Genomic DNA, 106,067 nt, shown 5'->3' on the forward strand with positions numbered 1-106,067 from the left:
GGTAGGGTGGGGGATGGCCACGGTGTTTGCGGGATTCTTTATTCTTTATTTATTCTTTTAAAAAACATTTTTTTTAAACTTCACCCTGGTCTCGGGAGACTCGCTGCAGAGGCAATGGGGGGGGGGGTAGGGGGGAACCTATATTACAGTACCGCCTGCAGCCCCAGTTCCAGCCCCAGCCCCCAGCCAGGTGCTGCACATTACTAAGTGTTTTACAGTACAGACGCTCCCCGGGTTACGCAAGACCCGACTTACGCAAATTCGCACTTACGGAAAAAGTTCCATAAACCAGAAATAGGATTTTCAAGTTGCGGAAGGTTTTGCGTAGCATACGGGTAGACGTTTCCGACTTATGCAAAGTTCGAGTTACGCAAGGCTTTCCGGAACGGAACGATCGCATAAGTCGGGGGGCGTCTGTACTGCCTAGCGGTCCCAGTCCCAGCGCCCCCCTCCTATGTCAGGCGCTGGTCAGACCCAGACCCTGCCCCATAAGCCAAGGCAGGAAATCCATAGTCGGGGTTACATTTGCGGAGGATGGGATGGGAATCAGACTTTTTAAACTCAGGAGACTCAGCGTTAAGGTCCCACAACCAACCATTAACTCCGGCCCGCCCCCAACACCCAGACACTCTCGCTCTAGCCACGACCCCCACCCCCAGCAGCCCCTCTTCCAGCTCGGGTCAGGGGGCTCCCAGCCAGACTCTGCCTTCTGCACACCAGCCAGGTTGATGCAGACCTGCCCGCCCTTGCCCCACACACACACCCCATGGCCAGGAGGGGGTGACATTATCATGGCCTATCACCTGCATATGCCCCTGCAAGTGCCTTCAAAAAGGGGCCACGGGTCCCGTCCCCCCCCAGGGCCAGGCTCTGTGGATGAGTCGCGGTGCACGAGAGGTGGGTACTGGGGGGGTGATGATGCCATCCTCTCTTCTCCCCCAGGGAGGTGCCCTCACATATCTTCCCCCCACAGGGTGGCACTGGGACAAGAGGTCCATCATCTCCGGGGCAGCCCGGGCTGGGCCTAAGAGCAGGGGGTCTGTGCCCAGCTCAAGGCCAGTGTCCATACTCCCGGGCCGCCTGGATCCATGTGGTCAGGGCCCCAGCCGGGCTGGCACGAAGGGGGATCAGCGGGCAAGGGACGGGCCCTAAGCAGAAGAGCTACATGCCAGCTGCCCACGGGCATAGTAACGTGTGGGCCGTATGGGCCTGTTAATATGAGACGTGGCTGTGGGTCCATCTAGTGGTGGGAATGAAGAACTGCGCCTCCCCGAGCCTGAATGTGTCCCAGGCATTCACCTATTGGGGAGGGGACAGCCCCCCTCTGACCTGCTCCCCACGCCCCAGCCCCCACATGTCTGCAAAAGGGAACACGAGCCACTAAGTCCCCCAGGACCCAGCGAGGCCACAAACCCTCAGCTCTGCCAGAGGGACTGGAGTTGGGCTGAGCTGAGAGGGTGACCTGTGACCCCCTTGGGGCAGGGTCTCGCCTCAGTGTATGGGGGAAACTGAGGCACGGAGAAGGGGAAGGATTTACCCGAGTTCACGCAGAGCACAGAATAGAACCCAGGTGTCCTGCTGGGTCCCAACATCCTCTCTAGGAAAGCCCCGCTGGAAATGGGATAAGGGGAGGGTGCCAGAGCGGATCAGCGCCTGCATTCCTTGGACCTGGGCATCTGGGGGAGATCACAGCTGCTCCCCTTGCCCCGGGGAGGGTAAACTAGACATTGGGCTGGACTGGGCCACATCATGTCTCCCTCCCCTCCCCCAACACCCCGCCTGACCCAGGGCGACCCAGGCACTGAACAGTCTGGGTCCAAGAGCTCACGCAGGTCATGACTGCACCGAGTTTGGCTGTTCTCAGCCTAGTCCCTATTAGCTATGTGAAAGCACTGCCCGGGGGAAGGGGGGCTGCAGCTCGGGATGGCAATGAGTGTTGAGGACCCCAGGGCTGGAATAGCAGGGGGCTGTGGGTCGAGACTGAGGGACAGAGCTGGGGGCGGGGGGGGCAAGGCAGCGGGAGCTGCAGGTCGAGATTCTGTGGCTGCTCTCACCCCAGGTCCCATATTCCTGTAGGAATTGTAGACACTATACTAACTGTCCAGGAACATGAGTCAGAGCTCTGCTAGATTCAGAGATCCCCAGGCCAGATGGGACCAGTGTGTTCACCTGGTCTGACCCTCTGCATAGCACAAGCCAGAGACCTGCCCACAACAATCCCTAGCGCTGATCTGTTCGAAAAAGAGCCAGTCTTGATTTAAGGATGGCCGGTGATGGAGAATCCACCACGGCCCTGGGCAAATTGTTCCCATGGGTAATTACTGTCACTGGTACAAACATCCGCCTCCTTTCCATTCTGTTTGTCTAGCTTCAACTCCCAGCTTTTGGATCGTGGGAGACCTTCCTCTGCCAGCCTGAAGAGCCCAGTATGAAATATTTGCTCCCCCTGTAGGTACTGACAGACTGGGATCAAGTGCCCCCTTAACCTACTTTTTGTTGAGCTAAATAGGTGGAACTCCTTGAGTCTCTCGCTCTACGGCAGGTTTTCTAATCCTTTCATCATCCAATCCTTGAGGGGGCCATTTAGGGATCTGGGGCAAAAATCTGTCTGGGGATTGATCCTGCTTTGAGCAGGGGGTTGGACTAGATGACCTCCTGAGGTCCCTTCCAACCCTGATATTCTATTATTCTATGATCATTTTTGTGACTCTTCTCTGCCCCCCCCCCTCCAATTTATCAACACCCCTCCTTGAATTGTGGGCACCAGAACTGGACACAGGATTCCAGCTGCAGTCACAACAGTGCCAAATACAGAGGGAAAATCTCCTCTCTGCTGGAGATTCCTCGGTTTATGCATCCCAGGGTCACATTAGCTCTTTTGGACACAGCATCACATGGGGCGCTCATGTTCTGCTGATTATCCACCATGACCCCTGTGACGTTATGAGTGTAGTATTGTGACAAAGTGGGGGGTTTTCTTGTTTTCTGTGGGGTTTCAATGGTTTGCATGCAGAGGGGGTGGGACTCAGTTTCCCTGGGGGTTACTGGTTTAACGAGGTGAGGGGAGAGGGAGTTTGTTGTTACAGAGGTCCGGAGAGGGAACTTGGGACCCCAGCCAATGGCCTGGAGGATGGATACCACAGCGACCGGTGACCTAGTGACCTGGTGACCCGGAGGCCCAGCTGAGGAGACGCAGCAGGTTCTGGCCAGTGGGCGGACAATGGGCTGCAGAGTGAGGACCCAGTGACCTAACCAGCCGGTTCCAGCCAGAGGACAGAAGCGAGGAGAGGAGGCCCCAGTTTACAACCCTGTTTACCTGGAGAGAAGACAATGGACAGAGGCGGGGCCTGGGGCTGGTGATCTCAGAGGCCAAGCTGGGAAGCAGGGGGGATCTGGGCTGGAGAGGGGGAGCAGGCAGAGCCCATCTAGAGGCAGAGACACTGGGGTGTGCTAGCCTGAGGGAGGCCAGGCCTGAGGCCCTGAGAGTTTCCTGTGCTGTGTTCAACTTTCAATAAACCCTCCAGTTTTACGCTGGCTGAGAGTCACTCTGGTCTAGAGAACAGGGTGGCATCAACCCCTTCGGGGGTGGAAGCCCAGGGGGTCCAGAGCGAGTGGACTCCCTGAGGAGGCCCACGGCAAGAAACAGGTGTGCTAAGGCTCCGAGAGGTGCGTCTCCAGGAGGTGAAGGGGCCTGACCCCGGGAGAGAGTGGACCCCCGAGAAGGGCTGTCTCACTAAAAGGGGCACCCCCCACGGACTGCACGGGGCCAAGAGTGGGCACGATCTGTGAGTCCGTGACAAGTATAATATCTCATTGAAAGATGACAGGGCCAGAAAGAGTTAATTAACTCACAGACTAACCTGACCCATGGGTGAAGCTTAAGGACTGGTTAGGAAGATATGTAAATTAATAGAGCTTTGAAATGCAAGTCTACATTGTTAGAGATCTCAAGGGCAGATGTTTGCTCAGGTCTTGTGATGTAAGCAAACAAGTCTTGTCTATTGCTATAACTTTAATTCAAAAATCAAAAAAGGAATATTAACATTTGTGATGATACTTGAGTAAAATAGTATTATTGTCTATATGTCTCTTTGAAGGTTGTGGTAATCTGTATCTGAACTATTTAATGAATACATTACCTTGCGCTAATTGCCCGGATGTTTGGAAGGAGAATTAATCCTATTGTTTTCTCAGGCCGAAAGGCTGCTGGAAATGTATAAGAACCCTGGGACACGATCCTGCTGCATCTCAGATCTGCTTTGGGTTTCAAGAGGAGGAAACCTTAAACCATAAGGATTGAGATCCCCAGTCAGTGACTGGAGCCACCCTGAATATGGACATTGGACTATAACCTATGAACTATTTCTAAAAGGACTTTTGGCAACTACAAGCTCACGTCTGCTATGCATCTGAACCTCAAGAATTGAATTCAAGTCTGTCTGTATATTGATCTTTTAACCAACACTCTCTCTCTTTTCTTTTTAATAAATGTTAGTTTAGTTAATAAGAATTGGCTATAGCATGTATTGTGGGTAAGATCTAAGTTATAATTGAACCTGGGTATGTGGCTGATCCTTTGGGATTGGAAGAACCTTTTCTTTTATATGATGAGATAAGATTTTCAGTAATCATCATCATATCTGACAGGTGTGTCTGGACAGAGGCCTGAGGCTGGGCTCTTTAAGGGAACTGCGTTGTTTGGACTTCTGAGTAACCAGTGAGGTACTATAGAAGCTGTTTTGTGCTGGCTTGGTAAATCTAAGTATTGGAATATCCACCAGCTTTTGGGGTTTGTCTGCCCCGTTCTGTTTGCAGTTCACCCTGATTGAGTGACCTCAGCTGGCTCCCACGGGCAGCACCGTCACAACCCCCAAATCTTTTTCAGAGTTGCTGCTTCCCAGGATAGAGCCCCCAGCCTGTCAGTACGGCCTGCAGTCTTTGTTCCCAGAGGTGCACATTTACAGTTCGCCGTATTAAAACGCATATTTGCTTGTGCCCAGTTTACCAAGCAATGCAGATCACTCTAGCAATGCCTGGTCCTCTTCATTATTTCCCATTCCCCAAATTCTTGTGTCATCTGCAAACTTTATCAGGGATGATTTTAAGTTTTCTTCCAGGTCATAGATATACATGTTAAGTAGCTGAGGGCCAAGAACCGATTCCTGCGGGACCCCGCGGGAAACGCACCCACTCTAAGATGATTCCCCGTTTACAATGATTTTTGAGCCAGCTTTTCATCCGGTTTTGTGTGCCCTGGCGATGTTATATCATTCTAGTTTTGTGATCAACGCGTCATGTGGTGCCCAGTCAGACATCTGAGCCTATTACATCACCGCTATTATCTTTATCAGCCAAACGTGCAATCACACCAGAAGATGTTCAGTGAGTTGGAGATGGATAGGTGAATTGTGTGCCGAACGTTTGGTTGGCTGTTGTACGTGATGCCTGTTAGTGGTCATGGCTGACGTGGTGAATCTGCCCTGGTAGGCACAGAAATCACCCGGAACTGCATTGCAGCCACCTCTGGGGTGGGGCAAGACAGCTGCTTCACTACACACAGCAACAGCCCAGTGTGGGGTAGGGGAGAATTGATGAAATCTGAATTGACTTGAAGCTGCAGAAGAAGTGAAGAGGGCAGAATGGCCTCATCTGTGTCAGACCCTGGTCAGGTCCCTGGGCTCACGACCAGCTTTCAGTGACATCCTTGGGAGATTAACACCAATTAGAGACCAGGGCTGTGTGTCACAACCTATCTGAGAGCACCTCCCGCAGCACAGCACCCCTAGCGCTGCCTGGGGCATTGGGATCAGCACTGACTCAGAGAGAGCGCCCCCTGCTGAGCCCCCTGCCCCACCCCTGCCGAGCCCCCCACCCCCTGCAGCACAGCGCCACCTGCTGAGCCACCTGCCCCGCCCCCTGCAGCACAGCGCCCCCTGCTGAGCCCCCACCCTGCTCCCTGCTCCCTGCAGCCCGGCACCCCCTGCCAAGCCCCCGCCCCCTGCAGCACAGCGTCCCCTGCTGAGCCCCCACCCTGCTCTCTGCAGCCTGGCACCCCCTGCCGAGCTCCCACCCCCTGCAGCACAGCGTCCCCTGCTGAGCCCCCACCCTGCTCTCTGCAGCCTGGCACCCCCTGCCGAGTCCCCACCCCCTGCAGTACAGTGTCTCCTGCTGAGCCCTCTGCCCCACCCCCGCCGAGCCCCCCCACCCCTTCCAGCACAGCGCCCCCGTGGGGCCAGCACAGAGTGCGAGGGCTGCACCCCCTACTGAGTCGTCACCCCCTTTTCAGCAGCAGCCAGGTTTGCTTGGCCTGGGTTTGGGGCTCTGATGAGGGGTGACTCTGGGTATCCCATTGGGCCCCCAGCCCCGGAGCCCCTCCCTCAGCAACCCCCCAGCACCCTCCTGCCCCTCGCAAGCCGCACTTTGCAGAGCTGTGGGGCCACAAGAAGGGAAGGAGAATTGGTTTCTCAGCTCTGACTTTGTGGTGGAAAAATACGTGAGCAGCCAACAGGGCCGGCTCCAGGCACCAGCCTGGCAAGCAGGTGCTTGGGGCGACCGCTCCGGAGAGGGGCGGCACATCCAGGTATTCGGCGGACGGTCCCTCACTTCCGCTAGGAGCGAAGGACCTCCCGCCGAATTGCCGCCGCAGATCGCAATCGCGATCGCGGCTTTTTTTTTTTTTTTTTTTTGGCTGCTTGGGGCGGCCAAAACCCTGGAGCCGGCCCTGCCAGCCAGACTGGGTGAGCTGAGAGCGCGGGGGTGGGAGCCCCATCCCCAGCACTGGCCTGAGGCCTGCGGGGCAGGGAGGGGTGGGAGTCCCCGTCATGGGTGCCCAGGCTCAGTCTCTGGAATGGCTCTACTTGAAGTTCAGACAGGCCCCTCTGGCAGTGTGACACCCCTTGGGGCGCCCCCTCGGCTCCAGCACCTCCCAGGATCGACCTCGGAGCGTTCAGCCCCCTCCTCACCCCGTGAGCTCCCAGCAATGAGCCCGCCTGGATGGGACCCCAGGGGAAGCCTGAGGCAAGCCGGTCCCCTGGCCTCTACCTCTCTTTGTTCCCCAACTCCTCTGGCTGGCTCCTTGCAGAGGATGGGCCCCAGCCATCAGTTGCCAGGATACAGAGTGTCAGCCATTGTCTGACCTGCGGGGTCTCTGCAAGGATCACACACTCTTGTCCCACCACTTGTGCAACACACGGGGGAAACTGAGGCACATCCAGTATTCATACAAAACATTAAGAAAATTGCCCATGAAAGAGACAAAGAACGGCTGGGCGGGAATGAGGCTGGGCAGTCTCCTGGGTGGGACTCGGCGGGGGCAGGGTTCTGGGCTCTGGGCCCCCCAAGATGGACTTTACTGAACGTTCCTGCTTTCGATGCTAACAAGCTCTGTTCTCCTGGAGACTAATAACCCGTCTGTGTCGCACGCTGGCTGGGAGCCTGTCACGGAGTATTGGGGAACTCAGGGCCCTGCACCCCCGGCTTCCTGCGATTCACCATGACTCTCAGCCAGCCAGTAAAGCAGAAGGTTTATTTGGATGACAGGAATACAGTCCAAGACAGGTCTTGCAGGCACAGACAACAGGGCCCCCCTCAGTTAGGTCCAGCTTGGGGTCCCAGGGCATCCCAGCCCCCCCCTTTGGGGGGTCAGAGCCATCTCTGCCTCCCAGCCATCTCTCCAGCCTCCTTCCAGCCTGCTTCCAGCCCTCTGCCTTCAGCGACCCCTCCCACAGCCTTTGTTCAGTTTCCCGGGCCCCGGAGTCACCTGACCTCCCACCCCCTCCTGGGCTCTCATGTTACAAGCTCAGGTATGTTCCCTTGGGCCGGCTCCCATCCCCCGATGCAGACCATCCTAGTCACACTCCCCTGTCAGCATTCACACACCCCAGCAAGAACAGTCCCAGTTCGTCACATCTCTCCCCCCTTCGAGACCGAACTGAGCAGGGTCACTTTAGCCAGTGACCCGGGGAAGTTCGAACCTACCCCCGTTCCCATGGATGCCCCCGCATCCCTCCAGTTCCTTGGTGGGAGTTACACCAGGCCCCTTCCGTTCCACGCCCCCCCTTAGGTCGGGGGTGCTTGATGGCACTCGCAGTTCGCCTGTGGGAAGGTTTATGCGGCCTGTGCCCTTTTTCCACCCCCATACCTCTGGGGTTCCAACTGGGCTGTGGTCTTCTCCCAGCGCTCCAGTCTGGAGGTCTGTGCTTTGGGCTCTCTTGGTTTAGAGCCGCCCTTTTAACCTTGGCCACCCTCTGGAAAGGATCCTTTATGCTGGGCAAGGGTCCTAAAGCTCTTTTCCCCTTGTCCCAGGCCTTCCTCCCCCTCTGACAGGGGTCACAGGATCCGCAGTACTGTCGGACAGTAACAAAGACCCCAGGCCAGTAAAAGCTCCGTAGCAGCCTCTGCTGGGTACGCCAGGTTCCCTGGTGCCCTGAGAGGGGAATGTCATGGGCCCGGCACAGCAGCTGGCGGCGATACTTCTGGGGTACCACCAGCTGCCTCCTGATCCCCCCTGACTCCATTTTCCCTGGGGGAGCCCATTCTCGGTACAGGAACCCCTTCTCCCACAGGAACCTTTTCCGGCCACCTCGTTCCATGGTCTGTACCGCATTGAGGTCGGCCAGGTCCCTTATCTTCCGCAAGGAGGGGTCTCTCTGTAACTCGGCCTGGAACTCAGCAGCTGGGACAGGGATGGCCACCTGCTCTTTCTCGCCCGCTGGGTCCGAAGCTGCAGCCTCCCTGAGCCGCGTCCCTGGGCGTTCCCTCCCCACCAGGTTAGGGTCCTGCGCCTCAGGCAAGGCACCCCCCCCAAGGCCAGGGCGCAGGGCCCCTCGCCGGCTCTGACTGCGGGTCACAACCAGTGCCCTTTGGGGGTTGCTTGGCCAGTTCTCCAGGTCCCCCCCCATCAATACCTCAGTGGGCAGATACGGGTGTACCCCCACATCCTTGGGGCCCTCCTTGGCCCCCCACTTCAGGTGTACCCTTGCCACGGGCACTTTGACTGGTGTTCCGCCCACCCCCGTCAGGGTCAGGTAGGAGTTGGGCACCACCTGATCTGGGGCCACCACCTCGGGCCGGGCCAGCGTCACCTCTGCGCCCGTATCCCAGTATCCATTGACCTTCCTCCCATCCACCTCCAGGGGAACAAGGTACTCTCTCCGGAGGGACAGCCCCGCGCCCACCGTATAAACCAAAAACCCTGAGTCTGGGGCATCCAGCCCCCTAGAGGAGCTGGCCTGGGGCCCTTCTCTCTCTTGAGCAGTTGATAAGCTGCCAGCCCCTCTTGCGTGAGAAGCCTGCCCCTCGTCCGTCTGGGCCTCTACCAAGTTAACCCTATGCGGGTTCGGTCTGCTCAGTCTGTCCTTGAGCTTGGGGCACTGGGCCCGAACGTGGCCTCTTCGGCCGCAGTAATAGCAGCTCATGTCCTGTGGGTCCCCTCGAGCCGGTCGGTTGTCCCTGATGCTGGGCATTTCCCGGGGGAGGGGATTCCCAATATTCCCCCTTTGGGAGGTCCCAGGGTGACTCTCTCTCTGCATCGCGGCGGGCCTGTTCCTTTGGGGCTCCTCCCTGCCACCCCCTGACCGGCTCTTTACAAACTCATCAGCCAGCTGCCCGGCGTGTCGCGGGTTCTCTGGCTTTCTGTCCACCAACCACAGCCTCAGGTCGGATGGGCACCGCTCATACAGTTGCTCCAGTACCAGCAGTTTAATCAGGTCCTCCTTCGTCTGGGCCCCACCAGCCCACTTGCTGGCGTATCTTTCCATGCGGACGGCTAGTTGCAGATATGAGATCTCAGGGGTTTTATCTTGACTCCGGAACCTTCCCCGGTACATCTCAGGAGTCAGCCCAAACTCACGTAGCAGGGCCTTTTTGAATAGTTCGTAGTCCCCTTTCTCTGCCTCTCCCAGTTGGCGGTACAATGCCACGGATTTGGGGTCCAGTAAGAGGGTAAGGACCCGGAGTCTGTCCGCGGGATCCACCCGGTGCAGCTCGCAGGCCGTCTCAAAGGCCTCCAGGAAGTCATCCATGTCCTCCCCCTCCTTGTATGGGGCCATGATGCACTTATCAAAGCTCCGTGCAGTCCTGGGTCCCCCCTCACTCACCGCAGCCGGGGGTTCGCTGCCCCTCAGTCTCGCCAGTTCCAGTTCATGCTGTCTTTGTCTCTCATTCTCCTCCCGTTCACGCTGATGCTGTCTCTCATTCTCCTCCCGTTCACGCTGATGCTGTCTCTCTTTCTCCTCCCGTTCACGCTGATGCTGTCTCTCATTCTCCTCCCGTTCATGCTGTCTCTGTCTCTCTTCACGCTGATGCTGTCTCTCTTCATGCTGTCTCTGTTGTTCACGATCCTCCAGCTCCCTCAGTTTTAGCTCTTTCTCCCATTCCAGCCAATTCCGCTCCCCGGATGCCGAACGTCGCCGGGAGGATCCTCTGCTGGCCGGCGGGCTTCGCCGGGAGGGTCCCCTGCTGGCCAGGGGGATCACGGCGCCTTCGGTATTTGCTGGGCTCCTCCCCACCCTTCCCCTAGGCATAGGAAGGAGAGGTCTCGGGAAGCCCTCAGCAGCCGGCTGACCACTCCCAGCTGGGACAGACACTGGTGCCTGCGCTGCATTTGCCAGGCTGCTTCCCTGAGACACAGGGATCAGTTCATTCGCGCGATCTTCCGCCTCCAGCTGGGCGATGAGCTGTTCTTTGGTGAGCCTCCCAATGCGCAGCCGCCTCTGCTTGCACAGCTCCACCAGGTCGCTCTTAAGCCGCTTGGCATACATCTTCCTGCTGGCCACTCACCGGCCTGTGTGCTCACAGCTCCCCACAGTTCCCAGGGGGACCCCTAGTGTGTCAGCCCTTCTCGAGGTCACCACCTCTCTGCCAGGGTCGAGCTGCAGACTCCTCCGCCCCTGGGACCACCCGCTGCGATCCCACGGGGGACCCTGTTACTGCAAAAGTCCTTCTCGCTGGTCACACACTCCCAGGGGTAATAACCGTCTCTCTCCCACTCTTCAGCAGGCCTGGTCCCCGTCAATCCCCCTTCGTTTTACTGCTCCCCAGTCACTTACTGCAGGAAGCGCCGTCCACGGGGTGCAGTAGATCCCACCGCTGCCACCAGTTGTCACGGAGTATTGGGGAACTCAGGGCCCTGCACCCCCGGCTTCCTGCGATTCACCATGACTCTCAGCCAGCCAGTAAAGCAGAAGGTTTATTTGGATGACAGGAATACAGTCCAAGACAGGTCTTGCAGGCACAGACAACAGGGCCCCCCTCAGTTAGGTCCAGCTTGGGGTCCCAGGGCATCCCAGCCCCCCCCTTTGGGGGGTCAGAGCCATCTCTGCCTCCCAGCCATCTCTCCAGCCTCCTTCCAGCCTGCTTCCAGCCCTCTGCCTTCAGCGACCCCTCCCACAGCCTTTGTTCAGTTTCCCGGGCCCCGGAGTCACCTGACCTCCCACCCCCTCCTGGGCTCTCATGTTACAAGCTCAGGTATGTTCCCTTGGGCCGGCTCCCATCCCCCGATGCAGACCATCCTAGTCACACTCCCCTGTCAGCATTCACACACCCCAGCAAGAACAGTCCCAGTTCGTCACATCGCCACTGCGAGTTTGGGGGGCAGGGCCCTTTGGGGGCCTCAGGCTTCCCCTGGGGTCCCATCCAGGCGGGCTCATTGCTGGGAGCTCACGGGGTGAGCAGGGGGCTGAATGCTCCGAGGTCGGTCCCGGGAGGTGCTGGAGCCAAGGGGGCGCCCCAAGGGGTGTCACACTGCCAGAGGGGCCTGTCTGAACTTCAAGTAGAGTCATTCCAGAGACTGAGCCTGGGCACTCGTAACACACACACACCCCAGCACTGGCCTATGAGATATGGGGTGGGCATGGCTGTGGTGGAGGCCAGAGGGTGCCCCCGAGGCCCAGGCAGGGCTGAAAGGGCCCAGGGAACAAGGCTGCTGTCACTCTCCCGCCTGCAGAGCAAGGCAGGAAATGTGGCTGGCGAAACCCCACAGATCAGAGTTAAGGGCGGGGCCGGGGCTGGGGTGAGGGGAAGTGACACTGATGGGGCGGGGAGGCCAACCCCAGCCCCGTTATAAGCCAGGGCAGGGAACGTCGCAGGCAGTGTGCTGCCAGCGCTGACATGGCCCCTCTCCTCCTGCTCCTCTGGCTGAGCTCAGGTAAGCGGCCGCCGGCAGGTGTCACCCGCAGGGGCACCTCCCCAGCACAGTCCTTGGGGGAGGTCACACGGGAGAGACCCAGGGCAGAACCAGACCCTCCCCCAAGCCAGCACTGCAGAGCCTGGCAACTGCCTTGGCAGTGCCCCTGCATATGAGCCTCACCCCAGTACAGGGGGATTTCCAGCACATCCAGGGCCCACCCACCCCAGGGGAGCCTCCCGCCATGTGAAGGCACAGCTGATCCCGGCTGCAGCCAATCCCGGCACAGCGCCCTGGCCAGGTGACGGGGTTACCGTATTTCCCAATGGGCAAACGGGATACTGAAGCCTCCCACCCCTCCCTGTGTGGAGCTGGCATCTCTGCTCACCCTCACACACACACACGTTCCTCCACACCCACTTTTTGACGAACGTCGGCGTTTGTCCTGTTTGCTCTTGTTTGATCAAGTTGGCAAGAGCAAACAGACAAGTGCCCCCTTTTGCCAAAAAAAAAGTCGGGGTGGCCGACACAGGGCTTAAAAAAGGGACTGTCCTGGCCAAAACGGGACATATGGTCACCCTAAGTGCCCCCAATCCCAGCTGCAGCCAATCCTGCCACAGCACCCTGGCCGGGGAGCCAGTGTCTCAGAGAGCACTCAAGGTGCTCTGTCTATTCCAGATCCTTGGTTTCTTGACCGATTTTTCCAGAGCTGGCAAATTCATGCCCATCACCGGCTCCAAACTGAGTTGACCCAAGCCCAGTGGGACTAGGGCTTAGGAGAACTGGGTTCAGTTCTGCTCTATATCCCAGACCCTCTTGGACTAATCTCTGAATCACCCTGGGCATCAAATTCCTCAGTTTCTTGGTCGGGGTCTGGGCAGCGCTTGGCACGATGGGGCCCCGATCTCCGTGGGGGTCTGGGCAGCGCCGGGACGACGGGGCCCCTATCTCCGTTGGGGTCTGGGCAGCGCCCGGCGTGACGGGGCTCTGATCTCAGGCGGGGTCTGGACAGTGCCCGGCACGACAGGGCCCTGATCTCGGTAGGGGTTTGGGCAGCGCCAGGCACAGTGGGGCCCTGATCTCAGTGCTGCTGTAGCATATAATAAATAAGTCCCACCAGCTACTGTACTCCCAACCCAGTCCGGTTTTGCTCCTTGCTGTGCCCCTCTTTCTGCAGCCCTCTGCGCCCAGGAGCTGGTCCCCAAGCAATGCCTGCTGGGCCCTGAGTTTTGGTGCAGGGATCCGGGCACAGCGGCTCAGTGTGGACGGCAGCAAGACTGCAAGCTCCTCGAGCAGCACATGCCACAGGTGAGCCAGGGGGCTCCCGCCCCTTGTTCTGATCCCATCCCAGCTCCAAAGGGGGCTGGGTGGTGGTGGGGGGCTCTGGGATGGGAGGCTGAGGGGTCTGTGGGGGGCAGGGGGCTCAGGGCTAGGAGGCTGAGGTGTGTGTGGGGGGGCCGGGGCTCAGAGCTAGGAGGCTGAGGAGTCTGTGGGGGGGGGGTGGCGACTCAGGGCTGGGAGGCTGAGGGGTCCGTGGGGGGCAGGGGGCTCAGGGTGATGTGGTGCACTCTAGGTGGTGACTCCTGGTTTGTGTCTGGCACAGCAGGGCTGGCACGTCCGGGAGCAGGCTCCTTCCATCAAGTGCACCATCTGCACCAGCATCCTGAAGAAGCTGAAGTCTATGGTCGGTGATGACCCCGACGAGGTGAGGGCCCTGGTGCCATCTGGGGCAGCCCTGAGTCTGAGGGGGATCGCCCCAGTGGTACACCAGGGCCCCCGGCTCCAGCACCTGTGGGAAGCGGGGGGGCAGCAGGTGGGCTCTGAGACCAGGCTGTGGGGAGCGGGGGAGGTCTGCTCCATTGCCATCTGCCACTGGTGCCAGGGGGCATGGGCAGCACCCAGTGCCCTGGTACAACCAGGAGGAAGAGGAGGGCCTAGATCCCACTGTCCCCCCCTCCACCTGCTGCCCACACGGCCCCCTGGGTCTCTCCCCTGGTGGGGGGGCGGTGCATGGACACAGCCCCTGTGTCTCTCCCCTGGTGGGGGGTGGGGTGGGCCCTCCCCCTGGGGGTGGGCCCTCCCCCTGGGGGTGGGCCCTCCCCCTGGGGGTGGGCCCTCCCCTCCCCCTGGCCCAGCATCCCATAGAGACAACACATCCTGCAAGGACAGTGTCCGGGGCAGTCACAACAGTGGTCTCAGGGCGGGGCCCGGCGAGCGCCCCCTTCAGGCAGTGGGGGGGACATCCCGCACTGTGTCCTAACCCTGGACTGGTGTCGTGCAGGACTCCATCGTCGAGGCCGAGGACAAGCTCTGCAGAGTCGTGGGCAGGAGTCTGCGGGGCCTCTGCCGCTACGTGATGAAGAAGTTCAAACCCAAGATCACGGCGGCACTGCAGGATGGGCAGGACCCCAAGGAGATCTGTATCAGCCTGCGGATGTGCCGGGAGTCCCCACCCACCCAAGGTTTTCCCACTTGTTCCCTCTGCCACGGAGCCAGGGGGCATCAGCCAGCTGCTGCCAGCCCGGGGCGTTGCTGTCCCTGCTGGGCACAATGCAAGGGAAATCTGAGCCAATGGGGGTACGGCCTGGTCCCTGGAACATGGGCTCACACACCCTGTGCAGGACACAGGGGACACCCCCCACCCAGCTGAGGGAGACCTAGGGTGTCTGTGGCAGGGGGGAATGAGTGGGGATCAAACCGGGGTCCTTCCCAGGGGGGCAGGGGGAGCAGGTACCAGAATCAGTGCCACTGGCAGCTTGCGAGCTGGCTGCACCCCATACTGCAGAGCAGCCCTGGGGTGGCTCTAAGTGACAGCCGTTGCCCGAAGGCCGTGCCCTGGCCTCGGATGCCCACTCAGCCCCCGGCCAGGCCCCACATGTCAGGAGGGGAGCAGCATAGAGCTGACTATGCTGGTCCTGCTCCCACCTGCTGCCGGAGGGGCCCCCTCTCCCCATGGGTTTAGGAGAGGAGCGCAGGGCCTCGGGGGGCAGGCACAATGCCCCAGAGGGGAGAGGGTGAGATCCTTGTTTTCCATGTGCCAGGTGGCCTGGTGCCCCCCAGCGATGCCTGTGACCTCTGCCTGACCTTCACCAGCCTGGCCCAGCCTGACCTCCAGCACATGAGGCCTGGCTGGGACCTTGGAGACGTCCTCAACGGCACATGCAAGCGGCACTTCGGGAGTTCCCCCAGGGTCAGTAGAATGGCTCAGATCTGCTTGGGGTCCCCCAGCCCAGCCCCCCATTGGCTCTAGGAGAAGGGAGAGTCCCCAGCCATCTCCATGGGGCGTGGGCCAGTGCCCCAGAGGACTCATCCGCATCAAGCAGGGCCGTGGGGGCAGGAGCTGAAGTATGTGTTAGAAAAGCACCAGCCTGGCTCAGCTGTGGGGTCTAGTGGTTAGAGCTGGGGAGGATTTAGATGCCAGGACTCCTGGGTTCTTTTCCCAGCCATGGGAGGGCAGTGAAACCTAGGGGTCAGAACTGGGGGGCTGGGAGCCAGGACTCCTGGAGGGCAGTGGGGGTTAGTGGGTTAGAAGAACAGGTGGGGGCTGGGAGCCAGGACTCCTGGGTTCTAGCCCCAGCTCTGGGAGGGGAGTGGGGTCTAGTGGTTAGAGCAGGGGGGGGCTGAGAGGGAGCCAGGACTCCTGGGTTCTTTCCCCCGGGCAGAGCTGGGGGTCAGTGAGGTCACTCTCTAGCACAGGGCAGTCGACATCTCGGTGCCACGGGGGCCATGACCCAGGCTCTACGTCTTTCCGCAGTGCAACGACTTTGTTTCGACCTACCAAGCCAGGCTGTTGCAGGTTCTAAGGGTGCCCCAGGACCCGCTCACCACCTGTCTGGTAAGAGATTGGAGGGGGCGATAGGCCAGCGAGAAGAACCAGGGGGCTAGTTACAAACCACCCCCAGGGAATCAGCATTCGCTGGCGGGCAAAGATCTCAGGCTGCAGAGATGGGGCAGGTGGCGTTAGCCACTACCCCTCCCACTCTCCCTGCACCTGGCTGTGGCCTGACAGTGGCAGATTGCCAGCAAGCCCCCCAGAGGGCGTGGGTCCCTGCTCACCCCCTCGGAACGGGCACTGCACACGGCTCTGCCCCAGACATGGGGGGCTGGGAGGGTGGCACAGCACAAAGGGCCCCTTATTTGCCCAGGGACCGGAACTGCCGGAGCTAAGGGAGCAGTTCTGGGACCCTGCTCGCAGCAGCTGACAAACCTTGGCCGTGGCCCAGTCGCCAGGGGGAAGCTGAGTGCCCAGGGTCCCTGCAGCTCCTTGCACAGGCTGCGGGGCCATAGGGGGTCACTGCGGGGCCACCCCAGGGAGAGGTCAGGATCAGGCCCATGGCATAGAGGGCATTGCTATGGCAAACTGACCCAGCTCCTGGGGGGGCGGGAAGGGAGCTGTCACCCTGTCCTCCCCGCTGGGGTCCCCAGGCCTCCCCCAGCCATCCTCCCCTCTGGAATGCCTTCCCCCCCAACCTCCATCCACAGTACTAGGGTCCCTGCCTCCCCCAGGCACTGGGATCCCTGCCCCCCAGCAGGGATTCCCCCCAGGGCCAGCACTTCCATTTAGGCGACCTAGGCGGTCGCCTAGGGCACCAGGATTTGGGGGGGGCAGCAATTCAGCGGCGGTGGGTCCTTCCGCGCTCCGGGTCTTCGGCAGCAATTCTGCGGCGGGTTCTTCACTCGCTCCGGGACCCGCCGCCAAAGTGCCCCGAAGACCAGGAGCGTGGAAGGACCTTCCCCCCCCGCCGCAGAATTGCAGACGACGACAGGAGCGTGGAAGGACCCCCACCTAGGGCACCAAAAACCCTGGCGCCGCTCCTGGATCCCCCCTCCTGCTGCAGGGGGCCCTGGGCACCTCCCCCACAGCCCCATGCTGGCAATGCCCTTGGAGACGCCATGTCCCTTCTCCCCAGGACGCAGAGGCCTGCCAGCTGCCGGAGGAGTCCGCCCAAGGAGAGACCAGCTCTGGCACCGACACCTGGGCATGGCCGTGAGGTGAGCACCACAGGCGGGGAGGGGGGAAGTGGAGGGCTTTGCTCGTGATGGTGTCCATGGGGGAGGGCAGCGCTGTGCCAGGCCAGACACATGCCAGTGCTTCTGGCCGTCAGATCCCTCTGAGCCCAGCCCAGCCCCATGGCCCCCCATTGTACCCTGCACCCTCCCCGGGGGGCACCTCTGCTGGCACCGCACTGACCCCTCTCGTCCTCTCCAGGCCCAGGCCCGTGCACCGTCCACAGCGGGCAGCTCCCCCTGCTGGCTCAGGGCATGCCTCCCAGAGGGAACCATCAGCCCCCACTGCTCCCCCCAGCTCCGACAGCGCCCCCTGGTGTGTGACGGCTGGGATGGCAGCATTATCGCCTCTGACTTTCGCTTCTCCTCCCCACTTTGGGCAATAAAGGATCAATATCGACCTGATGTCTCTGTGATCTCAACCCATGATGCCAGGGTCCTCGGCCGCTGACCCTCCCAACCGCCTTCTGCCACCTCTCCCATCACTAGGTACAGCCACCTCTGGGGTGTGGTGTGGCAGCTGTTTATAATAGGGTGTTATGTGCCATCCTCACAGCCGCAGCGGGTGGGGGATTTGGCTTCTATTTCCACCTCCTGGCTGCAGAGCTGACATCAGCTGGTCCTCCCAGACCAGACGCACCTGCCAGCTCCCAGTCCCTGCTCTCATGCTGCCCAGCTCTGGGGCCTCGCTCCCAGGGATATCACTCAGCTCGGCTCAGCCAGATACAGCCTGGATCCTCCATGCCGCTTGTCACGGAGTGTGGGGGAGTCAGGGCCCTGCCCCCCTCTTCCTGAGATTCACCGTGACTCTCAGCCAGCCAGTAAAACAGAAGGTTTATTAGATGACAGGAACACAGTCCCAAGCAGAGCGTGTAGGTACAACCAGAACCCCTCAATCAAGTCCTTCTGGGGGTTTAGGGAGCTTAGCCCCCAGCCTGGGGTTCCCTGCGTTGCATCACCCAGCCCAAAACTGAAAACAAAAAAAACCCTCCTCCAGCAGCTCTCTCCCCCCTGCCCTCTGCTCCTCCTCTCCTTTGTTCAGTCTCCAGCCAGAAGGTGTCACTTCTCCCCACCCCCCTCCTGGCTCAGGTTACAGCTCAGGTAGCTTCCTTCAAGGGAAGCCCCCCATCCCCAATGTAACTCCCCTGCAACATTCCCAGGTCAAATCCACTGCGCTCTTTGCCAGGGCCTGATCCTGCAGGGGTGCCCCAGGGCAGAGAAATACCCCCTCCCTGGCAGTGGCATCTAATTAGCAGCAATGGGTGGGAGGAGGCAGACCTGAGAGGCCAGGGCTGCGTGCTGAGGCTCTGCTGTTTGTCGCTCAGTCCCCATCTCGGGTTTCCCCTCCCTGATCCAGGCCCCCTTCAAGCCAGATCCTCTTCCCACATCTCCACGCAGGGCAAACAGGGTGAGGTGAAGGGGGAAGGGTGGGCGGGAGCTCTGTGCAGGCGCCCCATAGGTCCAGCAGGAGAAGGGACCAGCCAGTGGGGAGCACAGCCTGCTGTCTCCAGTAGGGTTACCATACGTCCGGATTTTCCCGGACATGTCCGGCTTTTGGGGCTCCAAATCCCCGTCCGGGGGGAAAGCCCAAAAAGCCGGACATGTCCGGGAAAATCGGGACATGCCGGCCGGCGGTGCGGGTGCTCGGGGGTCGGGCCGGGGGCTCGGGGGTCGGGCCAGGGGCTTGGGGGCAGCGGAGCGGGGCCGGGACGGGCCGGAGGCTCCGGGGCCGGGCCCGCGGTGCAGTGCCTGGCCGGGGGCTCCAGGGCCGGACCGGCGGGGCTGGGACGGGGGCTCGGGGGCTCCGGTGGGGCCGGGCCGGGACTCGGGGGCCAGGCCGGCGGTGCCAGGCCGGGCCGGGGGCTCCAGGGCCGGGTCGGGGGCTCGGCTGGGGGCTCGGGGGCTCCACCGGGGCCGGGCTGGTGGGGCCGGGCCGGGGACACGGGGGACGGGCCGGCGGTGCCAGGCCGGGCCGGGGGCTCGGGGGACGGGCCGGCGGTGCCGGGGGACGGGCTGGGGACCGGCGGTGCGGTGCCGGGAGCCGGGGGTGCTGGGCCGGGCCGGGGACCGCAGTGCTGGGTGGGCCGGGGGCCGGGCCCGGGGCCGGCACCCCAGGGCCGGGGACAGCCTGGGCCGCGCCTCCTCCCCCCACACTCCTTACCTGCTTCAGGCTTCCCGTGACTCAAATGTTCGCGGGAAGCAGGGGAGGGGGCGGAGACTTTGGGGAGGGGGCGGAGTTGGGGCGGGGGCGGGGCTGGGGCCCCGTGGAGTGTCCTCCTTTGGGAGGCACAAAATATGGTAACCCTAGTCTCCAGGCCCCCCGGCCAGTGGCCCCCCAACCTGCATGGGGACCCCCGTGAGGCGCTCCATCATGAGGACCCCCGGCAAAGCCCAGCACCACCGTCACTGGGTCAGGCCAAGAACAGAGCAGGGCAGAGTGGCCAGAGCAAAGACCACATGTCAAGAATGGACAAGGCAACCGGCTGGGCAGGAAACAGCCCCAGCACTGAGACACCCAGTGAGTGGGCAAGCAGTGCCTGCCCCGTCCCCGCCCGGTCAGAACAGGGGCCAGCAATGACAGAGCGAGACCAGAGAGAGCGCCCCAGTTAGCAGGAAAAACAACAAGGAGTCCTTGTGGCACCTTAGAGACTAACAAATTTATTTGGGCATAAGCTTTCATGGGCTAAAACCCACGAGGACTATAACAAGAACTCCTCGTTGTTTTTGCTGGTACAGACTAACACAGCTACCACTCTGAAACCCGTTTTTTTGGTTTTACAAAGTTTATTATCTCATGTGCCCAGCTCTTGGTGGATGCACTTTAGATTATTCCAATCTTGTCGGCTACATCCAATGCATCATAGTCTGGAGCAAGACAGACATAAACCTTCTTCTCACCAGGGCCGGCTTTAGGAAGTGTGGGGCCCAATTCGAACATTTTTGGCGGGGCCCGAACAGGGATGACTTTAAAAAAAAAAAAAACGTAAAAAAACACCTTTCCTTTCTTCCGTGTATTATTTACTTTTCATAACTATATAAATAAGAACAAAATTATATATTGCATACATTGCATAATGTATGCGGATGCATGCTAACCCTACCTAAAGGTCTTGACGTTCCCTCGCCCGGGACCCCTGCCCCATCCACCCCACTTCCCTGTCCCCTAACTGCCCCCTGTAGGATGACCAGACAGCAAATGTGAAAAATCGGGACGGGGGTGGGGGGTAATAGGAGCCTATACAAGAAAAAGACTCAAAAATCGGGACTGTCCCTATAAAATCGGGACATCTGGTCACCCTAGCCCCCTGCCGCCCCATCCAACCCCTCCTCTCATTCCTGATGGCCCCCTGGGACCCCTGCCCCATCCAACCACCCCTTCTCTCTGTCCCCAACTGCCCTCGGAACCCCTGCCCCTGACTGCCCCCCAATCCAACCCCTGCTCCTTCCTGACTGTGCCCCCGGGACCCTTGCCCCCATTCAATCCCCCTGTTCCCTGCCCTCTGTCGCCCTGACCCCTATCCACCTCCCCACAACCCCCCAAACTCCCCTGCCCTCTTCCAACACCCCCTCACTGCGCTGCCTGGAGCCGCTTGGCCAGGGCCAGGTCCAGGCCGGAGCCGCTCGGCCGGGGCCGGGTCCAGGCCAGAGCCGCTTGGCCGGGGCTGGGTCAGGGGCCGGGACCTGGGCCAGGGCCAGGCCGGAGCCGCTCAGCCAGGGCTGTGCCGGAGCCGCTCGGCTGGGGCTGGGACCGGGATGGGGCCAAGACCGGCGCCGCGGGGCCCGAGCCGGGCCAGGCCGGAGCTGCTCGGCTGGGACCAGGCTGGGGGCGTTCGGCTGGGGCCAGGCTGGAGGGAGCCGTGCACTCGGCCAGGGCCAGACTGGGCCGCGCTGCGCCTCCCTGGAACCCTCCTCGCGCCCCCCCCCTCCCCCCCGCCCCAGGTTACCTCCTGCCTGCTGCTTGTTTCAGGCTTCCCGCAAACATCTGATTCGCGGAAGCAGGGGAGGGGGAGGAGAAGGGGGGTGGAGCGTTCAGGGGAGGAGGGGGAAGTGGGCAGGGGTGGGGTGGACAGCTGCACGGGGCCCTCTAGGCATGGGGCCCCATTCAGGGGAATCGGCCGAATCAGCCTAAAGCCGGCCCTGCTTCTCACCATCGGGTCAGATCAATGTGTTGACCTTGGCCACATCAATATCATACAGTTTCTTGACAGCCTACTTGATCTGATGTTTGTTGGCCTTGACATCTACAATGAAGACCAGGATGTTCTTATCCTCTATCTTCTTCATGGCTGACTCTGTGGTCAGAGGGAACCAGTTAGCAGGCAGGTTCCCTTGCTGTAGCTAGCATGAGAAAGTGGGATTGTTCTATAGTATTTATAATTGAGTCTGCTGCGTGCCTCAGTTTCCCTCTTTGCAGTGGATGCAACGGGGTTAAAAAGCTGCGCTTGGGGCCGAGCAGGAGCCATGGTGTGTGTGTGTCAGGGACCAGTCTGGGGCAGGGTGAACGGGGCGTTAAGTCCTGGCTGACACCAACCCATGGCAGGCCGGGCAACGGAGCGGCGAGGCAGAGCCTGGCAGGCGCCCATGGCCACATGGCTGGGGGGCACTGGCTTGGCCAGCAGGCCCGTATCTCAGCTTTCACGTCTCTGTGCTGAGCTCAGCCCGGCCTGCGCCCAGCTGACCAATAAACCCTGCTCTGCTGAGACAGGCTGCCTGGGGTCCCTGCATTCCCAGCTGGCTTGGCCGCGCTCCCAGGCAGAGCTCCGGGTGCAACGCAGGAGGGCTGTTGTGGGAGGGGATATAGGGTGGTTGGCTGGGAGGAGGGGGCTGCTGGACTGGGGACAAAGGGCAGTGGGAAGCCATGGGCATGGGGACAGACCCAGCTGGACGGGGCTGAGACTGGCCAGGTCCGAGGCCCCTGAGAACTGCCTGTGCTGTGTCCAGACATACAATGAACCCACCTGTGTTACGCTGACGGAAAGTCAATGCAGGCTACAGATTGGCGGGGGGGGCAGCATTGCTCCCCTGGGTGTGGTGGCCCCGGGGGCCCAGCACGAGTGGATTCCCTGAGGGGCCCACGGCAGAGCCAGATGTGCTGATGGCTCAGAGAGGTGTGGGCCCAGGAAGCTGTGGAGCCTGAGGAGGGCTGTCAGACTGACGGGGGTTCCTCCCAGGGGCCTTATGCAGCCAAGAGAGCACAGGGCCTGGGAGTCCGTGGTGGGTAGTGACCCTAGTATGGATTCAAGGAAGGATCTTACATTAGGGTTACCATACCCAGCAAATAAAAAAAGAGGACCCTCCACGGGGCCTGGTCCCGCCCATTTCCCCACCCCCCAGCCCCGCCCCAACTCCGCCCCTTCCCCACCCTAACTCCGCTCCCTCCCACTCCCAGCCATGGGGAAAGGGCTGCCCGAGCGCTACCGGCTTCACGGTTTGCCAGGCAGCCCCCAGACCCTGCGCCCCCGGCTGGCGCTTCCCCAGCGGAGCTGGAGCCCGGGAGGGGAAGCACCCAGCCGGGGGCGCAGGGTCTGGAGGCTGCCCGGCAAACCGTGAAGCCGGTAGCGCTTGGGCTTCGGGCAGCCCCTTTGCCTCTGGACCCTGCGCCCCCAGCCGGGCACTTCCCCTCCTGGGCTCCGGCAGCGCAGGGTCCGGAGGCATGGGGGCTGCCCAAAGCCGGTAGCGCTCGGGCTGCCCGGCTCTTAAACAGAGCCGAAGAGTCAGGGGAGGAGCAGAGCCGCCATTTTCCCGGACATGTTCGGCTTTTTGGCAATTCCCCCCGGACGGGGGTTTGAGTGCCGAAAAGCCGGACATGTCCGGGAAAAAGAGGCCGTATGGTAACCCTATCCTACATCTCTGGATTGTTTGGACTCTTACAGGGAAGTGCACTAGACGCAAAGCAGAAATTCCCAGAGACAATCTGATTACCTTGAAAAGACTTTTGGGAAACTGGCAGTTTATTATATCACTGACACTATTCGGAATTACAAACTGTGACTTATCTGTCCATATATTTTACCTGCTTTAACCTCTTGTGACGAAGTGGGGGGTTTTCTGTGGAGTTTCAATGGTTTGCATGCAGAGGGGGTGGGACTCAGTTTCCCTGGGTGTTACTGGTTTAACGAGGTGAGGGGAGAGGGAGTGTGTTTTGCAGAGGACCGGAGAGAGGACGTGGGGACCCAGCCGATGGCCAGGAGGATGGATACCCCAGCGACCGGTGACCTGGCGATCTGGTGACCCAGAGGCCCAGCTGAGGAGACGCAGCCGGTTCTGGCCAATGGGAGGACAATGGGCTGCAGAGTGAGGACCCAGTGACCTAACCAGCCGGTTCCAGCCAGAGGACAGAAGCGAGGAGAGGAGGCCCCAGTTTACAACCCTGTTTACCTGGAGAGAAGACAATGGACAGAAGCGGGGCCTGGGGCTGGTGATCTCAGATGCCCAGCTGGGAGCAGGGGGGCTCTGGGCTGGAGAAGGGGAGCAGGCAGAGCCCACCTGGATGCAGGGAGACTGGGATGTACTGTGCTGAGGGAGGCCGGGCCTGAGGTTCAGAGAGTTTTCTGTGCTGTGTTCAACTCTCAATAAACCCTCCTGTTTCATGCTGGCTGAGAGTCACTCTGGTCTAGAGAACAGGGTGGCATCGACCCCTTCGGGGGTGGAGGCCCCGGGGGTCCAGAGTGAGTGGACTCCCTGAGGGGGCCCACGGCAGAGACAGACGTGCTAAGGCTCCGAGAGGTGCGGCTCCAGGAGGTGGAGGGGCCTGACCCCGAGAGAGAGTGGACCCCCGAGAAGGGCTGTCTCACTAAAAGGGGCACCCCCCCACGGACCGCACGGGGCCAAGAGTGGGCACGATCTGTGAGTCCATGACAACGTGGTGTCAGGAGTGGGACATTTCGTGGATGCACCCTGTAGATGTTGGCTGCGGGCGCAGGCGCTTTGCAGTGAGTGGCTGCCAGCGATAGAACGAGGGTATCGAATGGAACCAGCCTGGAAATGGCCTATAACCAGCTCCATAAGAGCGACCTGGCACGTCTCTGCAGGGAGAGGGGGCTGAGCATGGGGAGGCTCACTAAGGAGCGGCTGATTGCTCAGCTTGTAGAGAATGACCCGTCTGAGGCGCAGGCTCCAGACCCCAGGGGGGCTCCTGGGGTGCCCGGAGAGCTGGGGAGTAGCCGGGGGAGCGACCGGGAGTGGGTCAGACCTGACTCCCCAGTCAGTACAGGGTGACCCCAGTCAGGTTCCTCCCTAGAGGAGCTGCGGAGATTGGAGCTGCAGCTGAAAGCAAAGGAGCTGGAGCTAGAGGATCAGAGAGTGGTGGACAGAGAGAGAGAACGAGCGGACCGTGTAGAACAGCGGAAGCACGAGTTGGAGATGGACGAGAGGCGGGCCAAGAGTGCCTGCCACGGGGTAAGTGGGGAAGGGCCCCAAGACGCCAGTGGTGTGGGGAATCTAGACACCAAACTGCTGCCCCAGTTCGGGGGGGAGATATTGATGCCTACCTCACAGCCTTTGAGAAGGCTTGTGAACTGAACCAGATTGACCCCACAGACAGGCTTCGCTGTCTGACCCCCCTGCTGGGTCCCAAAGCCATACAGACGTTCAGCCAAATGAATGGTGTTGCGACAGGGGACTACGACCTGTTCAAACAGGCTTTGCTGCTGAAGTTTGAACTGACCCCCGAGGCGTACAGGAAACGATTCCGGGGTGTGCGCAAGGCCTCAGGTGTCTCTTACAAGGAGGTCACCAACTTGCTGGGGGAATATCTCCGCAAGTGGGGGAAGGGCGCAGGGGCCACTACCGCAGAGGATGTGTATAACCTGGTGGGGTTGGAGCAACTGTATGACATCTGCCCTCCGGACCTTAAGATGTGGCTAGTGGATCGGAAGCCCAAAGATCTGCGCAGTGCAGGGGCGCTGGCAGATGAGTTCGTGGACAGTAGATCAGGAGTAGGGGGGGAGACCCACATCAGGGACTCATAAGGGGAGTCACCCTGAGCCCTCTCACAGGTGGGACTCCAGGAAGCCCAACTCAGGGGTGCCCGGGACTGCTGGGACGGGGCGACCCCCATCGTGGGACTTGAGGGACATGAGGTGTAATTACTGTGGCCAAAAGGGACAGAAGGTGGCTCAGTGCCTGAAGATGAAGGAAATGGCAGCCAAGCAGAACCCGCGGGGTGTTAACTAGGTGGAAGCCCACCGAGAGGGGGCACCGCCGGGCCCAGGGGTTGCAGTTGAGAGGGCTGTGCCAGGGGGAGGGGACCGCCAGGCCAGCAGGGGAAGGCGGGGCCCCAGGTCCAGAGCGCCCGTACCCAATCCGCCGGGTGAGCGTGGGACAGGCTCCGGGGGACAATTGCCACATCATCCCCATTGAGGTGGGGGGAAGACGTGTCCAGGGGTTCTGGGACACGGGTGCAGAGGTGACGCTGGCGCGGTCCGAGGTGGTGGACCCAGACCAGCTAGTGCCCGATGCCTACCTGACCCTGAGGGGAGTGTTTGGGCCCCCAGTCAAGGTGCCTGTAGCGAGGATACACCTGAAATGGGGGGCTAAGGAGGGACCCAAAGAGGTTGGGGTGCACGACCACCTGCCTACCGAGGTGCTAATGGGTAATGACTTGGAGAACTGGCCGGATGGCACTCATAGCGCTCTGGTCCTTACCCAGAGCCAGAGCCAGCGAGGGGCGCGGGACCTCCCGAGGCGGGGGCTGAAGCGCCAAGGGTAGGGCTCGACAGGGCTGGGCTGGAGCCTCCGTCCCAGGGTGGGGAAACTGAGGCGCCACCAGCCAGGGCTGTGGCCTCAGACCCAGCAGCTGAATTCCAAACGGAGCTGCAGGTGGATCCCTCCCTGGAGAAACTGAGGGCCCTGGCTGGCCACGGCAGTGCAGGATCCCAGGGGGAGGACCGCCGGGGGCGATTCCTGTGGGAGAGGGCATTCCTGTACCGGGAATGGACTGGTTCAGGGCGAACTGAATCTTGGAAAGTCAGGAGGCAGCTGGTGGTTCCCCAGAGGTACCGCCGCAAACTGTTGTTCTTGGCCCATGATATCCCCCTTTCAGGGCATCCGGCGCACCAGGCAGAGGCTGCTGCAGAACTTTTACTGGCCCGGGGTCTTTGACGCTATCTGACAGTATTGCAGGACCTGTGACTCCTGCCAGAGGGTGGGAAAGGCCCGGGATAAGTGTAAAGCCCCGCTGAGACCTTTGCCTATCATAGAGGAGCCTTTCCAGAAGGTGGCCGTGGACATAGTGGGGCCCCTCAGCAGGGTGACCCAGTCAGGGAAGAAATACATCCTGGTGGTGGTAGATTTTGCTACGCGCTATCCCGAGGCGGTGGCCTTGTCCTCTATCGAGGCAGACACCGTGGCAGACGTGCTGCTGACCATCTTCAGCAGAGTGGGGTTCCCCAAGGAGGTCCTTACAGACCAGGGGTCTAACTTCATGTCGACCCTGCTCCAGTGCTAGTGGGAGAAGTGTGGGGTCCGACACACCTGGGCCTCAGCCTACCACCCTCAGTCCAACGGGCTAGTGGAGAGGTTCAATGGGACCCTAAAGAGGATGCTGAAAACCTTTATGGACCAACACCCGCAGGACTGGGACAAGTATTTACCCCACCTGCTGTTCGCATATAGGGAAGTGCCCCAGGAATCAACAGGGTTCTCCCCGTTCGAGTTGCTGTACGGAAGGAGGGTGAGGGGTCCCCTGGACTTGATGAGAGCCGAGTCGGAGGGAAAGGCCTCTCCCGATGGGGAATCCGTGGTAGAGTATGTACTGACTTTCCGGGAAAAGCTCGTGGAGCTCATGGGCTTGGCTAGGGGGAACCTAGCAAGGGCCCAGAGGAAGCAGAAGGTCTGGTACGACCGCTCAGCCCGTGCCCGCTCATATGCTACCAGGGATCAGGTGATGCTCCTCATCCCCGTGAGGAAGAACAAGCTGCAAGCGGCCTGGGACGGCCCCTTCACGGTCATCAGACAGGTAAACGAGGTGAACTATGTGGTGGAACTGTCCAACCGGGCTCACAGCCACCGGGTGTATCACGTCAACATGATGAAGCCGTACCGGGCCAGGGAGAAGTTGGTGCTGGCTGTGTGTGGGCAGTGGGAGGAGAAGGGAGAGGACTCCCTGGTGGGACTCCTCCCTGAGGCTGGGGCTAACCCCTTGCTAGAATCAATTCCCCTCTCAGACCAGCTAACCCCTGCCCAGCAGGCAGAGATCAGAGCCGTGCTGCATTCATACCGGCAGCTGTTCTCCAGCCGGCCTGGGCTCACTAACCTGGCTGTCCACGGGTGGAGACAGGAACCAACCCTCCCATCAGGTGTTCCCCATTCAGGGTCACTGGGAAAACAGCCCAGGACCTGGAGAGAGAGGTCGGGGACATGCTGGCTTTAGGGGTGATCCAGCCGTCCGCCAGTCCCTGTCCCTCACCCGTGGTGCTGGTCCCCAAGAAGGACGCGTCGATCCGGTTCTGTGTGGACTATTGGAAGCTCAATGCCATTACCATGTCCGATGCCTACCCCATGCCCAGGACTGATGAGATCTTAGACAAGTTGGGGGGTGCCCGGTACCTCACTACCATTAATCTTACCAAAGGCTACTGGCAGGTGCCTTTGGACCCGTAGGCCAGGGCGAAGTCTGCCTTCACCATCCCAATAGGGCTCTTCGAGTGCCTGGTCCTGCCTTTCGGCCTCAAGGGGGCACCTGCCACCTTCCAGCGCCTGGTGGATCAGTTACTAAGGGGGATGGAGGGCTTTGCATTAGCATATATTGATGGTATCTGTGTCTTTAGCCAGACCTGGGAGGAACATGTGTCCCAGGTGAAGAGAGTGCTGGGTCGCCTCCAGGATGCAGGACTGACCATAAAAGCTGAAAAGTGCAAGGTGGGGATGGCAGAGGTTTTATACCTGGGCCACAAGGTGGGGGGTGGCCACCTGAAGCCGGAGCCGGCCAAAGTGGAAGCAATCAAGGCCTGGCCCGCCCCCCAGACTAAGAAGCAGGTCCAGGCTTTCATTGGGATGGCAGGGTACTACCGGAGGTTTGTGCCCCACTTTAGCTCCCTGGCAGCACCCCTCACGGAGCTGTGTCGAAAGGGAAAGCCGGACAAGGTGGTCTGGACTGAGCAGTGCCAGAGGGCTCTCTGTGCGCTGAAGGGGGCACTTATCCAGGACCCGGTGCTGGTAAACCCGGATTTTAACAAACCCTTCCTGGTGTTCACCGACGCCTCGGACACAGGGCGGTGCTGATGCAAACTGATACTAAGGGAGAGAGACACCCCATTGTGAACCTGAGCAAGAAGCTGCTGCCCCGGGAGCAGCACTATGCGGCCATAGAGAAGGAATGCCTGGCCATGGTGTGGGCCCTTAAAAAACTGCAGCCATGTCTATTTGGGCGGCGCTTCACCGTGTACACCGACCATTCGCCCCTGACGTGGCTGCACCAAATGAAAGGGGCTAATGCCAAGCTGCTGAGGTGGGCCCTGCTCCTCCAGGGTTATGACATGGAGGTGGTCCATGTGAGGGGGAGTGCCAATGTTATAGCGGATGCTTTATCATGGGGCGGGGACCCTGAACTTCCCCAGGTCACTGGCTAAGTGACCCTGCTCCGTTCAGCCTCGAAGGGGGGAGAGATGTGACGAAGTGGGGGGTTTTCTTGTTTTCTGTGGAGTTTCAATGGTTTGCATGCGGAGGGGGTGGGACTCAGTTTCCCTGGGGGTTACTGGTTTAACGAGGTGAGGGGAGAGGGAGTGTGTCCGGAGGATGGATACCCCAGCGACCGGTGACCTGGCGACCCGGTGACCCGGAGGCCCAGCTGAGGAGACGCAGCCGGTTCTGGCCAGTGGGAGGACAATGGGCTGCAGAGTGAGGACCCAGTGACCTAACCAGCCGGTTCCAGCCAGAGGACAGAAGCAAGGAGAGGAGGCCCCAGTTTACAACCCTGTTTAGCTGGAGAGAAGACAATGGACAGAGGCGGGGCCGGGGCCGGTGATCTCAGATGCCCAGCTGGGAGCGGGGGGCTCTGGGCTGGAGAGGGGGAGCAGGCAGAGCCCATCTGGATGCAGGGAGACTGGGATGTGCTGTGCTGAGGGAGGCCAGGCCTGAGGTTCAGAGAGTTTCCTGTGCTGTGTTCAACTCTCAATAAACCCTCCTGTTTCATGCTGGCTGAGAGTCACTCCGGTCTAGAGAACAGGGTTGCATCAACCCCTTCAGGGATGGAGGCCCCGGGGGTCCAGAGCGAGTGGACTCTCTGAGGGGGCCCACAGCAGAGACAGACGTGCTAAGGCTCCGAGAGGTGCGGCTCCAGGAGGTGGAGGAGCCTGACCCCGAGAGAGAGTGGACCCCCAAGAAGGGCTGTCTCACTAAAAGGGGCACCCCCCACGGACTGCACAGGGCCAAGAGTGTGCACGATCTGTGAGTCCGTGACACCTCTCAATAACTCTCACTACTTTTCTTAACTAATAAACTTTAGGTAGTGTCCTATAGAACTGGCTACCAGCATTGTCTTGGGTGTAATATCTAGAGAACCAGTTGCTGTGATGTGATGTGATTTTTGGGGTAGGTGACTATTTTATCACCCAGTCCAGTTTCTGTGGCAAGATAGACTGGAGAGTCTAAGGCAGGGGTCGGCAACCTTTCAGAAGTGGTGGGCCGAGTCTTCATTTATTCACTCTGATTTAAGGTTTTGCTTGCCAGTAATACATTTTAATGTTTTTAGAAGGTCTCTTTCTATAAGTCTATAATATATAACTAAACTAGTGTTGTATGTAAAGTAAATAAGGTTTTTAAAATGCTTAAGAAGCTTCATTTAAAATTAAATTAAAATGCAGAGCCCCCCTGACCGGTAGCCAGGACCCGGGCAGTGTGAGTGCCGCCGAAAATCAGCTTTCGTGCCGCCTTCGGCACACGTGCCATAGGTTGCCTACCCCTGGTGTAAGGGGACTGTCTGGGACTCCATGATCAGACTCGTATAGTGATCCAGGAGTCCACGTTTGTTACTGGCTTGGTGAAATCTATAGAACATGCCACCAGCTTGGGGGGGTCTTCTTTTCTGAGAGTTGCACTCATGGTCGAGATCCACTCTAGACAGTGCCACAGATGACCCAGCAGGGGACGCAGGCACCTCTGAGCAGAGGAAGGGAGCTCCTGGGGACAGGGCTTCACCAGGCTGAGCTCCAGACTTTGTCCTGAGGTGGGGAAACTGAGGCACAACCAGCAAGGTGGCACAGACCCCACTCCCTACCCCAGCAGCTGAATTTCAGGCTGAGCTTCAGCCAGATCCCTCCTTGAAGAAGTTGGCCACAGCGCTGCAAACTCCATCAGGAGGGCTGCAGGGGAAGATTTCTGTGGGAGGGGGGATTCCTGTACTGGGAGTGGGGTCCCAGGGGAAAGTTGAACTGGGGGGATGAGGAAGCAGCTAGTGGTCCCCCAGAGGTACCACCACAGGCTGCTGGACCTGGTCTGGGATGTCCCTCTCTCAGCACACCAGGGGATCCAGCGCACCCAGCAGAAGCTGCTGCTGACCTTCTATGGGCTCCGAGTCTCGTGCAGCCCTGCAGGTCCTGTGACTCCTGCCAGAGGGCAGGGATAAGGGTAAAGCCACCCTGAGACCCCATCACAGGAACTTTTTCCGAAGGCGGCTGTGGACATAGCAAGGTCCCTCAGCAAGGTGACCAGGCCAGGGGAGACATACATTCTGGTGGGGGCAGAGTTTGCTGCCCGGAGGTGGGGGCTCTGGTGTCCATCAAGGCAGGGCAGGGTTCTTCAGTGAGGTCCTTGCAGAGCAGGGGTCCAATTTCATGTCAGCCCCAATCTGGGGCTTGTGGGAGAAGTGCGGGGTCTGGCACCCCTGGCCCTGGTGTATCCCCCTCAGTCCAACAGGCTGGTGGGGCGATTTAATGGGACCCTGAAGATGGTGCTGAGGATTTTTATGGATGAGCACCTGCAGGACAGGGAAAAGTATTTACCCCACCTGCTGTTCGCATACCGCGATAGGCCCTAGAAATCCATGTGGTTCTCCCCTTTCAAACGGCTGTATGGGCAGAGTGTGAGGGCCCTGGGACTTGGTGAGGGATAAATGGGAGGGGAGGGCCTCTCTACTGGGGAATTGGTGGTGCAGTATATGCTGTGCTTTCTGGGAAGAGCTCATGGGTCTGGCTGGGGGAACCTAGCCAGGGCCCCAGGGAAACAGAAGGTCTGGTATGACTGCACGGAGCATGCCCACTCCGGTGGCACCGAGAACCGAGGAGGGTTCTCACCCCCGTGCGGAGGAATAAGCTCCAGGGCACCTGGGATGAGCCCTTCAAGGTCATCAAGCGGCTGAATGAGGTGAACTCCATGGTGGAGCTGTCTAGCCATGTCCACAGCCATACTGGGACAGGGAGAGGCTGGTGCTGGCTATGTGTGGGCAGTGGGAGGAGCAGGAAGAGGGTCCCCTGGTGGGTCTCTTCCCTGAGACAGGGGCCAACCTCCCACTGAAATGAATCCCGCTCTCTGACCAGCTAACCCCTGCCCAGCAGGCAGAGATCAGAGAGGTGCTGCATTCCTACCAGCAGCTGTTCTCCCGCGGGCCTGGGCTCACTAACCTGGCTGTCCACTGGGTGGGGACAGGAACCAACCCCCCATCAGGTGTTCCCTGTTCAGAGTCACAGAGCCCAGGCCCGAGAGAGAGAGGTCAGAGACATGCTGGCTTTAGGGGTGATCCAGCCATACGCCAGCCCCGGGGCCTCACCTGTGGGGCTGGTCCCCAGGAAAGACGGGTCGATCCGGTTCTGTGTGGACTATTGGAAGCTCAATGCCATCACCGTGTCTGGTGCCTGCCCCATGCCTAGGCCTGACGAGCCCCTAGACAAGTTGTGGGGGGCTCGTTACCTCACCACCATGGACCTCACCCAAGGCTAATAGCGAGAGGCCAGCGTGAAATTTGCCCTTTGGGGTTCTGTGAGTTCCTGGCCCTGCCTTTCGCCCTCAAGGGGGAACCTGCCACCTTCCACCGCCTGGTGGGTCAGTTACTGAGGGGGATGGAGAACTTTGTCCTGGAGTACATTGATGCTAGCTGTATCCTTAGCCAGCCCTGGGAGGACCATGTGTCCCAGGTGAGGAGGGGGCTGGGCTGTCTTAGGAGGCAGGACTGAATGCAAAATGGGGATGGCCGAGGTGTCGTACCTGGGCCACAAGGTGGGGAGCAGTCGTGTTCGGCCAGAGCCGGCCAAGGTGGAGGCGATCAGAGATTGGCCCGCTCCCCAAACCAAGATACAGCCCCAGGCCTTTAGCAGGATGGCGGGGCACTGCCAGAGGCTTGCACCCCACTTTAGCTTCCTAGCAGATCCCGTCACTGAACTACAAGAAGCGTGAGCCAGATGGGGTGGTCTGGAGCGAGCAGTGCCAGAGGGCGATCTGGCTCTAAGCCAGGCCCCGTGCTGGTAAACCCGTAGTGTTCACAGATGTGCTGGCTGAGCGTGACTGCAAGGTGGGGGTGCAGTGCTCCCTTTGGGGGTGCCAGATTCCCTCAGTTGTCCGATGCGGGCGGACTCGCTGCAGGGAGCTCATGCTGTGACCCAGGGGTGCTGAAGGCTCCAAGGCTCAGTCCCAGGAGGCAGGGAAGCCAAGTGACCAGCCCTAGGGGAAGAGTGTGACCCTGAGGAAGGATGACACACTGAAGGCTCCTCCCAGGGACTGTTTCAGAGCTGGGCCTGTGGCTCCGGGACGGGACCCCTCAGCCCAGGGACCCTGCAACCAGCAGCTAAGGTCTGCACAGTCCCCACTTGGTAGCTGTTTCCCTGGGCTCTCAGGCTTGTCTGGGTACAGCCTGCCCTCGGGGCCAGCTCCCTGCTCTCCCTAGCCACAGAGAGAGGCACTGCCGACCTCCTCCCTGCAGCTCCCTTCTGCCCTCAGCTAGCTGGCGTTCTACCAGCCCCACCGTTCCTGCCCAGGGAGCGTCACCCTTCAATTAGCCCTTCTTGCTGCCTGCACCTCCTCCGGGGGCCCCCGGCCACCTTAACCCCTTCAGGGCGGGTGGGGGATGAACACCTCGTCGATCCCCCACCATCGCAGGGGCCCCTTGTCTCTCCTGCTCTCCACCTGTGGCCCACCCCACTTTGGTCTCCTGAGACTGAAACGCTTTGGGCTGGAACAGGTGGCTGGGCTCAGCACTGGGGCCAGGGCAGCGGCTCTGGCGTATGCTGCCCAGGGGCTTGGACCGGCTGAGCCATGGGTCCTGCCAACCATAAACCCTACGCACCTGCAAATCCCTGAGTATTCCCCCAGCCGCTGGGGCAGGTTCGGCCAGGCTGGCCCCTGCTCCCTGGGGTGGGGGTGGGGAGCTGCCCCCAGGGAGGGCAGGTGGCATTTCCAACAAGGGGGTGACTTTTGGGGGGTCCCAGGAGCCCTGTCCTGTGGGGCTGCTGAGGCAGGGGCCCCAGCCAGTGCAGCCCGTATTGTAGGCTCCAGCGACGCCGTGGGGGCCCCTATGGGATGGGAGCGTCTCTCTCCACAGCCTCCCTGAGTGGACTGGGTTTTGCTGCCATCCCTGAGACCATGGGCTGTGTGCGGGGGGGGGGGTGGCTCCTTCGTCTTGATTTGCCCACCCAGCCCAATGCTGCCGCCAGGCCATAGGGAGCAGCTCCTGCTCCCCAGTGGGCATCTGGCCAGCCCTTTGCCCCGGTGGCACTGCTCCAAAGGAAGACCACAGCCTCTGTCTCAAAGTCCTTACCTCTCCCACACAGTTCCACCCAGCTTCCACTTGCCCTCTTTAGCCTGGGGTGCCCCCATAACACCGTCCCCCCCAGGAGCTGGTCTCCCCCCCCCACCCCCCACATGGGGCTCCCTACTCAGCCCTCAGCTGTAACACCCAGGACAGTAACAGGCTCATTAGCCTCTTTGCATGGTGCAGCAAGCAGAGGGGGATGGCAAGCTGCCTGGGTGAGCCAGGGTGACAGGCCTGGCCTACAGCAGAAAAGCTCTTACCCCCACGCTGGGTCATCCCAGGGCAGGGGCCAGGCCAGGCACCAGCACCCCAGCATGGACCAGGGCCCCAAAGGGCATGTGCTCCAGGGGAGGCCAAGTCTGCAGTCCAAGCCCTCTGCCTTCCCAGGGCTGTCGGATCAGCCCCCCAGCTGGTGGAAATGCCCGTCGCCAGAGAGAGCACAGAGACCCCGGGACACCGGCTCCCCACAGTCATGGGCAGGGCTAGTGAAGCCCAAGGAAGGAGGTTCCCTTGGATTTGCCCATGAGCTCCCAGCCCCACAATGCTCTGCAAGCGGCACAGGCAGTGAGGTGGGAACCCGGAGCTGGTTGCACACACAAGTGGTTGGGCTTATCTCTCCTCACAAGGCTCTGTGGCCAGCCACTGGCATCTTCTGCAGGAAGCAGAGCTCTGCCCAGAGGAAATGAGGTGCAGAGGGGGCCGGGTTCCCAGAAATGAAGCACAGAAGTGAGAAACTGTGCTGGACTGGCCAGCGCAGCCCTACTGGTGATCCCCTGTGATCCCCTGGCACCCCAATATTCACCACTGTGAATATGTTTTGTACAAAGTATGCCTTGTGAGTAGGGCCCTACCGAATTCACAGCCATGAAAAACACATCACGGACCATGAAATCTGGCCTCCCCCTGTGAAATCCATCCTTCCGTGTGCTTTTACCCTGTATGGTACAGATTTCACAGGGGAGACCAGCATTTCTCAAACTGGGGCTCCTGACCCAAAAGGGAGTTGCAGGGGGGTCATGACGTTATTCTAGGGGGGTCGTGATATTGCCACCCTTACTTCTGCGCTGCCTTCAGAGCTGGGCAACTGGAGAGCGGCGGCTGTTAGCCGGGTGCCCAGCTCTGAAGGCAGCTCCCAGCCAGCAGCAGTGCAAAAATAAGGGTGGTGATACCGTACCATGTCACCCTTACTTCTCTACTGCTGCTGGCAGCAGCGCTGCCTTCAGAGCTGGGCTCCCGGCCAGCAGCCGCCGCTCTCCAGGCAGCGCCCTGCAAGCAGCAGTGCAGAAATACGGGTAGCAGTACCACAACCCCCCCGGACAATAACCTTGCAACCCCCCCCCCCCCCGAACTCCTTTTTGGGTCAGGACTCCACAATTACAACGCTGTGACATTTCAGATTTAAATAGCTGAAATCATGAAATTTATTATTTTTAAAATCCTATGACTGTGAATTTGGTGGGGCCCTTAGCCTGGGACCATCACTTCCCCCCTGTTCAGTCTTTATTCGTCAGGTGTTTCCAGGTGTGTTGTTGTCGGGAGAGTGAGGTCCCGCCATGTTGTCATTTCCCCCCTTTTAGATCTCCCCCCACACACACCCACTTGCTGGAAAGCTCTTTTGCTGTGACCTGGGTCAGACAGTTCCCATTGTGCAGTGCTATCTCCGAGAGGTTTCTATTGTACTCCTGCCTGATCATGCTGGGGGCTCTGCCTGTCTCCAGCACTCCGGACCCTGAGCTACCACCACCACCTGGGATCCCCGATCGACTCAAGCTTCACGGAGTGGTGAGAACCCATCTCTCTCGATCTCTCTCTAGGTGTAGCCTTCTGACCCTGACTTGTGTGATCAGTGATAGTTTTCTAAACCTGACTTTTATAATCAAGATTAAGTTAGATTTACTATTATCACTGTTTTGTTTGTTTGACTCCCCTCTGGTTATTACCTGGCAATAAATAACTTTCATGATTAAGCTGGTTGCTTCTCTCTCTTTCTCTCTCCCTTGTGTGTGTTTTTTGGTTTCCTCATTCACTCTGCAGCAACGCTCCTCGTACCTCAGCTTAAAGATCCCAGCAGCGCTCAAAAACCCTGTGAGGTTTGCTCATCCAGTGGGTTACCCACCAGAACAATTGTAATGTGAAAGTGGAGCTAGGGACGTGCTGAACCTGGGACACAGGCGGGTGGCAGCAGTTCTCTGTTAATGTGTGTGTGTGTTCGTCTGATTCTGGGGCTGGAAGAGCCCAGCCCTGGGGAACCGAAGTCCTGCAGGGTAGCTCCACTGGGGGGAACTTGCAGCAGGAGGAGTAGCGAACACAAGTGACACAAGCAGCACATTGATAGAATTTCAGACACCCCCCCCAGAAGAGTAACCCTAATCAATGAGCATACCCCAAAGTAACAGGCAAAGCTGGTAACAGCACAGAGCCAGGGGCTGGGTGGGCAGCTCCGGGCTAAGGCTGTCACTGCTCAGGGTGGCTGTTACACTCAATGGAGGGTGTTATTGGCTGGTTCCGGGGGGACATCCGACCACCCCAGAGGCACTAGGAGGGGTCGGCACCCCCCGGCCAGGGGGCATCTGTACCCTGCTGCTAGCCACCTCACAGGGGTGACACTGGGGCCCGGTCCAGCTGGTCTGGGTTATGAGCCATCTCCTGGTCCCTTGCTGGCTGCTCCCCAAAGCTCCCCAGCCCCAAGGCGTTGGCCTGTGGCCGGAGGGCGGCCTGCCAAAACGAGGCCTTTGGGGTGGGCGTTCTCCAGCCTCAGAGCTGTGCCGCACAGAGCCCAGTGCCCTGTGGCAGGCAGGTGATGGGAGCAGGCCCCGGTAGCCCTGGGGCAGGTGGTCACTGGTCGAGAGCAGGCAGATGCTGCGATGGACCCTGGGGAGGAGACCCTGGGCACTGGGGGAAGGGCCTGGAGATCCAGCGGCCCACCCAGCACTAACCTCCATCCAAGGGCAGCTCTGTGTCCCACCCGTGCCAGGCAGCCCCCAACACCTGGGCAGGAGGGGTCCTGTCTGGACGGGGCAGGGGGTGGCGAGTACCCGGGGACCCTTTTAGATTCCTCATGCAGGCCACAGAGCGGCCCTTTGTCCATGCACCCAGAGCCCCCATGAGTCTTGGGGGGCAATGGATAGGCCCTGCACTGGCGCCCCAGCCATGCCCCCGATCTGCCCTCTCTGGGCCCCGGGGGGCAGAGATCAGCCACAGTGCAGGGTGCCCCGGCCACCCCCCAGTCCCTGACGAGTGCTGGCGGCTGGGAGCAGGGCAGATGTAGAGCCCTGCACAGTGACGGGCGGGGGAGGGGGGACAGCATGGGGCGGGGGATCCTCTGGGAACCTCCCTCCCCGCCATGATCCAGGGCTCTTAACACCCCTGCAGCAGGACCCTCGAGGCCGATACACCCCCCGGCCCCAGAGATCCTGCCCCATGTACCCTGTCCCCCCGGCCAGCACCAGGACAGGGGGCAGGTCAAAGGGAAGCCACGGGAGGCCGTGAGGGGCAGAGACCCCACCCAGCAGAGGAGCCCTGAGCTGCTGCAGCCTGGACCGCTTGTGGATACTGAGGTTTCCTGGGGGGCAGGAAGTGTTTGGAACTTACGTCAGTTGCTATACCTGGCCCTGCTGGAGAAACCAAACCTGCCCCACCCCCTGCATCCTGGCGGGGGGCTCCCCACAGCATCTCGTATTGGCTCCTGGGGCCCAGGAACGGGGCGTGGCCGCCCCCCCTCAGGGGATATAGGGCCAGGGAGCGAAGGGACGATGCGACGCAACTACCTGGGAGGCAAGATGATCGCGGTGCTGCTGCTCCTCTCCCTGCTTGCGGGGGCGAATGGTAGGAGCCGGGGTGCCTTGGAGGGAAAACAATGCCTAAGGGATGGGAGATGAACCCAGGTGTCCAGGGAAGGGGCCCGAGCCCCCAGCCTGAGATGGGGCAGAGGGGTGAGGACAGGCCATTAGCCCCGAGCACCCAGGCTGGGTCCCCACCACACCCCTTCGTCTGCTAGCTCCCGTCAGCACCCCCTCTGCTTAGATCATCGCAGTCTCCATCACCCCCTCCTGCCACTCCCCTCTGTTGTCCCTCCCCTCCGGGCTCCTCGCCCCCCCCCATTCACTCCAGCCTCCCCCTGCAGTTCCCCCCCATTGTGTCTCTCTTCCCTATTTCCAGCACTGGGCTAGCAGGAGCTGCAGTTCAGGCCTGAGGGGAACCGGCAGACCTGGGGGGGAGCTTAGGGCTGGGCTAGCAGGGGCTGCGGGTCGGGAGTGAGGGGCACCAGCAGGGCTGGGGGGGAGTCCAGGGCTGGGCTAGCAGGGGGCTGCGAGTCGGGAGTGAGGGGCACCGGCAGAGCTGGCGGGGAGTCCAGGTCTGGGCTAGCAGGGGGCTGTGGGTCAGGGCATCAGCAGAGCTGCGGGGGGCCCTTCATTCTGCCAGTTCTCTCCCCTTCTAGCCCTGGCCCTGCCGGGGGAACCCCCCGAGTGCCTGCAGGGCCCCGAGTTTTGGTGCCGGGACGTGGCCACAGCAGCCCAGTGCGGCCGACTGCAGTTTTGCCTGGAGTACGACTGGGACGAGCTGCCCGAGGTGAGCGAGCTGGTGCCTCCAGGGGGCTGGGCATGGGGGCTTCAGTGCCTCCCGGCTGGTGCGGGTTGGGGTGGGACCGGTGGGCACCTACGGGCTTATTCCCATCCCTCCGAGACCCCAGTGCAGGCTACTGCCCTTAGGGGGGCCCACAGTACACCCCTGGGGGGCCCTGATTCACCCCCTGCCAGCTCCAGAGTCCAAACCCCCACTGCCCCAGGACCCCACACACCCGGGAAGGTGGCCCCTGCGGACGGGTTGGCAGGATGTGTTGGGAGGCACTGACCTGGCTGCTGTGTCCCGGCACAGGGCGCTGACGAGCGGCACCCCTTGGTGAAGTGCTGGGTGTGCAACAAAGTCATCAGAAAGCTGAAGAAAATGGTGTCCAACACGCACAACACAGTAAGGACCCCTTGCCGGGTAGCGAGTGTGCAAAGGGGGATAGAGTGCACGTGCCAAGGAGGGGGACCTAAGAGTCAGTGTGCTAGGGTGGGCATGTGCAAGGGAGCCTGTGAGAGTGGCAGGGCACGTGCCAGGTGGCGTGGGGGGGTGAACACATGCAAGGGAGAGTGCAAGGGCGGGTGGGTATGTCTGAGGGAGTGTGCCAGGGTGGGTGGAAGTGTGCAAGGGTGGGTGGGTATGTTTGAGGGAATGTGTGATGGCAGATGGAAGCGTGCAAGGGCGGGTGGGTATAGCTGCAGGAATGTGTGAGAGCGGATGGAAGCGTGCAAGGGTGGGTGGGTATGCCTGAGGGAGTGTGCGAGAGTGGGTGGAAGTGTGCGAGGGTGGGTGGGTATATCTGTAGGAATGTGTGGGAGCGGGTGGAAACATGCGAGGGTGGGTGGGTATGTCTGAGGGAGTGTACGAGGGTGGGTGGAAGTGTACGAGGGTGGGTGGGTATGTCTGAGGGAGTGTGTGAGGGAGGGTGGAAGTGTGCAAGGGGGGGTGGGTATGTCTGAGGGAGTGTGCGTGGGTGGGTGAGCATGTGCGAGGGTGGGTGTGCACCAGGCCCCAGCCAGTGCCTGCTCAACGCTCTCCTGCCATCCCCCAGAGCAGCGTGGCAATGGCCGTCAAGAAGATCTGCTCCACCTTCCTCTTCAGCTGGGCAGGCAAGTGCCACCGGGTGGTGGACCAGTACGTGCAGCCCATCGAGGAGGGGCTGGCCCAGGACCTGGAGCCCCGCGACATCTGCGTCTCCATTGGCATGTGCAAGAGCCAGAGCCACCCAGGTGAGGGGGGCTGCCCCTGAGCCCACCGCGCCCGGCTGGGCAGATCCCTGGGGGGCTGGGTCCAGCGTGCTGGGAGCTGAGCACTGGGCTGGCTCTGTGGGGCCCCTGGCTCCAGGAGGGCAGAGCTGGGGTCTCCCCTGCAGCTCCCACCCCCTCCCACCAGGGATCAGGTCTGGGGGTACCAAAGTCAGGGCGTGTGCCAGGGTCCCACCTCCCCCAGCCTGGCCCATGGGTGCCCCCTGCTCCCACCTGGGCTGGGAACCCAGCGGGGGGTGGGGGATGTACCACTGCTGTCAATGGAGGGGGAGGGGGCTTGCTCCTGGGCCATAGGAGCTGTGGGGTCACCCAGCCCCAGCCCTGCGGCCAGGCTGCTGCCTTCTGGTGCCCCCAGTTGGTCACTGGGTCCCTGATGCCCAGCACCTCCCCCCAAGCTGCTCCTCCATCCTGTCTCCCTGACCCCTGCCTGGCACCAAGCCCCCACCCCAATCTGCTTCCCTGGAACACCCAGCCAGGCTGAGGGTGTCCCCACGTGGCACCCCCAGGCGATCCCCGGGGGAGATGCCAGGCCCACCCTGCGGGGATGGTGCCCAGTCCCAAATCACCCAAGGGAGCCCCAGGGTCTGTCTGCGCCCAGCAGCCTGGTGTGAGGGTCCCTGGGAGATCCAGCCGGGCTGGGGGATGCTGCTCCCACCTGGCTCCATGCTCCCACAGGCCTGCAGCTGGCTCCCAGGGGGCAGCCAGTCTGGGAGCTGCAGGAGGGGAGGCTGACGGGGGAACCTCAGGCAGGAGACACAGCATGTGCCCCCTGTCTGCCCTCGGGAACGATGGTTCAAGCCCTCTAGGGATCAGGCCCAGCCCCTGATCCGGCCCACACAAGCGCTGGGGAGGGGAGTCACCACCTGTGGCCCCTTCTCACTGACTCGAGGCTAGTGCCCCGAGCTGTCACCCCTCAGGCCCCCGCCACTGCTGCCTGACACCCCCCCCCCCCGGACTTTCCCAAGCCCCACCCCGTGCCGCGAAGGGCCCTTGGCTGTGCCCACAACCATCTCCAGCCCACGAGGGCACTTGAGACCAGGGAGCGCTCAGGGCTGGGCAGCGCCACCCACATCAAAGGAGCCGCTCTGAAGAAAAGCGATTTCACAACAGTGGCAGCTGCGGAAGTGGGTGCAGTGCCCCCCCCCGCAGGAATGTGCTAACCCCCCCCACAGGGATGGGGAACCAGGGGGAGTTAAAGGGGCTCAGCGCGGCCACCCCATGGGTGGATCTCCAGGGCTCTGGCGGGGCCCAGCCAGTCTCCTTCCAGGGGGTTGTCAGCACAGAGCACCCCCCAGTCTGACCCACAGGCCCCACTCCGGGCTCCGCTCGCAGCCGCTATGCGCCCCCTCTGGGGAGGCACAGACCGCATTGGATTCCCAGCCCTCCTGTGAGGGGCGTGTGGGGCCAGGGCTCTGCCAGCTGCAGCCAGGAGGAAGGGGGCTCAGCCCATCTCTGCAGAACCTCCTGTGCGCCACCCCCACCCCCCCCGAGCTTTGCGCACCCACTTCCCACAACCTCTCCCCGGGCCCCAGCCCCCTCGCGCCCGACCCCATGGGCAGCACTGGCCCAGTGCATGTCGCTCTAGTGGCCGGCCCCTGTCACGACACCAGCCAGCTGCTTGCTGCGCCCGGAGGGAGTTGCACCCTTAGCTCAGGCGCGAGCAGCTGGGCGCTGACGGCCCTGGGTTCGATTCCTGCAGGGGGATGCAGGGTCTGTAGTCCTGGCTGTGAGCAGCTGGGGGGCTGGGCCCTGGCTGAAATAACACCCATATTCTCCATGGTCTCCAGGGTGGAAGGTTCCTGGCCTGCGCCAGGCTCCGGCTGCAGAGAGCCCCGCAGAAGCCAGGGGACCAGGTGAGGACAGGGCCGGGGGGATGGGATGGGCCAAAGATGGGGGACAGAGAGTGACACTGACTAGGTGAAATGGGGGCAGCGGAAGGGCAGGTGGTGGGGGACTGATGCCAGGGTGATGGGCGTGATGGACAGATCCCTGGGGGGCAGCACTAGGGGGGAGGGGTAAAGTCACAAGGTTCATGGGGTTCTGGGGTCGATCTGCCCTGACCAAGGGCTGGGCACTGAGTGAAGCGCGGGGCCCGGGGCTGGGAAGCCCTGGCCGATCTGGGCTCAATTTGGGGGATTTCTGTGCCCTCTGGGCAGGGACCAGGGGCCCTCAAGGCAGGTCCTGGATGGGCAGTGGCAGGGCAAAGCTCCCCCGTCCTGCCATGGCCACGGATTCCAGTCCTAGTCCAGACGCCTTCTCCCTAGGCCAGCCAGGCACCCTGGGGCAGTGTGGAGCTGGGGCCCCTAGTGCTGGCTGGTCCTCCCCTGCCCCCAGAAGGCCGAGGCCTGCCTGGCCCACAACCCACCCCGGTGCCTGGGGCAGCTGAGCCAGCTCCTGGGGGCGCAGGGGACGCCCAGCCCAGGGGGGCATGAGGACCACCTCTCCTCCCCCCTGCCCAGGGAGCCCTGGAGGAAGGTGCTGTACCCCTGGGATGGGGCACACGTAGCCAGGGCAGGGTCACCCGAGGCCCCAGAGAGCGGCTGGGCTCTTGGGGAAAGGGGTGTCCCCTAATGGCCCTTCTGTCTGTCCGGCTTGGGTCAGGCTCCCCCATTCCCTGCACTGAGTCTGTCTATGTGTCCCTCACTGGCCTCTCTCTCCTCCTCAGATGGCGCGTGAGCCAGGGCAGAACGGAGCCCCTGCTGTGCCCGGAGCCCCGGCAAGAGGGGCTGCCCCCAGCTGTGACACCCGCCCGGGAACCGGCCTTTCAATAAAGTTTCTGCCTGCAGCAATCAAGACGTGGGCTCCTCTCTGTGCCTTGCGCCCCCAGCCTGTGGGTGCAGGTCTTGCCGCTCAGCCGCCAGGCAAATAACCGGGGGGGGGGCCAAATGCACAGCAAAACTCTACTTCTCCCCCCCCCGGGGGCTGCCCTCTGCCCCAAGCTCCCAGGGGCTCTCCCATGCAACACACTGCGCCCGCCCCATGCCCCCCCAGAGCTCTATGCCAGCTCAGCCTCCCCAGGGCACCCGCTGCCCTGGGATCTCCCATCCAGCCTGGCTGAGCGATCCATGGGGTGCCCGGACCCCTGCCTGGGGGTCGGAGCTGGGTCTCAAGGCAATTCTGTATTGGGGGGCTGGGCACAATCTGTGCTGCCCACTGTCACCCGTCAGGGGCCCCCTCAGGATCAGGAGCAACGTCCCCACCCCCGGCGTGGCCTGGAGCCATTGGCTGCCAAGAACCAGCCCCCGAGGGCCCTTGTGCCGCCAGGAGAGGCCAAAGCCAACAGCCCGAGCACCTGAGCACACAGCGCCATGTCCCTCATGGGCAATGTCAACATGCCCCAGGTGGGGCAGGTGAGGGCCTGGGCCCCCATCGGGGGGGCGGGTGACGGCAGCAGGAGCCCAGGACTCCGTGGCGCCAGCCTACCCTTCCCGCAGGCCTGGGGGCAGGTGCCCTGGGCTAGGCACTGACTGCCTGGGGGTGCGTCGGGCCAATCAAGGGGCCCAGCGGGGGAGGGGCAGGCTGTATGCGGACTGGGGGGGGGATTCGCACTTGCCAAACGAGTGACCTCATTTCACTGCCCCCCCCCCCCCCCCCCCGCAAACAGCCCCCAGCCCTCAGCAAAGGACAAACCGGCGACTCCCCCCGGCCCAGCCTGGCGGTGAATGGGCCACTCGGGGCTGTTTGCTCAGCTGCACCAGCCTCCGAGTGGGCGGGGCTGGATCCTGATCTAGGACCAGGCGTCTGGCCCTGCTTGGTTCAACCCCCACTCCCGGTCCAGAGCCCCCCAGCCTCCCTGAGGCCTTGTGCAGCCCGGGGCTCTGACACAGGGAGCCCCATGCCAAGTGGCACAGGCACAAGGCACGGGGGTCTGGTCGCACGCCCCACATTTGGGGGGAAGCCAGGCCTGGGTTCAGCCACAGACTGAGCCCTGAGCGCACTGGCTGGATCACATGGGCGTCAGGACCCCATTGATCACCACAGACAGAAACCTGAGTGAGACTCCAAACGGCACCTTACAGGGCTGAGCTGTGGGGGGATCCCAGGGCTGGGATAGCAGGGGCTGCAGATCGGGAGTGAGGTGCACTGGCAGAGCTGGGAGGCCCAGGGCTGGGGTAGCAGGGGCTGCAGATCGTGAGTGAGCATAGGCAGCGAGCATGGGGCCTGTGCTCCATCAATATTCAGGAACATGGGCCCGGCTCCACCAATGTTTGGGCTTATATTTAATCAGAGCCATCCCGTCCATAGGACAGACCAGGGCAACCACCCTGGGCCCCGCGCTTCGGGGGGCCTCACACCTCAGGAGGCCGTGGAGTCCAGGGCAGCCTGGGGGATCAGCAGGGGCCTGGCGCCAGCAGCAGCAAGTGACCTGGCCCCACGCCACCCTTTCCCCCAAGCCTCTGCCCCTGCCCCACCTCTTTCTGGCTTCTGCCCCCTCCCCGAGCGATGCCGGGAGCTGGAGGGGCAAAGCAAAGTGGGGCAGGCTGGGCCAGCTCACTTGCTGCTGCCAGCACCAGGCCCCCACGCTAATCCCTCAGGCCACCCTGGATGTGGACCCCACATCCCCCTGAAGCGTGCGGCCCCCCAAAGCGCGGGGCCCGGGACTGTTACCCTGATTAGTCCTATGGACGGGATGGCTCTGCTTGGACCCATTCTGGGCACCCCCAAAAATTATACAAACCTGGTGCCCGTGGGAGTGAGGGGCACCGGCAGAGTTGGGGGGCCAGGGCTGGGATAGCGGGGGCTGCAGATCGGGAGTGAGGGGCACCGGGTCTGGACCCTAGCTGAGTACTTTTGCCTCTTATCCACTCACTTTGCTGAGTTTAATCCAAGCCCCACCCCTGCTCCTCCAGGGGGATCCTGGGCACAGTCCCATTGGTCGGGCCGGGCCCCCCTCGCCCAGCATGGCTATAAAAGGGGCACGGGATGCGGGTGCTCGAATCCTTGAACTCAGCATGGCTGGGTCCCGGCTCCTTCTGCTTGCCCTGCTCTGCGGAGGCTCAGGTAGGAACAGCCACCGGGACTGGGCTGCCGCCCTCCACCCCTATGCTGCCTGGGGCAGGGAATCGGCCCCACGAATCCAGCCAGTATGGTGCATGGCCCCGGGCTGGGAGGGGAGCGATGGGCACATGAGGAGAGCCCCTGATGGGGGCGTCTGCGAAGCGGGGGGACCCCTCACACGGCAAGGCCTGGGGGCAGAGATGTCTGAGCCATGGGGAGTGGGCTGTGGGGGACCCAGCCGGGCCCCTGGGGGAGCGATGAGACGGGACCTCATGGACCTTCCTGCCCCAGGCTGGGGGAGATGGGACAGGGTTGGTTCTCTCAGCTCTGCCCTCCAGGCCTGGATCTCCTCCCCAGCGATGGGCGCATGGGGTGGAGGCAGGAGGGACCCTTCCACGAAGTCCTTCGCTCCCCACAATGGGCCAGAGCTGCTCCTTGGACCCGGGGCAGACCCCTGCATCTCCGCCCCATGTGCAGCGCCAGGGTGCCACCGGGTCGCTGTGGGACTAACCCAGAGCCCGGAGGGGCAGCTGTAGCCCAGACATGGGAGAGCTCAGAGTGTAAGAGTCCAGGGGACAGGACTAGGACTCCTGGGTTCTCTCCTCAGCCCTGAGAGTGGAGGGGGGTCTAGTGGTTAGAGCAGGGGGGACAGGGGCTGGGAGACAGGACTCCTGGGTTCTATCCCAGCTCTGCTGCTCACTCTGGATAACTTCCCTTTCCTGTGCTGTGCCTCAGTTTCCCCATCTGTAAAAGGGGCTAATGCTGCTGGCCCACCTTGGGTAAGCACTTTGAGATGCAACGACCTCTAGAAGGGCGACTCTGGCTGTGAGAAGAAAAACCTCTGGCTGCCAGACCTGGTCCCCTGGTTTTGACGGCGCCTTTCAGTGACATCCCAAAGCCCAGTTGCCATTCTGTGGCTGGTGTCGGCTTTGCAGGCATGGACCGGCCAGCTCAGCCACAGGCTTTTTGCCGTCCCAAAATGGAGCATCCCCTTTGGAAACACGTCCTGCCTTTGACGCTGTCACGTGGGTGGGGAATTCAGCTGAGGCTGGTGGAAGATGTGGAGCCAGAGAGCGCTCCCAGCCGGGGCAGATCGCTGCCTCGCGTGCTGGTTTTCTGCCATGGCCGCTCGGGCTGGGTCTCCGCAGGGGCCTTTCGTCAGGAACTCAGGCAGTTTGGGGGATCCAAACTCATGCTTCAGGGCACAGGGGTCAGGAAGGGATTCTTAGCGCTGTGCCCAGCACCCAGGTGCATTTGGGGGCTTCCCCTCCCCCAATGTATCCAGCATTGGCTGCTATTGGGCAGGTAGGGCAATCGGTCAGTTCCAGTGGTGGGCCTGGCGACCAGTGTCCTGGGGGAGAGGGGGCTAGAAATTGGGGGGCAGGGGATGGGTTGCGGTTCCCACCCAGCTCCCCCTCCAAAAACCCCAAATACAGGGAGGGGGAACAAAGGGCTGGCTGCGCATCCTGCATGGGCAGCCCCACGCCCCATAGGGGGAGTCCGTGTCTGGGCTTCACAGGAGCAGGGGAACCGCCCCCAGGGCAACTCAGTGGGGCAGGTCCCTCACTCCCACAGGGTCTCGCCTCTTCGCGCCGGTGTGTGAGCAATGGGGCAGGAGGGGTCTGAGCGTTTCTAGTGCCCTGTCCTGGAGCCCAAAGGGCCAGATCGAGCCCCCGGCCAGCAGAAGGACGGATCCCCCAGATCCCAACTCTGTTCTGTCCTGGGTCTGATAACACGATCGTCACCGCTGGGGTGGGATGGATGGAGAGAGGGAAGGACCGGGGGATGGTGGGAGGAACAGGTGGGGGGGGATGGATGGAAGGACAGAGGGAGTGAGGGATGACTGGACGGAGGGAGGGACAGACAGAGGAATGCAGAGAGGGAGGGACGGAGGGAGTGTTGGATGAAGGACGGCTGCCCCAGCATGGAGGCTGTCTGTCCCTGGTGCCGGCCAGGCCCCAGCTGCGTGTCACTAACCGGGCCTTGGCCTCTTTCGTCCCTAGCCCTGGCCGGGAGCCCGCTGGCCCAGCAGGGCTGTGCTGAGGGCCCGACGTTCTGGTGCCGGAGCCTGGCGACGGCCGTGCGGTGCGGTGCGGTGCAGATCTGTGCCCAGGCCGGCTGGGACCAGGCTGCTAAGGCAGGTACCGTCCGTGCCCCGCAGCCTGCTGCGGTGGGGCTGGGTGAGATGTGGGGGGGCCATTCCCTGCCAGCCGGGGGCTGCGGCCAGGCAGAAGCATGTGCTGTCAGAGCCGCAGGTCCTGGGTTCGGGGCCAGCGGGGAGCCTGGCTAGGGGCAGCCAGCATGTCCCCGAGCCCCGGGGGGCTTGGCCCCAGCCCTGTCCAGGGAGCCCTTGGGAGGCCGGCAGGGAGAGGGTTGGGTGGGGCCAGAACCAGGGTCCCAGGAAGGGGGGTGGCCACAGCTGGCCCTTGGCCTGGCGGGGGCTGCAGCTGAGCGGCCCTGGGGCCCCCACAGGAGCCATGGCTGGGGAGTGGGTGGGAGCCGTGAGGCAGGATCTGGGGGGGCTGGTGGCTCAGCCATGAGGCGGGGCGCTGGGGGGTGCCCTAGGCGCGCTGGCCCAGGGCCATGCCCTGCTGATGGGTGTGCGGGGAGAAGGAGGAGCAGCTGGGGCCCCACAGAGGGGCCCTGACCCCAGCCCCCCCCCACTCAGCCCCTGACGTGGTCTCTCCCCCCCAGGAGGACATGTGCGCGGACTGTGGGCAAATCGTCACCATCCTGACCCGCATGGCCAAGGATTCAGCCTTCAAGGTACTGTGGGGAGCCAGGGCTCCTTTCTGCTAGACCTGGGGGGCGGGCGCTGGCTCTGCCCCACTCACACCCCTTCTCCCCACAGGATAGCATCCAGAAGTACCTGACCCACGAGTGCACCCTGCTGCCCCTGCACACCCTGGTGCCACACTGCCAGAAGGTGGTGGACACGTACTTCACCCTCTTCATCGCCTGCCTGGAGGGGCAGATCGTAAGTGGGACCCGCCTGGCTCCTTCCCCAGGGGGTGGGGGATCCCTATCACTGCCTGACTTTCAGCGTCCAGCCAATCAGATAACAGGGGGCCCTGCTGCCCTCGCACGATGGCACCATGCCAAGAAATAAAGCCACCCCCAAGGGCTAGCAGCCCAAAGGAGCACCAGCCACACTGCTGGGACATGGGCTGGTGGGAAAACTGAGGCACAGAGGAGGGGACTTACCCGGGGTCCCAGTGAGTCAGGGACAGAGACAGGGACTAGAACCCAGGAGTCCCAGCCCTGCCTGCTCTACCCCACTAGACCCTGCTCCCCAGCCAAGGCCAGTCCTGCTGCCCTGTCCCTTGCTGGACCCACCAGGCACCCGAGCCTGCCCTGGGCTCGCTGGCAGACGCTGTGCCAAGGGGATGGTGACCCAACCCACTGAGCCCCAGTCTTGCTCTGCCGGTGCCCGTGGGCACAAGGGCTGGGCAGTGCTGGCTGGTCACCCCGCCTCACGATGGGCTGGCTGGGGTCACTCTGTTGTGCAGGGGTCTCTCCTCCTGCTAGTCCGGCCTGGCAGACAGGAGAGCAGAACTGGGGCAGATCGGAGCAGAATGGGCCCACAGCTGAACTGGGCAGTTCCAGCAGGGGGCGCAGGCAGTGACACCCGACTGCCAAGGGGTTCCCAGTCCCCTGCACCACTGGGATCCGCCCCTCCAGAGGAATTCCCAGCCCCAGGGGTCAGGGCAGTGTCAGAACTCAGGGGGCTCTGCTCCCGTCCTGGGGCCCCTGGGCATTGCTCCCAATTGTGTCACTCGCGGATCCCAGGGCACAAAACCACATCCCCCCTCCGCTCCCCCCGTGTCACTGACCACTGCTCTGCCCCTCAGAAACCCGCCTCCATCTGTGGCAGGCTGGGCCTGTGCCCCACGGACCCGTCGCAGGACCAGATCCAGCACAAGTGTGTTCTCCAGCTGCTGCAGGGTCTCCGCCTGGACCTTCCCGATGGTCAGACCCAGGTACAGGCACCTCCACCCCCTCTGGGCCCAATCCTGACGCCATGTGGGGTCCCTCTACCTACTTCAGCAGGGCTGATGTGCTGAATTCTGGGGGCAGCTCCCCCATACAGAGGGCCAGCACCAGGCCTAGGTGCCCATACGTCCCCCCGTGCCCTGGGTGCCCCATGACACCACACAGCCTGATACCAAGCCTGTCCCTGCACCATGGAATTGGGATCCTGGATCCCAGCTTCACTGACAACCCCTGATGACTGACAAGGAAACCCCCCTGGAGCAGTCTGGCTGCCTGAGTCTGCTGAGAGCCTGAGCCCATCACTCTGAGGGGCAGCAGGGAAGCTACATAGCCTTCAGCTCATAGAGCTGGGTCCTTTAGCTCAATCAGAGGCTCAGGTTCAATGCCTGCCCTGGAGCATGTGACGGGGGGCCCGGGGAGCCACACTGAAGTTATTCAATTAGGGTGAAGTGCAAAGAATGGGGCAGACGATCCCCAAAGCTGGGGGATATTCCAATACTTAGATTTACCAGCCAGCCCAAAACAGCTTCTGTTATACCTCACCGGTTACCCAGCAGCCAGCAACACAGTTCTGTAAAACAACCCAGCCTCAGGCCTCCGCCCAGACACCCAAGTCAAATACGATGGGATTACTGAAAATCTTATTCATCATATAAGAAAGTTCTACCAATCCCAAAGGATCGGACACATCACCTCCCAGGTTAATGAGTATTCCAGATCTTACCCAAATACACGCTACAGCCCATTCTTATTAACTAAACTAAACTTTATTTCAAAAGAAAAGAGATGATTGGTTAAAAGATCAATATACAGACAGAGATGAGAACGGTTCTGAGATCAGATTCATAGCAGAGATGGGGAGCTTTGGAGTTCTCTGAATTAGTCCAGAGGTTACAGTCCAATGTCCTTATTCAGGGTGATCCAGGCGGGACTGGAGAGCTCAGTCTTATGACTTAAGCTTACCCGGCATGAAGCATCCAGCAGATCTGAGATCAAAAGGATCTGGACCCAAGGGGGTTTTATACAGTTCCTGGCCTTCTCTTGACAGCTCGGAGTCCTTAGGTGAACAATAGACAATCTTGGAGACTTGGAAGTAGACCTATTTCCTAAGCATCACCGGTAATTAGCTACACTGATTAACATAAGGCAATTTATCCATTAGGCAGTTTATCACAAACTTTAAAGAGACATCTAGACAATGACATTATTTCACCCAAGATTCATCTAAATCTTAATATTCCCTTTTGATCTCTGAATCAATAGCTATAATGACAGACAGGAACTGTCTGTTTACATGGCTAACATTTAACAAGATATGAGTACACACATACAATTAGTATCACCTCTAATTCGCTAACAATACAGGGTTGCATTTCAAAGTTCTGGCCTATCTAACATGGAATGGCCCTAATTACCATTCGCATACTTTTCAAACATGTCTCTAAAGGTTGAATTTGGGTCATTTATCCTGCAGGATGCTTAACCCTTTCTGGCCATGCGTTACACCCCCAGCGTGAGATTGGTGTAGACGGGAGTATTTGAAGCTCCTGGATACACCTTAAGGACCTCCCAATATTGATATGAGCTGTGTTTATATTGAATCCTTTGTAAGGCCAAATTAGTGATGCATCCTTTGGCTCAAGTTGACAACTTAGTCCATACTCTGTCAAACACTCTAGTGATTTCAGGATTGAGCCTATGTGTTAATTTAACATAGACATCAATGTTTTTCAGAGAGCACTTATTTTGACATTTAGCCATGAAGGTGGTGAGATGTTGTACCTCAGTTTCCCTTTTTGCACAGCAGTCCAAGCTTGTGTGACAATGCGGTTCTGGCGGAACCCAACTGAGAGTGCCAACTCAGGACAAATTGCTCAAATAGGGCAGTTACAACCCAAGGCTGGGGTTTTTCCACCTCTAAGGCAAACCAAACCAGCCAGACTAAGACTTCGGTCTCCCCCACTGGCTAACCGCAAGTCTCACAAGCAATCTCCTTAGACACTCCAGTTTCCCAGTATTACCACCAGTGCCACACGTTATGAGGACAAATAGTTATAAAAACCAATACCCCGTAAAAGAAAAAGGTTCTCCTGATCCCAAAGGACCAAGCCCCAGATCCAGGTCAATGTACAAGTCAGACCTTACCCACAAATCACGCTATTGCCAATCCTTTAGAATCTAAAATCTAAAGGTTTATTCATAAAAGGAAAAAGATAGAGATGAGAGTTAGAATTGGTTAAATGGAATCAATTACATACAGTAATGGCAAAGTTCTTGGTTCAGGCTTGCAGCAGCGATGGAATAAACTGCAGGTTCAAATCAAGTCTCTGGAATACATCCCCAGCTGGGATGGGTCCTCAGTCCTTTGTTCACAGCTTCAGCTTGTAGCAAAGTTCCTCCAGAGGTAAGAAGCAGGATTGAAGACAAGATGGAGATCAGGCACCAGCCTTATATAGTCTTTTCCAGGTGTAAGAACACCTCTTTGTTCTTAAATTACAGCAACATGGAGTCTGGAGTCACATGGGCCAGTCCCTGCATACTTTGCTGAGGTACAAGGCGTATCTGCCTTCTCTCAATGGGTCCATTGTATAGCTGATGGTCCTTAATGGGCCATCAAGCAGGCTAGGCAGAGCTAATCTCAGCTTGTCTGGGATGTCACCCAGAAGCATAGCATAAGTTTGCCATACAGACAGTATAGAGCCAATATTCATAACTTCGACTACAAAACTGATACACACATATAGACAGCATAATCATAACCAGTAAACCATAACCTTGTCCTAGACACCCCATTTGACCCCCTTTATACAAGATTTGGGTGCCACTACAGGACTTTGGTTGCAACAATGATCTATATGGTCCCAGTTTATGTCAATAACGTCACACCCCCAACGCAAAATTGATGCAGGAAGGGATGACACAAACATCACTGACTGCATCCCAAGAGCTCCCCATCCTGGGTTCTGTCCCACTACAGCTAGTATTGGGTTAGAAGCCATACCCGTGCATAACAGAAATGGTTTATCAAAATCATGTTCAACCACATGATTGAACCTCTTTACAAACTCAAGGTAACACTTAGTTAGAACAATAGTGAATTGGATCTGCTCTGGCAGCATGGTTCCTGTATGTGTCATGTGATCTTGCCAAGAGCTAAAGAAAACTGCTACTTTATCCATACAAGCTCGGGCCAATGTTTGGAACCCAATTAACATCGAATAAATGCAGATATTAATGTTCTTCATAGTCCAGGAATCTTGGCATTTAGCCATGAAAGCAATATGGTAGTGTGCCTCAGTCTTCCTTTTCATACAGCACATTAGGTCTGGACTGTCCTTTCCCCTGTGAAAAGTTCCCATATTGTTTATATGCATTGCCTGTGAAACCCCAGTGTAACAAGGCCTTTTAACATAACGTGTGTTTTCATGTATTCCTTTTAACATGTTCAAGGAATTCTCCAAAAGATTAGGCACATTGTATATTTTTACAGTTTGTGGCAATAGCAACACATTAATTACAAAATCTAGCAATAACAACAAGTTCATTGCAAGTGTCCATCTACAGTCATGTTTGTCATGCCACCCCTTTGGCTCAATACCATTGGAGTTTGGGCATTTTAGGGTTAACCTGCGGCTTCCCTTTGCAAAATTCAGTTTTCTCTTTCCTCCTTGTCCTGCAGGATCAAACCCTGATTTCTCTTGCTTAACAGAATTCACTGGCTGATGGGGTGGGCCCTCTTTGCTAACAGCTATTAGCAAGTCCTTCCTTTCCCAGCCAGGCAAGTAATTTGCACTACCCCAGACCAGAGCCAGTCCACCAGTTTTCATATTCGTAACTGCTATCATCTCCAAGGCTGGACTCTGTCTTAAAGAGATACCACACAAATCCAAAGAGTCTGCGGGTGAGAGTTTGCTTCCTCTCCCCCGCATCCTCAAGCATTTAGCCATAAAACTGCTCTGCTCTGACACATCAGTAACCAAATCTGTCCTCAAACCCTGAAGCACAAACTGCTCATTTAAAGAATCAGAAAGGAGACATTCCTGTTCCAACACCATTGCCTCCCCAACAAGTTGGCCCCACACAGCCACTTGGTTATAGGGATGCCTCAATTCCTTAACAACTTTTACTTCCTCTGAGACCTTCTCAAAGCTACCCACACTGGATCTTTTACAAGGAAAGTTAGTGGATCCCTTCACAACAGACAATTTTTGGCTGCTAGGAACTGAAACTTCCTTGATTAAATCACTCTCACACCCTTCAATTGCAGGGAACTGCTTGCACCGAGTACCATGAGGATTCCTTTCTCCAGGAGCTTTTCTAAGCAGCAATTCACCCCTCACAGAAATTCTGCCCTTACCCTCTTCACCTAGGGCTTGCTCTAAAGGCACACTTTCCTGAGCAACAACAGACTCTGTCTGGGTCTTACTTACCTTCAGGATCACCTTTGGCCCATCAGGCAGATCTCTACACAATCCCCTTTCAGGCGAACCCATAGACTTCCTAGATAAAAGGTTAGAAATATTTCCCTTCTCTTTGCCACACACAAGCTTAGGAATTTTTTCCTTTTTGCTACAAGTTGTTAAACTGTCGGTAGGTAACACAACCAAATTACCTTTCTGCTCTCCTTGTGCCCTGGCTAGGGTATCACCCTGATCAGACAGAGTTGTTACACCCTTCTCCAACCACACATGAGCAACAGGCAAAATACAAGCACCAGAATTGTCTGGTCTCTGGGATTTTGCTAAGACACTAACTGGATGCAACCTAGTTACGGTGCCATTCTCCCCAGCAGATGCAAACTTAGGACCATTCCCTTCCTGGGCTTTAGTTGAATCCAGAACCAACTCTGAGACAACTAAATTACTCTCAACCATCACCGGCCGAAAGGCACCTTCTGTCTGCTCCACAGACAAAAAAGAGTTGGAGACGCATTTTCCTTTACTAGACATACTGTTTGGGATTTCATTTCCCTTGTCCCAGCACCCCGGGCTGTTCACAGACAACTGCTTGGAGACTGGGGTAGCTTCCTCCATAGGCAAGTCAATACCCCTGACAGACACAGGCACATTTCCTTCACTGTCACTATTCTTCGTACAGGAAACAGATAAGGTATAGGGACACTCATCTTCCACTCTCCTTGCCTTCCCAAACTGCTGACTAGATAAAGCCATCAGCTCACAAGACTGCCTAGGCTCATCCAAAATCTCCTGGTTCTCCTCTCCCTTCGCTTGATCTAATTCCAGATTTACTTCTGAGACATTAGATAGACATTCAGAAACTTCATTCACAGCCGAACAGCTACTTTCCAAAGACAAACTTTTGGAGAAACCCTCCATAGGCACAACCTTAGGATCAATCCTCTCTTGTGCCTGGTTTGTATTAACTTGACTGACCATAGCTTTAATATCATTTCCAATCATAATATCCTTAGGGATTATGTCTTTTACTCCCACAACCATGGTGCCCTCCAATCCCTTCCATTTCAGGTGGATTTTAGCCAAAGGCACCCTGACAAAATACTTAGATAAGGCTACAACAGTTACATCTTCACCTGGCAAATAATCTTCCTTCCTGACAAGACTTGCTTTAACCAGAGTAATATCTGCTGCGGTGTCCCTCCATGCCATACACCTCACTCCATTCACTTCTGCACTGCTAATAAACTCTGCATTATTTCCCCCATATTTAGCTTTAATGTGAGTTTTAAGGTCAAATCCTTCAGAGACAACAGAAACAGCATTTGCACACAGGGCACCAATGCTGGGCTCTGTGTGGCTTGCCTGTGAGTTTACAACAACAGGGTTAGCATTGGCCGTGGCATTTGGGGTTGCTGGTTTTGGGCTGCCCTTCAGTGTCGGGCAGTCTGGTCTCATGTGGCCCAGCATACCACAGCGATAGCATGTAACCTGCTGGGGATGTGAGTTCCTACCCTCCGGGCCCCCTTGAACTCCTTTAGAAGAGTCAGGTTTATTTTTAAATCCTTCCCTCCTCTTGAACTGGGGAGAATGGTGATCAGTTTTCCCCGGGGTTTTACACCCTTCTCGAGCCCTGTTTTGGGTATGGGCATCCGCAATCTCTGCCGCCCGTAGGACTGACTCAGGGTCCCTGTCACACACAGCTGCTCTCACATTGTCAGGCACAATGTCTAAGAACTGTTCCAAAGTTATTAAATCCAGCAGTTTTTCAAAACTCCCATGAACCTTGGCTCCCATAACCCACTTTTTAACAAAACCCATCAACTTATGAGCACATTCTACAAAAGTACAATCCTTAGGCATTTTAAACTCTCTAAACTTAACTCTGTAAGATTCAGGAGTAACCTTGAATCGCCTTAACACAGAATCCTTAAACCGCTCATAATTTAATGCTTCTTGTTCCCCCAAGTCATTAAACACCTCCCTGGCTTTTCCAGTCAGTCTGGTTAGCAGGACAGGCATTCGCTGACCCTCAGGGATCTGGTACAGATTGCAGAGGCGTTCAAAGGTAGACAAAAACTCCTCTATATCCTCAGTATCATTGTAAATGGGACACATCCTTTCCCAGTTTTTCTCATGGTGGGGGGGAAGTGGAGTACCAGGTGGGGATGACTTTCTCCGCTCTTCCATTACTTGGAGCTGAAGTCTGGCCGTCTCCTGTTCCATCCTGTGAGTCTCCTGCTCAGCAGCGAGCAGCTCTAGACGTCCCTTACGAGCTCTCTCTTCTCTCTCAGCAGCCTCTTTCTCTCTCTCTCTTTCTAACTCTGCTATTTTTTGCTTCTCCAGCAATCGAAGATCTGCTAGCTTCTGTTCATGCTCAAATTGCAGTTTACTTGTCACCCTTTGCATCCTAATTTTTTCTGCATCTTCTGCAGCCTCAGGTAAGGGCTGTGCTCTTGCCCCCTGATCACTGGCTATTAGCAGATTTCTCAATTCTTCCTTTGTAGCTTTCTTTCTAAAGCTTATCCTCTTTTCTGAACACAAATTTTCCAGGGCTTTTTTCCCAAGTCCCTCATATGCTCTTTGCTCAGCCATTGCAGCAGCTCTTTAACCAACAAAACTCTCAATCCCAAAATTCAAATTTGGATAGCGTGGGGTTCTGACCCAAAGCTTAATTGACCTGGTTCTGTGGATCCAAGCACGACTACGCCACTGTGACAATGCGGTTCTGGCGGAACCCAACTGAGAGTGCCAACTCAGGACAAATTGCTCAAATAGGGCAGTTACAACCCAAGGCTGGGGTTTTTCCACCTCTAAGGCAAACCAAACCAGCCAGACTAAGACTTCGGTCTCCCCCACTGGCTAACCGCAAGTCTCACAAGCAATCTCCTTAGACACTCCAGTTTCCCAGTATTACCACCAGTGCCACACGTTATGAGGACAAATAGTTATAAAAACCAATACCCCGTAAAAGAAAAAGGTTCTCCTGATCCCAAAGGACCAAGCCCCAGATCCAGGTCAATGTACAAGTCAGACCTTACCCACAAATCACGCTATTGCCAATCCTTTAGAATCTAAAATCTAAAGGTTTATTCATAAAAGGAAAAAGATAGAGATGAGAGTTAGAATTGGTTAAATGGAATCAATTACATACAGTAATGGCAAAGTTCTTGGTTCAGGCTTGCAGCAGCGATGGAATAAACTGCAGGTTCAAATCAAGTCTCTGGAATACATCCCCAGCTGGGATGGGTCCTCAGTCCTTTGTTCACAGCTTCAGCTTGTAGCAAAGTTCCTCCAGAGGTAAGAAGCAGGATTGAAGACAAGATGGAGATCAGGCACCAGCCTTATATAGTCTTTTCCAGGTGTAAGAACACCTCTTTGTTCTTAAATTACAGCAACATGGAGTCTGGAGTCACATGGGCCAGTCCCTGCATACTTTGCTGAGGTACAAGGCGTATCTGCCTTCTCTCAATGGGTCCATTGTATAGCTGATGGTCCTTAATGGGCCATCAAGCAGGCTAGGCAGAGCTAATCTCAGCTTGTCTGGGATGTCACCCAGAAGCATAGCATAAGTTTGCCATACAGACAGTATAGAGCCAATATTCATAACTTCGACTACAAAACTGATACACACATATAGACAGCATAATCATAACCAGTAAACCATAACCTTGTCCTAGACACCCCATTTGACCCCCTTTATACAAGATTTGGGTGCCACTACAGGACTTTGGTTGCAACAATGATCTATATGGTCCCAGTTTATGTCAATAACGTCACAGCTTGTAATGGTTTTTCTGCTGTGGAAAGTTTTAAGATTGTGTATAGGCATTAGCTGTGAAACCTCAACATTATTAGGCTTTCTAATACAAAGTGTGTTCTTATTGACCCAAACAGCATAATCATAAGGGTTTTTACTACACAGTATGTTTTCATGTACCGCTCTTAACATGTTTGAGGATTTTCCCCATAAGTCATACACTTTAGACATTTTTACAGTTTTTGGCATCAGCCATGAGAACTAGTTACAAGAATTCACATTAGCATTAATATTAACATCAAATCTGTCACAAGTGCACAATCACAATCATGAAAAGTTTCAGAGTAGCAGCCGTGTTAGTCTGTATCCGCAAAAAGAAGAACAGGAGGACTTGTGGCACCTTAGAGACTAACAAATTTATTAGAGCATAAGCTTTTGTGGACTACAGCCCACTTCTTCGGATGCATATAGAATGGAACATATATTGAGGAGATATATATACACACATACAGAGAGCATAAACAGGTGGGAGTTGTCTTACCACCTCTGAGAGGCCAATTAATTAAGAGAAAACAAACTTTTGAAGTGATAATCAAGCTAGCTCAGTACAGACAGTTAGATAACAAGTGTGAGAATACTTACAAGGGGAGATAGATTCAATGTTTGTAATGGCTCAGCCATTCCCAGTCCTTATTTAAACCGGAGTTGATTGTGTCTAGTTTGCATATCAATTCTAGCTCAGCAGTTTCTCATTGGAGTCTGTTTTTGAAGTTTTTCTGTTGTAATATAGCCACCCGCAGGTCTGTCACTGAATGACCAGACAGGTTAAAGTGTTCTCCCACTGGTTTTTGAGTATTTTGATTCCTGATGTCAGATTTGTGTCCATTAATTCTTTTGCGTAGAGACTGTCCGGTTTGGCCAATGTACATGGCAGAGGGGCATTGCTGGCACATGATGGCATATATCACATTGGTAGATGTGCAGCCCCATCAGGGGCTCGTTCACCTGCACATCTACCAATGTGATATATGCCATCATGTGCCAGCAATGCCCCTCTGCCATGTACATTGGCCAAACCGGACAGTCTCTACGCAAAAGAATTAATGGACACAAATCTGACATCAGGAATCAAAATACTCAAAAACCAGTGGGAGAACACTTTAACCTGTCTGGTCATTCAGTGGCAGACCTGCGGGTGGCTATATTACAACAGAAAAACTTCAAAAACAGACTCCAACGAGAAACTGCTGAGCTAGAATTGATATGCAAACTAGACACAATCAACTCCGGTTTAAATAAGGACTGGGAATGGCTGAGCCATTACAAACATTGAATCTATCTCCCCTTGTAAGTATTCTCACACTTGTTATCTAACTGTCTGTACTGAGCTAGCTTGATTATCACTTCAAAAGTTTGTTTTCTCTTAATTAATTGGCCTCTCAGAGGTGGTAAGACAACTCCCACCTGTTTATGCTCTCTGTATGTGTGTATATATATCTCCTCAATATATGTTCCATTCTATATGCATCCGAAGAAGTGGGCTGTAGTCCACGAAAGCTTATGCTCTAATAAATTTGTTAGTCTCTAAGGTGCCACAAGTCCTCCTGTTCTTCTTTTAATCACAATCATGTTTGTCATGCCAAACCTTTTGTTTAGCTACATCATTCTTTAGGTCAGCTTGTTCAATATCCCTTTTGAACCTTGGTAGAGTTCCCTTTACCTCAGGGTTTTCTTAACATAGACTTTTAGTTTAACCACATCCTTGGGGCTTCGGTATTTTAGAGATGAGTGAGGCAAGTCTGTTAGGGCGTTTGCCTTTCAAGGGGCAACTTGCCTTCCTTCTTTTCCCTTTGTAGAGGGTTGAAATTTGAGCTTTCTGGTACACCATAATCTATGGGCTCACCAGCTATGTGCTTATTGCCAGCCACTATGGGCAACTTTGTTCCTCCCTTGTGAGCTAGGGCATTTGCATGGACAACATGCCTCAAAGAGAGACAACCATTTTCTATCCTCATGTCCGAACTACAGTTCTCCTGCTTTCCAGCTACCAATTTCTGCATCCACAAGGCATCAGATGCATCAGAGCTTACTAAGAAATCACCTGACATATCCAAAAGTGTCTATGGGACTATTTACAAGGCTGCTCTGCTGTGTAACGCCAGGAATCCAGCCTTCCTTTTGAACCTGAGACACAAACTGTTCACTTCCAATTTCAATTCATGAAGCCTCCTTTAAGCTAGCTCCACTGGATTTTTCGAAAGCAAAGTCAGTGGATTCATTTTCGTTTGAACAACAAGGAGTCTGGTGGCACCTTAAAGACTAACAGATTTATTTGGGCATAAGCTTTCGTGGGTAAAAACCTCACTTCTTCAGATGCATAGAGTGAAAGGTACAGATGCAGGCATTATATACTGACACATGGAGACCAGGGAGTTACTTGGCAAGTGGAGAACCAGTGTTGACAGGGACAATTCGATCAGGGTGGATGTAGTCCACTCCCAATAATAGATGAGGAGGTGTCAATTCCAGGAGAGGAAAAGCTGCTTCTGTAATGAGCCAGCCACTCCCAGTCCCTATTCAAGCCCAGATTAATGGTGTTAAATTTGCAAATGAATTTTAGTTCTGCTGTTTCTCTTTGAAGTCTGTTTCTGAAGTTTTTTTGTTCAGTGATAGTGACTTTTAAATCGGTAATAGAATGACCAGGGAGATTGAAGTGTTCACTTACTGGTTTATGTATGTTACCATTCCTGATGTCCGATTTGTGTCCATTTATTCTTTCGCGGAGGAACTGTCTGGTTTGTCCAATGTACATGGTAGAGGGGCATTGCTGGCAAATGATGGCATATATAACATTAGTAGATGTGCAGGTGAATGAGCCCTTGATGGTGTGGCTGATGTGGTTGGGTCCTCTGATGGTGTCGCCAGAGTAGATATGCGAACAGAGTAGGCAACGAGGTTTGCTACAGGGATAGGTTCCTGGGTTGGTGTTTCTGTGGTGTGGTGTGTAGTTGCTGGTGAGTATTTGCTTCAGGTTGGGGGGTTGTCTGTAAGCGAGGACTGGCCTGCCTCCCAAGGTCTGTGAGAGTGAGGGATCCTTTTCCAGGATAGGTTGTAGATCGTGGATAATGCGCTGGAGAGGTTTTAGCTGGGGGCTGTATGTGATGGCCAGTGGTGCCTTGGGAGGCAGGCCAGTCCCATCCATGGAGCTTGCTACAAGATCCACCCAGCCCACATCCCCACAGGGGCCACCCCTTGGGCTGCCACACCCCAGGCAGGTCCGCAGTGGTAGTGGGGATCAAACGGGGGCTGCCTAGATCCAGAACAGTGAGCATTGTGTTATGTGTAAGGCAGCCAAGGTCCCGTCCCCCAAGGCCACATGTGGCTGGAGACCGGCTGGCTTGAAGGGCTCCCTGGCTTGGCTGTGGGAGTGAAGCTCAAGGGTTCAGGTGGGGCTCAGGTGCCAGGGGCCAGACGCCAGCCCCACTCTCTGGCTGGCTGCCTGGCACTGCCAGGCCAGCCCCCAGCTGCTGGAGCTGACCCCGTTCTCTTTTCCCAAGGGAGGCCACAGCAAGGACCTGCCGTTCCCGCTCCCGCTGTGCTGGATGTGCCGCTCCTTCGTCGGCCGGATAGAGTCCACCATCCCCAAGGTGCTGCACCCACCATCCTCCCCCCTCCCCGGGGCATCGCGGGAGAGACCCCAGAGCTGGCCACCAGCTCCAGCCCCGCCCAGGCTGGCAGCAAATGGGAGGCTATGAAATGAGATAGGCAGGTCTCAGCCCGGCCGGCGCTGGTTGGTACAGGTGCTGGCAGCCCGCAGCTCCCGGGGCAGGGCGTGGGGAACGCTCGCTCTGCCACGTGGGAAATGCTTGAGGAAACAAAAGTGTGTTTTAGCTCTGAACAAATGACTCGGGGAGCAGCCCGGCTCGTTCCATGGCTCCCATGGGTCCCCCCGCCACTCTGACGCAGCTCCGGGAGAGCTGGACCCTCCCCGTGCTGGGCATGAGGTGCCATCGGTCACCTTCAGGGGTGGGGCTGCACACCTGGGCCCCAGGGCAGGAGGGGGCTGGCAGAACCGAGAGCGACTGGAATTCGGAGCCTGGCTTGGCTGGCTGAGCCGAGGAGGAGCAGCAGGGGCTGGCAATGGGCAATGCCCCGGGGACAATAACCCCAGGTGCCCTTGAACTGGAGAGGAGGGAGCGGGAATCAGGACCTGCGGGAAATGCTCACAGTTCAGCCTTTGTTTTGCTCCCAAGTTGGGACAAAAAATCAGTGTTTTTATGGGACAAAAAGCTCCAAACATGTTTCATTGGAGTCGGTTCAACATTGACACCAAACTGCACCTTCCCAGGGTGCCACAGTGCCTCATGTCCCCTGCCCACGCTCTCCCCTAGGGGCCGGACTCACTAGCCAAACTACATCTCCCATGATGCACCACATGGCTTGGTTAGAGGGCACACCATGGTGCATCATGGGAGATATAGTCCAAGTAGGGGAGAACAACAACACTCCTGAGGTACCACAGGCAGATGCACAGGCATAGCTGGAGACACACCAGGCTGCTAAGCCAACTCTCCCCTGCCTGTTCCCCCAGGCTGGCTTCTGCTCCTAGCCCAGCCGATCCCTCTCCTCCACCCCAGGGCAGCCTCTGCTTTAAGTCTCACCCCCCCGAGAGCTGACTCAAAACCAAACCCTTGGTTGGAGTTTTTCGGGTGGAAAATTTCAATTGTTTGCAGAAACTGCATTTTTGGTTGGAAACTAATTTCAGTGGAGAATTCTCAGTCAGCTCGAAGGAGACTTTAGGCCCCCAGACTGTGAGCCTGGAACTGCCAAGGCCCTGTGGCAATTCCTCTGCGGCAGAGGTTCCGCTCCACCCAGAACTGCAATGCCCAGGGTAACTCTGAGCTATCAGCCCTAGTGCCCTGCTTACGGTTCAGCTCAGCTGTTTACATGGTGCCAGGCATCTGTGCTCGGGGCCTCTGGCACCACTGCAGAGAAACTCCTGTGCAACCTAAATTGCCTCCTGCAGTGGCAGCTGCAGCTGGCATCTGCGCCCAGTGGGCACAGAGCAGGGCAGTGGGGCTGACCCACCCCAAGCGTGACATGGGTAGTCAAATAATGCCTCTTCCATCCAAAAAGAAATGGAATTTTCCAGATTTTTTTTTAATGAAAAACAACCATTTTCAGTAAAAAAAAATGGATAAAAATCTTTGGGTTTTGGTCAAAGTTCTTCGGCTTTTAAAAACAGAAACATTTGATCTAGCCCTTGAAATCTGATCTCAAAATCATTTTAACTTTTTTTTTTTTTTTTTTAAATCGGGGAGTTTTTCCATCCACAACATGAAAAAAATGGCAGAAAAACCTGGGGAAAAACCTGGAATTTTCCAAAATGTCCAGCAAAAAATAAGGGGTCTACGTAGGGCCTTGCTGCAGCCACTCCTGCAACGGGAGCTGGCTGGGCGGAAGGGGGGACCTGCCCACCCGCTAGGGGGGCCAGGGGTGAGAGAGCCCGGGGGGGCACTGACTCAGGCTGTCTGCCCTTCCCCAAGGGGGCCATCGCCAAGTCCATGTCACAGCTCTGCCGTCTCCTGCCGGGCACCATCGGTGGCATGTGCCAGTGCCTGATGGAGAAATACACCACCACCGTGCTGGACCTGATCCTAGACAAGCTGGGCCCGCGGCTGATCTGCGGGATGCTCCTCATGTGCGCCACGGGGGAGAACTGCGGCCCGGGTGAGTCCTGGCCCTGGCCCCACTCTGCTGCTCCTGGGCTTGGGGGCTGGAGCGTCTACATTGCATTTTAACCCTAGGTTAAGGATTTTCTGACCCGTGCTTGAACCTGAGGCTCTGGTGTCCACACTGCAGTGTGCAGACCCACCAGCTTAACTCGAGCTTGGACCTGCCAGCCCTGCAGGGACCTGGGATCTGGCCCTGGGTTAGCACAACTGCAGTGTAGACGCAAGGGGGGTTAGGCTTGAGCCCAGGTTCAAGCCAGGGGCTTACATTGCAGCATAGACTCGCTAGAGAGCAGGGTGTTTGCCCTTCAACGGCAATTCCCCGGCCCAGTACTAGGCTGTCATGGCTGCAGCCAGAACTGAGGCATTCTAGGGCTCGTAGTGTGGAGCGATGCCGGGAGGTGGAACCTGGGGCACCAAGGCATGTGGGGATGGGGCAAGGCTATAAATAAGCTGCGTTGTAATGCTGTCCTGGCCAGGCTGCCTTGGTCCTGGGCTTTGATGGCCCCTGGGGGTAGGACCACGGCACTGGCTGGAGACGTTCCCTGGGGCTCATGTGTATTTCACGCCCGCCCCCAGCTGCTGCTATGCTGCCTCCAGTCTTTGTGCCTCTCATGTTACTCCCTGTTGCCCCTGCAGAGCCACCCCTGGTGCCGCTCCTTGCCCAGAGCGCCGAGTGCCAGGCCTGCGTTGCTCTCATGGGCCTGGCGAAGTCGACCGTGCAGGCGAACAGCACTGTGGCAGACGTGGAGGCGGCTCTGCTTGGGGCCTGCAGCGGTGCCCACCTGGGCTGGCAGGAGGTGGGTGCCCAGGCCGCTGGCAGTGACACAGGAGTGATGAGGCCAAGGGGCATCAGGTGCCCTCCCCAAATGGCTCCTAGTTCCCAGCTCCTCCCCAGCGTCCCATTCCCATGGATGTGGCTGTCGGTGCCAGGGGATGTGACATGTTGGGTGGGGTTCCTGGCGGCAGAATGGGGCTGGAGGGTCTACACGAGGGGCTCTCTGTGAAGATGGGGTCCATGCTGTGTTCGTGTCTGAGCTCCCTGCCCTTGGGGCCATGCCCCATGGGGTCTCTCTGCAAGAGAGGGACCCTCACAGGTGAAGTCAGCCGTGCCCCTGAGATCTGCAAGGAGTGCCCAGGGGGCAGGAGGGCATCAGTGGGGAGGGGGTTGGGGCTTCATGGACAGACGACCAAGGGGAGACACTAACCCGCCTCCTCCCTCCCCAGTGCAAGAGCTTCATGGAGTGGCACTGGCCCCAGCTGCTGACCTTGCTGCCGAAGGCCTGGGACCCCCAGAGCATGTGCCAGGTAAGAGGAGTCCCCCCCACCCCCAGCCAGGGATCCAGGCCACTTGCCCCAGCCAGGTGGCACCAGGACCTGAAAGGAAAATCCTGGGAGACTCTCTCAGCTACTGTGGCTCCCAGCTGGGCTCCCTCCGTTGCCACTCAGAGGGGAGCTGCCCCCCGGCTGCCCTGTGCCCCCGACCTGCCCCTGAGGCTGACGGGCCTTGTGCTTTCTCTGCCACCCGCACACAGGAACTGGGCGCGTGTGAGGCTGGGACGGGCCCTGCTCCCGGAGCCGAGGGCTGTACGCTGGGACCAGCCTACTGGTGCTCCAGCCTGGAGACTGCCGAGCAGTGCCAGGTGAGTACCATGCTGGGGGGAGGCACACGGGCAAGGGACCAAACAATGCACACTCAGCTTTGCCTCCCCTCACTCCCCTGGGAGGCCCCTTTCCACCCCAGCTCCCCCACTCCAGGTAGGGGGGGGACACAAGACCTGCTCCAGGTCCATGGGGGCCCCTTTCCCAGCATCACTGGGGCCCAGGTTCCTCCTGCCTGGAGCCAGGCTGGGGCCACAGGGGGGCAGGAGCTGGAGGGGATCCCGTCTGGCTCTAACATCTCCTCTCCCCATTCCCTTCCAGGCCGTGCAGCACTGCCAGGCCCACGGCTGGGCATAGCCAGAGACATGCCAGGCTGCTGAGCCAACTCTCCCCTGCCTGCTGCCAGCCCAGCCCCTCCCTCTCCTCCACCCGGGCAGCCTCCGCTTTCAATCTCACCCCCTTGAGAGCAATTTCCTCCCCTCTGCCCCCCCAGCCTTGGCTACCCACTCAGTGCTGCTGGCCCGTGCCTGTGCTCTGCCCCAGGGCGTGTGGCACCAGCGGTAATGCTTGCAGCTCCAGCACTGCGGGGATAGTCCTTGGGCAGGACCACGGCAGCTTAGAGAGATCCCACGTGGCCCCTCCTCGCCGAGGAGATGCCTGCCTTCAGAACTAGTCAGCTGGGGCCAGTGCGAGCGGCCGTGCCGAGATTCTTGCACCGAGCCGGAGCTGTCGTCGCACATCCAAAGCCCCTGGGTGTGCTATAGCTAGAATTGCCAGGCCAGGCCAACCCCACCGGGTCCAAGGCAGCGTTTGGCACGTGTTGCATCTCGCAGGCAGCTGTGGCCTGAAACCCAGCTGCGATCCAGCTCCATGCTGGGACCCTGTTTGCAAGGTGGACTGCACCGTAGACAGGAGGTGGGAGAGGAGAACTGGCTAAGCTCCTGTCCCTCCTGAGTGCTCCTCAGAAAGGGGGAGCTTACACTCCCACTGCCCACTAATGCCAACCCAACTGTGCCCTGCACAGGCCCCCCTGCGAGGGGCGTGGCTGCTGCAGGGAGGACACCCCCCCCCCCCCCCCGAGGGGCTGGGCAGATCCCATCCTGTGCTGGGAGCATGACAGTATTTCACACACTTGCAGGAAGCAAATTCTAACTGCTTTGCTCCTGCACCCCTGGACCAGCAAGGGGCCCGCCTGCGATGCAGCCCCCTCCTCCCCTCCCCTTGCAAAGGGAGCAGCCTTCGAGGGATGTAGCCTCTGCAAAAATTTGGCTCCAAGATTTTGAGCATTGAGTCCATGGGCTGAGGTGGGGGCAGGGGGAATTAAGACACAACACACACTATTCCCTGCCCCAGACTGCTGCCCTGCTGGCCGTGGGGCATTGGGGAGCTGTGGGGCTGACAGTGCTGCCTGCTGTACAAGAGAAGGGTCTCACTGCCGCTGAGTCACAGCGAGAACCACACGCTGGCTTGGCTCCCACATCAGAAGATGTGCTTCTCCCCAGCTGCGAGCTTCGCCGCAGCGATAAAACCACAGCAGCCTCTGCACACCGACGGCACATCTGAAATGCCCCCCGTCTACAATGTTCAGCTGCTTCAGGAAACACCCGCTCCCCCCCGAGGGTCAGCCCCCCTGCTCCCCCTCGCTTGGTGTAGCGGGTGAAGGCTCCGGCTTGCTGTATGGAGAAATGTACCTGACAAATAAAGCTTTGGATACACACGGTGACTGGCCAGGGTGAGATTACAGCCCTTCACATCCCCTCCAGCCCCTTTCCAGTTCCATCTTCACTCTTTACTACCCCAGATTGACTGGGGTTTTTAACATCCTTCCCGTGGCAGTGTTGGCAGCCGGGCCCACTCCAGGCGCCTCCATCCCTCTCTGGCGTTGGCTGCTGCTTCCAGTCGCTCTGTGGGACTGCACGCCCCCAGCCTGCCCTCCCGCAAAGGGTTCCAAAGGTTTCTCTCTGGCACCCTCTTTCCTCACACGACGGCTTCTCAGGGGAGTGACAACAGGCCTCAATGCTGCCCTCTGCTCATGGCACAGCCAAGCTGCCGGGGGGCTGTTCCTCTGATCTCCTGGCTGGGGAAGACGCCCTCCCAACCAATGCCTACAATCTGGCCTCGACATTCTCAAAAGGTGTCTAGCTTTCTGGCTCGTTTTAGTAGCTCTCCAGCTCTTGTGGCTGTTCGTTAGCACCAAGCTCACAGCTCAATTTCAATTCGACCCCCACAAACACTGGGTATTTAATACACCTGTTAGAGGCTCCCTGCACTGGCTGTAGGTTCATGGGCCCAGTTCTCAGTGACTGAGAATAAAAAAGCAGGAAGCAGGTTCATGAAGAAGATTGTCCCATTTTTCACATACCCCCTCCCATGTAGAATTTCCCAGTCAGTCCTGCTGGTTTTCACTGGTGCTGTTACAGCAGCTCTGATGCACACGGTCATAGCAGCAGAGTATAACCCCCCCCCCCCTCCCCCCGAGAACCAGTACGAGGAGCGAGGAGGGATGGTATTGGGGCAGGACAGAGTTCAGTTACCTGGGCATTTCAAGAGGCAGATACGGCACTTTTGAAAATCACCAGGTATCTATCTGCATCCCACACTGTTAAAAATCCAGCCCCAGGAGCCTGAATCCCTTGTAAAGGTAGGATATAGGCTCCTAAATCACCTAGTTTCTGACCGTTTGACCCTAAGGTCCTAGGAGCTCCTTGCTGGTGGAAGATGTGCCAGCATCATTCAACGTGTGAATTTAAACCAGTGCTGCTCTTACTTCACTTTCAGAGGCTCATTGGGATTTAGCTCCAGGCAACTGGGAGCGCACAGGGTGACGGGAAATAAGCCGCTGTGATGCGGCAACACTCAGGGGTTTGCACCTGTTTAACTCTAGCAGCGTAAACAGTGACCGAAGAGCCTCTCTAGACACAGCCTTGCATCAGCTTAGTTCCATTTGTGCCAGTCCACGTGGACAGCCGGGAGCTTAGAGTCAAATCCTGGCTCTTATCGAGTGCTTTTCATTAGAGCACTTTAGAGAGGTCAGTGCCATCAATGCATTTTAAGGATGGGGAAACTGAGGCACAGACAGGCAGTGACTTCCCCAAGGTCACCCTGCAGGCCAGCAGCAGAACTGGGGCTTGAACCCAGGTCTCGAGTCCCAGCTCAATGCTCCATCCACTAGGCTACACTGCCTCACAGTGCCATTTGAAACCAGTGTCAAACCACGCCTCTGATTACACCAGTGCAGGGACAAGAGGAGGATTATAGCACAACAGGGTGTAACTAAGGGTAGGTCTACACTTACCGCCACATCCGGCGGTAAGCAATCTATCTTCTGGGATCGATTTATCGCGTCTTGTCTAGATGCGATAAATCGATCCCGGAAGTGCTCGCCGTCGACGCCGGTACTCCAGCTCGGTGAGAGGAGTACGCGGCATTGACGGGGGAGCCTCCCTGCCCCCTCTGGACCCGCGGTAAGTTCGAACTAAGGTACTTCGAATTCAGCTACATTATTAACGTAGCTGAATTTGTGTACCTTAGTCCGAAGTGGGGGGTTAGTGTGGACCAGGCCCAGGAGGGTGGGGGAATTGCTGGCTTAAACAAAGGAAGGGCAGTTCTAACACTTACTGCCACCAAGCCCCTGGTTGGATGGAACGCTTCCCATCATCCTCTCTGCCCGTCCTACTTCCCAGGCCCTGGGAACCGGCAGCCACACACCCGAAGCAGAGGCTGGGGAAAGCAGCAGGCGTCAGAAGGAGCCTCCTGAGCGAATACGCTCCATTCGTGCACTGAATGGAGCGTCCTCCGCAGGGCTCCTCCATGGCCTGCCTGCAGTGTGCAAAGTCACCAGCATCCAGCAGCAAAAGGGTTACGTGGACTTGTTTTCACACTGACACAAACAGTTCTGTCACTTCCCCGACTTGCTAAAGCCACAGCGACCAGCTCCCGTCTGCTATCTCCCACCATCAGCGGCTGACAAACTTTTCCATCAACAGGCTCGTGGGACCGCTTCAAAGAGACCCCAGTGGCATGATTCCACTCTGACCCCCTCAGATGTGGTGGGCAAACGCTCCTCCCCTTCTGAAGGGCGCTCCCACATCCTGACCAGCACTTTTAAATTTATTTAATTTATTCTCCAGGGGAGGCCAGGGTACAACAGAAGGAGGCCGAGAGCAGTTAGAGGAGCTAGGCCCAGCCTCCAAGAGTACTGGGGTGCCTAAGTCCCATCCATTTCAATAGGAGTTTGGTACCCAAATACCTTGGAGGGTCTGGCCCCTGCTGGCTCCTTAGGAATATAGGAGCTGGGGGAGCTCTCCCGGGTGGGGAAAGGAGGGTTTAGAAGAGGAGGGTCCGTCCCAGATGAGGGGGAGGGCACTCGAACAGAAGCTGGGCTAGGTGGGACAGCCCTGCCAAACTCCAACAGCCAATGGCAGGCTTCTCACCGCTCTGACAGGGTGTGAGATCCCACACCCCTCCTGGCCCCGCCTGAGTGGAGACAGAAGCAGGCGCACTGAACAGATGGGATTTCAGAAGCAATGAGGCCAGGCAAGGGAAATAAAAAACAGGCCTGAACTCCTTTAATGAACATAAGGAAGCAGGACTGGCAAGTAGAAGAGAGGCTGTTCCTGCTCCAAGCCTCGCTAGTCACTGTGCCCAGGGCATGGTCTGCTCCAGCAACCAGCCAGCGGCAGTACAGCTGGAATGGGGACGTCAGTGGGACATGAAATGAAGGGAACAGCCTGGGTTCCCTGAAGAGAGTTTTCCAGACAGACAGCTGTCTGCGACAGGCGGGATCGGCTTCCTCTGCCACGGGCACAGGCCGAGGTTTGCCGGGGCCTGTGTGCAGCCAGAGACCAGCTGAGCAGCAGAAGGGCACCGGGTGATCCATCCCACTGTCCCCTCGGAGGCTGGTGGAGAAGCTGATCGGGCTGAGTCCTGCTGACACGTATTGTGCATTGTGCTAGGCCGGGGATGAGAAGCGCCGTCCAGCTGGGGGGGGGGGGGGGGGGCAGCGTCCCAGTCTCTCCCCCGGTTCCCTGGAGAGGATGGTAGTAAACATCTGTAGCACTCTGCTCTCCTCTCATGCCCCCTGCTGGTTGGTCTCATCCTCATCCCGCCTCTTCCAGATCTGAAAAGAGAAAGGAAACCCATCACTTTGGGGTTCGTTTCCTGCCCTCAGCAGCGCTCAGGAAGGCAGCGTGGCCTAGTGGAGAAGGCACAGGGCTGGCAGTCAGGAGAGCCAGGCTCTGCTTCTAACCAACACGGACGCTGGGCGACCTTGGGCAAGGCACTTCTGTGCCTCAGTTTCCCCTTCTGTAAAATGGGGATACTCCCCCACTTACCCCCCTGTGATTCTTATCTGGCCCCCACCACTATAGTAATCAAGCTCTTCACAATCTAGAGGGTACATATCATCTCACCGCCACGAAGCCAGGCAGTGCCCCTCTGCAGATGGGGAACTGAGAACATCAAATGACTTGCCCAGGGATTTCTCCCTTCAATACATTCATCCCCTTAGGGAAGGGAGAGCTCTATATCCTAGTAGAGAGGACAGGAAGGGAGTTGGTAGAGCATAGGCAGGAGCTAGTGAGGAACAGTCACACATTAAAGAGTCCCATTTAAGCACAATGCATGAAGGCAAGCAGCTGACAAAATGAACAAGTGATTCTATACAAATGCTAGAAGTCTAAATTCTAAGGTGGGTGAACTCAAGTGCCTGACCTGAATGAGGATATCGCTATAATAGGCATAGTGGAAAACTGATGGAATGAGAATAATCAATGGGAAGTGGTAAAAGCAGGGTACAAATATACAGGAACGACAGAGTAGGTTGCGCTAGTGGGGGGATGGCACTGCATAGAGGCAAATAAAGTAAACATCTGAAATGAATCAAACTGTGCCATACAATCTCTACGGACAGAAATTCCATGCTTAACCACTGAGCATTTAACAGCTGGGACATACTATCGACCACCTGGCTAGGATGGTGGTGATGACTGGGAAATGTTCAGGGACATTAGAGAGGCTACAAAGGCAGAAAATGCAATAATGGGGGATTTCAACTATCCCTGTATTGACTGGGTACACATCACCTCAGGACAGGATGCAGAGAGAAAATTTCCAAACACTATAAATGACAGCTTTTTGGAGCAGCTAATCCTGAGACCCACAAGGGGAGAGGTAATTCTTGATTTAGTCTAGAGATGGGCGAACTACGGCCCGCGGGCCACACCCAGCTCATGGGACCGTCCTGCCTGGCCCTTGAGCTCCCGGCTGGGAGACTAGCTCCTGGCCCCTCCCCCACAGCCTCAGCTCGCCGTGCCGCCAGCGCTCTGGGCAGCAGGGCTGCGAGTTCCTGCCGGGCAGCTGCATGAGCTGCCGGGAGTAGTGTATTAAATTGCTCCCCGTAGGAATGTGCTACTTACGGTGTACTACTTACAGCTGCCAGTCCTGGTGCTTCGTAAGTAGCACATTCCTACGGGGAGCAATTTAAAACAATACACCCCGGGTAGGGAAGGCTGTGCTTCCGCACACAGCCTGGCCCCCGCCCCTCTATCCACCCCCTACCACTTCCCGCTCCCTGACTGCCCCCCTCAAAACCTCCGACCCATCCAACCCCCCTGCTCCTTGTCCCCTGATGCCCCCTCCCGGGACCCCCCCACCCCTAACCACTCCCCCGGGACCCCACCCCCATCCAACCTCCCCGCTCCCTGTCCCCTCACTGCCCCCTGTGACCCCCTGCCCCTTATCCAACCTCCCTGCCCCCTTACCATGCCGCTCAGAGCACCAGGACTGGCAGCCATAAGTAGTACACCATAAGTAGCACATTCCTATGGGGAGCAATTTAATACACTACACTAGCCCTCCATAGAGTTTCGGAACCCCAATGTGGCCCTCAGGCCAAAAAGTTTGCCCACCCCGATTTAGTCCTAAATGGAGCACAGGATCTAGTCCAAGAGATGAATATGCACCTCTACCCCAACATAACGCGACCTGATATAACATGAATTCAGATATAACAACGCGGTAAAGCAGCGCTCGGGGCGGGGGGGGGGGGGGGAGGCGCGCCGGGGGCTGCACACTCCGGCGGATCAAAGCAAGTTCGATATAACGCGGTTTCACCTATAACACAGTAAGATTTTTTGACTCCCGAGGACAGCGTTATATCGGGGTAGAGGTGTAGCTGAACCCACGATAATAAAAGACCATAAATTTAACATCCTTGTAGGGGGGAAAAAACCAAAGAAACCCATCACAGTAGTATTTAACTTCAAAAAAGGGAACGACACAAGAACGAGGAAGCTAGTTAAACAGAAATTAAAAGGAACAATCACAAGGGTGAAATGCCTGCGAGCTGCATGGAGACTATTTAAAAACACCATAATAGAGGGCCAAACTAAATGTACACCCTCAAATAAAATAAACAATAAGAGGACCAAAATAATGCCACCAGGGCTACATAGAGTAAAAGAGGCAGATGCAGGCAAAAAGCCATACTTTAAAAATTGAAAGTCAAATCCTACTAAGCAAAATAAAAAGAAGCATAAACTCTGGCAAGACAAGTGTAGAAGTATAATAAGGCAGGCCAAGAAAGAATTTGAACAGCAACTAGCTAAGGAGACACAAACTAACAGCAAGAAATGGTCTGAGGTAAACAGGATGAAATTTAACAAAGACAAATGCAACGTGCTCCACTTAGGAAGGAACAATTAGTTTCACACATACAGATTGGGAAGAGACTGTCTAGAAAGGAGTACGGCAGAAAGGGATCTAGGGGTTATAGTGGACCACAAGCTAAATATGAGTCAACAGTGTGATGCTGTTGCAAAAAAAGCAAACATGATTCTGAGATGCATTAACAGGTGTGTTGTGAGCAAGACACGAGAAGTCGTTCTTCCACTCTACTCTGTGCTGGTTAGGCCTCAACTGGAGTATTGTGTCCAGTTCTGGGCACCACATTTCAAGAAAGATGTGGGGAAATTGGAGAGGGTCCAGAGAAGAGAAACAAGAATGATTAAAGATCCAGAGAACATGAGCTATGAAGGAAGGCTGAAAGAATTGGGTTTGTTTAGTATGGAAAAGAGAAGACTGAGAGGGACAAGATAGCAGTTTTCAGATATCTAAAAGGATGCCATAAGGAGGAGGGAGAAAACTTGTTCACCTTAGCCTCTAAGGATAGAACAAGAAGCAATGGGCTTAAACTGCAGCAAGGGAGGTTTAGGTTGGACATTAGGAAAAAGTTCCTAACTGTCAGGGTGGTTAAACACTGGAATAAACTGCCTAGGGAGGTTGTGGAATCTCCATCTCTGGAGATATTTAAGAGTAGGTTAGATAAATGTCTATCCGGGATGGTCTAGACAGTATTTGGTCCTGCCATGAGGGCAGGGGACTGGACTCGATGACCGCTCGGGGTCCCTTCCAGTCCTAGAATCTATGAAAAACAATGAGGGGTATGGAACAGCTTCCATACGAGCAGAGATTGAAAAGACTGGGACTGTTCAATTTAGAAGAGACGAATAACGGGGGCTGTGATAGAGTTCTATAAAATCATGAATGGTGTGGAGAGTGCGAATAGGGAAGTGTTATTTACCCCTTCACATAACACCAGAACCAGAGGTCACTCAAAGAAATTAACAGGCAGCAGGTTTAAAACAAAGAATGGAAGTACTTCCTCACACAACTCACAGTCAACCTGTGGAACTTGTTACCAGGGGATGTTGTGAAGGCCAAAAGAAATATAACTGGGTTCAAAAGAGAACTAGATAAGTTCATGGGTGATAGGTCCATCAATAGCTATTAGCCAAGATGGTCAGAGACGCAACTCCATGCTCTGGGCGTCCCTAAGCCTTTGACTGCCAGAAGCTGGGACTGGATGATGGGAATGGATCATTCAATAATTGCCCTGTTCTGTTCATTCCCTCTGAAGCACCTGGCACTGGCCACTGTCAGAGGACAGGACACTGGGCTAGATGGACCATGGGTCTGATCCAGCCTGGCCATTCTTGTGAGTTTGTGACAGAGCCAGGAATTGAACCTGGCTCTCCTTAGCCCCAGGCTAGTGACCTGACCACTGAACAATCCAGCCACCCTTTGAGCAGTACAGATGAGAAGCGCTAAGTATTACTTTGAGCTCCACTTTCTAAATACAGGCTGCCCCTCCCACGCCGTGCCTCAGGACACACAAGGCTGCTGTAGGCCCCTCTGTGGGCAGGGACTCAGACACTGACTGCTTGTGAAGTTTATCACCCCCACACCTTTGTTCTACCACATCATTTATCACATGAAGTTTTTACTGACTTGCTGATCAGAGCCTGTGGGCTGCTGCTGCATCTCAGAGTGCAACAGCACTGTCTTTATCATGGGTATGTGCACTAGAGCCACAGGAACATGGCCACCAACACTGATGTGACAGCAATGCCTCCCACATGTCCCATCATTGCACCACCGGGTCAGCACTTACCGTATGCAATGAATGACTCATCACACATACAGCCCTCCTCCCCCCCACAGGGACCACCACTTCCTTCAGCCTGTGCTAGAGGAGATGATGCTAGAGCAGCTGCAGCACAAGCAAGTTTTCTTTAAATAGCTCTGCAAGAGCAACTCACATCTGCCATGTTGTGCAGAGACCTGGGACAGCTGAAAAGCCAGGCAAAGCTTGTACGGCCCTACGCCGTCAGCAGAGATCACCTGGTCAGGTGGAACGAGTCACCCCATGCAGTGGAACAGACACCAATGCACTCACCTGGATATAGGCCTCTGAGAGCGTTATCATCTGGGGCAGGATATCGGTCACCTGTAAGTCTTGCAGCTCATACCACTTGCCCGTGCCCTGCCAAAAGCCATTGCAAAAGGGTGAGGAGAGTTATGACAGCAGGTCTTACCGTGGCGCTAGTTCTGACACACCGGGCTCCAGACATCCACTCTGCCCAGCCTGTTGCTTTGAGCCACTGTCTGGCCTCACCATGCAACAGAGCAAAGCCTGCACTAGGAAATTCTCCCCAGCTCCCCGAGCAACCATCCCCATGGGCACAAAGCGATGAGCCCCGAAGCCCAGCGGCGGGCGCTCTGCTTTCCCAGCACGTCTCATCAGGATGCGTCTGGACTGGGGGAGCAGGTTACGGCCAGCTGCTACCTGAGCTCACTTGTGGGGCTATTCAGGGAGCAGAGCTGCTTGGGCAAGCCTCAAGTGCTGCCCTCGGCTGCTGTGCAGGCTGGAGAACGAACCGGGGAGGGCTACTCAGCTCCCTGCTAGAGCAGCTGCAAGGGATCAGCCTTAGGCAGTGAGCTAGCGTCAGCAATCCTCTGCATGGGCTAAATCCCCAGAGACTAGAGCGGTCACACCCCAAGCTACTGGGCTAGCAGGGACTAGGGTGCTTTGCATGCTGCTCCAGCCCCCACGCTGCCAGCAGACACTGAACTCCGCCCCTTCGGTCACGCACATGATGCAGCACGTGAATTCTATAGGAGCCCTCGGTGGGTTTCCCATCATGCACGATGTTGGCGATGAGGTCGTAGGTGGTGTTCTTGTGCACGGCCTGCACTTCCTCGGACAGGTACTCCCGGAGATCCACGTTCCTGCAGCAGAAGGAACAGCAGCATTGTGAGCACAAGGGGCAAGCTGCACCAGGCCCCAAAAAGGCCGGGAGTTCCAGTGTGCCCCTGTACGTTGCATGCTGATGCCCAGGGGGCCAGCTCCTTAGCTAGCTGCGATTGCAGTCACCAAGCGTCAGCCCCACACGCATGTAAATCAGAACCAGGCACCCCGCTATTCTGTCTCGTCTAGTGCCATGCAAGGCTGGATCACCAGCACCACAGAAGATAACCCGGCACTGCACTAGACCAAGTAGGGAGGACGTGCTCTGGCCAAGACAGTCTGCACAGTTCAGTTGGAAGCTGCACAGATCATTTTTAATACTCAAAGCAAAAGAGAAAGATGACTTTACCGGCCACCGGACAAGGGCAGTAGCTAAATGTCACGTTCCCCGTTAGTCATAACCAGATGTGTTGTGCCACCCCGCCCTAGCACCCATTCAAACAGGGAGTTCCACCCCAGCTGTATAAGGTCATCTCCACCTTGACACACAACATGCCGGCCTACAAGCTCCAGGTGCAGAACAGCCGACTGCACGTGGCACTGCAGCCACAGGGGGCCCAAACGAGACCTCACAAGGCTGAGCTCCATTGGTGTCTGTATCTACAGTCCCCCCCGAGCACCTCACAGAGTGCCGAGGTCATCCTCACCAGACCCCTAGGAGGCAGAGAAGAATCACCCCCATTTTACAGATGAGGAAACTAAGGCACGGCAAGACAGGGGTTGGCCCAGGGTCACACAGGGAGTTTGTGGCAGAACCAGGAACTGATCTCAGGTCTCCGGAGTCCCAGTCCTATGTTTACCCACAAGCCTCTCCTTCCATTGGTATCAGCACAGGACTGCATGGTCTGTACAGGGGAAGCATCTGCTAAACAGGGCTGTTTGCTGGGGTCGAGTGTCCACGTAAGTAGTCAAGTATCAGAGGGGTAGCCGTGTTAGTCTGGATCTGTAAAAAGCGACAAAGAGTCCTGTGGCACCTCATAGACTAACAGATGTATTGGAGCATAAGCTTTCGTGGGTGAATAACCACTTGGTCAGACGACATCTGTTAGTCTATAAGGTGCCACAGGACTCTTTGTCACACGTAAGTAGTGTGTTTCTAGCCAAACGGGCCTAGCTGCCAACCAACGCCTGGAGGGAATCCTTAGAGGAACAGGGAGCACCCAACCAATATATCCCACAAAGGTGCAATTTGCACCAGCTCCTGGCAGCGCCATTCAGGCGCCAACGCCCATCTGTTGCCACTTGGAGACGGGCTGCATTGAGTCTCATCCTCTGCAGACAAACCCTGTTCTCAGAGCGAGTGCAAGGGACTTTCCCTAGAAAGCACAGCCGGAGCTGCAGCCCCCCAGCCGGGTCCAGGCGGTACCTACGTGATGGGGAAGTTGACGATGGTGGGGTTCTTCTCCACAAAGAAGTTGTTCTTGGTGAACCGCTTGATGCAGAAGATGAGGTAGGGAGGCAGCTTGGTCAGCTGGAAGCGCTTGAGGAAATTCTCCTTGTAGGTTTTATACTCCTGGAGCAAGGACAGAGACACACAACCCTCAGCAACCAGAGACCCACACATGGCCAAGGCAGAGGCACCCACAAGGATAGGAGAGCATACCAGCCCACGCTCTGCCCTGCCAGCACCAACAACGCTGCCTTAGATCTGCCAGGTGCCTTAGCAGATTTGCGGCCCCTCAAACACAAGTAGCACTGCAGAGCAGGAGAGTCTAACAGGGACAGGCGGCAGGGAACCTACTTCTAGAGGCAGGAGGGCAGCAGAGCAGGAGAGTCAGGGAAGGGGCGGAGTTACCTTCTCAGTGATGCCGTTGAACTTGGCCAGGATGTTGAAGAGCGGCACCTGGGGGATGATCAGCTGCTCCTTCTCGTCCTTGTACAGCGGGGCAGTGGGGAGGTCGAGGGTCAGGTACATAAAGGTGGATTCCACCATTGTCTCCTGGTACTCATCATTTTGCAGCAGCTGCTCCTTCTCCTCTGCTGGCTGAGGGGAGGTGGGGACAGAACCACCTGGGTTAGCACAGCAAAGCACCACAGGACGGATGGACCTAACCCGCACATTTTGGGAGATGGGGCCCAGAGTTAATATAGTGTGCACTGCCTACAGCTAGCCATAGTGCAAGTTCCCTCTAAGGATACACTGTCATCCCAGCCCCAACCTGCATCGCCTTCCATTGCAATCTTCAACAGCTACTAAGAAAAGACTAACCCTGCTACATTGAATGAGGACATTGGCCCTGATCCTGCAAGGAAACCCACAGGACTTTGCCTGCATGACTTTCCTGGTAGGATGAAGGCCTTGGTGAGGGGGAGCTTTGGAACTGAACCAATTTTGCTAGAATAACTCCAGCTTTGATGCTTAGCTCTGCAGCAGGTGAGGGATTGGGACATCTTTGCACCACCAGCCCCATATAAAACCAGGTCTGCTGCGCAGCATCAAGTGTTCATCTCACATCAGCCAGCTCCATTTGTGAACTGTTTTTCTACAGCGTTTGCAGCTATTGCTACTTCCCCAGCACAAGAAAACCTATGATCTGAAACTGAGACACTAGAAATCGCAACGCAGAGTTAATCTACATAGGCACCAAACCAAGGCCAGCTGCCAAAGACGGCTCATGGTCTCTTCGAATTGAATAGGAAATTCAAGTGACATTGTGTCTCAGAAGGGCCTATGCCTCTCCCACTCCAGCAGCCCTGCAGTGACTCCTGCAGGCTACACAGCTTGCTCTGTAGATCTGTAGCCGCAGCTTTTAGTTTTGGCTTGTGGCCCAATGTTTCCCCTGAGAAGTTGGCCTGTTGTACAATCAGACTCCCTGGTGGCTTTTTCAGGGGATGCACGGTTCAGAACTGTGACTGGAACCTCATGGTTTGTAGCACTTCAGAGATAAAAACTGCGTCTCTCATCTATTTAGACTGCAAGCTTTTAAGGAGCAGGGACTGTCTTACTATTTGTCTGTGAAGTGCCCAGCACAATGGGGGCCTGATCTCAGCTGGGGGCCTCTGAAAGCCACCGCAATACAAATAAATAATAATGTCGCCCCATGTTGAATAGAACATACCATATTTGTAATGTGAAAGTTTCCAGCACCGTTGAGGAATGAAAGTGCCTCCTGTACCCTTAAATGGACAATACTGCATGTGAGGCTAGTTTAGGACAGATGTATTAAGTTTTGACACCATCTAGTGGCAATACTGTGTAGTGCCCCCCAAATGGAAACGGAAAGTCCACAAGAAGATGAAAAAGGAAGCAAAACTTAATAGCTGAGCAAATCATTCCCAGAGGACTCACCATCTATTACCCTCGGGCCCCTACATACAACTCCAAATATGCTGACCAACTCTGCAGAAGGACTTCAGAAAAACTGGGGAACTATCTCTGGTACCTTACGTTCTCCAGAAGGGGCTACCTCAAACCAGGAATCACCACATTCTCCCACATACTGGAAGAAAAAAAATCAGGAACCTAGAGATTACGCAAGAAACCCAAAACAACTATCAAAAACCCCGAGGACAGCCATCCAAAACTAAAAGTGGAACCAACCACAACTCCATAACCCACAGAACACCACCTCTTGGAGAAACCATAGAACCAAGACCCAAGTGGACACTACGCCACACCCCCAACATCATCAATTTATCAAGACTACCCCAACTGGAGCTGAATTATCTGTACTCTCCAAGGGACTGAACTTGTCCCCGCCACGGAACCTGACAGCCTACTAACACCTGGAGAGCTAGAAGAATTCTTTCACTGACTCCATCTCAAAGAATTCTTCCACATCACCACCACCACCCATAATTACTAGGTCCCCACTGACAGTCATACACAAAAATAATCATCTGACTGGACACCCCAGAACAGATGAAACCACACACTTGATCATTACATTGATTGCTTCAGGAAGTTCACTGTGAAATCCTTAAACAGCACATCCACCACTATTGCTCGACTATCACTCCACCAGCTAATACAGTCTCTGAAACCCAACCTCCAGATAGTGATCAGACCAGCAGACAAAGGGAGTGCCATCAGTCCTCCACCATGACAACTATGTTAATGATGACAAGCAACTCTCCACCACTCGCTGCTATAAAGAACTCAAAGAAGACCCCACACCACAGTTCAGTCAGGAATTGAAGGATACTACCAAATCCTTCCCCAAACAACTCCAAGAGAAACTCTTCAACCTCATCCCTCTCGAATCCGCCCGAGGGACCTTCTACCTGCTTCCCAAGATACACACAAACAAGGGGACCCGGGCAGACCCTTCATATCTGGCCACAGCACTCTAACTGAAGGGATATCAGTACTCACAGAAACCATCCTCAAACCACTCAATACGCAAAGGGCCAGCTTCCTCCTGGACACAACCAACTTCCTCCAGGAACTCTGCAACACTAACCACTTCCCTCAGAATACCACCCTTGCCACCATGGATGTAACCTCCTTATACACCAACATTGCTCCCAATGATAGCATCACGACCTGGCTCCAGTATCTACAATGGACAACTCATCTATTTCACCCTCACTCATAACAACTTTACATCAGCAACACTTTGTCCAAAGACCATGGGAACAGCCATGGGTACTAGGACGGCTTCCCAGTATGCCAACCTCTTCAGGGGCCACACTGAAGAAGAATTTCTGAACAAATGCACCAAGAAACCAACGATATTCCTGAGATACATCGATGGTCTGTCCAGAGGATGCAAATACGACTGAACCCCCTCATAAATTTCCACCACAACTACAACCACCACCACCCGTACATTAAACTCTCTCTGGAAAGCTCCCAGCATCAACTTCAACAACATAGCCTTACACACAATATATACAAGATCACCATACTGGCCTTCAAACAACCTCGCCAAGGTCATCATCAGAAACAAGCTCCCCACAGACCAGGCCCCACAAACACAAAGCAGCACCAGACCCTACTAGAACAACAGATGCAAAACTTGCAGACATATCTCCACTGCTACGATGATCAATACGCCCCACAACACACCACTCAAGATCCAGGAGTCCTACACATGCCTGTCACAACATGTGGTGTCCTCAGCCAGTGCACTAAATGCCCCAACAACTGTGTGAGTGAAACCAGACAATCACTGCGCTCTCAAATGAACTCGCACAGAAAAGTGATAAAAGACAAAAACACTATCACTCATGAGCAAACACTTTTCACAAAGCGATCACTCCCTATCTGACCTCCCAGTCCCCATCCTCAAAGGAAACCTGCACAACACCTTCAAACAACAAGCTGGGGAGCCTACATTCATAACTTTGCTAGATACTAAAAATCATGAACTTCATAAAGACACTGGATTTCTGGCTAATTACAACAATCTATAAAACCCACTGTAGTGAGGCGTTGTGGTTCCCCGCTGCCCTGGAGAGGGAAAAGCCCGTCCAGAGGCCGGAGTGGGCGGAGCTAGGGAGCTCTGAGCCCGCCCCTCTGAGGGTCAGGCGGTGACCCGGAAGTATAAAGGCTCGCCCTCAGAGCTCAGTAAGGCCCCAGCCACCGGAGAGGCCAGCCGCCTCCAGCCTAGCCCACGACTGGGAAAACCCCGCGGCCCAAGGCAGCCGCCAGGACCTGCCCTGTGCCCGCTACCCGGAGGAGTTGCCACGCCTGCCCTGCGCCCGCTACCCGGAGGAGTTGCCAGGCCTGCCGCTCGCTGAGGAACCTATGGTGCTGGACCCCCCAGAGGACAACACCCTGACCCAGGTACTACCCAAGGGGGAGTCTGGAAGTAGCCCGGGGCAGCCGACCCTAGTCTGGCTGCAGCACTGCCAGAGCCCATGTCAGTGTGTTGCGGCCAGGATCCCCACTGACTAAGCAGTGGGTCTTCTGCCACTGCTAGGGCCCCAGGCTGGGACGCAGTGGAGTGGGAGCGCCTGCATCCCCCCCGCTCCCAGGCCTGAGGAGGCTGGGACCTATTGTTATTGCTCAGCCCTGCCTGAGGGCCTGAGCCCCTGACTCATTGTTGCCCCACCCGGACCCGGGCCTGGGCTTCCTATTGCTTGTACTGTCACTGCTCAGCCCTGCCTGAGAGCCTGAGCTCTGACTCTGCACTGCCCCGCCCTGACCCAGGGCCTGGGCTCCGCACTGTTTGTACTGCTCCTGCTCAGCCCTGCCTGAGGGCCTGAGTCCCTGACTCATTGTTGCCCGCCCTGACCCAGGGCCTGGGCTTACAGTGTTTATTTCAGTTACCGCAAGGGCTGCCGAGGGAGACCCCCCGCGGACAGATTAATTCCCCCGAACAACGACTGTGTGGAGTGAGCCGGTGTGGCTCCCCGCCGCCTCGGAGACGGTCGAGTCCTGGTTAACCCTCGTACACCCACTAACCCCCCTCTTTTGTCCTATGACTGCCCATTTCACCTTGAATGGTCTCTTACCATACGTGTTACTCCTTATGCTAAACAACCAGTTCCACCTTGTATTTAGCTGTGACACTGAGTACCCTAAGAGCTCTGTGTAAGCTCGTCTCTTTCACCAACAGAAGTTGGTCTATAGAAGATATGACCTCACCCACCCTGCCTCTCTAGTGCCCGTAAGCAACTTCAGTCACCTATGCTCCCATCCCAGTAGACCTGCGGTGGCACGAGGAAAGGGTCGCAGACTCGATAGGTCTGCCCTGATCCTGTATTACGACAGTCTTGGATAGCAAGCCTTCGTTGCTTGACATCTCTTTCACTGGCTCTGCAATGGGCAATGCAGACACAAGGATAACAGGGTTGGGGGAGGTGATCTGCTTTCACTGTAGCTCCTCTAAGTGCATCTGCAGCCTCCACTAGAATTTCCTACAGCAGTGTGACGCATGTCTAGAAAGGGTTAAACATCCTGCAAAATAAATAACCCTCAAAAGACGTGGGGAGAGAGTGTTTGTGTATTTACATATGTATGAGTATGTAACCAACAGTCCCTGTCTATGTTGTATTCGGATCATTCAGAGATCAAAAGAACATCCTAGCATTTAAATAAATTATAAACATGGGATATCTCAGTATTCATCTCTCTTTGAGATGTACAGCAAATCGTCTGTGAGTGGCGGAGGAACCCCAATCTGTCAAGACATGAAATTGTATAGAAGATCCTTGGGTCCTGATCCTGTCATCTCAGATCTGCTGAGGCTTCATCAGGGGAAGTTTGAGTCGCAAGACTGAGGTCTTCAGTTATGCTGGTTCGCCCGGAATACGAGATTTGGACATTGGACTATGACCTATGAACTATTTCTGAAAACTCTTTGCAACTACGAAGCTCACCATCTCTGCTATGAATCTGCACCTCAGTGAACTGAACTCATGTCTGTCTGTATATTGATCTTTTAACCGTACTCTTTTGTTTTTTAATAGATTTTAGTTTAGTTAATAAGAATTGGCTGCAGTGTGTATTTGGGTAAGATCTGAAACATTCAATAACCTGGGAGGTGCTGTGTCCGATCCTTTGGGATTGGTAGAACCTTTTCTTTTATATGATGAAATAAGATTTACAGAAATTTTCATCATATTTGATGTGAGTACCTGGATTGAGGCCTGAGGCTGGATCACTTTAAGGGAACTGTGTTGTTTGGACTGCTGAGTAACCAGTAAGGTAATAAAGATGATGTTTTATGCTGGCTTTGTGAATCTAAGTATTGGAATATCCACCAGCTTTATGGGGATTGTCTGCCCCATTCTTTGCAGTTCACCCTAATTGAGTGGCCATAGCTGGCCCGCACTGGGACCCCAGTCACAAGCAGTAACGCCCAGGAACTGTACTGAAACAGGCCCGCTGGGTGTGCACGTGTGGCACTCTCCCCATCCCCCAATTCAACCATGGGATCCACTGCTCCTGGACGTTCCATGTGTGAAGGATGGGCACAAACCCAGAGTGGTCGGGGCCAAGTGAACTCACCAGGTCAGGGTGTGGAAGCTTTTTGGTAAAGATCCGCATGGAGCCTTGGAACACGTCGGTCACAATGGCTGTGAAAACACACATGCAGACAGAGCAAAGAACTGTTACCAATGACCAAGTAGAGCTCTGAAGAGAAGGCTCTGGTCTGAAAGCCATTTGTGGAGAATCCCAGTTGCTGGGGCAGTGCAAGTTCCCAAGACAGGAACCTCCAGTGACCACCACATTCAGAAGCAGCACGTTTAGAGGAACATGTGAAATATACAAGAGCTGCACAGGAAACAGATTGCTGGACATGGTTTTCTTGTCATGGGTTTCTTGCCTTGACTGTTACTGTACTGAACATTTAGGGAAGAGAATGCTGAGGGAACGTGTGGCTAACAGACAGGTGCCATGGAGTGATCCACTGGCTGCACTGCTGAAATCACCAAGATTACTTTAGGACTCTGAGGTAAAGAAGCCAATACCTGCAGTTGGAAAAGGTGATTTAACCAGGGTTAAGAGCTCAGCAGCTCCATCTGAAGTGGGAGGAATCCTAACCTGGAGAGATGAGACAAAGGGCCAAGCTGAGGAAGTCTTTGCTCCGGTAGGAGTTTTGTGTGGGCTGGTGCGGGGGAGGGGGGGTATTGAATACAAAGTCTGAGGAAAGAGGATGTGCTAGAAACCCCACTCAGTTACCACAGATGTGATTTTTATTGTCTGGATTTAGTTACTTCAAAGTTGTCGTCTTATTTTTGAAAACCTGGCTCATTTTGGACTCTTTACAACTGTAAATATTCCAATTAACCTGTGAATATATGACCGTATCTCTTCTCCTTTTACACTGTGGCTGCTGTTTGAAACAAGCAAGTGAGTTTCCTTTGCACTCCCAATGCCTCTGAAACAAACCAAGTATCTTAGGATGGAATTGGGGGGAAGGGGGGGAGTCTTAGCTAAGAGATTTATTTTTCTTTTTTAACAAGCAAACTAAAATTGTTAAGTTGGTGGACACCTATTCTCCAGAGAATCCACATCAGCACACGCTAGGCCAAACATGAATTAACATCCGTTAAACAAGCAGCAGTCACAGAAACACCATCATTTCCCCAACTTACTCTTTTTCTTCTTCTTTGTCCCGCCAAGAGCAGAGTGCAAGGCATTTAGAAACCAGGAGAGGAAGTCAACGCCATCACCTGAAGACAGGGAAACATTGAGGAAAATGAGTCAGGGCAACAAAGCAAGAGAGGAAACCAACACTGAAGGAGTTTACACAGAGCCAGTGAGTTAAACTCCTCACCCCCCTCCCCCCCTCCCATCTGGCACCTCATGATGGCAATCACAATGAAAAGCATTTAATTCTCTGCGGGTTCAACCTCCTACTGCTGCTCCATAAGGAACCTGGTGTGCTGTGACCACAGCCCATCATGCTGGTCTGTATTATCTCACGGTTTCCTCATGCTTCCCTGTCTGCCTCTATCCACCTGCTGTCTCCTGTCCCATACTTATTTGTAAGGCCTTTGTGGGCAGGGACCATCTTTTTATTCTATGTCTGCACAGAACCTCAGATGAAGGAGGACTGGTCCATGACTTAGGTGCTATACACGTATATACCCTGGCGCAGTTGGGACTGGAAGTGTCACAGAAGTGGCTACTCTCAGCATTCAGACGGCACAGAATGTCAATTTCACACTCAGAAGAGAATCACATTAGAATCCAAGGAGGACTTGTGGCACCTTAGAGACTAACAAATTTATTAGAGCATAAGCTTTCGTGGACTACAGCCCACTTCTTCGGATGCATCCGAAGAAGTGGGCTGTAGTCCACGAAAGCTTATGCTCTAATAAATTTGTTAGTCTCTAAGGTGCCACAAGTCCTCCTGTTCTTCTTTTTGCGGATACAGACTAACACGGCTGCTACTCTGAAACCTTTCATTAGAATCCAAGTGGAGGAAATCCAAAGAGAAAATCAAAATGCGACAAAGTCCATTGCTTCACAGACCTTGAAGGCTAGGAACGAATGCTTTATACAAGGCAGGAAGAGCGGATTGTAAGTGGTAAAAAGCATTCATTTTCAGCCCTGCAGTTTTGCAAGAAATTGGGTCTCTCGTCCATCGCAGGCCCGTTGATCTAGCATTGTTCTCACCACAGCCCAGGCACAAACACAGACCACCCAGGACCTCAGACTAGCATGAGCATGATCTCTGCTTTCCCCTCTGCAGTGTCACACTGCAGATAATGCACGAAATCCCCTTCCCAGTGCAACCCACCCTCCCAGTGCGCAAACCACTGCTCCAGGCCACCATGTTTTAGGACTCTGCTGCGTGGCTGAAGGAAAAGAAAGTGCTAAAGATCTCCCCTTGGTCTCACCTTGCTTGGTAATCTGGAAGGTCTTCTTACTGCACAGGACCACGGCCTGCAGCATTTCATGGGGAGAGACGTGAGCCTTGAAATTTCGGGGGTTCCACAACTTCCTCATCAGCTCTCCAAACCTCTGAACGAGCAGGAACATGATGTCCCCCGGTGGGCGCTTGATGTTCTTGTAGTTCTCCTCCTCCAGGAAGTAGTTCCGCAGAGGTGGGACGTTAGACAGGGCCTGGGCACAGACATTCAAAGGTCAGTGGCAAAGCGATCACTCAGCCCAATATGCCCACTGGCAGGCAGCAGGTTCAGAGCTCTCCCAACCTCCAGCTTGATTTGAGTCCAAGCAAATGAAGACTAATTAAGTACAAGCTGATAAACTGATTGTGCTTCCTGTGGAAACATGATTCAGGTGAAAGATTCCCTTGTACTCCCCCACAGGACACGAGGAAAAGGGGCAGAGAAAATCTGCAGAGATTCAAATTCTCATGCAAGATAATTTAATATTCTGGCTCTCTATACAGGGATCTAGATCTATGGTAACTTTGGAGAACATAAATAGAAAATAGGACGTTGCTGATCTTTTTTGCCATATTTTGTTGTAGGAATAATTTATTAATTTCAGTATCTGTGATGATACAGTTAAATTAAAAGGGAAGAGAAGCCCCTCACAATTATTGTAAAAGCATGGCCCCATGCCAGCAGACACACGGGTACAATGCTCTCCATTCACACACTGATGTGGCCCATGTTAAGTTAACTTTGCATGTGGGAATTCCCCAGCAATTAACTAAACAAAGGTTTTAAATCTAAGAGACCCAGTTTTTGCCCAACCTAGAGAAAGAGTCCAACCGGCTTACAATGGAGCAAGCTGCAGTCACTCATCTTGAATACAGAGGCGCAGGCCAAAGAGACTACAAATCCCAGCATGCAATCAGCAGTCCATCTTAAGCCAAGAAATGTGGCCACATCATTCCACTCATCCGGAGGGAGGGTGGGTCTGAAAGGCAGAACCTCTGGGGGCGGGGAGGAATGCACACAGTTTGCCCACTCTTTACGCTTCTCCCCAAAGATTGCATGACTACCACTATTGTACCTGGAGTACTGCATTGGCATAGTCATTGGCCTTGATGTTGTTCAGTCCCACAATGCCAGGCAGGTAAGTGGTGCCATCATATGCCCGCGAAAGTTTGGCTTGTTTGTCCAAATTGGCGATTTGCTGCTTGGTGAAAGTGGGCTTCAACACATACTGAAAGAGAAAGGCAGCAAGTTAGTCATCTTTAGAATTAAGAGCTTCTTTACATCAGCTCCTGGGATCTGACTTCCAGCACCATGTTCCATATTTATCACTGGGTGATTTTTCCAGGACAGGTTTACTGCGTGGGAAGCATATTCCAACTAATTTATCACTTGAAAGGGGCACATAATTCTAAGTGATCAGAATGAAGATTTTGAAAAAATAAGGTTTTAACAAAATGTAAGACCAACATGAGTTTTCTCATGTCTTTTAAATTTCACTGGAAACAGCTTTTAAACAATATAGATGCCCAAAAGCATTTACAGCACAAACATTACGGCAGCAGTGTCTAAAGGGAAGCTGATGATAAACAGAAGTGGAACAGATTCCATTGATTTGCACTGGCCACGCAAGGAAAATGCAAGAAAGGAAATAAACAAAGAGTGAGAAAATCTGTATTTTTAAAATTCAGTGTGAAGAATGCAAGGTCCTCCCAGTAACTGAAGTAAAGAGATCTGTAAGCTCAAAGTGCCCCTAGAACATCACCAGTACCCTGGCATGAAAAGACACATACCCAACACTGAAAAGCCCATGCTACATCTGTATGGCCTAGGGACTCATGGGGCAGATCACACTGGACAATTAGAATGGTCAGCATCTTCAGACATGAAAACTTAAATACCTACCGACTTCCCCTCTAAAGTTATACTGATATAAGCCACCTTGCATCAACCTATTTATGCAAGTGTCTACATTCAGATTTGACTCCCACCAATGTAAGCACCGTGTTACAGAGATGCAGTAAAACCACCTCCTCGAATGGTGTTGAGCCATGGTCAACCTACAGAGACTGAAACAGTGCAAGTGTAGACACTGTGCCTACAGTCCTCCAGCAGTTATCCCGCAACGCCTGACAAGTGACTGCTCTAGTCACAATGGTGAACTTCACTGCCCAGGAGTCATGGAAACCGGGAGCCACACCCCCATTAAAACACCCAACCTATTTTGAAAATGCTTTTCCACGACTGCCTGGCTTGGCGAGCACACCTAGCAGCCCCCCCTTGTTGTGTGCAGCTGTCCGACCGACCATGCCGACTATACGCTCTAGACACACTCCTTTCGGGAGCAGGCAGGAGGTATTGAATCTCCTGGGCCCACAGGGAGAAGAGGCTGTGCAGGCACAGCTCCGGACCAGCCATAGAAACATGGACATCTACAAAAAAAATTGCAGAGGGGGTGAAGGGGTCTGACAGGGATCAGCAGCAGTGCCACGTGAAAGCGAAGGACCAGGGCTAGGTTAAGCTACAGATGGGGACCAAGGCACAGAGAAATTCAGTGACCGACCAAGTCATACAGGGAGTCTGAGGCAGGAATTGAACCTGAGTCTCTGGATAATGTCCTAGCCACTATCCCATCCTTCCTCTCCCGATAATGCTTCATTCGTAACAGCTCTGCCCCTAATTCCCACAATATTCTGCTAATGCCTTTGGCAGACTGCTCCTTTCTCCTGCAAAAATACCTGGGCCTGGGGACACGTGTATCCAGCCTGTACTCTGCATATGGCATCACAAATAACAGTCTAATTCAGGCCCTTCTATCCCAAACACACAGGCCTCTCTGCAGTGAGTTACAGGAGCAATTCCACCAGCTCTTCTGGTCTGACCAAGTCTATCCTGCCCAATGATCTCCATGGGGACAGGTGTGTATCTGGACCATATGACACAACAGGCAGTTTGCCCATGCAGGTACAAACCTGTACTGTATCCTGGAAGAGCACATTCTTATGCCCTCCAATGTGAGAGGAGGGAGCCACCTCCCTCCTCTCCCCTCCCCACTGCCCAAGTACTACTGACAGCAAAGCTCCAGAAGGCAACGTACAGTGATGTCCTCCAGCGAGGAGTCAATGATCTCGTAGTTGTCTGGCAGACAGTAGAACTTGAGGGTGTGGAGATTCAGAAAGACGTGATGGCTGAACTGTACGCTGTGAATGTAAGCATGAGACTTCAACCCACGGCCTGCGGAAGGGACAAAAAAGGCAGGTCAGGAACACAGAGCGCAGCAACAGAAGCCAAAGGGACAGCATGAACTAGATGTCTAATGGCTTAAACTTCACTGCAAAGGCAACTGATGAGCTGGACAAACAGAATTTCCAGGGTTTGCTCTCTATACCTTGAGCGGTATTTGGTTTTGTCCTTCACTGGGTATGTTCCGGAAACCCCATGAACTGTTAAGAGAAAAATGTTGCCCTCTGCAAGTGCTGAGCAGCAGCATGGAGTGCAGGAATTGTTTTAATGATATCTCCACTCCAGAGGTGCAGCATGGTGCATTGCCAGAGACACCTCACCTCAGTCCATTCCCTCCCCAGAGGGACTGCTGTGCTCTAGAGCAGTGTTTCCCGAACTTACAACAGTTGCGTACCCCTTTTGAGACATTTGTCTTACCGGCGTACCCCTTCTCTGGTGAAGATAATTTGGGGGGGGAAGGGTGTTAGTAGCCACATTTTTATAACACACTCCTAATTCGTTTCATTCTGGATTAAATGTTTATTAGAAATAAATACAAAATTATATTACATGCAGTTGAAACAAAACTGAATAGAAATAATAGTTACATATAGAAATAGTACTAGAAATAATTAAAGTAATAGAAGCAAAACAACAGTCTGGCAGAACAGCATGTGTGTGTATATATATAGATAGATAGATAGATATAGATGGTGAATTCATATCATTCTGAAATTAAAATACACTGGTTTGGTTAGGTTAGTGAAAAAAGCACTAGTTTTAATACTTATTATTTCGGTATTGAAAATTTTTCAGTACAACCAAACTATTCAGTGCGAGGGATGGAACTGCTTTTGACCAGACACTATCACAGGGATATCTGGCTCGATGTTTGTGATCTTAAGACGAAGATGGGGCTCCACGTCAATAAGACAATTTCGGTTTTTTGTTTTGATGCCAACCAGCGCAGAGAATCCGATCTCGCACAAATACGAGGTGGGAAAAGGCAGAAGATACTTGACAGCTTTGTCCGATAGATCTGGATATTCAGAGCTAACCCCCAACCAAAATGACGTCAGTGTATTTTGCTCAAATTTTGTTTTCAGAAAGCTATCTGAAGCCAGCTCCAAGAGCTGTTTTTCTTCTGAAGCAGAGAGGTTATTTGGCAATGTTTGAACATTGATGATAAAAGGATTCCTTATCCATTCACAAGTGCAGTCCGGTTCAGGGAAATACTTACGAAGATCTTTCTGCAAGCTTTCCAAATGCAGCTTCATGGTTTGCAACACATCACTATCAAGTTCGTTAGTCGAATTTATTACTAAGTCATGAAGAGATGGAAAAGAATCCAGTTCACGACGACTAAGATGTTTATGCCATAGTTTCAATTTTGTGACCATGGCGCTCACTTTGTCTTGAACATGGAATATGGATATGAGTTTCCCTTACAAGGATAGATTGAGGTTGTTTAAATGAGCAAAGAGATCTGCCATATATGCTAGTTTGCATAGCCATTTCCAGTCGTGTATACGGTCTCGCAGGGGTTAAAAGTTTCATCTAAAGAAACTTGCAGTTCTTCTCACAGCTCAAACAGGTGATTCAGAACTTTTCCACGTGAAAACCAACGCACTTCAGTGTGAAAAAGGAGTTGTGTGTAATCACTGCCCATCTCATCACAAAGCTGAGAAAACAGCCGGGCATTCAGAGGGCGGCCTTTCACAAAATCGATTATTTTCACAGCTTCATCCAGTACTTGCTTTAGATCTGCCTGCATGTTCTGGGTGGCGAGTGCTTCCCTGTGAATGCAACCATGAGTCCACTTTGCTTCTGGCGCAACAGCTTGAATACATGCAACAACTCCTTTATTCGAACCAATCATGGCTCTGGCGCCATCCGTGCTTATTCCAACACAATGACTCCAATCCAAGTCATTGTTTTAGATAAAGTCATCAATAACTTTAAAAATAGCTTCTCCAGTTGTATGTGTTGGCATAGGTTGGCAGAACAAAATGTCATCGTGGACTTCATTATTCAGCTCGTATCTGACAAACAAATTCACAATATCAGTGGATTCATCCGCTTGCAGCGCATAGTAGCGACTCTTCTGTACTCCTGACAATAATTGCCGCTTTACGTTTTCGGCCATATCTGTGATTCTACGATGAACAGTGTTATTTGAGAGGAGGACACAATCTATAGCTTTGCTAGCCTCGTCTCCAATCATCACTTGCAACATTACTTTGGCTGCAGGTTTTACTAATGTCTCACCAATCACTTCAGCTCCAGACTTTGCAATTAAGTACGCCACACTATATGAAGCTTCCAAAGCTTTCATATTTTCACTTCCCATCACATTATGAATTGTTTTCTGGGACTTTTGGAGATCTTTGCGCCTATTTTTGAAGAATTCTACAGGTTTTCCCTCGTATTCTTTGTTTGCTATCGAAATGGCGTTTTAGATTGGATGGTTTCATACTTTCATTTGTGAGAGTCTCGTAACAAATCACACATAGTGGAACAGGCTCCACCTCATCGCCAGTCCACGAAAATCCCAGTTTAAAATATTTTTCAACATATTTGCGGGCTTTTTTCGTTTTCTTTGCAGCTGGTATGTTCAATAAACTTACAGATGGTTCGCACAGTTCACTAATTTTGTCGTCACAATTGTCTGATGTAGCCATATCACTGCATTTTTCAGCATAATTATCACTAACATTCATATTTCCTCCATAATTTTCTTTTGGACGTTTCAAACTTTCCGTTTTTAGCCAGCAATCCATTGTAAATGGGTTTAACAAAAAGAGAAATTTTGTATATTGATACACACCAAGTATGTACTTGCTACGATCTTTAGATTACTACGAATAGTTATTCACTTTTATCTTTTATCCGTCAGTATGACTTCTGCGCATGCCACAAAGGCAAGTGTATTGCCAGAGCCGTGGCAACACACATGCGTGGTTTGCGTCAGCTCTGCTGTGCTATTAGATGTTACTGAACGCGTTATCATATTAGTTTCAATGTAAACCTGTGTATTTCTACTGTACAAGTTTACACCATTCTTGTATATTAAATTTTAGTGAATTGTTTTCTGCTGCTAAAAAAGCTATGATAAAGTAAAATAAAAAATTCTGCCGCATACCCTTTGAAACCCTTTCACGTATCACCGGGGGTACGCGTACCACACTTTGGGAAATACTGCTCTAGAGGAAGATTGCTCAGCCCTTTGGAGACAGGAACAAGTGGAGGCGTCTCGCAGACTAGCAAAGGCAACAGTGAACTCTTGGAAAGCAACATAGAATCATAGAATCATAGAATATCAGAGTTGGAAGGGACCTCAAGAGGTCATCTAGTCCAACCCCCTGCTCAAAGCAGGACCAATTCCCAGCTAAATCATCCCAGCCAGGGCTTTGTCAAGCCGGGCCTTAAAAACCTCCAAGGAAGGAGACTCCACCACCTCCCTAGGTAATGCATTCCAGTGTTTCACCACCCTCCTAGTGAAATAGTTTTTCCTGATATCCAACCTGGACTTCCCCCACCGCAACTTGAGACCATTGCTCCTTGTTCTGTCATCTGCCACCACTGAGAACAGCCGAGCTCCATCCTCTTTGGAACCCCCCTTCAGGTAGTTGAAGGCTGCTATCAAATCCCCCCTCATTCTTCTCTTCTGGAGACTAAACAATCCTAGTTCTCTCAGCCTCTCCTCATAAGTCATATGCTCCAGACCCCTAATCATTTTTGTTGCCCTCCGCTGGACTCTTTCCAATTTTTCCACATCCTTCTTGTAGTGTGGGGCCCAAAACTGGACACAGTATTCCAGATGAGGCCTCACCAATGTCGAATAAAGGGGAACGATCACGTTCCTCGATCTGCTGGCAATGCCCCTACTTATACAGCCCAAAATGCCGTTAGCCTTCTTGGCAACAAGAGCACACTGTTGACTCATATCCAGCTTCTCGTCCACTGTGACCCCTAGGTCCTTTTCAGCAGAACTGCTACCTAGCCATTCGGTCCCTAGTCTGTAGCAGTGCATGGGATTCTTCCGTCCTAAGTGCAGGACTCTGCACTTGTCCTTGTTGAACCTCATCAGGTTTTTTTCTGCCCAATCCTCTAATTTGTCTAGGTCCCTCTGTATCCGATCCCTACCCTCTAGTGTATCTACCACGCCTCCTAGTTTAGTGTCATCTGCAAACTTGCTGAGAGTGCAGTCCACACCATCCTCCAGATCATTAATAAAGATATTAAACAAAACCGGCCCCAGGACCGACCCTTGGGGCACTCCACTTGAAACCGGCTGCCAACTAGACATGGAGCCATTGATCACTACCCGTTGAGCCCGACGATCTAGCCAGCTTTCTATCCACCTTACAGTCCATTCATCTAGCCCATACTTCTTTAACTTGGTGGTAAGAATACTGTGGGAGACAGTATCAAAAGCTTTGCTAAAGTCAAGAAATAACACATCCACTGCTTTCCCCTCATCCACAGAGCCAGTTATCTCATCATAGAAGGCAATTAGGTTAGTCAGGCACGACTTCCCCTTCGTGAATCCATGCTGACTGTTCCTGATCACTTTCCTTTCCTCTAAATGTTTCATAATTGATTCCTTGAGGACCTGCTCCATAATTTTTCCAGGGACTGAGGTGAGGCTGACTGGCCTGTAGTTCCCCGGATCCTCCTTCTTCCCTTTTTTAAAGATGGGCACTACATTAGCCTTTTTCCAGTCATCTGGGACCTCCCCCGATCGCCATGAGTTTTCAAAAATAATGGCTAATGGCTCTGCAATCTCACCCGCCAACTCCTTTAGCACCCTCGGATGCAGCGCATCCGGCCCCATGGACTTGTGCACGTCCAGTTTTTCTAAATAGTCCCGAACCACTTCTTTCTCCACAGAGGGCTGGTCACCTTCTCCCCATGCTGTACTGCCCAGTGCAGCAATCTGGGAGCTGACCTTGTGCGTGAAGACAGAGGCAAAAAAATCATTGAGTACATTAGCTTTTTCCACATCCTCGGTCACTAGGTTGCCTCCCTCATTCAGTAAGGGGCCCACACTTTCCTTGATTTTCTTCTTGTTGCTAACATACCTGAAGAAACCCTTCTTGTTACTCTTAACATCTCTTGCTAACTGCAACTCCAAGTGTGATTTGGCCTTCCTGATTTCACTCCTGCACGCCTGAGCAATATTTTTATACTCCTCCCTGGTCATTTGTCCAATCTTCCACTTCTTATAAGCCTCTTTTTTGCGTTTAAGATCAGCAAGGATTTCACTGTTTAGCCAAGCTGGTCGCCTGCCATATTTACTATTCTTTCTACACATCGGGATGATTTGTTCCTGCAACCTCAATAAGGATTCTTTAAAATACAGCCAGCTCTCCTGGACCCCTTTGCCCTTCATGTTATTCTCCCAGGGGATCCTGCCCATCTGTTCCCTGAGGGAGTCAAAGTCTGCTTTTCTGAAGTCCAGGGTCCATATTCTGCTGCTCTCCTTTCTTCCTTGTGTCAGGATCCTGAACTCGACCATCTCATGGTCACTGCCTCCCAGGTTCCCATCCACTTTTGCTTCCCCTACTAGTTCTTCCCTGTTTGTGAGCAGCAGGTCAAAAAAAGCTTTGCCCCTAGTTGGTTCCTCCAGCACTTGCACCAGGAAATTGTCCCCTACGCTTTCCAAAAATTTCCTGGATTGCCTGTGCACCGCTGTATTGCTCTCCCAGCAGATATCAGGGTGATTAAAGTCTCCCATGAGAACCAGGGCCTGCGATCTAGCAACATGTAACCTTCCTCAGGCAGAGGGTGTACCACAGGATGGTGGGAAAATTGTTATATCGCATCATGGGTGCACATGGTGCTTTACAGATCAAGACAAGCTTACAATCCAAAGGAGAATCCCAGAGACCTCCATGCCCCACCCTCATTGTTAATTTTATTCTGGAGGAATACGCTAGAACAGGGGTCGGCAACCTTTCAGAAGTGGTGTGCCGAGTCTTCATTTATTCACTCTAATTTAAGGTTTTGCTCGCCAGTAATATATTTTAACGTTTTTAGAAGGTCTCTTTCTATAAGTTTATAATATATAACTAAACTATCGTTGTATGTAAAGTAAATAAGGTTTTTAAAATGTTTAAGAAACTTCATTTAAAATTAAATTAAAATGCAGAGCCCCCCAGACCAGTGGCCAGGACCCGGGCAGCGTGAATGCCACTGAAAATCAGCTCGCGTGCCGCCTTCGGCACGTGTACCATAGGTTGCCTTCTCCTGCACTAGAATCCTCTGGTTTTAGGCACTTTTGCTGAGTATCTAGCACACCTGGGAACAGGCCTCAGGGGGAACTGGGATTTTTGGGGGGTACTTTGAAGGAAAATAAATGTTAAAACAGCTTCACATGCTCAGGAGATAGATTTCCATAAAGGCAGGGTGGGATTTAGCTACAAGAACCCTGGGATCCAGTCATAGGATTCCTGCTAATGTTAAAATGGGAGCCTTGTTGTCAAACGCTGACAATTAGTTCCCCACATTCAGTTACTTACCACGCTATTTTCTTTTAAACTGCACATGCCTTCACTAAAATGAAATAAGCCATTGGCCATGTTGATTTCAAGGGGACTTTGCAAAGAAAGAACCATAGAACAGCACCTAAACACATGTTTAGACGAGCAATATATCCATGCAGAACTGACCTCCAGCCACCCACATTTGCTATGTCCCCTGCCCAAGCTACAGCAATGGTTAAGAAAAGGGTCTGCCACGTTCTGACAGCAATTTGAAGGTAAAATAGCTTTAGAAATTCAGGGCCCGCAGGAAAAGGTGAAAGACAATTGTCACTTAAGACAAATGGAATATCCTTCTCTTTAAGTGAGCCCCCAAAGTGTTCAAATAGCCAGGGTAACACCCCCATTCAGTGCTTCTGTTTGCTGCAGAGGCAGGTATACAGCACAGCAGTGAACTCACCCTGGAAGTACTTCCCACACACCAGGCAAGCATAGACGTTTATATGCGAGAGTGAGATGGAGCACAGCTTCTCAAAGTCAAAATCCAGAACACTCCTGAAACGGCAGGGTAATAGCAAGTTAGCAGAGCTACCCTGAAACAGTCAGACAAATATTGCCTACCACTGGGTCCAGTAGGGTCCCCACCTGTCCTACGTTCTCATGAATCTGACAGAGCTCAAGAGAACCAAGGTCAACAGAAAAATGATCATGTGTGACCCACACTACAGTACTGGAAGGCTGCTTGGTACCACACTGCACGTGACAGTACCTCAAATATGAGAGAGCCCCTTCCTCCTGGTTCTGGGCTCTCACAGGAACTAGGATCTCACATCATTTTAAAAATCAGAGCTGCATCTCAATCCTGACATGTATCATCCCTTTCCATTCTAGTCCTGCTCCTCCTGCTGGCATTGCTCAACCTTTGCGGATGCAGCTCACCCCTGCCCTGTAGCAACAGCTACTATTCCAGTCCTGAGCAGAGACTGCTATTCCAGAAAACAGTTGTGGTTCTTTGTGGGCACTAGATACACTCACAAACATTTATGTATTAGGTCCTAATATATAAATGTCTGTGAGCGTATCTAGTACCCACAAAGAGCTAGGCCAATGGGTACGCAGAGGTCTTCCAGGGGATACATCAACTCATCTAGATATTTTCCTAGTTTTACAACAGGCTACATAAAAAGCACTAGCAAAGTCAGTACAAACTAAAATTTCAAACAGACAATGACTTGTTTGTACTACACTCTGAAAAGTAAGTACAATATTTAAATTACAATGGATTTAATCATGAGAAAGTCAGCAATTTTTCAGTACTAGTGTGCTGTGACACTTCGGTATTTTTGTCTGATTTTGTATGCAAGTAGTTTTTAAATGAGGTGAAAGCTGGAGTATGCAAAACCAATCAGACTGCTGAAAGGGGTACAGGAGTCCGAGAAAGGAGGAGAACCACTGTACTAGGCCACTACTCTGCCATGCCCTGTGTTACAAGTGTTTGCTTGGTCTCTATGCTGACCTGTTAATAGTGTCCAGGTATGGGCAGTGTCTGCTGCGCCGGTCCTCGGGATCAAATCGGCCATATCTCACTGGAACATAAGACCCACACAAATGGATTAGAAACAACTCAAGCATCACTCCCAGGGGCTAAGGAATTAACAGTTTTCCTGAAGTGGTACCTGCCACTGAAAAGCAACGCTTCAGAGACAGAAACCCCAGAACCACATGGCATTTCCTCAGGAGAAAATAACCCATGCAGGCTGCTGGGAGCATGACACCAGCACTTTGCACTCTGTTAGGGCTGCCTACATGACAGCACTAGTTACACTGACTAGAGAACCTGAACTGGGGTGAGAACTAGCTTGAGAAACGACCACTTCCCTTGTTCCTCACGTGGGTTAAAGTATTTCCTCCTAAAATCAAACCTTCTACCAGCAATGCTCAGAACCTCGCACCTGGGGATGGCAAAGCGAGGTGAGTATCACCAGCCCCATCCCAGCCACAGGGACACAGAAGCACCAAACCGGGGAAGGAATTTGACTTTGGTCAGCGGGTCTGGCAAGAGCTAGAGCAGAACCCAGCTCGGACAACCGTCACCAAAGCGACTTCGGCTGTTCGCGGCCCCGCGCCCGGCCAGGGGCGGCTGCAGCAGATCGCTCTGGCCCAGCCCGCGGTGGGCCCAGGGGAGTCGGGGCTCTGAAGCAAGAGAGGCCGGAGCATGGGCCGCGGGGTGCCCAGCACTGACCCACCCCAGCCACGGCTCCGGGACCCCCACAGCCCCAGCGATCCCCCCGGGCCCCGCCGCCACCTGTCGGCTCCGGCTCCGACTCCGGCTCCTCCTCGGCCTCGCGCTCCCGCTTGGCCCGGGGCGGCCCGTCCTCGGGCTCGCGCTTCACCCGGACCCGCTCGGGCTCCGCCTCGCGCTTCCCTCGGGAGGAGCCGCGCGACCCCGCCGGCTCCCGCTTCACCCGGCCCGAGGCCGAGCTCCGCGGGGACGGCCGGGACTCCCGCTCCCGCTTCACCCGGCCGGACATCCCGGGCCGCGTCCAGCCACTACTGCGCATGCGCGGGGTGACAGACGCAGCCGCACGCGCGTACACAGGCCAACGGCGCCTTTGCCCTCCCCACACGCATGTGCAGTAGCAAACGCATGCGCACAGCCGTCCAAAGGGAGGCGAGAGGATCAGTTTGGCGCCTGCGCACTCTTACGGTGCGAGGCCACCCGCCCCTTCGCGCATGCGCATTGGTTGCTGTCCAGTCAGTGTTGGTGGGATGGGCCGACCGCCGCTCTTCTCGGAGTTCCTATTTAAAGAAACAGTCTTTCCTTTATGCAGCGATCATTGGCAATGGCAACTGGGGGCTTTGTGGCCTCGCTCTGCTCCCCAGAGGACTGGTGTCTCGTGTCTGTGCTGCTGCCCCTTGCCCTGCCCCCAGCATCTGATCCCTGCAACCCTAGCATGTCTCCTAAAGCCCCAGCTCCTGGAGTCCAGTGACGGGGTGAGGATCTGGGCTCTCGTGGGAAGCACGTTGGTTTCTAGACCTTGTGTGTGGGGAGAAAAGCCGGAAAACGTGAATCCCGAGGCCTGACAAGCCGCAAGGCCACGGAGACCAACTGCAGCAGTTACTGATTTTAAAATCTCATGATTGTTAAGCCAAGCTCATGATTTATGAAGGCCTGAAATTGCCAACACAGCAATAGGCATTGCAGCCATGTCGGCCCCAGGAGATTAGAGAGATGAGGTGGGGGAGGCAATATCTTTTATTGGACCAACTTCTGTGACAGAGACAAGCTTTCAAGCTACACCAAGCTCTTCTGCAGGGCTGGGAAAGACACTTCCAGTGTCACAGCTAAATACAAGATGGAACCGATTCTTTAGCATAAGCAGTTAACACCTTGTGATGCTCTGAGTTGGTTTCCCAGACCTGAAGATGAGCTCAAAAGCTTGTCTCTCTCACCAGCAGAAGCTGGTCCAATAAAACATATTACCTCCCCCACCTTGTCTCTCAAATCTATTATTGTTTAGCATTGGCATTACATTCACACCCAGAGGCTTTGACTTAGGCCTGGTCTACACTAGAAAATTAAATTGGTTTAACTACTTCTCTCAAGGGTGTGAAAAATACACACACACACACACACACCCCCAAATGGCGTAGTTAAGCCAACCTAACCCCCAGTGTAGACAGCACTAGGTGGACGGAAGAATTCTTCTGGGGACCTAACTGCTGTCCTGTGGGGAGGTGACTAATGGGAGAACCCCTGCTGTGGGGTGGGTAGCGTCTACACTGAAGTGCTACAGTTGAGTGTAGACAAGCTCTGAGACGAAGTTGCCTTTATGCAGGGGTGGCCATAGCCTCCCAATTCCACGGGTGCGCTATGTCCTCCCCACACGCACCCTGGCGCAGCCGCTCTGTGCTGCAGGGCTGGGCCCAGCCCCCTGCTTTGCAATCTGGCGCACAGGGTGACAGTGCCACTGATGGAGGGGCAGCCAGGCCAAATCTGAGGCAGCGGGGTCAGAGCACCACTGAGGGTTGTCGCTTTTGATTTCTGGGGGTGCAACTGAACCTATGAGCCCCCGGGCTAAAGGCAGCCCTGCCGTGACATAACCTCCCTCTGCACAGATACAATATCCAACGCGGACCGCCTGGTGCATGGCTCTGCCCTGTGGCTTCTCACCCTAGGGTGTCAAACGCTCCCACCTCATTTGGCGCTGGTGTGCCAGTGACGGGGGCAGTGCAAAGGGGACTCAGAAGTGGGGGGCACTGCGCAGAGCTCTGTGTGGGGGTGCGAGGCACGGGGCGGAGGGTGAATGCACAAGTACAGGGTGGTGTTGGGTTGTAGGGGGCATGGGGGGGACACAGGGATGGGGATGAGGGTGAATGGTCTCTGCTCCAGGGGGGTGCAGGTGCCTGCCCCGGGTAGGGGGCGGCCCTAGGGAGACGCGGGGGGCTGGTCCCGGGGTGGGAGGCTCCGGACCGGGGGCTGGGGCCGGGAGGCTGATCTCGGTCTGGAGGGGCTGGCCCCGGGGACGGGGGGCCTGACCAGGTGCGGGGGAGCCGGGGTCTGAGTCAGTCTCTCGCGGCTCCCCGCGCTCGGCCGGGCGGGGCCGGGGGCGGGTCTCAGGGCCCCGGCGCCGCCGCTCTCCGGCGCTGGGCGAGGCGGGGGCCGATGGACGCGGGGCCGGAGGCGGAGCGGGGCCCGGCCTGGGGTGGCTGCCGGCCGGGGGGGCGGCTCGACATGAGCCACGGCTTCGTGCGGCACATCCGGCGGAACCAGATCGCCAGGTACCGGCCCGGACCTCCGGGACCGGACCCTGCCCCCCAGGACCGGACCCCGCCCCCCGAACTCCCCGGGACCTGACCCCGGATCTCGGGACCGAACCCTGCCCCCCAGGACCGGACCCCGGATCTCCCGGCACCGGAACCTGGCCCGGACCCCGCCCCCTTGGATCTCCAAGTGCCGGATCCTGGGCGCGGACACTCCCCCAAATACCTGACCCCGTCCCGGGGCTGGGACTCCTGGTCCTTGCCCCCAGGGAACCCCCGCCCACATGAGAGCTCCCAGCCCTGCAGACCCCCCCCCCCAGACAGCAAGGGTTGGGGGAGCTGGACCTTCACTGGGTGCAGGGCTGGGAGACCCCGTCTGGGGGGGCTGGTATTCAATCCCCTCCCAGGTCACGCCTGCCCCCACCCTGGCACATTTCGGGTCAAGGGCATGGCATCTATGTACCAGCCCTGCCAGTTCTCTGTTCAGCCGTGGAGCCTCGGGGGCTGGGTGGGAACAGGACCCCAGCTACTAATGCGTACAGCAAGCAGGACGCCTTTCTCCAGCTGGGCAAAAAGAGTAGGTGCCTATCCCCCATCCTCCTCCGCAGATAACCTGTAAGGGGGTGGCACTGGAGAACAGGGTAAGAGGGGGCAGGTAACACCCCCCCACAGCACCACCCCCTCGCCCTGCCACAAGGCCTATGCAAACATGCCCCACGTGCACCCCCCTAGGTGTGGTAAATCAATGGCATCTCCAGGCAGGCCTGTCCCGGCTCCCAGCCCCGCCAGCCCCATACCCAGCTGCAGCCCCAGGCCTCACTCTCCTCCCCATCAGGGACGACTACGACCGGGAGATGAAGCAGGCCAAGGAGAAGGTGAAGAAGAGGCACACGCCGACCCCGCCCCGGCCCAGGAAACCCGACCAGCAGGTGTACCACCCCTGCCGGAGAAGTGAGCACAGCTGGCGCCCTGCTTTCTGTGCTCCCACTGGGGAGCGGATGGGGCATGTGTACAGCAGAGAGGGGGCGCCTCCCCCTCAGCCCTCATTGTGGGGGCTGCCCAGGCATTGTTAGCTCCTGTGCTGATCCAAGTCATTGAGTTTGGTGGGGGCAAGTCCAGGATCCCCCCAGCACCATGTCTGCACCTTTGGTGCGACGGGCGCCAGTTCTAAGGGGCGGCTGACCGACCAGCCAGGTTTGGGCCGTGGCCAGGCTGAGGGATCAGATGGGGACAGGCCTGGCATGCCCAGCCCTTTCCTTGGTCACTGGCAGTGCCACAGAGCAGGGGTTTAACCACGCGGTCCCTTTGCCCGGAACCCTGGGTCCAAATCTCAGTGACGGTCGCCCGCAGGACCTGGCTCTGGGCCTCCTAACTGGTGCCCATCCCAGTCCAAAGATGATCACGACTGGCCACTTCTGCTTAGCAGGATTCTGAGGGGCTGCGGGTCGGGATTCAGGGGCACTGGCAGAGCTGGTGGGGAGCCCAGGGCTGAGCTAGCAGGGGGCTGCGGGTCGGGATTGAGGGGCATTAGGTCAATGCCCCTTAAATCTGACGGATTCCTGGTGCCAGGTTCAAGGACTCCATTTCCAGACTGCTGCGTCCATGCCCTGTGTTCTCTGGGTGGGTGCAGGCACCACCTGGCCACACTCCCCTCATCGGCTCCCTTATGCTCCCCAGGTCGAGCTGACCCAGCCTGCGGCCTGGAGTATGAGGGGTCTAGCGAGAGCAGCTCCAGCACCGAGCCAGACCCCCGCGGCACAGAGCTCTTCTGCCTAGAGTATGAGGCCGACAGCGGCGAGGTCACCTCGGTCATTGTACACCAGGTATGTGCCTGGCAAACCAGGCAGGGGGTGGCAGGAGAACAGGGCAGCAGGGAGGGGATCTCCTGGCAGGAGAGGGTGGGAGCTAGTAGGGAGCGCTCTCCCCCCGGGTCAGTGCTGACCCCAATGACTGAGCGAGGTGTTAGGGGCCTGGGCTGCAGGGAGCAGGGCAGGGGCACAGCTCAGGGAAGAGGGTTATGGGGTTCAGCAGGGGGCGCCGTGCTGCAGGGGGTGGAGCAGGGGGCACTGTGCTCTGTGGAGCAGGGCGAGGGCTCAACAGGGGGCGCTGTGTTGTGGGGACTGGAGCGGAGGGTGCTGTGCTGTGGGGAGAGGGGTGGGGGGCTCAGCAGGGGGGTGGAGTGGGGTGGGCTGTACTGTGGGGAGGCAGGTGTGGGGTTTGGCAGGAGGCGCCGTGTTGTGGGGACTGGAGCGGAAGGTGCCGTGCTGTGGGGAGGAGGTGTGGGGCTTGGCAGGGGGCGCCGTGTTGTGGGTAGCAGGGTGGGGGGCTTAGCAGGAGGCGCTGTGCTACAGGGAGTGGAGCAGGGGGCGCCGGGGTTTGGGGAGTGGGGCGGGGGACTTGGTAGGGGGCTCTGTGCTGTGGGGAGCGGGGCGGGGGACTTGGCAGGGAGCTCTGTGCTGTGGGGAGTGGAGCAGGGAGCATGTGGTGTGGGGAATGTGGGGGGGGGGCTCGGCAGGGGGCGCCGTGGTTTGGGGCGTGGGGCAGTTGCTTGACGGGGCCCTGTGATGCGGAGAGCAGGGTAGGGGGCTCAGCAGGGGGTGCTGTCACTCCTAGAGTTCTGTGTGGTCCCTCCATCCCGTTGGTGTCTCTCGCCCTCTCCCCTTGCTCCCCCGTCTCTCCGGGGGCAGAGGGCACCTCCACATGCCAGCTGCCGGCCCAGCGGCCCTCCCCTTCTACAGACAGGAGCCAGGGCCTGCAGACCCCATGGCAGAGGCTGCAGCCGCCGCAGAGTGACAGGGGATTGTCCGGCTGGGGCATGCTGGGGCCCTATCACATGCTGCCTGGGGCTGTACAGGGAGCTGGCGCTCAGCTGCTCGCTCCGCCAGGAGGGAGGGCTGGGCGCATGCGGGAGCTGGGTGGCAGGAGTTTCCAGAGCTGATGCGGGCCCTGCCCCTCTCACTGCAGGACGACAGCCCTGAGGAGGTGACGGAGAAGGTCTGTGCCCGGAGCCCGCTGGAGCCGCCCCTGCGTGAGGCCCTGAGGCAGAGGGTGCAGGAGGAGCTGCGGAAGCGGCGGGCGAAGCGCTGAGGCCGGCCGTGCTGAGTGAGGAGCTAGGCGCAGAGGGGGAGCTGCGGCACCCTGGCTGGGGGTGTTGGAGGCTGTGGCCCCGGGGAGCGAGAACCCGGCTGCCCCAAGCTCCCACAGACTTGCTGAACGGGTTTGTTCCCTGCCACTCCCAGCCACCCCCAGCAGCCAGGGCCCAGCGCTGGTGCCCCAAGAAGGAGCTGGCTGCTAGGTAGGGATCCTGAGCGGGGTGGCCTGTGGGTCCTGGGAACTGGGGCAGATGAAGCCCTGGGCACAGCCTGGCGGGGAGGAGTCTTGCCCAGCCTGGTAATGCCTGGAGGGTGCACCGGTGCTGACAGGCCCCATGAAGCCACTCTGCCCCCATGGTCCTCCAGCCTCCCCTCCCCCAGGATCCCCCTGCCCCCCATCCCCTCAGGGTCCGCCCACCCCCAGCCTCCCATCCCCCTAGGGTCTCCCTGCCCCCATTCCCCCTGACTCCCCCGTCAACCTGCCCCCTGACTTCCATGCCCCCAGGGTCCCCCATTCCCCCAACTCCCACCTCCTGGGGTCCCCTATCCTCCGTTCTATGGGTAGCTGAGCTGCTCCCTGTTCTGGCTCAGTTCCCACGGGGGGCTCACACCCAGGCAGACTGTCTTGTTTAAGGGAGCTCTGTGGCTGGTTGAAGGTGCCAGGCTGTTGGCCAGCACACAGCACGGGACCTGGCAGCTGGGGCGGTGGCCAGAGGGCACCGGGATTGGGCTGGTCCCTGAGAGGTTCCCATGGGCCCTTACCTCCACCCAGGCAGGAATGTGCCACTGAGCCCTTTAGGGGACGCCCTGTGTCCTGGGTGGGGGAACCGGCCGAACCCCATTGGATCTGCCCTACACGCATGGTGGAACCGCCCCCTCGGCGCCGGGCTGCGTCAGGCATCTCGGCTCTAGTGCCCGTTGGCCCCGGGGCGCTGGAGAAATGAATGAGCCCCGTGCTCCAGTGCCATGGCCATCCAGGCCTGCCCCAGGGAGCTCTCGGCACCAGGACCGCAGGGCCCTGTGCTCGCGGCACCAATAAATGTCCTGACAAAACAGAACCGGGGTGTGTAGTAACGAGCATTCCTGTGCGACCCCTGCCTGGATGGGGATCGCTGGGGCCGCACACTGGGGGTGTTCTAGCCCCCGACCCCCTTTGTCTCCCAGGCTTTAGAACTGGGGAGGGTGCGGTCCTCAACTCATCCTCGCCCCTCCCCTGAAATGGACGAGTCTTATCAGCCTGGCCCAGGTCACCCAGCAGAGCTAGGAATGGGCCCCGCTCCCCTGAGCGCCAGCCTGGTGCCCTCATCGCTACGCAATGCTGACCCCTGGCGTGTGATTTCATCTGTCTGCTGCCACGGCCCCGGCGAATGCTGCACACGCCAGCAGCTCTTCCTTCCCCCCAGGATCTGGAGAGGCACTTCGGCTGCTGTTCCGCCCCCTGAGTTGGTGGGGAAACTGAGGCGCAATGAGCAGAAATGATTCAGGCCAGCTCAGGCAGCCGGTCAGCAGCAGAGCTGGGAACGGAACCCGGGAGTCCAGCTTCTCTGTCCTGAGCACTGAGCAGGAGGCAGTTCTTGTGCTGCCCAGTCCCCCCTGGTGTTAGGTGCCTCTCCACCAGGCCCCACCCCTTGGAGGACACCTCGCCCCCTGCACTCACTCCCACACCCATCGGCCACCTCCCTTGGGGGCAGAGAGGTGGGGCCGCCTGAGGGAGGGTATAATTCCCACTAGGGCCTGTTCTGGGGCAGGGCGACTCATCCGCTTCTCTGGCACGTCGTGTGTGGGGGCAGTGATCAGTTTTCGCCGAGCCCAGAACTCGCATGAGCCTGAAGGAGAAGATTCTTGCCCCTAAGGCAGGTTGGTAGATGGGCCTGCATGAAGAGTTGTTCCCTTTAAATGGAGCAAAACCCTCCCATGTGCACGTCTCTGTTTGAACCAGGTTCTAGCAGTTTAACTTCAGTGGATTGGGAACTGGTTCAAGCTGACGTGTGATCAGTGTGTCCTCACGGGGGCGACGCTGGTTTCACTAAACTGGCACAAATCGCGGGCAGGGGGCTGCCTTTTCATTGTGTGGCGTCCCAGGCACTGCCACAATCCAGATACTCAGACAATCCCGCAAACCTTTCTGTGCCTGGGTCACTTTCAGACCCTGCTCATGTCTAGCTACGCACAGAACGACCGTGCCACTGAGCTCAAAGCGCTTGCAATGGGCACCATGGCTATCCCCATTTTACCAAAGAGGAAACTGAGGCACAGGAGGGGAAAGCCCAAGGGTCACCCAGCAAACCCGTGGTCTAACCACTAGCCACATGGCTTTCCTGAAATTAAAGGGAAGAGAATAGTCACTTTTCCTGCAATGGGATTGGACTATGCAGCCATTTGCACCCAACGGTTGCATGGTCAAATACTTGTCCTTCTGTCACGTTCTTGCAGTGATGGGGGTCTGCGGGGTGGTGGGAGCTCTGGGAGGCACACCGGTTTCACACAGAAAGGTGGTCTTCGGGTGTCTGTTTACCATTCAGAGTTTACAGCCGCAGTGTCTGAGCCGGACCCCGCCCGCTGGATGTATTTCTGCGGCCTGCGTGGCACGTTCAAATCCTGCGGCATCTCGGTCTTTGTTTGAACTGCAAAGGGAATGTCCAGCCAGCGGGGTAGTGAAGAAACCCCTGAAAACGTGCCCTGTGAGATAGCATTGCCTACCTGAGTCTGCAGAGAGCCGGAAGCAAGGGCTCGGAGAGCTGTAAATGCTGCACTGTTGACTCCAAAGCCCGTTGATGGCACTTTCAGTGTCTGTGTTCGGTGTCCCATTGCGGATCCTTCGAGCAGCTGGACGGGGGGGCACTCCCGGGTGGCAACGGCTGACAGGAAGAACGGAAAAGATGCACTGTGCCAAGGGAGCAGGGGAGAGAAACGGGGCAGGGCTGGCCTCCAGGGAAGCAGAGGCTCCTATCAGGCCATGCTGGATGCAACAAGAAGGGCCTAGGAATAACCATGAGAGTTGCTACCTGCAGGCCACGTTCTCCCCCATCTCTGTGCAGCTCCCCTTGGCATCAGCAGCGGCTCCGAGGGGGCCAGGGTGTCCCAGGGCCATGGCCAGGCCATGGAACGTGGCATCCAAACATGTCCACCAAACGAGCTTGTCAGCCGAGGTTTGTAACAAGCCTGCGCCCGTCGCTGCCCCCAAACGCTGCTGTGAATCCAGGGCTCCTGACCGCTGCCGAGTGCATGGTGCGTACCCAACTGGGCCCCAGGGGATCCGGGCTCATACTGGCGCCGGTCGACCCGGAGCAGCCAGGAGTTCTCTCAGATGGGTGTGGAGATGGGTTATTTGCCTGATATCCCCTGTGCCTGCAGGCGCGTGGCAAGCTGTGGGAAGGACCCAGCTGTCCTGGGCTCTCTTACCCATGAGAAGCACTCTCCTATTTCACAGCCCTGGAGCTACAAGGCCTCTAGCCACAGCTCGGGTCCAGGGGGAGTGACCCCCCCTCTAGGCAGCCCATCTCAGCCCTGCTTGGGACAAATTCA

General features: G+C 56.1%; 6 protein-coding genes across 8 annotated transcripts; 5 read left to right on the top strand and 1 right to left on the bottom strand.

The window, feature by feature from the left end:
* The first annotated feature begins 12,020 nt into the window (after window positions 1-12,020).
* Window positions 12,021-17,531, top strand: LOC101942400 (prosaposin-like). 2 transcript variants are annotated; one of them, XM_005279255.5, is made up of 8 exons: window positions 12,021-12,145; window positions 13,302-13,432; window positions 13,728-13,829; window positions 14,406-14,586; window positions 15,166-15,314; window positions 15,879-15,959; window positions 17,035-17,116; window positions 17,334-17,531. In XM_005279255.5, exons 1-7 carry the CDS (start codon window positions 12,109-12,111, stop codon window positions 17,113-17,115), a joined length of 762 nt encoding a protein of 253 aa, XP_005279312.1. In that variant the 5' UTR covers window positions 12,021-12,108; the 3' UTR covers window position 17,116; window positions 17,334-17,531. The 2 variants fall into 2 exon arrangements, with proteins under 2 accessions (XP_005279312.1, XP_005279314.1); XM_005279257.5 differs by having other exon boundaries at window positions 13,731-13,829.
* A 10,322-nt stretch (window positions 17,532-27,853) lies between these two features.
* On the top strand, window positions 27,854-28,354 carry LOC135981201 (uncharacterized). Its single transcript, XM_065582457.1, has one exon. The coding sequence runs from the start codon at window positions 27,854-27,856 to the stop codon at window positions 28,352-28,354; it is 501 nt and encodes a 166-aa protein (XP_065438529.1).
* Window positions 28,355-37,161: 8,807 nt separating this feature from the next.
* LOC135981129 (prosaposin-like) lies at window positions 37,162-42,429 on the top strand. Its single transcript, XM_065582413.1, has 6 exons — window positions 37,162-37,634; window positions 38,248-38,378; window positions 38,685-38,777; window positions 39,427-39,604; window positions 41,428-41,493; window positions 42,306-42,429. Exons 1-6 carry the CDS (start codon window positions 37,562-37,564, stop codon window positions 42,314-42,316), a joined length of 552 nt encoding a protein of 183 aa, XP_065438485.1. The 5' UTR covers window positions 37,162-37,561; the 3' UTR covers window positions 42,317-42,429.
* Window positions 42,430-46,498: 4,069 nt separating this feature from the next.
* Window positions 46,499-65,857, top strand: LOC101948513 (pulmonary surfactant-associated protein B). Its single transcript, XM_024110468.3, has 10 exons — window positions 46,499-46,775; window positions 47,333-47,404; window positions 47,490-47,615; window positions 48,490-48,618; window positions 60,364-60,453; window positions 62,353-62,536; window positions 63,178-63,338; window positions 63,766-63,846; window positions 64,074-64,181; window positions 64,462-65,857. The coding sequence occupies exons 1-10, from the start codon at window positions 46,542-46,544 to the stop codon at window positions 64,495-64,497; spliced, it is 1,221 nt and encodes a 406-aa protein (XP_023966236.2). The 5' UTR covers window positions 46,499-46,541; the 3' UTR covers window positions 64,498-65,857.
* A 2,829-nt stretch (window positions 65,858-68,686) lies between these two features.
* USP39 (ubiquitin specific peptidase 39) lies at window positions 68,687-97,324 on the bottom strand. 2 transcript variants are annotated; one of them, XM_005279254.4, is made up of 13 exons: window positions 96,992-97,314; window positions 96,203-96,272; window positions 95,147-95,241; window positions 88,077-88,213; window positions 86,058-86,210; window positions 84,971-85,196; window positions 83,720-83,797; window positions 82,629-82,696; window positions 76,524-76,712; window positions 76,099-76,241; window positions 74,574-74,709; window positions 73,877-73,963; window positions 68,687-69,259 (listed from the first exon to the last, which is right to left on the bottom strand). In XM_005279254.4, exons 1-13 carry the CDS (start codon window positions 97,245-97,247, stop codon window positions 69,212-69,214), a joined length of 1,686 nt encoding a protein of 561 aa, XP_005279311.3. In that variant the 5' UTR covers window positions 97,248-97,314; the 3' UTR covers window positions 68,687-69,211. The 2 variants fall into 2 exon arrangements, with proteins under 2 accessions (XP_005279311.3, XP_042715267.2); XM_042859333.2 differs by lacking the exons at window positions 73,877-73,963; window positions 74,574-74,709 and having other exon boundaries at window positions 96,992-97,324.
* Window positions 97,325-99,265: 1,941 nt separating this feature from the next.
* Window positions 99,266-103,600, top strand: C2H2orf68 (chromosome 2 C2orf68 homolog). Its single transcript, XM_005279277.5, has 4 exons — window positions 99,266-99,468; window positions 100,286-100,401; window positions 101,128-101,273; window positions 102,415-103,600. Exons 1-4 carry the CDS (start codon window positions 99,353-99,355, stop codon window positions 102,535-102,537), a joined length of 501 nt encoding a protein of 166 aa, XP_005279334.3. The 5' UTR covers window positions 99,266-99,352; the 3' UTR covers window positions 102,538-103,600.
* The last annotated feature ends 2,467 nt before the right edge of the window (window positions 103,601-106,067 follow it).

This window comes from Chrysemys picta, chromosome 2 (assembly GCF_011386835.1).
Source record: "Chrysemys picta bellii isolate R12L10 chromosome 2, ASM1138683v2, whole genome shotgun sequence".
NCBI classification, from domain to species: domain Eukaryota; kingdom Metazoa; phylum Chordata; order Testudines; family Emydidae; genus Chrysemys; species Chrysemys picta.

Coding starts and splice junctions, on each gene's coding strand:
- C2H2orf68 (XM_005279277.5), top strand. CDS start 99,353: ATGGACGCGGGGCCGGAGGCGGAGCGGGGCCCGGCCTGGGGTGGCTGC. Junction 99,469..100,285: donor CGGCGGAACCAGATCGCCAG/GTACCGGCCCGG, acceptor CCTCCCCATCAG/GGACGACTACGACCGGGAGA. Junction 101,274..102,414: donor CCTCGGTCATTGTACACCAG/GTATGTGCCTGG, acceptor CTCTCACTGCAG/GACGACAGCCCTGAGGAGGT.
- USP39 (XM_042859333.2), bottom strand. CDS start 97,247: ATGCGCAGTAGTGGCTGGACGCGGCCCGGGATGTCCGGCCGGGTGAAG. Junction 95,242..96,202: donor TACCTGGACACTATTAACAG/GTCAGCATAGAG, acceptor CTGCCGTTTCAG/GAGTGTTCTGGATTTTGACT. Junction 83,798..84,970: donor CTTCCAGATTACCAAGCAAG/GTGAGACCAAGG, acceptor CCCTGTCTTCAG/GTGATGGCGTTGACTTCCTC.
- LOC101942400 (XM_005279255.5), top strand. CDS start 12,109: ATGGCCCCTCTCCTCCTGCTCCTCTGGCTGAGCTCAG. Junction 13,433..13,727: donor TCGAGCAGCACATGCCACAG/GTGAGCCAGGGG, acceptor TGTCTGGCACAG/CAGGGCTGGCACGTCCGGGA. Junction 15,960..17,034: donor ACCCGCTCACCACCTGTCTG/GTAAGAGATTGG, acceptor CCTTCTCCCCAG/GACGCAGAGGCCTGCCAGCT.
- LOC135981201 (XM_065582457.1), top strand. CDS start 27,854: ATGGAGGGCTTTGCATTAGCATATATTGATGGTATCTGTGTCTTTAGC.
- LOC135981129 (XM_065582413.1), top strand. CDS start 37,562: ATGCGACGCAACTACCTGGGAGGCAAGATGATCGCGGTGCTGCTGCTC. Junction 37,635..38,247: donor CCTGCTTGCGGGGGCGAATG/GTAGGAGCCGGG, acceptor CTCCCCTTCTAG/CCCTGGCCCTGCCGGGGGAA. Junction 39,605..41,427: donor CAAGAGCCAGAGCCACCCAG/GTGAGGGGGGCT, acceptor CATGGTCTCCAG/GGTGGAAGGTTCCTGGCCTG.
- LOC101948513 (XM_024110468.3), top strand. CDS start 46,542: ATGAAGGACGGCTGCCCCAGCATGGAGGCTGTCTGTCCCTGGTGCCGG. Junction 47,405..47,489: donor CCAAGGATTCAGCCTTCAAG/GTACTGTGGGGA, acceptor TTCTCCCCACAG/GATAGCATCCAGAAGTACCT. Junction 48,619..60,363: donor TTCCCGATGGTCAGACCCAG/GTACAGGCACCT, acceptor TCTTTTCCCAAG/GGAGGCCACAGCAAGGACCT.